We start from the raw sequence: 144,179 nt of genomic DNA on the forward strand, positions 1-144,179 counted from the left end.
TTATCAATTCTGATAATTTTTTGAATTTGATATGAAATAATTAAAATATGCAATAAGTTAGACAGTGCCATAAAATAATAATAATAAAAAAATATTCTAGGAACACAACTTGAATTCTATATTATGTAAATAATATAAAATAGGTATTTATTTGCACAGCGTAATCGCTATCTGTATGCACCAAGGCTTAGAAATTTCGGTTGAAATCAGTGCATTGCAACTTGCAAATACTGGGAAAAAAAAACCAAGGTACATAAGATATTTTTGCACTACCAGCTCAAATTTTTATGAAATTGATAAAGAGCACTATGCAAAGATACAAGCGAGATTAGAGTTATCATATACTTCCTATTTTTGGTTTTGCATTCAAATATTTAAGTTTTATCACTATTATGAGATATATGTGAATTGAATAAATATCCCCAGAGAGCTGGCAATGCAAAATCGAGACGGTATATTATTTTATTGGGATTAAAAGCAACATTTTTGTGGAAAAGCCACAAAAATGTTACACTCACTCCAAGGACTCTTCTTCAAACGTTGAAAAGAGTCTAATGAAATGCTCACTTCGGATGCATGAGAATATGTAAAAAAATTGTAAAATCTGTTAGAAATTTATATCGCCACTAGACGATAAATTCTCTTAAATCGTCAAGAGGGAAGCTAGAGCAGTTAGACCACTTATAGTTTTACATTATGTTATGTTAAATTACGATTTACGATAAATTTTACGATTTTAATTTGAATAAAATACAGTATATGTACTAAATAGAAACGGAAAGAAACATGAACAATCTTGGTACTATTACCAGTACCTCTTTCCATAAAAATATTTGTCACAATCGGTATAAGCTCGCCCGCAAAAATTCGCATTACCAATTGCAATAACCGAGTCACTATGCGCACGGTTGCGAATATATACGGTTTGAGCAGCCTGATCCAATTTAACTATTCATGCGAATTTATCCGTCTGGAGCAGTTTGAGCCCTATAAATTTTTAGCGAATATATACGTCTGGAGCAGTGAAAGGGTTAATGCCAATGAAGTTGAGTATTATGCCAAGCTGCTATGAATTCTGACAAAGGAACATTTGAAAATAATAACTCTCATTTTTGGTACATTATTTGGTTGCAAATTTACGACTGCGAATGATAAAAAGAATTTGTGTTCAATATACAGTGTTACAAAAAAAGTAGGTCAAGCAGTAGTTTTCAAGGTGTCAAAATTTAAAAACAAAAATCTTTTTTTTTAATGCCAGTATTATACAATATACAAAATTGGACACCCTTTATCTTGAAAAAAGGCTCCTAAATGAAAAATAGCATAAAGAAAGCCCCAATATTTTCCCCAAAGGTGCTGTGGCTCCACCTACTTTCTTTGTAACTCTGTAAGCAATGTTAGGCAAAAACTTCAAACACATTACTTTGAATGAACAAAAAAACTGTTTTCTGAGTCAACTGTTTTCTGACTTTTTAACGTTTGAAGAGAATCAGTTTGAATGTAAATCAGTACGAATTATGTAATTAGATATTCTTAATTTAAGAAACTCGTGAAGAATGTTGAACACCTATTTTTACTAGAGAATCCAAGATTCGTATGATGCTGTCCAAAATGTGACAGCGGTCCAGGAAGGAAATTGCCCTACTAATTTTTTTAAGTTGTGGGAAGCCTTACCTGGCCCGAAAAGGTAGTGTGAGGTGATGGCAAGGTCCATCACAGGACCAGAATGACTTCCAGGAATCTGACAAGAAGTTTATGTTTTACAACCTTATTCGCCAACATTGCTTTGAAAATTAAAATTTAGTTTAGGATTTTTTTTTAACAATAATTAAATATTATTTTCCTCTCAAACTTTATCATGACAAAGTTTGGGCAGTTGACCAGCTTGTTTTTTTTTTAGATTTTAACCTTCATTGAAAATTGCTATCAGGCTATTGTTAAGTCTTAACTCTTAGCAAATGATAGCAATTTTCAAATCTTAAAGAAACAAGCTGTTTCATTGTCTCGTCTTTATTATGATAATTGAGAAACTAATAATTTAATTATTGTTAAATAATTCTTAAACCAAATTTTAAAACATTCTTAAATCAAATGACAGGATGCTACAAGTTAATCCACTGATAACAATGTTGGTGAATATGGCTACTAATTAATCAACAACTACTTAAAGAACTCAACACAGACCAGACAGACTGAACAATAGGGAACTGCATGATGGCTGTTAAAAGATAAATTCGGCATCTACCATCTTGTTCATTTTAGTTATTACTAATTTAACCAAGGGCATAGATAATTGTTCTAATATCTTATCGGTCGGTAGCCGCATTGTTTAAGGCATCAGTACTTAAATCGATGTGTGCTAATCCTGATCGGGTTCGATTCCCGCGGCCGGTAGACCGTAGAATAGCTAAGCTTGTACAGAGGATTGGCACCCTCAGTGCAAGTATGGTAGGGTGGAAGAATGTTGGCTTGGGTCAATGTGAGAGATTGACACCGGTTGGCATTTGACCACCCCCGTAATTAATGAGGTTTTTCAGGTTTCCCTCATTCCTGCACTGAATGGTGGTTAGGGCCTACCAACATAAATCGTTTTTGGGCGCAAATGCGGCCTGCTTAATAATAATATGCCGCCTCCTCTCCCGCACAAGTCTTCGACTTCTGGGCTAATTCTCGTAGTTGGAATAAGGAGTAGAGATATTATTATTATTATTAATAAAAGCGAACATATTGGTAAACATCTGTTCACTCTCTAGATAAGCAAAAATTTCAGCTATTGTACATCGTCACTGTTTGGTACTATGTCATATTTTCCAGGATAGGTCCTGGCCTTATAAATTTTGTAATATTATTTTGCATTTGTTTACATGTATTAATTTCATTTAAAATTGAATATAATAAATAATTATTTACCTATATTCTTATCAACAAAAATTTAAATTATTAACAATTTTTTTTTTAATATGTAAATGCTAATATTAGGTATCCGTTAACTTTCAAAAGTTTCTGAAGGTCATTGAAATTAAAGTGTCTTAAACTAGTGCCTTAAAAATTTTCTCTTCAGTATTATGAAGATTTTTTTTTCTAATAAGCATAAATTAACAAAAAAAAAATAATTTACACCAGACGTAGTTAGTAACTATGCATTAGGCTGATTAAAAAAAAAATCGACTATTTTTTTTTCGAAATCCCCTCTGAAATAGATTCAGAGAGATGAGAAGAGATGCTTGTAAAAATCGGAAGTCTTAATATTAATATTTAGAGGTCGTGCATCGCGATTTTCTATTTTCCATTTAAATAACGTGGGAAAAATTATTTTTCAATTTCAGAACTTTATATCTTAAAAACCAATAGATGCATTTAAATGACCGAAACATATTCTTGTTCTACGTTCTACAAAAAATGTTCCTTATCATTTTTTGATAAACCTACTCATAGTAAAGAAATAATTTAAAAAAATTTCAAATACTATTTAATACAATGAAAAGGATTTTAATTGATTCTTCCCAGAAATGGTTGGTTTTTCAGTCATATTAATTTGAAAGACTTGATAAACTTATCAATTTTGACTTTTAAATGCCTTTTTTATAATATTTCATATCAGTTATCATTTCACCTGAAACTGGAGAAAAAAGTGTAATTATAACATAAAGGACCCTGCACAAAATATATGGAAAATGGTCTTTCGGTAAATCTTGCTGAAATTTTCAGGTAGATTTCAGCTTGCTGAACAAAAGTCTCGATGACACCAGGATCAAAAAACTTCACCCAAGGCCATTGTGCGGTTTGAAATATACGAAAAAAGGTATTTCGTTGTATCTTGCTAAACACAGGTCAACATTTGATCCACAATGAAACAAACACCCAAAGCGGTCTGGTCCTTATAGGGTTTTTGGGGTTGCTGATTATGATGAGTAGGTCAGTTAATCCTTTGAGTCATACATGATTCTACAGCACATTTTTATCTGAATTTTTTTACTCGGGGCTTTTCAGGGTCGCTGATCGCGAATATGAAGTTAGATTTTCATAGTTTCTAAATCCAAGATGGCGGATCCAATATGGCCGACGGTCAGTCATGCATTCTTCTACTCAATTTTTTTGTCTGAATTTTTTTACTCGTGGGTTTTCAGGGTCGCTTATCGCGAATATGAAGTTAGATTTTCATAGTTTCTAAATCCAAGATGGCGGATCTAATATGGCCGACGGTCACCTACCGTGACCTCAGAAACATATTTGTGAATATTCAAATTGACCTTGGCATGACCTTGAACGACCCCTCGGAGTCGCTGCGGGGTCAAGCGAACTACGGTTTCGTGATTAGGGACCTCGAAAACATACGTATGAATTTTTTCAGATTCTTTTGACGGTTATTTCTCTACTTGACCTTCAAATGACCTAGAATTGATCTTAAAATGCCTTGAAACTGATGTGATGGAGCTTAACTGGCCTACTCATCGTAATGAGCACCCCGAAAAACCCTATATAAGGACCAGACCACTTTGGGTGTTTCATTGTGGATCAAATGTTGACGTGTGTTTAGCAAGGTTCAACAAAATACCTTTTTTTACATTTCAAGCCACACAGTGGCCTTGGGTGAGGTTTTTTGATCTTGGTGTCATTGAGACTTTTGTTCAGCAAGCTGAAACCTACCTCTTTGCAAAATTTCAGCAAGATTTACCGAAAGACCATTTTCCATATATTTGGTGCGGGGTCCTTTAACTTTGAATTTGAATAACTTTTGTATGAGTATCAAAAAATATACAAAAATATGTTTCGGTCACTTAAATCCGCTTATTGGTTTTTAAGATATAAAGTTCTGAAATTGAAAAATAATTTTTCCCATGTTATTTAAATGGAAAATAGAAAATTGCAATGCGCGACCTCTAAATATTAATATTAAGAGTTCCGATTTTTACAGGCATCTCTTCTCAAATCCCTGAAACAATTTCAGAGGGAATTTTGAAAAAAAAATAGTCGATTTTTTTTAATCAGCCTACTAATACACCTATCAGAGATTAAATTTATGTAATATCGAATTTATTTTTTACGGGAAGTTGTACAAATTTCGTTTTTTTTTCAGTATTCAGAAAAACTTAATTTATATTAAAACTATAGAAATGAAAATGTACTAGAAATATTACATTTTATTTTTTTTTGTACATGTTTAAAAAATCTGTGAATGCTTATAATGTATTATTAAATTTCGTAGAAAAAATATGATTAATATAAGAAAAATAAGCTCTGAATATTAAACCTAAATTTATTGTATTGTAACACATCAATACAGTTTTATTTAGGATGTGAAATTGCTTAATCCAAACCTGTTAAAAGTAGGTTTAGGTTTTTATACACTTCACTGTGTACTGCTTCTCAACTGAGGTCTATGTGTGCAGTCTATCTGGTCTGTGCGTCCGCAGAATAATATAAAATTCAATAAAAAGCTTTGGGTAAAATGCTAAGACACATCAATTTTGTTCCTTGTTTGAGCTATGAAATCATCGATTATTTCTTTAAATGAAAAATCTTGGCCACTATTATATTATTTTTGAAAAAGCTTTCAACAAAATTTTGTTTTTCATCTTTAAAAATGAAGAATTTTATTTAGGTTATTTTTATTGATATTTTATGAAGTCTTTTTTTTAAATTATAACAAACTACTTCCTGAAAAAATTACCCCTAACCATATTAATTTAATGATATTAAAGAAATTACATTTAGAAAAAAAATTAACGTTAAATTCTTCGAATGGCAAAATTATATATAAATACCTTAAAATCCATGGAGAAAACCAGAGGCACGGGATTCATTCCATAGGCATAATAAATAAAATATGTATCTCTCCCTCTCCAAAGAGGCCCCGCTAGTGGTTTCTCAGATTTCAGACTCCAATTTTGTAATTTAAGTCCGGAAACAGGGGATATTATAACTCCTATATGTGTCGGACCTAAAACAGGATATTTTTACATACAGGGTGGGCCATTAGTGTGAAAAAGTAAATTAACTCCCTCGTTACTCATAATACAGAAAAAAGTTTATATCAAAATTATACAGAATCAAGAAAGCTAAACTACAAAATTAATTTGAAATATACAGGGCGATGAGTGAAAACGGAACATGCCAAATATTACATTTTTTAAATGGAACACCCTGTATATTTTTAAACATGTGGATTTATGAGAAAATTCTGTGGCAATATAAACAGTTTAACATTTTAGTGTGGGGTTGCCAAGTTATGTAGAAAATTCTTCGAATTTTGGAAAAAACGACCTCGAAAAAGTTATATTAACTTTCAACTACTAATACTTGGAACAAAATAATTAGACAGTGTTATAGACAAATGTTAGACAAAGGCTCCTATATTAACTAATATCGATATTTTAAACAGGGCAATTTTTATAATTCTATCATTTTTAGAAAGTTTAAACTTGATTTTCTAAAATTTTTCAAATGGAACACCCTGTATTTTATTGTTCTATTTTATTCACATATCGGTCCACTTCAACTTTTATTAAGCACGTTCTATATCTAAAATTGTTAGTTTTTAAAATATAGCAACATTTTTGCAAAAACTTAATTAAGGAATATTGACATAACTGTGTGCATAGAATACCATAAAATACGATGTAGATCACTTTTTTTAACTTGTTTATGCTTAATTCTAAAATATTAGCATTGTAAGAAATTTAAAATTCGATAAAATTCATATCAATGTGACAACGGCGCGGCGCGGTACTAAGGTGTTCAGCAACCACCAATACGCAATTCAGTTGGTATCTGGATTCGACTGTGTTGGATTGTTTCTTGCGTACCATTATTTCCTTTTCTTGAGGTGTTTTCCAGCGAGTGAGCGAAAATTGGAATCGAAGGTGTCGTGCTTGCATCAAAAATGGTGGTGGACATTTTGAGCATATGTTGTAGCTTGTTTTGTACATGTGCTTTTAAAAATTACTGAATTTTGCTTTTTGGCAAGTACCTAAATTATTTTTAATAAGTATGATTATTTGGACGACATGAATCTTTGTGTACCTTAATTATATATTTTTCAAATACATAATTTGATTAAAAGTCAAGTTCCTGTTTTAACAGATTCATAATTACTAAAATTCGAGCTAAAATTTAAGCACGACACTATCTTGGTACAATAAAATCGATACATTTTAATTTATTTATTTAAAAACCGAAAAACAATCATCTTGAAATTTATTAAATGTTTCACAATAATAGTTGTTTACATTTTTTCCGTAGGACAAGTCTGCCACGTGCATCAGCAGGTTAAGCACTGTTTGTTAGGGCAGAGTGAGACGCGGTGTAATTTTATAACTGTTGTATTGTATATAACCGTACAGGTAATGCAATTATAAATCAGTAACAGTAAACATTAAATACAAAACATCGGGGTCGAGAGCGTACAGCAGTGCGAACCTCGCGATGTCACATACAACGCTTGACAGGTGACAGCAACGTAGGCTCGATCTGGATATGGAACTAAGCGGGTGGGTTGTGTACAAAGCCCGATTTTCACACTAACACTGTTGTCACGTCGTGATGAAACTCCCCAATATTAATACTCGCTGTATTTTGAAAACTTTTTTGTTCATTTATGATTACTCTCTCTCATGCTGAATAAATGGCAGTCAAAATTCTTACACCCTGTATGTATGTACATACATATGTACAAAAAAAAAATAAAAAAGTTGATACATATGTACATATCTAATTGCATAGGTACAAACATTAGGTACATTGTATGGTATGTACAAGACGTTAATATGTAGAAGCTAGTTGAAAAAATCAGTAATTTTTTGCATGTGCACTAACCAAATGCTAGACTGTGTAGGTAAATAATATGTATGCGACAAACAAGCAGAGACTCGTCTTTGTTTTTGTTTCTGAGCACTTTGATAGTCATAAATATTGCAGTGCACGAAGAATCCGCCACACGGGTCAGCCGGGCACAGATAATTAGGGTTCTACTGTATAATGTGTATATTAAAATGTAAGTTTTTCGCATTTCAGGTAGCATTGGATTTTATAAGCTGCGTTATCAGATAAAAGAACGTAAAGTTAACACTTGTCCACAAAATTTAAAGTTTGCAGGTTGTTAATTGTTAAATCCGATACGTGAAATCGCCACATAACGGGTCATCCAGTGGGACCTAAACTTCTAATGTCATCTCTGTCATTATAAAGCCACTGTACTTACCTCGTCATACTACTTCCAAAAATAGTAGGAAAATTAGTATTTAACGCAATCTATTATTTAACAAACTTTTTAAATATCTAACGGACTGTACCTTCTATTTTTACAGTAATCCTCTCTCCATCTTCTATGCTCTTTCTCGACAGTACTTCCAGCTTTACAGGAACCTGAAGGTTAGGAGACGGTCCAGGGACCCAATGTGTCTTCCAGATCATCGTCAGTACCGGCACGAGATATGGTAATCCGCAATAGAGGTAATCCTCACAGTCTTTTTTAACGAGCTCAGCTTTCGTCATTTCGGGAACGTAACGATCGACGGTGTGCGGACTGTTTATGTCCATATCGGCGATCCAGTAGCCCGTGGATTCATTTGCTATGGCACCAGTGGCGTCGTGGAATGTTCTCCTTGTATGCTAAATAACCAATAATTTATGCTATTATACAGGGTATAACTTTAAGTGGGGGTCAGTATTTTAAGGGTAACAGTATGCGTTCCCCTCAATACGAATCTGAAATTCTTTCTTTTTTAATCAAATAAATAGTTATAATTAGTTTTTTAGAATGCACCTTAATACTTGTGTACGCCTCCACAGTAATATTCATGTATTACAAATACACAAATTGTTGGCAATGCGCAGTGCATGCGGAGGGAGATAGTGCAGGTCAACGGTGATGAAGTGAAGGGGGTCAGTTGTTGTTCTGCATTTGGAGACAGTACATTTAACTGCGAATTTGAATGTTTTTCATCGCTGGAATCCATTAACAGACTATTTATTTGTGTGTATTCTATTTATCATTATTGATTACTGCTTGAGTTTTTTGCTAGGTTACTTGTTAAGTACCGTTTGTGTGGAAAACACCCACTCAACAAAAGTAACTCGTGGCGTATGGTGCGGAATTGTGCATGCACTGCGACTAAAACGTGCCATTATTTGCAAGTTACACTAGCTTCTCCACGAAAATTACTAAAAAAAAGTTTAAAAAAAAACGACGGAATTTGAAAAAATAAACTTTGTATAATATGACCCCCACTCAAAGTTACGCCCTGTATAATAATTACATAGAGCGTATAATTAAAAATCTGTAATAAAAGATATATCTTACCGCTATCATAAAGCGTTGAGGTGCCAACGAATTCTGGTCACCGGAATAAGGAAATCCCAGTGGGGTTAAAATCAGTATGGCCAACGAGAGCAGGAACAGCCCCGTTAGTAGACTAAATATTCTCTCTACCTTCCTTATAAGCAGTATGAGAGGAACAACGAAAGTAAACAACATCGCGAAGAGAGAACTAACCATCACAGCTATGAGGTACTCGGCGTGGCTACCAGAGCCCGCTCTACCCATGATGGGTATGAACAGATATAGCGCCCCTATGATTAAATAGAAGCATTGCACAAAGGGCAGTCCCATCATGGAGATGTGCAGGAGCAACCATTTAGGATCTAAAAATTGTACAAATAAGGGATGCAAGAAAAAAGTAGGTTAAGCCGTTATTCGCAGATTTTTGTGAGAAAATGATAGGAGTGATAGGACCTTTCCTATGTCTTTCTTCTCTTAGGTAGCTCTTCTTCAAGCTGCAATATGTCACAGTTACAGTTTAAACAATTTTTTTTCTAATAATAACTCCATTGTTTTTCTTTCAGCTGAAATTTTTGCATAGACTTTTATTCTGTATCAGCATATTAGTTTTGTTCTGTTTTAATTTTGCTGTGAGATAAAATTTGAACTGAATTTCTTTAAAAAATAAATCAAACCACAATTTTTACTATTACCTAATCTGATAAAATAATTTTGTGTATTCCTGGCACGGATATTGTAATGTGCAGTTTATTTCGCATAGTGTTCCATTGTTCGACTTCTTGAAATCTCTCCCTGTCTCAGTTTCCAGCTGAGGCATATCAGTGCTTGTCATAGGCATATAAAAGGGAAAGTTGTTTTATTATTTTCCCATTCTCATTATTCTAAGTACAGTTAGTTAGAACTACAATGAGAAGAGAGAATATCTGAGACCTTGGTACCAGAATTGAAGTTTTAATAGAACTACTCATTACCAGAGAGAGGACAATTAGTGTCTTTAACCTTGAACATAGATATGTCATTCATAAACATAGATACATTATCCATGACGCAGTGGCGTGTCAGGTATGCATCGGAAATTTACGTGATAATTCACGAAAATTCCACGGTACATATATTTTTAAGCTTTATAAGATGTTTAGAAAATCAGGAATTGTATAACTACATATTTATTAAATAAAGTTCAGTTAAAAATAGTGTCGTTTTTTTAATTAGAAATTAGGAGTTAATGTAACGAATATCCTCAGGCGACGCACATGATGGAATAGTCCAATCCACGCTCCATTCATAACAGGGCTGCAGTTTGAATTCTGACCAATAGGAATTCAATAAACGCAACCGATGTCGACGGATGGACTAGAGATGGGCGCGAGTGTCATTTCATTTCTTTAGAACTAAATTAACTTAATTATTTTCTCCTTGTTTTACCAGTTCACATGATTTGCGGATTTTAAATAAAGGATACAAATTTTCACGAGGATAATACGATATATTTGTTACATAATATAATAATTATATTTTGCATAGTTTACACACAATGCATTTTTGAACGCGTACGCATCTTTACCCGAATTTGACCTAATCTTCGGGTTAGACACACATTGTCCGCCCTCTACTCATTACACCGACAAGTAATTAATGACTTCCTTTCTAGTGTTGGCATCTATCTCATTTTTCAGTACTTTTAGTACTTTTAGTGGTTTTACTGATTTTGTGTTACCTTGCTGTTACAATATTAAGTAGACTTTTTGCAGGGGCTGTTTTAATTTTTGGAACCCTCTAAAATGATACGCCTATGGAATTCCCCGCACGTCTTACATGTCTACATTTTGGTAACAAGTCATTGCCTACTATTTTGGCATTGGAGTATAAAAAGAAACTAAGTTTTAAAACTTGAAAAAGAAGTGTCTAAGTGAAAAAATAGAATAAGTCCTATCACTTTTGCTCAAAGAATTTATGGTTAACGGTTTAAATCACGTTTTTTTTTGACACCTAGTTACCAAGTTGGGTATGAGATTATATGTACAGGGTGATCCAAAAATAAGTAGCAATTGTAAAGAAAATATATTCTAATCTCTATGAGGCTCATATTTTCTATTTTAATTGTAAGTGAATAATTTTGACTATAGCCTATTTACAAATGCTTGAGAGATGAACGACCTTAGAAAAGGCAGTCTGTAGGCAGGTCAATATGCATAGTCATATCTAGTTCCAAAATTTCCCATTTAGTTAGGTTTATCGTACATTTCATATTTTTCATATGAAATGCAATAATCTGATTTTTACCACAGAAAAGTTTCATGTTTAATTTGTTTTTTATTTATTTTTGTAATCTCACGGCATAATACACCAAAAAAAAACATTCATGTCTCTGCATAAGGACGAATCCACCATAATCAAAGGTCATTCAACTGTCAAACATTTTTAAATGTCTTTAATTTAGTTTTTCCTGAAAGTATTAAAAAAATGTTCAAATCTAATACAACACAAACTAAAAATACTAGTATGTCTAATTAGCGCCCTCTAATGGCTTTAATCGAACTACTGTATGTAATAACTGGAATTACTTAAATTTATTGTAGAAATCGAAAATTTTCAGAATATATTACAAATTACCTCTCCATCTCCCAAAAAGCCTAGACTTTAGTATATTTCCTAGTGAAGCGAAAAATGCCCATATAAGTGCGATAAAACTAGACCGTATCCTAACTATAACACCTAATAATAGAACTACTGTCCATATGGTCTGATATGCGTCATAGTATAATTGAAACAGTGTCCAAGGTGATAATTCTAAGTCCTAAAAAAAGGGGTGAGATTTTTAATAAAAATACTTTAAAAGTAATGCAATTCGTTTGTTTACCTTATTATAATATTTGGCATGTAACAACACCGAGGCCATAGAAACCAACAGTGTAGGAATCACATATAAGAAATATATCCATAAAGGACGTGCATACCAACTCATGGTACGTCCCAAGCCATTCAAGAAGGATGCTATCACTACTGTTGATACAACAGATAATACCCAGGAAATAACCACTACAAACATACATCCTACCAGTTTTCTTATATATTGTCTTTTCTTTATGCCTACGGAAAAATGGAAGATTTACATATTTCTAGAAGCCTCTAAACAGAGTTAATTTTTAAATAAGATTATTTTTTTTTTTAATTTCCAGGATCTATATTTGATCTAAGTGGGAACCTGAAGAATTCCAGCTAATAAACTCAATTTTTGATAATTATCAGGGCAGAGAAATTCTAAGTTATACATTGTTATGCTTAAAAAAATACAAATGGTTAAAAAAAAATAAAAAATATTCAGTAGTGTACTAAATTTCGATCAATTGAAATTAGATTAACAAAAATTTTCCAATTTGCAAACATATTAATTTTTTTTATCAGTTTCCATTTTTCATTTCATTTATTAAATTTTTTGTCTTCCACATAAATATTTAATAAAGTATGATTATTTAAAAAGTTATACAGTGGCCATTATAAAATTTGCACCAAATAGACACTCAAAGGTCACTCAACTCTCGAATATTTTTAGGGTGTCTGAATTTAAACCAGGAAAATTTAAGAATCCACATAGAAAACAAAGAATAGTGACTATGCTATATTAACTTTTCGAAACCTTACCATTTTTAAGATACAGTGTTTTAATTTGTGAATTTTTAAATGCTGCTTGCAGACAGCATTGGCTTGGAAGAGGAAGTCCAATTATTTGGCCAGCAAGGTCTCCCGATATAAATCCTTGCGATTTTTGTGTCTGGGTTACTTAAACTCATTAATCTATTTTCAACCATTACAAATTTTGATCAGTTTTGGGCACAAATTCAACATACCTATAATGAGTTTACGAATCTTCATAGGAATTCGACAATCATTAGAGAAACAAATCACTATAAATTGAGAGTCATGCCCGCCATGTAGAGCATCTTTTATAAATTAAAGTTTTTTTGTTTTGTCAATCGTTATTTTGTAATAATTTTTGTCAGTTTGTGATATTATTTAATACATAACTCCAACTTTTTTATAGAATTTTGCTTTATCTATTTTCCAAAGCCAACTACTAAATATATTAGTAAAGAATTTTTAATTTTGTAATCATCGTGCAAAAAAAACACAAACATTTCAACTAGATTGTTCTCGCATACGATACAACCTTGCCACTCAAGACAAGAGTAGCTCTTCAATCTGGAAAACTTTGAAGTTTTCAATTTTGACATTAAAAATACCAAAAATTCGAAGATAAAAAAAAATTTAACCTCCCAAATATGACGCCTATGGTTACAATTAAAAGATCATTTTTATATCAAAAGACTGTCCATATAAGATTTAACACATAACTTAAGTTTGATCCTTTTCTATAAACAGCTATCTGGAAAATTAAAAAAAAAAACAATGCCAAAGGACCGTCCTCAAAGAGGCATTTTTGGATAAAACGATTTATGACGAATCGATAATCCCTAGAATTTGCTTCTTGAAATGATCAAGGTCAAGATCAATGTCAAGCATCGGATAGCCAGGGAGAAATCTTGACACTTTCGTATTTAACATTTTTCTCTAAAATGCTCTCCCGCCGAGTTATTCTGCCGTTCCGATATATTTAGGGATATAACAGATTTTTTGAAAATACAGGGCTTAAAAGCCTGTACCTGAAAAACAGTGAGGTTTCAAAATTTAAGTTTATGTAATAAATATAACTTATTTTTACTTCTTTTGTGGATTCCTAAATTTTCATGGTTAAAATCAGGTCAATAATGTGTTAAGTGAAATGATTAAATTAATATACTTACTATCAGTAACTTCAACATCCTTAACATTACCATAAATTGAATACAATGAAAATATCACAGATGATAAGTTAATAATATCGGCAATTAACATAGGCCAGCGAATAACGAACGCTCCCAAGAAATCGAAAAACACCAGATTTCCCGCTCTGTATTTCTCCACGTCTGACAACTGGTGGCCTTGCGCCATGCCCCTGGCTAGAGCCAATATATTATCCCCCGTTCTCTGAAGCGTACCGAGGGGGATTTGTTCTATCGAGTCGAATTTTGTATGGTAAACGTAGCCGTTGGCGGACCAAGCAAAATCCAATCCTGTCAACACAAATTGAAGAAAATAAAAGACAACGAAGTATTTAGGTAACCTTTTTCACCTACCGGAAACATTACCAAAATCCCTAAATATGCGATAGTCGGTGTCGCCGGGTATGACTCCACTCTGAAAAATCTCTTGAGCTAATGATGATGCATAGGGATAAGGCACTTCTTCCGAATAAGTTTCCAGTATCCAGGGGTGATTGGGACCAGCTTGGAACAGAACTTCTCTGCCTCCGGCTCCACATGCTTCCAGATTGATGAAGGCTCTAACCTTTAAATTTGTTGATTTGTAACGTTTCACAGAGCTACACAGGTCGTAAGTATATGTGAGGTGCTACACCTGTGAATAGTCACTGCTAGTCAATGTTTAAGCCTTCAAACTGTCAAGCAAACAGAGAATGACCTGCTTATCACCATTAGATGAAACAATTGTTTGACAGCTTGGCCATTTGAACGCCTAGACATTTAATACCAGTGACTACTCACAGATGTAGCATTGTTAAATCTCACCTATACTCACTCCATATCTGTAATTAATACACTGAAAGTAGCTAGATCATTGTCCCACCCCACCTATGACATACTAATGAGAACTATCTGCTGTTTACTAGATTGACTAGATTTTGTGGTTATAATTCAATGCTGCTTGTGGGATTAGTTGTTTCCCGCAAAATCATCAGTTTCAAAATATACAGAATATGGCACAGAGCAGCTACAGTTGGACCGGCGATTCTTTACGTTCATGCACAGGTAGTTAAGACAAATGATTAATAATAATCAATTAACGTGGAGTAGCTAATAGAAAAAGACAAGCAATCACCATCATGTATTGTGCTGTTAATGAAAATTCCGACAGTGGTTATTCATTGTGCATGATGAATGAAAAAGAGACAGACATATCGTCATTTATGGTGCAATTAAATTGCAGATATGTATTTGATTAGCGTCGCTTCCTGCAACTTTTGCTACCATCCGTCACCTGTCAACGTGTCAGATTAGTATTTTGTGCAGTAGTTGGTGGATTATTGTGCGTTATCTCAAAGCTCAAAATGTACATTTCTTACCTATGTTTGTCAAACTGTTACAACAAATCAGCCACTTGAAAATCATTTTCTGACTATCACGTACATATCAAAAGAACGGTAATAATTGAGGTTATGCCCATTATGTCAAAGACTCTTTATTAATTTATTTTTCAATACAATTTTAAAGTGTTATGATGCAAAAAATTACAATACAAATTTTCATTATACAAATGTTAATAATTATTAGTTCTTAAAGGAACGGTAATGCATAAACACATTTACTCATTTGAACTCGTTTCTTAATATTAGTTCATACAATTACGTTTAATGACTGTATGTAAAGAATCGCCGGCCCAAATGTATTAATTTTAGATACCAATGTATTAGGTACGACTTAGCCAAACTTACCTTTGTCTAAAAGTTGACATTAGGAAAAATATTTAAAAATGTCGAGGAAAAAAATCTTTGTTTAAAATACACATAATTAGTGCCCCCTAGTAGCTGCATTCACATACAAAAATGCAAAGTAAGAATTGTGATTTTAATACTCTGTACCTCTCTTGATATCAACTTTTGCTAAATTAGAGTATAAATCGTGTATAAAAAAATTGTTAAAAAAAATTGGTTTAAGACCAGTGTTTCCATCTCCTAATAAATTTATTTATCAATTGAATCTATATCTGTATCTTAAAAAACATATTCATAAGAAACTAATAGACAGATTTAATTACAAATAAATTTATTTGGCAATGAGGTGTTTTCCAACTTTTTAACTACATTATAAAATGAAAATAGGTTAAAAAATATGAAACCCGTATTTCCTCTTTTTTCATTTTAACCTCATTTAAATCCTAAAAATAAATTAAAACATGTAATTTAGTATTTTAGGTGTATAAAATTACTTTTACATATATGTTTTGCATACGAAAAATCGTCTAATTTGTGACAAATCGTTAAATCTGGCAATGATGGTTTCCTCTCAATTCGTTCAATGGGGTATGTACCACCTTTTCAGATATCAACAAAAAAACTTGATTTGCATTTTTTACCTTTGCAAAAAATCATTGGCAATTAAAAATAAGGTAAAAATAATTTGGCAGACAGCTGACACATGTTAATTGTACCATCTTTAATATGAAGTACTGGGAGTACTTACTTTTAAATAATGTCCTAATGTACTTTAAAACTTTTCTAAGGACATACGAATGTACTTCTTTAAAAAAAAAGAGAAAGCTTTTTATTTTTTTTACTGGTTTTAAACAAATACCTTGATATATTGTTCTCAGTTCAATTCTTTTCGCACTTTTAAATATTGACCCACTCTGTGTTCAGATAATATGATATAACATTCGACTGTACCCAATACTTTTATTTCTAATTGCAAACGTTAGACAGGGCTGCCGACTATACTAATATCGTTAGTCGGCATCTCTATCTATTCATATTGCACTCCGTGCAAAGTTACAGGTGATGTTTACTGTTTAAGGTAGTTCTTTCGAATAAAATCTAGACTTAAGACACGTAGGCAAATTTTTAGTTCAATAGTTAACGCAGTTCTGAATAACATATTTCAATTTTAAATCAATAGACCATTTCATTTTTTAGAAATTAATTTTCTATGTTTAAAGACTTAACACGTGGGAGATATTTCTCATAAACCACTTTTACCATTTATGCACAAATTTTTTTATGCGTAGATTTTTATTTTTTTGGTACAAAAAAATTATGATTTGTTAGTTTAGTATAATAATATATAAATTGTTTAGTTATTTTATGTATTTATTTTCAATGGAAATAAGATAGTTTTGTCCAATAAAAAGATATATTTTGCGTTTATAAAATATTTTTGCATTCATGTTTTATTTCTCTAAATTTTGTACTTTTTTTTCTGAAAAAAGATATGGTCACCATAAGTATATCACAAGTTGATAACAGTAGTGGATGCTTTCAATAAAATTTTTTAAAATCAAATAAAAATTTATATAAGGATTAGCGAAACTGCGAAAGTTTCATTATGAAATAGTATTCAGTGATGAGACTACACATTTTTTTGATCAAACACCTTATTATCAAAGCGACTGCAGCAGCTTCTAGTGGAAGACACAGAATTGTTGGATTTATAGAATCCTACCTAAAAAAACTAGTGCAGAAATCACTAACAGTTGTCACCCCACCAGTGTGCCAAAAGACATTTACTAATTTTCCTAAATTTTCAAAATCAAAATAAGAAAAAAAATAACTAATTTAATTTGACTAATTCCTTTACTAAAATCATTAAAACAATATAAATTTTTAACAAATGAACATTTGTAGGAAACTGCTCCTTTGGAAAAACCCACTTCTAATAGCAATGGCTTAACGCAACTGGCGGACCGCGGTCCAGGTCCGGACCGCGGAAGGTAAAATACTGGACCGCCAAAAATTTTTTGAAAGTATAAATTACTCAAATAAATTATTTAAAAAATGTTTTTTACGTTTAAGTGCCAATCTTATCATTTTTTCTAGTATTTTACAATTGTGTGAGTGTTTTGAGTTCTTAATTAGTAAGCAGATTAAATTTGAATCCAAATTAAAATAAAAAAATAAGAAATATGAATTTTTTTCTGGACCTTGTTAAAGAATTTCAAAAGTATCCGGACCCCATTTAAAATTACTTGCCGACCCCTGGCTTAACATTTACGAATGGTATAATTTATGGTACCTGCTAGTTACCTCTTTAGCCCATTTATGTTGTGTAATGAAACCATGGGATGCTGGCATAAAATTCTCTTCACCTCCATTGAATAAAAATATTATGTTGTGCCGGAGGATTTTTTCGGATTTTGATATTACTCTTAATATTTCCAACATTACAGCGCAACTAGCTCCATCATCGCTTGCACCTAAACATGGTGAAACATAAATTATGTAAATTCTACACAACTATTTTAGAGTAATTTTATAGGCAGATAAAGTCAGTAAGATTGACTGTATACAAAACAAATAATTTTTTGTTATTTTAAATATTTTTCAAAGATAAATACATATAAAGGATAAAATATAATACTTTTATTAGATGAGACAATTAAGATCCCATTAACAAAGATAATAACTTTTATTCCTAACCAGATTAAATAAAAATTTAGAGTTTTATTGCTCATATCAACAGATAAGAAATGTAAACATTATCTTAATTCTATACCTGGGCTGTCTACTACAGAGTCGAAGTGGCAGTTTATTAACAAACTGTGTGGAGAATCTATTTCTGAACCCACTTTCACCACGACATTTTGAACGTCCTGATAGACGTTGGTCATTCCATCCAAAAATTCTAAATTGAAAGCACCCGAGGCCTTTTGAATGTCTAGCTGTATCTTGTGTTTTTTGTTCGCATCTTTCATAATACTGTCAATCTCTTTCTGTAAAATTTCCACTGCCAATACTTCATTTTCATAACTTCCCGCCGTACGAGGTCCCATTTTTGTTAGGTTTTTCAATATGTTATAAGCCCTTTCAGCTATAAATCTTTCAGGATATTTCGTTTCATCTTCTAGTTTATAACCTGAAGGCAGCTGTTTCTCTATAATTATAACTAGAGAAAACACAACTAACATTAGAACAAATATTCCAATAAAGTATATAGGGGTTAGCGGTCGATGAAATTTTGATTTTTCATATTTGTTATCGTTATATTCCCCAGATGCAGTTTTGCTGTAAAATCGGTTCCTTAAGAATGTATTCTGAAAATGAACAGAAGATCATTTTCCGAAATATACATGGTTTTAATGATAAGTTTTGCCAAACTTTAATGACGTATTCTACCGTTGAAAATAATCAAGTTATGCCCTATAAAAATTTTTGATAGGACGTTTCCCTACGGAGAAACAGGATGTTAAATGTATCAAATATTTATATTATTTTTTCTTCACTGGCATAAACAATTGAGTGAAAAATTTGGGTGATGACATTTTTTAATAGGAACTATTTTTTCATGGATAACTTATTCCAAAATACACTCCAGTAACGTAGTTATTGGAGTAAGGGATCTTTTTTGAAAAAAAAATCGTACGCCAGCATGCATTGCATCCCAAAGACAGCATTTTGAACATTTCTTGCGATGTTATTGTATAGTGTTTTGAAAAATATTAGGTATTGAATTTATTGTTACACATTTAGCAATCAATAGAAAATGATAAATAGCAACGTAGGTACTTAAGTATCTTCTTATTTGATTTCCCAATTACCTAAAGACCAGTAAATTTTGCGAATACTTTACGAGAATACTTTATTGCTACAAATTGATTGTACATTTTAAAAACATTTAAAATTATTTAAAAAACCAGTTGCGTACGATTTTTTTTTCAAAGAAGGTCCCCTACTCTCCCAATAACTACGCCACTGGAGTGTATTTTGGAATAAGTTATCCATAAAAAAATAGTTCCTATTAAAAAAATGTCATTCCCCAAATTTTATCACTAAATATTTCTTGCCAGTGAAGTTACAGTAAAAATCATATAAATAGTTGAAACTTTTAACACCCTGTAACTCCGTATTATTTTGATTGGTAGAATACGCCATTAAAGTTTGGCAAAATTTATCATTAACACCCTGTATAGAACAAAAATCGTGTATAGAAGAAACTGTTAAAAAAATAAAAATATTTATAACAATGCATTAATTATAGATTCCATAGGAAATATTTTGTACGATTTTATACAATGCATTATTATTAAAATATCTACCATTTCCCGTTTAATTAAAGATACTTGTTCAAAAAAATTGACAACACTGGCATGCCATTGATAAGAAAATTCATTTGGGGCAGTTAATTGTGCCTAGTAAGATTATAGTCATTTCTACTGTTACTGATAATTACCACAGTTCTTTCTTGCTATAACCGATACAGATAACAAAGTGTGCTATGACTAAGTGTAAGAAATTTTAATGATTCATTTTTACTTCACTTACAAATATATGTTACTCCATATATAGGTATCTCAAGTTTTATTTACTATTATCATGATATATTTTATATATTTTACAATTAATTTATTAATTAATTAATATTTTTCCATTGAAAATGAAAGAACAGGATATTTGTTAAGAGTACATGTTTCGAAAAAAAAATATGTTTTTAATAAATTTTGTTTAACTGCAAACAAGATATAATGATTAAAAATACATTACATTTATCTAGGTACGTACATTTGTGCAAATGCTTTAAATAATATTTATATGTGAAAGACACATGACCTGTTGTTGACAACTCAGATAGTAGGTACTATATTCCTTACTTATACCAAATCTATTTTTAAACAGCAAATTGTCCACGAGCATTTGTAAATTTGTGGAATCTGAAAATTAATTGGGAAATTATACGTTTTATCCAACATTAAGTCTGTAGGCTATAAAATTGGTTAGGCCTTCATATATAACAAAAATAACACAAAATTTTCCTTAAAGCAGATCTTTGTTGCTTACAACATAGACATTACGAAAACATATTAGTTTGTTTATTTGTATGATTTTAACAATGTAATCATATAATTATATTTTTAACAGCTCCTTAACAGAATGACAATACTATTTTGTATTTTAGGTTTTTAAAAGTTTTTACTTTATACCCTCATAAAATTTCTGATATTTACTTAAAAGATAATCCTATGGTTGTAAAAACAGTTATGAAGCATAGATAGTAAAAAAAAAATCAAATCAAGAAAATTTGTAGTGTGCAGAAAATATATACAGGGTGAAACGGGACAGCTGCGCCAAACACTAGGAACGGATTCTACACGTCGAAATAATAATATTGTTATGCGATTTTCACTTGTTTTCAAGCTATGACATACATTTCAATAAAAAAGTTAATTTATTCATATTCTATTAATCACAACGTTCTTTGATTAATTGTTCAAAAACACCACTATTGACCTCTAAACACCTTCTGCTTCCTCTACAAACGGAATCTGTAGCACTCCTGATTGCTGCATGTCTTTCTTAATAAAGTGTTGCAATATTGAAGTTACGTCAAATTAGTGCCTCCCAAGTGTTCACTCTAACTTTGTATACTTCATTCTTAAACCAGACCCATAAACAGTAGTCCAGTGCTGTGAGGTCTTGAGATCTTGAAGGCCGATTAATAGGACAACCACAGCCAATTCAACACCCTGGAAACCTCTCATCGTTCAAATGTAGTTTGACTGGACAAGCGAAATGTGTAGGAGCTCCATCGTGCTGGTAGTATATTCACATTCTCATGTTTATAGGAACATCCTCTAGTAGTACTTGTAATTTATTTTGTAAAAAATTTAAGCAATGGTCTCCTGCGAGTTGATTCTCCAAAATGAAAGGGCCCATAAAATAACTATCGACCATACCACACCACACATTTACCGAAAACCTATGCTGAAAATTACTTTCCAGTGTTGCGTGAGGATTTACATGTCACCAATATGAGAGTTTTGAGTATTTTAGGTATACCATCACATGTGAATCTTGCTTTATCCGTAAAAATATACAACAAGACGATTATTATTGATCCATCAACAAAACACAATACGCTTAGCATAATCTTCCGGTTGTAGGTGTTTTTATTACTCTTTTTTGTGGAATGCCCAATTGAGCAGCATTTCTTCGTGAGCATCATCTTCTAATAGACCTACAATATTTTCTAAAACGTGTCAATGAGCTCGTTCAGATGTCGTACTAGCACTGAGAAGCTTTCTGGTTTCACAGTTTGTTGAAAACTCTGATAAATACATTTTTATTAGCACATCTATGATGTGAAAACCATTGACAATATTCTTCAACAGCAGTAGTAGCATTGCCATTACAAAAATCATAAACAAACACCATATTTGCATACGCTAAATTCAAATAAGTTCTTGGCATTTGGTAACACTTTGATAGTACTAATGTGTCACCAAATAATGTTAAACTATTGCAAAAAAAATGATACTGACAAATATCCTACTTTTGAACTTTGGAACATGACATACTCTGATTTCAAATTCTTAAAATTTGTAATTACGTTATAACTTGAAAACAAATGAAAATTGCATATCAACATTTGAGTTTTGTCTTATTAGAAGTAGAATTCATTCCTGGAGTTTGGTGTAATTCTTCCAAGTATATATAACATTTCGCAATGCCATAACATATCCACATTAATGCTGTTGATTATATCTAAATATACATACATCTTGTATATTAATTTAAGTATTCTAAATTGATAATTAAGCCCTCTAGAAATTTATTCTAAATTGCGTAACTCTCATTCAACTATGGTTCAGCAATTGATTTTGTAGCATATATACTTTACCCAATGCACAAATTATCTATGTTCAAGGATCAATTTCGATGGGATTATTAATAATTTTTTATCATAAGCACACACTTAGTGATGGTAACGTATTGCTAAATATTTTGTTAATAGTTAGTAGCCTATAATAAAAATCAATATTTTTATTGGCCAATGAGTTTTAAGTTACAAATGTTTACAGTCTGTTTATTCCCAGATTGACAAATATTTACACATATGTTAAAGTTTTTACATAGAATGATTCATAATTAATACCATAAATAATTTAATTTCACTTATTTTCCAAGTGTCCTACAATTACTGCTTATTAATGTTCATTATTTGGAACCATACGTGAGTAATCGTGTTTTCAACCAACTTTTCATTGATAAGAATAAATATACGTACTTAGTAAATATGTAAAGTAGATTAATGATTGTTCTGTGTATATAATAATAATAATCATAAAAATTTCAGAAAGAATTTAGAATAGTTAAATAAAATCTGTATTAAACATTTAATAATAATGCTTTTTCCAAATTAGCACGAGTCTATCATATATCTTACCACATTTAATAATTCATATCTATTTTTGACTAACCATATAAGAAAGTTCTATGTCTAAGATCCTATTCCAAAAATTTGAGGAAATTTACAAAACACCTGTAGCATCAACAAATATACTGTTTTTATTGGTATCTACCATCTGATATCTTGTGCAAACATTAACTTCCTTTGCACATACCAGTAGTATGTTTTTACTCATGCGGATACAAGTTCAGCTTGCAACTTTAATAAAATATACTTATTATGGAAATTTGTTTTTATATCTTAAGAAAGTGATTATTAAAGCTGGCGCTTATGTTTCACTTCAAATTTGAATTGTGTATAAATAAACAATTACCTATTTAAAAAATAAAACAAAAATAATGCAAAGGAATTTTGGCACCTGATGAGCTTATGTAAAAATAAATGTTGCATCCAATTTTAATTGTCATTAGAAATGCATTGGCATAATTTGCAGTCTATAATTAAAATAATAACACCTGTTCCATCGCTTAATTATTAATTAGAATCAGGTAAAATAATATTCCCATCTACGATTCATTTATTAAACTAATTTGAGTCCAGTGAATGACAATCTGTGTAAAGTATTTTATTACTAAAGCTAATAATAGAAGTACTTAAAGGTCTTGGTCTGACCCAATAATAATGTATGATGTATGACGTAAATAACTAATCTGAAGAATAGTTTTTTAACCATTATTCGTCACAAGGTCTATTTATTATTTACTACGCTAAATAATGTGTAACTGTTGAGTAATTATAATCTACAAATTATGAAAATTATTAAAAACACAATATTAGAAACAGAATCATGAAATTTTGTTTAACTTCTAATTCTACATTTAAGTTGATAAAACAATATACATAGGTACTTCCAAGACTAACTCTGCAAATTTTTCCAAATAAAATTTTTTCAGAGAATAAACATAATTCATATTTTTTTGGCTCATTTAACAATAGCTACCATTAATATAATTTCATTATGACCCTTAATTGAAAGTTTTACCTTATCTGATAAGAATGACACCTATTGTTGTTTATGTTCATAATATAATTCTAAAAATACAGTGTTATACTCTAGTTCAAATGTGGGTTCTAATTCCACAGTAAATTGGTACCAGGAATGTTTGTGTATGTCAAAGGGCATTATAATATGAACCTTAAAGCTGTGATATTCGGAACACATACTCGTGACACCAATCCTCTCAACGGAAAAGAGTAGCATCCTTTTCATGTTTTGATTGAAATAATTACTTCTTGATTGTAGATAAAATAAACCACTCAATACTCAATTAACATCTACCAAAACAAATTTTCAGAAACTAAAACAACTTTAATAATTTTGCATTCCATAAATGATTATAATAATATACCCTGTTTAAATGGTAAATACACATTTTTAAGTATAGTAAACTCATATATAAAGCACCCTGAAACCACTAGCTGTTCATATATAACGGTGTTTAATTATTCCTATACGTAAATGTCGATAGAAACCACTTAAAATTAATTAAGCGCTCTTAGCAAAATTACAAAGCTGTTACAACAGATAATAAGAAACTAAATAATAAGTATTAAGCTGATTCGTTTCATCCCCAAATAATATTTCCATTCAGTTAAAAACAAAACACAAGTCATTGTATGAATAAGCATTGTTTTTGTTATGTTACAAATATATCAATTTCATGTATGTTTGAATGATAGGTACCAATTTATAATGTTACTTTGTCAATACATAAAGCCTTATTCGTAGATATTTCATCAGATAATAAGTCTAGTTTAGTTATGTATATTATCTTCTGATGAATACAATAGGTACACTAGATAAAACAAGGGGACAAAGGCAATACAATAAAACATAACCTTGAGTTTTGAACTGAATATGACAATATACCTACATTATCTGTAATATTTACCTGTATAAAAACGGGAAATGGTAACAAATTAAAATGATCTAAATATTAATTGGACTCACCTTCGACATTGCTGGGATTTAAATTAAAATTATCAGTATTAAAAATTCACTATATGGCTAGGATACCTTCCCCTGATTACACAAAAACAATTCCATTTTAATATTGGTTTCTTCCTCTTTGAATTCGGCCAAATTTTACTTATTCTATTTCTAAATAAAAATATGAGTTGCGCACCACGCAACTTATAATGGATTTCTGTGTTTGTTATCTGATTCTAATACTGCATACAAGGATGAAACATGCGGCGTGCGCAAGGCACAAAGAGAATTTTGACATGTAAATAGCATAACAGTTGTCATGGTAACCGGTAGATTGTCGTGTTGTCACATTCGCAACCAGTAATACACCAGTGTACGGACACTAATCGAAGGACTGAATTGAATTTTAACGGGGCCTCTAACACCACCTCTATAAATACTTAATAAAAAAGTCGATGGAAGAACCAAGTAGAGACCGATAAACTAACGCGAGCAGCTAAATGACGGCAGATGGTTGTGGTGAATTCGCCAACAGAACGACTTTAGCTGACTCGCAGAGAATTCCAGCCATGTTGTTGCTTTACCACAGACAAAAGCTATCGTTCAGACAGGCCTGGAATAGGACAGCAGTTTTAACTTTCCGAATTGCCGATAGAGTACACCACCAGCAGAAATTTAGGAAGATTCTAATGTAGCGGCTGGCATTCCTACGCGTAGCTTAGCACAGCACAGTTTGGCAATGTTGTTAAGCGTACGCACGGATTTATTTTGTATACTTTTTTATCAATGTCTATTTTTTGTGTTACTGTATTTACTTATTTAAAATCACAGACAAAATAGCAGCCATAAACTATATTATCTATGGCTTTACATTTTAAATTCGCCAAGATGGTGTTAAGGAGGGGGGGCAGTAAAGTAGAGCCTGCCTTATAGAAAAAGCATCCTTGTAATTTTTTTGTTTTTATTTTATTTTAGTTTGGCTATGAAAGCACCAACATAATCGGGCCCGGTTTTTAGCATTTGTAGAATGTATTGCAAAATATATACAAGTAAAGTAAAGCGAAATATAAGTCTTCAGACATTGCATATATTTATTATTTTAAATAAGAGAACTGACTAACAATGAAACAAATAAAATTCGTACAACTATTTATTTTGTAGAAAAATTCTAAACTACAAAATATATACATACTAAATTAGTGACACATTGTTTTCTTAAAATAATGTTCTCTTAATAAGCAACGAAATATATAAGTATATTTCAGATGAGGACATATAAACAATTTCTTAAATATTGTAATTATAAATAAAAATTAATCTGTCTAAGTATATTACGTTAAAGAATGCACAGAAAATAATACATTCCATATAATTTTTGTTTCTCTTATAAATCTTTGGAATATTTTATTATATTTATATATTCTATCAGTATAAAATTAACTTTTGTTTAATTTATCACTCCCAAAAAATAGGTACTTGAGGAAATTAATTAGAAAGTTAATAAATAATTTAGTAAAAATCCATCTAGGTAGATAGATACTTATGTGGAATTTGGTTGGACTTTCTAACTAGGAAGGTCCTTTTGACGTCGTACCAGTGACAATATCCTGGGATTCTTTCATTTCAAATGAACTTATCAAAATGTTGACGGCCATAATGATGATGTTCACACATAGAACGAGGTTGTTAGCTTTACTGGCATTAGGATGGTCTCCTTCTTTGTTGATGTTGAGATAGGTTCCCAGAATGACACACAGGCATGCTTGAGCCACCTTTTGAGCAAAAAAATATAGAAAAATAAATAAAAAGCAAATAAATAAAAAATTAGGAAACGAACATATAAAAAACAAATTAAATTACAATTTCACATTATAGCAACAAAAAATGAAACGAATTTATTTAGACACCCTGTATTCAAGTTGCTTAAACGTGTATTTGAACCCCCATTGGTCTAGATTTAAAATGATTATAAATCTTTCCTGGTTCCCTCCACCGTAGCATTAACGGCAACAGCGGGGTCGAGACCAAAATTCATTTTAATTATTTCACTAAATAAGGCCCCTGTAACAAATCCTAGTGATATTTGATTTAGAATATTTGCTATAGTTTCGAATTTTTCATCCTCCCAAACTTTGAGTACAGCCACAATGATCGACAATAGAGCAGCAGTTACCTGCAGAAAAGAAATTCGAGTCAATATAATTGGGCAGTGCAGGGCAGTCTCTATTTATTTAATTCTATGTAAAGTACCACATATTTTACAGTGTACAGTAATTTTTGAAAATTTATTTCTCTAATAAGTAGGTATGTTTTATTTTGTAACTATTTATTTAAATTTTTTGGTAGTGTGTTAAAACTATACTGTAGCCGTCAAACATGTATCAAAATAATATCCAATATGAATTTCTATCATGCTTTACATATAACAAATTTAAATACAGATTTTTGACATTTATTCTTGAAATTTTATATAAAAATAGAAAACGTAAGTATATGTAATCTAAATTCCTGGTTAACCACAACTGAAATTTATAAAAATATGATTCTTTCCCTACTGTTCTCCTAATTCCCATTCTGACCAAAGCTATGGGGCATAAGCACAACAGTTGTCGCACCAAAATTTAAAGAAACATTATTTTCATCAAAATGGAATATTGAACAGTTTCCTAGCTGTGGTCTGTGGTTAGACTTCCTAACGTTTCAGACATATCGCTCTCTCCTTCAAAAGAAATTCTGAAATGGATTTCTTTGATTTTAGTTTCATTCTTGAAGCGGCATAAAATCTAAACCATAGACGTGGCACCCAACTGGGAAATTGCTTTCAAAGAATTCTGCAAACCAAGCTATTAATTAAAAATTTTATTACGGTTACCATTTAAAAACTTTGAGGAGTTTGGACAACTTTCCTTTTTTATTTTGTCTATTTTGATGAAAAAAAAAAGGTTTCTTCTAGCTTGTTGTGACATTTTTTATATAAACACCCCTAAATAATTGAATAATGAATATATTAAATGAATACTATTTAACTACGTTTGTTTATAGGTATCATGTGGATCCAATAACTTAAGAGGTTGACTTGTGTAGTCTAGACCAAACCCGGAAATAATAATATTGACGATAGAAATAAAAAATACAAAAACAAGGATAACATCGTTCAATATAACAGCTGCTCTGTGGTCTCTCTCTTTATTTATGTTCAGTCCTCCGATAATTACAAACATAATCGCCACCGCCAACTGAAAGATAAAAGTTATGTTAGGGAAATTAATTTAAGAAGTCAGATTTTTTACATGAAAAATTATAGCACCTCATTATTACATTTAAATGAATATACATATTTACATATTTATATACAAACTCTAATAAATGATGACTTAAATGACAACTTAAAAAAAATAAAATCAAAATTATTTATATCATTTAAAAAAAAACTGTCTGTAGAATATATAAACCATTTTAAGATATCTAGTGTAAAAAGAGAAACATAGGATTAAGTAAATTTTGCCAAAAATTAGGAATTGTCATGTAACTCGAAAACGATAAAACGAATATACCATCATCAATATATTTTCACCATTTAACCCCAAAATTACTAAAAAAAACTCTGAAAACTGCCGAGAACGTTACAGTCACCCCAATTGCATATCTGCAATAGTCTACCCAGTCATTGTTACAAATTTCCCTTTTTTTTTTGTTTTTGAAAAACATGTATTGATTTATGTGCCTTGAAAAACATAGTTTTCTTTTCACTATAAGCTTACTGTAACGCACCTAAACAACAAATGCAGACGTTTACGATGAGGACCCTTGCAATCTCCACAATGCTGGAATGTCTGGGCCATTTCTATTCGATGCGGAAAAGTCCAACCTACATACAGACACCAAAATCCGATGCGATCGGACCACCCCTGCGCCCAGCGTTCACAACTGAATATTCGTTATATATATTTTTTCTTAATATCTCTCGTGTTATGCTATCGAATATCGTAATAAGAATAAAATATAGAAAATCATACTTTTATTGTAAATTTTTCCAACCGAATCTTCCAGAAACAGAAAATTACATTTAGTATGATTAAAAATAGCAAATTTATTTTATTAAAACAGATAAAGGCAGTCTTAAGACATTTTATACATCAAATATTAAAGTAAATTTTTAATATTTTCTCATATCAAATTTTAAATGTCATCAAAAAAACAGGATAATTTTTACTCAACTTTCGGCTGCGAAATATATGGATGTCCTAAAAGCAGCTGTACAAACTTTAAGGAGGCATTTCTTATGTATTAATAGTTTAGGTGTGTACCTATAATATTTCCTAGCTATTATACATATATTTTGGTCTATAATAGGCCTATAAAATTTTTGATAACATCACAATTTGTTAAATATTTCAAGAATGCATGATGATAGTGTAACATAATTTGATATGTTACACATTACATTTTTAGTACTTAAAAACTATAAGACGGAATTCTCAAAGCTATAACCTGTTTTGAAATCTGTTTGTACTTATGCGTTTTTAAAATAACACATTTTAGAAATTATGTTACTGTTTTCACAAACGCACTTTTTATAATATAACCCCCAGTTTTTCGAAACTAATTTTAATTAAATGATTGACACAAAGAAATAACAAAATCTGAACATAAAAAAATGCATTCACATTGTTATAACACACGAAGGAGACTTTGGTAAATAAAATACTGAATTTGGTAAAGCTACTTTTACGAGTTCTTGAAATATTAAAAAAATGTATTAAACACTTTAAGACTTAGGTGCATGTAAAACAATGTACTTTACTTTAAACTTTAAACCAAAATTTATATACCTAGTTTTTTTTAATTATCTAAAGAGTGGCTTCTTCCTTAAAGTGTGTGCACTTCCCCATAGGACAACCTGTGTTAATTACTCATATAATATTTAACTGATTACTATTATTTATTTATTAGCACCCACTGCGGGAACATCAGGAGGTTCAAATACAGCGTATTTTGCAATTGTTGGGTCAAAACAAGAAATAAGAAGATTCAAGACTGTTATAGCAAAAGCGGATGCAGTGGTAATATGGTTAAGGAGGTTTGCAGTGTAGTGGTACGTTTCTAGATGCAATCTGCAGTCTCTTAGTAGGTGTAAAGACAGGCAGAGAACTCCAACTACAACCTACAAATTTCACCATTTAGGCATTTAATATAATAATTGAAAGAAACATGTAAATTATAAGGCATCAATTATATTTCATAGTAAAAGTAAAATAACAATCGATGTAAGTATGTACGTAATTATTATTTCTATATTTAGATACTATTTGAAATTAGTTCATTGTGAGCAAATATAATTTTCTACCCTTATAATAAATACATAAGTGTGATGCTTTTATTACCAACCCGGAATTTTTGATTTTTTTTGACGTTACAATATATTGTTTACCTTTCAATTTTCAATAACAGCTTTAAAGTTAAACTTACAATTAGATGAAAAGGGTCTATAAATCATGAGAAAATTAAAATACAAAATGTGACATCATATTGCAATACTTACTGATATTTTATTACTTCTTTATTAATCAAACTAATAAAAATTGAGTATCACTACCGACACTATTAATACCTGTATATAGGGCTTTTCAAAATAACGTACCATAAATTTTATATACTAGGAGTAATAGAATATTTAATAATAAGTTTTTCTTCATGTTCGTGTTCCTCGTGTTTATTGTGCTACAAAACTTGAAGATGTATAGATCCTTATTAAAATTTTCTTATGTACTTACTATTTATTTCTAAACAAACAATATACGTCTTGTTAAAATTAGGCAAACCACTTTGTTTTCAAGAAACAGTGCATCCAAGTATATAGGCCGTGATATAACAACCCGAAAAACCATTCTACATACTTTAGATATAGGTAGGTACTCACAATTTTTATTATTGAATCAGTGGGGAATAATGTACAAAACAAAATATTAGGTAAATTAATTTTAAAACAATTTTAAACAGTTAACAATAAAGAAATTAAGAACCTATTACAACAAATATTCCAAGTATGTATTCTTTATCTCGAAAATGAAGCAGTTTGGCGAATTTTGACATATTTTCATTATTTAGAATTAAAAAGGACTAAGGACCAACAAAATCTAACTTCTAAAAGCTCGTTGTCCAAAATATTCTTGATGGTTTGTAGCATAATGAGCGTCCTGTTTTTAAACCTCAAAATTTCGAGAGCAATCGATATATTATCGATTAACTTTGGAGATAGTTTGTACGAAGAAAAATTTTTTAATATTATGTATATTACTCCTAGAATTTATGGCAATATTCTATACAATTCAAGTTGACAAGTAAGTGAATTTGTTCAATTATAAATGTTTTCAGTTCGAAAGTAGACAATTAGGTATTTTCTATGTAACCACTAAATAATGGATTAGTCATCGATTCGAATCATTGTGTTGTTGATTAATAGCGTCTCTATTTAAATTGGAATAACCGTTCAATTTCCGGCACATCAGGATTATATTATTGGTTTATTTGGTTATTCCAGTTATACAAACCTGTAGCACAATGGAAATCGTGATGAGGCTAAGCATCAGAGTGTAAAATTCATGCTTCTCACCAACTTGAAGGACGTATTTCAATTGCGATGCGTTTGCCGTTAAAAGGGCTACGTCCAAAAGGCCTTGTGCTATGGTCTTTTTTGTGGCATACTTGTTAACGTCCAATGATTTCTGAAAACGAGATCATATGTCAACCACAAGTATATAGAAGAGTTTAATTAAAAATGAGTAACTTCACAACCCTGTATAATATTAAGTTTGTCAACATCTCTCAGAAAATTGTACTTTCATTTTTATAACCTTAGAACATTTCTAAATCTGAAACATATGTACCTATGTAAATTAATTTAATATTGGATCCGAGAATACATGTTAGTATTTTTTTAAACATATAGAGTTTTACATTAAAGTATTTAAAAGATCCTAGATTTCGGGTAAAGAAATAACTAATTTTTCCAATATTGGTTGTCGAAGATAGATTGTAAGAGACGTAGCATTGGCAATTTTAAGAAATTTTTAGTTTACAAGTATCCATCTAATACCACTTAATAACACAATAAACATTTAAATTCAGGCATCACACATGTTTGGATCCAATAATAGATTAGATTAATATTTTCCTAGTATGTAGTTGATTACAATTATTAATATCTTATTTTTTGATCTAATATTGTTTTTATATAATCCTGAATTTTTATCACAAATAAAAGATACCTATTTGAGAACTGATTTTTTGATGTAAATATATTTAATTGCACTATAATATTAAAAGTTACGTAATTTAATGAATAGGTACTATACAGGATGTAATTGAATTCTTGACCAAATTTTAATTACACATTCTACCACAAACTATAGTAAGAAAAATGAATATATGTGGTCGGAAAAGCTTCGATTATGATTTATGTATGTATGTATGTATGTCGGGGGGGTGGTGGAAAATTGCTTCTCCATCGCGGCACTTAGGCCTTATTAGGCCCCTTGTACACCCCCCTTTCATTACTCGAGTACTTTTCTTCAAACCATCCTATTACTACACGGGTGGCTTGGTGGCAAAGTCTCGTACAATTTTTTATGTATGATAGCATGGGCTTGAGTTACAGAGATTTATTGCTCTATTCTCATTACCATTTTATCGAGGATCACACGCAAGCGGAAGGTGCTGAGCGACCCAGGTCTCTGGTAGGCTGACACAGCCACATCCCGAGCCTGCCTTAGGTCCATCCAAGTTCCAGCCTGCGTCCGTGATGCATACCTCGGCCGATCGAAATCCATCGACCAAGACACCCGGCTAGGCGGTTCCCTCGATTATGATATACTGGGAGTGCAAAATTTATGAAAATGTGTGGTCTGTTGTATTACAAAAAAAAAATAGTTGAGAGTAGCCATGTAAATAATACATATTTAATTATTTTATTCATCGATAACATGGTTATTTGAAAAATAATCATGTTAGTCTCAAAAATAATAATTATTTGACGTTTTGACACTTAACAATAATTAACTATTGTGACTTTTATCATTCACTTCTGAAAGAGTAATCTGTCATAATAGTGGGCCAAATCTGAAAAACTTGGAAAATAAAATTACGAACGAAAATTACTAAGTCCTACTCTGAAACTATGTCTCTGGATGTAAAAAAGCTGTGGGATGCCTATACGTATGTGTGCAATTCAGCTTCAAGCTAATTGCCAATTTTGAAGAAAATTATTACAGCCGTTTTTTTTAATAATAAAAAAAAAATTAACATCCTGTATCTCGAAAACGAATCGTTTCCGGATATACTTCTATTGAAACACTTTTTGTTGATTTATAATAGTATTTTAGTTACTCCCTATATAGAGAGTATTTCCAGTTATATGGTTACTAAAAAATGTATAAACGTGATTTTATTTTTATTTGCATATGTTCTAGAAACTCAATAATTGCATTTACAAGTTAATAGGTCTAGGCGCGACACTGGCATAATTATTGTAAGTAAATAATATCATTTAAATCAAAATTCAAAGTTCTTCTTAACCGTGAGGAAGTGTATCATTAAAAATAATGAAGCTGACAAAAATCTCATGTAATTTTGCAAGTAGTTATAAGTAAATTATACATTTCAAACCGTTATCAAAAGTGCTAATAAACATGAATTAAATATAAATTTTAATTATAGTTGTGCATGACTATCTATAATTTATATACAGGGTGTTTATTAAACATACGGCAAAAATTCAAGAGACTATTCTAAGAATATTTTGTCCTCTGATGATTTTTGAAAAGCCGCTTTGTTCTGAAGATACAGGGCGAGAAAAATTTTCGACAATAACGACATTTTATTAGGTACAGAAAATTATATGTAAAACTTCTTAATCTCCAAGAACTGTTGAAAATGACTACCTCCAGCTAGTATGCAAGAATCCAATCTTCTCATCGGCTACTGAACTCTTTCAAAAACATCAGGGTCGTTTCTTATTGAGTTACACCCAGCAATTATTTTTTCAATCCTCCACATTTTCCACTGGAGTAGTAGGTATTAGTAGTATAGTATTTTCCATTGGATAAACTAATGACTAGTACTTAGTAGTACCTGGATTTAACTGCACATTCTCTTCCACTTCTACCGTTCTTACTGTCATAGACCTTCCTGATCTTCCACTTCGTTTCAGTGTGCCTGTTTCATGAAGACGTTGACGAATACTTTGCAAGGTTTTTCTATCAGGAACATTACGGTCAGGAAATCATTCAATGAAGTATAAGCGATTTATGTTAAAAGATGTTACTAACAAAAGTTTACTATTAAAGAGACAAAATATATGTTAAACAGCCAAATGTCAGTCTCAACAAATTCGTCACAAAAAATGATCGATCACGAGACGTATTTAAATGAAATCCATGTTCAGACTGGTTTCTATTCAGTGCCCGCACTTGCCTCCTTTTTTTCTTTCAAAAAAATTATATTCGGTATACCCAGTGTAGTACGCCATACTTTTATTTCGACTATATTAATAATTTCAAAAATATCAAAATTGGTTTTGTGGAAAATTTTTCTCGCCTTGAATCTTCGGAACAAAACGGCTTTTCAAAAATCATCAAAGCCCAAAGTATTCTTAGAATAGGACAGGGAATGACCCCTTGAATTTTTGCTATATGTTTAATAAACACCCTGTATATATAGTCAAATATAATACTTCCAATATTTGCGAAAGGACGTTGCTGACGATTTCATCATTATTAAAAGAATAGGAAAAATATTGTAACAATTATCTTGTACTTTTCAATTATCTTATGAATAATACCTATAAATTATTATTTCAGTTCTTGAAAATAGAATTCAGTAGCAAATCGTTTAATACATACAGTTTTGTGTATGAGTCGGGAACATTTCGTATTGATCGTAATTATTTGTTTTGATTATTTTATAAACAAAATCAGTAAGTTTAATAATAATTATGAATATCTTAAATGCTAGGCATTATCAACCAACTGGTGATATCATAACTTATACAGTCAGATAATTGACATAATTTAATTGGAACGCATAGGTACAGATTATCTGTGAGTATTTCACACAAACGGGTCAAAGTTTAGTGTAAATTTAAGTAAGTAAAAGATATTCTTTGATACATTTCGACATCGCTCATCATATTTCATAAATCAATGCAAATTATTAAGCTTTTACTCTTCTAAAAATTAAAACAAATCATACCAAAATATCTATTCCTTCACCACTGATGGTATTTGTACGAGATGTGCCCTGAGCTGCAAAGGACATTCTGTTGCACTTTAAAACTTTCACCAGCAGTACTAACACAAACTTTACACCTTGCAACTTATAGAACAAGTAGGAGTTTCAAATTAGAGCACTATCGATTTTGTACACTTATACGTACCTACTTACATATTTATTTTAGATAATTCCAAACAAGGAATTAAACAAATGCTCGATTAAGAACAGCAATACTTTATTTTAATTTAATTTTTTATCAAAATCGATATTGATAAGTGAAGTGGCATTTAAAGGTAGAGGCTTTTACTGTAGATCGTTAAGAACTAACCACAGATGTTGTTGTTTGTAGTGAGTAATTCTAATTACATTACCTACTTAATGTTAGTTTTATAACCTTCATTAAAGTATGATAAATTCGCTATTAGTACCGAGTAGCGCTGCATATGCGGTACTGGCTTTCTTTATTTTAAATATAGGTAATTAGCAACATCCGTAAAGTTTGTTTACTACATTTTTACACAATTTCGTAAAAAATATGATTTCCTAATTAGTGTATAGTAATAAAAAAAATAGTAACTAATTGCATTAGAAGGCCCAATCTTTGGATCACTTGATCACTAATATGTTGATATTTTAAACTATGCCCTATGCTCAATTTGACATGAAGAGATGTAGAACTTGATATTCTTTTGATTTTATTAAGTACATTAACGTTTATTGTTATAGTTTGCGATATATTCGTTTTTTATATTTTTGTTGCTATTCTCTCTTTAAAAAAGGATTCTACATAACAGTACTATTACCAATGCTCTAAATCAACATTTCTTTTAATAAATGGATCGGATGAAACTCCTTAATTGGCTAGGTAGATCTCCTAATCTAACAAAATCCCAAGTAGACCATCATCGCATTAACGTAATCACACAATAGTTTTTGGTCATCCAAGATCAGTACTACTCATAAATCATATTATTACGTTTTACCCTTGACTATATAGTGTATATAGTCAAAGGTGTTACTCTTCAAAGTGGGACTGATAGTTTGGTAATTTCGTGCAGTCAACGGATACCGCATAATTTCTTGCGAGAATGACTGAAATTTTTAATGGACCTTCAAAACAAGCACTTAATCTGTCACCAGTTTATTGCTGTCAATTTAATACATACAGTGAATGTTTATTTGAGTACTATTTATTGTGAAAGAATGGAAAACGTTAACAGTTATTCAAATGCTGCATTATTTATTCATGGAGAGTGTCACAAGATAATAAATAGCACTTGAAGGGTATTTAATAAGAGATATCCTCATTTACCAATTACCACCAATGAGTAGATGCATTTTACGAAAAATTTTAAGAAATCAATTAGAACATGGTCGAATTTCTACACATAGAATTTTGGCAAAGCCGAAACATCGTCAATATTTCTGCATATTTTCATGCTCACCCTGAATCATCAATTTGTGCTGCTGAACAGGATTTAGGCATTTTAAAAACTTCCATCCAAGAGTTTTTGAAAACCTAACGGTCAACATCCATTTAAATTCAATTTTGTACGCTGAAAGACGAAGCCAATTCTGTGAAATGATTTTAACTCCAACACAAGAAAATCCAGAATTTTTACGCAAAATCATTTGGAAATATGAGTCAAAATTTAGTAATGAAGGTATTTTTAATAGACACAATCGACACGTTTGGGCATCAGAAAATCCACATGTCATCCGGGAAAGAAATTTGCAACACAAGTTTAGTGTCAACACTTGAAACTACGGGAAATTTTAGTAAAAATTTAATGCGTCCGTAGAAATCACTCAAAACATATTTGCTATAAAATTCATGAAAAGGTTTTATACAAAATGACTTCTGCTCCTATCAGTGACTGTAACCAAAAAGATAGCAAAGTTGAAAAGGGAGCTACCATAAATGGTATTTTCACCACTTGAAAGTAATTTTTGTTACGTTTTGATAATACATTTTTTTTAAGTGTCTGTTATTTTAACGTGTTCATGATATAATTTGAAGTAATTTTGACGATCTGGTGATTACATCAAAACCGACAAAATACTTTCCCGCCCAATGAGACACTTACATTAGAGAGATCCCCCTGAGCAACGTTATCACCTTTTTCTCTGTAATAGGTTGGTTAGCGGCTCAGGTAGATTGATCTCCTAACGGGGGGAAGTACAAGGGGCCCAATGGGGCCTAAGTCCTAACAAGTCACAATGACCTTAGTATTAGTATGTGTCACTGTCTGTGTTTGTCGAGATTTCTGTTTTTCTTGTAAGTATTTGTAACAAGTAAAATTCATTCTTTTCTGTCCATTACAATGTAATATGCAAAATCGAAAAAGGCACGCCTTCGGAAATACATTACACCAGAAATTCTTGATTGTGTTGGTGAAAATTTTGAGAAACGTAGGTATTCGATTACGTACTTAGCCATTATTATTTATTATTGGATATATTTTTTGGTGTTGTTGTTATGAATTTTGCATATTAATTTATTTCATTGTTAATATGTATTTTTAAGTTTACGTGCTATCTTCATATGATCATATTGCCTTAAAAATTATAGCTGCCTTACACGTACCTGTAATTATTTTTCAATGGTAACTTTTACATTAAACATTGCTCAGACATAATTTTCACATGTCATTTTAGTTTAGTTCCATTGTTATGTGGCATCCAATTTTTATTAACACTTTATAACAAAGATATACCATACTTTAATAAAAAAGATGGGAAACTGTATTAAATTTAATGTATCTATTCTCTCGTTTAAAATAAATAAATATTTTTGATGATACCTGATCCAGTTTAAAATCACTTAGGTACACTGAAACAACGCATTTTAGACTCAGTACCTGTTTAGTGAAGTAGGCCCTAAATTTAACGAGAAACTAAAAAATAGTCGAATGTACCTATGGGATGTCGATGTTTCATTTGAGAAATGACGTTAGGTAATGCCCAGAAGAAATAGAACACTGTTATTATAAACAATAATTTTAAAATGTGACAAAATTGATTTGGTACAACTTTTTTGTATTACTGGTATGACTAGAGTTATGAATAAATCTGTCTTAAATGAGAGATCACGTATACATATAATTACTACATTCCTATACCTACTTTAATTATTATCCGAGAATTTTACAAACAAGGATTCGAAAAAATTCCATTCTCCGAGGAACAAAACAACTAGTAGTTAAGATTAGTTTTTCAACGGTAGTGAATCTAGAATGATAATAATTCTTAATCTAATCTAATGATTTCATCATGTTTACAACACGTTTTTATTTTACAGTATGAAAACATTCACTATGACTTTGACACACTGAATTTACAATGTTTGTTTTACTTTTATTAGCGTCCTACTAAAGTATCGGCAACAACGAGAGCCCAATATTTTATACCAAATATTTTGGAAATCCTAGAAGGTAGCAGAAATCTTTTCTGTAAATATATTTAACATATACAGAGTGATTCTGAACTTATTTGAAAGAAATTAGGAGTCCTTACAGAGTCGATTTTATGGCAGTAGTTTTTTTTCTATTTCTTAAGAATTGGAAAAAAGAGTTGTTATAGTTAAATCATTCTTGACCTCTATGTAATATTGGAATAAGACTTTTTTTTATTTATTTTATTTATACTGTATGTATATTTATTTTATTTATATTACTAGTAAGTATATGTGTGTTGTCGTTGTATATCTACTTACTTCTCTTTTTGGACAAGTTCAGAACATAAATTTTAAATTGAATCCAATATTCAAGATTCTATATTTACTTTATTGTAAAGATATTAAGCCAATTTAAATAAATAATAAAGAAGCTCGTAGAGTATTTCTCCTAATATCAACAACAAGTTTTATCTGAGTTTAAATATATTTTGCATACCTTGATTTTTAATCAGACACAACATTGTTTGACTTAATTTGACAGGATTTTAGGCCAATTTTTCTAATTTATTTGAATTAGCTCAATAGCTTTTAAATAAAGTAAAAGTACAGGAGCTGATAATATATGTTAAAAAAATAATAAAAGTTCTGTTTTAATATACAGTTATTGTTTTATCTATATCTATACTAATATTATAAAGAGGAAAGATTTGTATTTTTGTATGTATGTATGTTACGAATAAACTCAAAAACTACTGGACGGATTTCGATAATTCTTTCCCCATTAGAATGCTACATTATCCCTGAGTAACATAGGCTATATTTTTTATATCCCAAAATGTTTAAAATAAATGTCCACCCGTGCGAAGCCGGGACGGGCCAGTAGTAGTCTATAAAGTAGATGTTGGATATCCTTTATAAATAGCGTTAATTTAATGTAAGCCATAAACATAAAATGTTGCAATTCCAGAAATATTTTAGGATTTATAAAACTTAATTATAGTTGTGCATATGTGCATAGGAAAGAGTCCGAATATCTAACACTAACATATTTTAAACAAGAAACATCCTATTTTAAATTTGTCAAAGAAATAACGGTAGATTTTTTTAATTAATTTTAATAATATACCTTCAATATCTCCGAAAGAGCGTTACCGTCGGCTTGCACCAAATTAATATTGCTGGATGTAACTTTACTGTCCACCATTTTTAACCATATATTTATAACCAGACACTAACAGTTGTTCTAATAAATTGTCGTAGTGACGATATTTGTATATATATTTTATAGATAAAAAAATTATCTAAATAATTCACAACAATAACAAAAATAATATTGAGCTTTTCAATAAAGGCAATTTGTTTAATTCGTATTGTGTATGTTAATGTACACATTACATGGATGTACGGTATGTTCTATTTCAAAGGAAGCAAAAATAAATGCTCAAAATTTAAGAGAAATTTAGTTTTATTGTTTTATATTTATGACAAGATTAGATAACACCAAGTTCCTTGAATTTAATAATATGTAAAATGGTCCCTAGATAGTAATAACAGCAATTAATAAGTAGCGTCGTTTATTAGACACATCTCTTTATCAGAAAATATTTTCTTTATTATTATTATTATATTAATATTACGTGCCTAAATGTCATTTATTTTGTTTGCCTTTACCGCCAATAATCCTAACCAAGAAAAATTTCTAAATCATTGAAAATTGTATGCTATTTTCTAATAAATTTATGTAATACTTTTTTATAAATTGCAGGAAAATATTGACTTTCCAAAAATTAATTGGCAACTGAAATTAGTATAAGGTAAAATATTTAATATAATATAAAATACCTACTTTTAAGAATAAAATATGTTTGTCATAGATTAGATTTTTTTTGAAATTTTAATATTAAAAGAGTCAAATCGAATAACCTGTGTGACCCAAACGGATGGGTTATTTGAATGGAATCTATCTTCAAGGTTAATAGATTTTCTATAAAGGGAGCAAGAGCGAATTCCTAGAGATATTATTTCTCTTTTCAATTGATTCCATGAATTATTGGGTTGAGGTTTCATAGTAGCTATACACTATGTTGGTAGGTATTTTATATTACAGTAGATATAGGAATATAAACTTATTTAATATAAATTTCTATTTTATTGCGTCAGTGTTAAAACGTTAACTATATTACACTTTTGGTAGAGTTATTATAACTTTTTTTATTATTTTTTAAACAGTCAAAGAGATTTCTAAATTTGTTCACTTTGTATAAATTGTTACATGTAATAACAACATTGTCGACGATATATTGATGACAATAAGCTCATGAAGAAGTTGTAATAGCTGTTTTACATTGACAATTTATTCATCAATAAATTGAGGAAGTTCTTCATCAATTAATTCACAAATTTATTGGTAAACAGTGTGGTTTTACACTGCTACAGACTTTGTCAAGTTTTTTGACGTATGAATCAGTTCTACCAATGAATCAAAGAAGCAAATAAATTTAAAAAATGTCACCTTTTCACTCATAATTGTAGTGATACAACAGCGGTACAATTCTCACATAATATATAAATATTAGTTTTTGTAAATAACAAATTAGTAAAAACAATGCAAAACTAGCACGACGCCACACAATTATTTACATATTCCAATATCGTAACCTCATTACTGATCTGAGGTTGGAAATCTGTTGGGTTGGTACTTCCGAACTTCACGAAGAAATTGACGAAAATTAGAACATGCTCTAATTCGTCAAGAACTTGATGAATAAATTGATGAAGTTATTTGATAGCTGATTTGGTGCATTACACTTGTCCAATTTCTTGATGAAGCGACTTCATCAATTAATTGATCAATAAATTGTCAATGTAAAACAGCTTTAAGAAGTTTTCAACAATTATTTTTATTTAATTCTAGCCACATTTTGATTTAAAGATATAATTCCAACAGTACCCAAGACAAAAATCTTGGTTTCATTTGCTCATCATTCTTAATCTCACTCTTGTCATAAAAGAATTAGGAGGTACATTAGTATAATAAATGATCTTAGGTGTTAAAATTATAAGAAATTGGCATCAAATAAATATTAATATCCAAATAAACCACGTGCAATACCGTTAATAAATTCGTCAACTTCATGATTTAATTCATGAATTTTTTGAATTGTCTAGAACTACTATTAGGCAAAATTCAGTCGATACTGATCATATTGATCAGTAATCTCTGAATATCTCATAATGAATACTATATTTAGTACTCACAAAATTTATGTACACTGAAAGTATCCATGTTAAATGAATATGAATATTAAATTTATTTATAATTATTCAAAGAATCCATCACTGAAGAGTACTTAATACAATTCAGTACTCTTCATGTTATAATTCGCTTATTGCTTTGTCATTTGTAGATATGTATCAACGTATGCGTGGGCAATATTATTTAACAAATTATTCAAAAAATCCATCACTTTATGTTACAATTCGCTAATTACTTTGTCATTTCACTGTAATACTGAATATTTGATAACTGAATTCAGTGAATAATGATTGCTAAATACTTGTGCATTTCCAAATACTGAATTTTCGTATTTGCTCATTATTCATGTGAAACGGAATATATGAATATTTTGGATGAATATTTAAATTCTTATAAAACTATTTAGATTTTCGCGGTATTATTATTTGGTGCTCCGTTTTTTAGACCAGCGCAAAGGTCAAAAGTCATATTATAAATACAGTAATATGGAAAATAATTCAACATATGATTAATGTTATAAGAATCTATTAATTACATGTTGTCTTCTAAATCAGAAGGTAAATATGAAGAATTAAATAATTGAAGGAGGAGGTAAATTTAAAAATATACTCTTTTCGTCTGGTTCGCATATGGAATTTTTGGACTTAAGTGGAACTAGACTATAAAATAAAGTCACTTATCCAGACTGGTTCATGATCGGGTTGAGTTACCTGTCATTTACTCGTTCTTGCACCACATATGTGTTGGGATTTTGAACTTGAACATTTTTTTGTATTTTTGTAAGTAGGTAGTTAGTATATACATTTATAATAACTTCGAATAGGCACATATTTATTATTATTTATCCACTTCTTCCACCTGATGTAAATTTAAAAATTAATTAGTAAAAACGCGTATTCCTTTCTTGCTCCATAAATGATTTATTGGGTATATCATCATTATTTATACGAATATTTTACTCTAATTCTTACTCAAATATTATATTTATTTGTCGACCAATATAACATCAAAATATACTAATTAAAAACTTTTGTCTGTCTTAAACAATTTACATATTGCACTAGGATCTACAGTGTATGAGTACACATGATAAATAAAATTGTTTTCAATTCAGAAATATTTGACTAATGATACATTATTTCAAGCAAATGGCACGACGCAGAATCTTAATAATAAATGACTGTATTAATTAAATCTGCGTATTATTTTAATTACCTGCACTCAAAGAAAAACATGATAAGTAATCATTGTGCTAAAAATATTCCTCTTAAAATTCACATAGAAATTCAAATTCATAAACGATAAGTTTTTAGAAACTCATGTTCGGCCTTGCACCGAATATAATTTTAGTAAAAGAAAAAGTTTCTAATTGCGTTATATTCATTTTTTTTTATGAAGTAATCAGATTGCATTGTTTTCTGATTCATTGTCTACAAACAATGCGCTACTACGATTTTTATTTTGTTGTTACACTTCTCCGATAAACATTAAATATAACTTGATTTCAATGAAATTTTTCTGATGAGAAATGAAGCAAAAATATATAGAAACATATACTTACCACTCTGTCAGTCACTGCTGGAAATATGGACATTTTATCAAATAAAAACTTCTAATTTCTGCTGGGTATTGATCATACAACGACTTCAACTTGTAACAAAAACAGATGAAATATTAGCATCAACTTATTCAAAGCAAACCGGATTTTGCAAGCCGCCTAAAATGTTATTTCGTAAACAACTGCAATGACAATAAAGCAACGCGTGAATTGGATACAAGTGAATCAACCGATCAATTTCTTTCAGCCAATAGCGATGGGGAATTTTCAGCAATTACTGTTAGTAGGAGTTTGTTACACACAAGTAATGCCGTGGCTTTCAAATGTGCGGTGAATGCTATAATAGGTCAAGTACAACACGATCGAAGAAGAGGATGTATTTAAATGTTATTGTTGTTCAAAACGGAAATAACTCTGGAAATTAACACGTCTTTAATTTGATGCACTGGAGGATGCTCCGTAATTTATGTATCAAACGGAAGGAGGTGGCAAACGTTCTTTAAATGTATTAAGCTAATTGGTTCAGATCAACATGAAATTCAATAACAATAAAATAGCTAAATTATTTCTGCAATTTAAGGATTGTTTTTTCAAGGGGCATTCTTTTAAATCAGAAGATGTCATTGCAACAACAAAAGAATTATTTATTCAGAAAATAACGAACTTTATTTTTTAAACTTTATTATTAATTTTATACATTATTGGTTCTTGTTTCCAAAGCACCCCCCTCCCCTATTCCCACACTTTTCCCAGCGTTGTTTCCATTTTGCGAAGCTGTCCTGGATAGCTTCATTTCAAAAAATGACCTTTATAGTATATTAAGCATTAAGAACGGTAAGGGTAATTTACCGTTCGAAGACAATGTTTACCGTTTTGTTAGCCTTAGCAACCAGTAAGCGCATCCTACTGTCATAGAAACAAACATGGTAAGTGAACTAAAAAAGCTTGATCGTGCAAAAAAATCTGTAACGACTTTGCTTCGATGTCATCTGAAAATGGCGGCCTTTCAGCGCTGATTTTAATTTCGGAAATAAGAAAAAATTGCAGGTCTGGCTAATAAGGAGAGTGAGGAAGGACAGCAATCTTTTGGCACAAGTGTGTGGACGCATCGTTATGGTGCAAGAACCATGAGTTGTCCAGCCACAACTCTTTTTGAGGATTTTATCACGTAACCATTGTAATCCAATTCATTGTAATGATTAAACTTTTGTTTCAATGTCATAAGGCTTTTTTTCGCGAGTGAATATTGGTGAATACGTCTGACTTGTAGTTACTGTTTCTCTCTCTTTTAATATTATTTCTAACCTTGTCTAACTTGAACAGATCGCGAAAATGTATACAGGGTGTCTCATAATTAGCTGCCAACCCTGAACAGGCCGATTCTACGATCAAAACTAAGTAAAAAAGTTCATATGAACATGGGCCCAGAAATGCTTCCTAAGGGCACAGGGACCCAATGAAGAGGGAGGAATGGAAATCATTTTTTGCAATATCTCTCAATCGCGTTGTGATAAATGAATGAAATTTGGTATACACAGCTAAATTTTGATGAGCAATTTGATGGACTAATCCATTTATTTCCACAAGGTCCATTGGGGTGGGTACGGGGGGGCCCTTGGTACTTTGCGTGTGTAACTTTTTCATCTTTGACTTTTTAACAAATTGGACAGCAAATTCCGTTTTCCCGAACTGTTTTACGTTAAAAAGGTACTCTTGTTTCAAATCGTTATCTTTAACGGTTTCTGAGAAAATCGCTCTTGAATTAATCCCACTTTGGTCAATTTCATAGTAATTTAAACAAAAAATAATAATAATAATTTAATACGTAATCAGTAATACACATTATTGATGTAGAACAATTATGATATGATGATTTGTTTATGGCTTTTGCGATGGTAATGCTGCGCGGCAGAACGCGAGTACGGCAGAAGGTTTCCAAACAGAAGGCTGACATCAAGGAGGACATTCCTCACTGTATTCCGCAATTTAGCTGCAACCGTCACTTTTCGAAGGGATCATAAGATGGAAACTTAATTTTGATAACAGACAACAAGCTATTTTAAAAACTGTTCAAAAAACCCTCCACCTTCTCTGATACAAAGTCTTGCCCTACGTGTAACACTTCTCGAAGCTATTAAGATGCTAAAACGGTTTTGACGAATTTCATTGGCTGCATCATTGATACGCTGCAGCAATTCCTCACGGGTATCGACTTCGGTGGCGTAAACTTTTTGATTTAGATATCCCCAGAAAAAGAAGTCCAGCGGGGTTAGGTCGGGAGAACGCGGCGGCCAAGCTACCGGTCCGTGCCTCCCTATCCACCGTCCAGCGAAATTTTCGTTTAGGAAATTTAGAACATTGCGACCACTATGTGCCGGGGCTCCATCGTGTTGAAAAAACATGTTACGTCGTAAATTTAGAGGCAGATCATCGAGAATTTGGGGAAGATTTTCTTGAAGTAAGTTTAAATAAAGATTTGAATTGAGACGTTGTGGAATTTCAATAGGTCCAATCAGAGTGTCGTGAATTATTCCCGCCCATAAATTTATGGAAAACCGTTGCTGGAAGTTTGTTCTCCGAACAACATGTGGGTTCTCTTCTTCCCAATAATGAGAATTATGAAAATTTAATTTTCCATTTCGGGTAAAAGTAGCTTCGTCACACCACAAAATTTTGGAAGCTTGCTCGTTGTCCAGCGACAAAATCCAGCGACAAAATTGCATACGTGGCGCAAAATCTTCTGGTATCAAGCCATGTACACGTCGATAGTGATAGGCATGTAGACCTTGTCGCTTTAATATTCTTCCAACCTGAAATGTTAGTAGCACATCTAATCAATTCTGTTAAGGAAATCTTTAAGATATGTAGTACCGTTGGCCGAGGAACATTTATTTGCCTTGAAATGTTCCGTATGCTAGTCGTAGGATCTTGTTCAATAGCGTCAAGGACCTCCGCTTCCCTATTAATCCTGGGACGTCCTTGACCCGGTGCCTTTCGAAAAGTGGCGGTTGCAGCTAAGTTGCGGAATACCGTAGGGAATGTCCTCCTTGATGGCAGCCTTCGGTTTGGAAACCTTCTCCCGTACTCGCGTTCTGCCGCTGCAGCATTACCATCGCAAAAGCCATAAATAAATATCATATCAACTAACTCTTGTCCCGTAAACTCTTCCATTTTTTTCGCTTAGAACTATTAAATTGGCAATCGGGTTGACAATACTTTGACATAAGAATACCTTGATAATTTTGTTTAAATTACTATGAAATTGACCAAAGTGGGATTAATTCAAGAGCGATTTTCTCAGAAACCGTTAAAGATAACGATTTGAAACAAGAGTACCTTTTTAACGTAAAACAGTTCGGGAAAACGGAATTTGCTGTCCAATTTGTTAAAAAGTCAAAGATGAAAAAGTTACACACGCAAAGTACCAAGGGCCCCCCCGTACCCACCCCAATGGACCTTGTGGAAATAAATGGATTAGTCCATCAAATTGCTCATCAAAATTTAGCTGTGTATACCAAATTTCATTCATTTATCACAACGCGATTGAGAGATATTGCACAAAAATGATTTCCATTCCTCCCTCTTCAATGGGTCCCTGTGCCCTTAGGAAACATTTCCGGACCCATGTTCATATGAACTTTTTTACTTAGTTTTGATCATAGAATCGGCCTGTTCAAGGTTGGCAGCTAATTATGAGACACCCTGTATATTCACTATTTAGTGGTGCAGCCTGTCATATGTACTTTGACGACTTTGACATATGGGTTCTAACTTCTAACCAGTAACCATAATTTGTCATCCTTTATTGCTTCCAGTAATCTAGTCTTGTGGGAATTGGTGTTATCTCACTATATAATATATGTATTTGCTTCAAATGAAACTGAAGGAATATATCAATGCTTTCTTTGGAATATTTTTAAGTGGCAAATTTAAAAATCGTGAAAAGTATGTAGATTCTGATGTTGCAAGATATGCGAATATTCGACATAATCGTTATCGTAAGAGAATGGAATTTGGTCATTTATGTCAATGGCTACAAAACAGAAATTGTGACGTGGCTCTATATTTTTTTATATTTTTGTGGAATGAGGATGATGATGTTCCTTATTTATGTTATAAGTTTATTAACTTTTGGAAATATTTTTCCAATTCTTCGGGATCTACAAAGATTTGAAAGTAGGTGCTTAAAATAGTGCCTAGGAACAGCCCATTTTGCTTCAAGGCTCCCCATATATGTTTTTAAATTTTTTATAAAAAAAAATTAAACTAGAGAGGTTAGGTAGGTTTTTTATGTAATTCATACGAAAAAGACCTGAATTACAAATTATTCCACCAATATTATCTCTGGCCTAGGTCACAAAAAAAAGAGGATAATCCTGAAGCAAAGTGGATCGCAAATATGTCCCATATAAAAAATTAATCTTACCATTAAGTAAAATATTTGCTGTTTCAACGTCTACGTTTACTAAAAAATCTGTGCCTCTAAAGTTAAAATTTAAACTGACCACTTCCACAGCCGTATCAGAATCATCATTTTGCTGAACGATTTTTATCCTCAATCAAATAAAATGTCAATAAGAAAAAGGGTAAGTTACCGGCTGACAATACTAGTTGAATATGGTCTGTGTGAATATACCAACAGAATATTCAGCTGAAGGGTAAAGAGTTCAGTCATTTGATCTAAACTTGAGATGTCACATAGTAGTTTAAATGACTGACTATTCTCGCAAAAACGTAATATTCACTCATACTACACATACTACAACATACGACTTCACTTGCGAAAAAGCCTATAGCCGTAAACTCGTGGTCTCGTTATGATCCTTTCAATGAATGTTTCATCCTCATCGGATTGTTCAAGGAGTTGGCGACAAACGTCCACACGATTTTCATTCTGTTGTTCGGTCATCAAACGAGGAACAAATTTTGCTGTAACTCGATTCATGTTCAATTGCTAACCTCGTCTGCAATTTCTGCGACAGTCAATCGGCGATTTGCATGCACCAGATCTTTGACTTTCTGAACGTCGAAGTCACCAGTTGAAGTTGAAGGCTTTCCTGGTCGAGGATTCTCTTCAACTGACTATTGACGACAACTTAAAAGTTAAAAATCGTGAAAACCATTAGTAAGATTGCGTATGACCCAGAGGATTATCTCCGTAAGCTTATTTCAAAAATTGAAACGTTTCCGTGAAAGTTTTCCGTTTTACCAATGTTCCAAAAAAATCGCACAATTCAAAAACTGTCACTGACACTTAAAGACATTGCATTCAAATAACCGCTTTGTTCCAACAGGCAAGATAATTGATTTAGAACCAGATGGAAATTGCGCAGAACGAAATTCGCGTTCTAACAGATATAGGACTGATTCTGGTAGTAGTACTTACAGCGTTCTAACAATGATTGAACTAGTTCTGAACTGATTCAGAACCGGTGAAATCGGTACCTGATCCTGAGCAGGAACTGGAAGAACTTTTTTAGAGCATGCGCATTGAATACACAAATTCATATTATACTTATAACCTCTATATTTTGTGTTTATAACCTATTTTAATTTTAACCTTATGAATGATTTAAATGATGATTTTCTGCCTTCCGAGTAGAGCGAAGAAAAGGATTTCTATATGTGATAGTTCGTAAACTGTTCCAACACGATTTCCAGGACTGGTTCATAATTAGTACTTATCGAGCGCATGCGTACACAATAATTCATTACTGATTCTGAACTAATTCTGAATTCCTTGTCGGAACGAACCTAACAATATCACGAACCTCAACGTAATGCTGCCAACAGTATATCACTAGATACGCAGACATTAGGGCGTATTTTAAAAAAATCGGTTATTTTCTGAACAGACCTCGTATATGTAAATTTGTCATTTTGTAATTTATGTCAGGATGGATACAAAGACAAAATAATGAATGGGATAAAAAATAAGACACCGGATTTACGAAGAGATAAAAGTATAGGTGAATACGCTGGATGTAGTCTAATTTGTTTACAAAATATTAAACCGTTTTTTTGTTTATTAAAATGCCACAGACAATTGTTGTTATAAGTATATTTTAATTAATTAGATAAAAGAAACTACAAAAATTATCATAAGTCAAAATTGGCATATATCTGTCGTCAGAAAATGATTATCATTATTATTGTAATATCAAACAAGCCTTCTGAATTTGTTTTAGTTTCAATTCAACAGCAGACTTGTACCTGCCTTAACTCTTCAATATTGCGTATAATAAAACTTAAAACATCTAGTTAAAACTGGTTCCTTAAAATTGAATTTCTTCGACCAGCTGTCAAGAAATTACGATAGTCCCTTTCCATATATCTTTGTTTTATAGCTGTAGTTTCTGATAGGAACTCAGGTAAAGTCAACACTTAGAAACCTTTGTTATTCTTGGCACAGCTTGTATAACAGAACCTATATCAGTTCGTATACTTATCTGGTAGATCACAGACTGTAAAAATAAACTTGGACATAATTTTCTATCGATTCCTATCTGATGTGATACATCAAATAAAAATGTCTAAAGGTGAGGCCCAAGAAATTAATTACTAAAACTTGACACATAGCTTATTCGAAACCTGAATATTTCAGACATAGCATTCTTGTTGAATAATATTAAAAATGAAGAATTAATTTAAATAATATTAAATTATTCACTTGCATTCTCTTAAATATCAGATAAATGAACAAATGAAAAAAAAAAACACTAGTAAACATATATCTTTAAATATCACTGCTACTTTATGTACATATACCTACTGACAGTAAGATCTGTAGGTGCTATGAAACCACTAAGCGCAATAGAATACGTGGTCTGTTCAGAAAATAACCGAACTTTTTGATTTACGCGCTAATGAAAATATTTAATAACATGCGGTTGGCAGCATTGCTTTGCGCATAACCTCTATAACCACATGTTTTTGGATTGTTGATATCTTATTTAGTCTTCGTGATATTGTTATTTGAGTGCAACGTGTTTAAGTTTTTGTGGCGATTTTTTTAATGTATGATTTTGTCGAATAATGATGCAACATAAAATTTTGCGTGAACCTGAGATAAACTTTCAAGGAAACGTTTCAACTTTTCTAACAATCTTACGGAGTTGATGCTCTGAGTTGTATGCAGTGTTACGAATGGTTTTCCACGATTTAAAAGTGGTCGTCAGTCAATTGAAGATGATCCTCGACCAGGAAGACTTTCAATTTCAACTGATGACTCCCATGTTCAGAAAGTCAAAGATCTGCTGCATGGAAATCGCCGATTGACTGACAGAGAAATTGCTGAAGAGGTTAGCATCTCAATTGGGTCATGTCATGAAATTTTGACTAAAAATTTGGACATGCGTCGAGTTGCAGCTACATTTGTTCTTCGTTTGATGATCGAACAACAGAAACAATGGCGATGAAACCATTTGACAGACGAAATAGACTGTCCCACTGAACAGAAAATATTTTGAGAACGGGAGCTAAAACGATTTCGAAATGTTGACTTGCGATGTGTGTGCTACACATGACTTTTATGGTGAAATACCATACATTTGCCTACTTTCTCAGTGTAAATATTTCTAGTTAAGCTAAGATAAATTTATCAACCTTTTAACTGATCCTTTTGGCACTTGACACAAGCAGTTTTTTATTTAAAATTTCTTTATCTTTTCGTTGTAACAGAAACACTCACAGTCAAGTGAAAAGTTGGGTCTATATCTTTTCTTACCTGCTTACCTGATTAATTTTGGATGTTGATTTATGAAGAGGTAAGTAAAGCCAGGATCGTTGTATCCATAGGAGATATGTATGTACTACTAACAATAACTTTCAGTGTATCTATATCTACCAATGTAATAAGACATAGGCACTAGCTGTAGTGATGGATGACTATACTTAGTGCCCGCGTGGAGTCTAACAGAGCCGGCGCTGGGGTCGTTGGCCTTCACAGCTGACTCGCGTTTTGAACTGCGCTTTCGGTTTCAGTTATTTACGGAACCTTGTAGTAGTTGTTGTCGTGTCGATACCTTTCTTTTTTACGTCTGCTGTAAATTGTATTCGCCGTGTGTATTTAAATAACTATTTATAGATAGTAACATAATTTACGTTAGCAACTATTAGTTGGGGGTAAAAGTGAAGTAAAATGCCAAAAATAGGGAAGAAATAGACCGGAATTATTTCAAATGTGGTTTGAGAATGATCCCAAAGGTTACAGGGACATAGTATTAAATGTATTTTTCCATGAACTTAAAGACGCCTTTCTTTCGAGCTCCATTAATCAAACCTCTGACTGACGAACCAGTTATAATTAGATGGGATACTTGGTTAGAAGCCGTAGCGCATTGTGATAAACATTTCGATGGCATAAAAGATACACACACTGCAGGACTTACTGACGAAGAACCAAAATATTCGCGATGACATACATTACATTAATAGACACTATAATTTCTTAGTTAGTGCAATAAGGAAATTGGAATAACATGGACTATCCCTAAATGAACAATTTGATATAATGGATGATATACAAATATATATATATGAAGCCAATAATATACGCCCAGTCAGTAGTACTATAAAAGAAAAAATGCAAAGAGTGTTGGAANTGGAATCACATGGACTATCCCTAAATGAACAATTTGATATAATGATGTACAAAAAAATATATATGATGCCAATAATATGCGCTCAGTCAGTAGTACGATAAAAGAAAAAATTGAGTGTTGGAAAAAATCCAGCATACACCATTATGGAAAATTTATATGATACATATCAGGAGGAACCAGCAAATATATTAATATATAGTTCATGCTTCAACAATTTCTCATATTGACCGTGGTCAACAGTAGACGTTGAACGGTCATTTTCCCTACACAAGTTAATATTAAGTGATAAATGTCGCCGTTTCACTAAGAAAGCTTAGGAACGCACGTAATATGTTTAACTCCTTCCAATATGCCACGGAAGCTTTGTCTCAACATAAAGTTTATCGGGTATTATTTCTACGTGTTATCTTAAATTTATATAGGTATTTTATCCACTACTTAGCCTTGCTCTCGCTACATCTTTTCTGCAAACGTATTAATATTCTCATTCGTAATCTGACTGCGGTCCTGTTAAACTCCGCGCGCCACTAAGCCTAGTGATGACTAATAACCGGCCCTTTAAAAATCAATAATTTACTGAAGAATGTAACCGATCACTTTTAAATTTCTGGAATTATGTTTCCACTGAATTAATTACTTTTACCATATCGTTTATATTTTTATCGAAGAATAGCGTTTGAATGTTTTTATCATTTCGAAACAATTTTTGTATATTTAATGGACATTTATTATACTTTAATAAATACCTTTCACCTTCCCATAACATCACGCTACACTGTTGATATTAATAAAGAAACATATGAATAATATGGATTTCAAAAGTTATTGAATTAACAGAGAAAATTGTTATAATAATTTTTTACGATCACTTTTGGCATTTTGGTAATTTTTCTAAAGAATGGAAATCTGACACTACCGTATTTTATTTCATCTTAAATTTAAAAATTATCACTTATACATTTCTTAATGGTCGTAAGGTTCTAAAGTGTCGTTTTTAAAAAATATCGTTGATACCAATCTAATCCTTGATCTTTTCCATAAATATATTCAACAATTTACGGACAATAAAGTAATTTTTGCAACCTTGTTATAGTTATAGTTACAACTGAAATAATATGGGTCCCACATTCACTAAGTACAAGGTTTTGAAATACTCTACTATAAAAATGTATTTTTATTATTTAGAACCCAATCATTTTTAACCCTTGATATGTCGTAAACAATAACTTCCTTGTTCCATTCATTTTTACGAAATGATTGATCAATAAAACTTTTAGTGCAATACAAAATTTATGAAGTGTAATTCGTAATAACACTTGTTTGATGTGTGGCAAATTTGAATATAAAATGTTTGTATAATATGATCAGGTGAAGGTCAGCGTACATCTCTAACTGCAGTTATTATAAAACATTTTTATATGTAATACGATGCTCCAAATGCCCTTTGGAACTCAATCAAACTACAGGTCCATAGGTTATATAATTTAATGTAGTAAAGTACATATATTATTAGCAAAGGAAATATAAAGGATTTCCATATGACTGTCTTTCACTTAGTATTTGTAATAGAAGTCAAGTTTTTATTAATCTTCTCACAGTGCCATTGAATTATTAAACAGTATTAGTTTTAATTAGATTAGTTTTGCATCTATAATAGCTGTTTTACATTGACAATTTATTGATCAATTAATTCATGAAGTCGCTTCATTAAGAAATTGGACGAGTGTAATGCACCAAATCTGCTGTCAAATAACTTCATGAATTTATTCAACAAGTTCTTGACGAATTAGAGCATGTTCTAATTTTCGTCAATTTCTTCGTGAAGTTCGGAAGTGCCAACCCAACAGATTTCCACCCTCAGATCAGTAATGAGGTTATGTTATTGGAATATGTAAATAATTGTGTGGCGTCGTGCTAGTTTTGCATTGTTTTTACTGATTTGTTACTTACAAACCCTAATATTTATATAATATGTGTCAAAATCGTACCGCTGTTGTATTAATACAATTATGAGTGGAAAGGTGACATTTTTTAAATTTATTTGCTTCTTTTATTTGTTGGTAGAACTGATTCATGTGTCAAAAAACTTAATAAAGTCTGTAGCAGTGTAAAACCACACTGTTTACCAATCAATTCGTGAAATAATTCATGAAGAACTTCGTCAATTTATTCATCAATAAATTGTCAATGTAAAACAGCTATTACTTATTCATAATCTCACGTTCTAAAATAAAAAATATATACACAATGTAACTAAACAAGTGCATAAAATTAAGGAGGTGAATCCTCGTTGAAAATGAAAGTTGGTTTTTCATGTAAAAGAAATCTTTCCGTCTTTCACTGTAGATTTAAGGCTCTTCAAATAAGAGAAAAAAAAATCTACAGAGCCTTCATAAATGATTACAAGCCACGTGACCGCCCAGCCTGGGCAACCAACATTGTACGGCTGGTACTGGCAACTAAAAATCCTTTCATATCTCTTCACGTTCGAGTTCATGTTCTTTTTCTACAACGTCTTGCATTTTCTCATTGGATTCTGGAATAGATACTGCAAAATCCTGAGCTTGGTACAAATCTTGTTAACAGACGGAGCCAATTTTTCAAAATAATAATTAATTTTCATAATAATCAAGTATGGCAGAAGAAAGTCCACATGCTTCAGCCGAAGCTCATTATCGGCAACAGTTCCTTTTGAATGTGTGGATTGGTATTCTAGGACATTCACTTTCTTGAAGAATCACTTTCAGTACTTGAAAATGTAACTTTAGGCGTCAAAGTTTAGCGTAAAAGTTTTGGCCTCCTTGAACATTTAATTTAAAATCTATATCTAGATGTTCAAGAATTGATAAACTGCATTACTAGACTTTTGCGGTAATTGAAAGTTCTCCTTAAATTTTTAATCGAAAACGCATATCTTTGTTCAAAGGTCCTTCTGTCTGCCTTTTTACCTACACACCTGTTTGTTTGCTGGTTAGTCTGTATGTATCGTCTGCCTGTATTTTTTCTTATGTCCATCTACCTTACATCCTGCCTTTCCATCTGCCTTTCTGTCGGTAACTTTGTCTTCTTCCTGTCTGACTAAATGACTAAATGTTTCTGTCTGTTTTTCTACCATCCTCTGTCTAAATGTCATATGAATATGAAACTTCATTTTCTTCATTCTCATCTTGATTGGTTCCCAGAAAATCTGGGAGCTTTTAGTGAAGAACTAAAAAAAAGAATACCTGAATGAATTTGAACAAAGATAACGAGGTATTTGGGGGAAAAATATGTTAGCAGAATGAAATCTAAAGAGACACAAATAAAGCATATAAAAGGAAAGCGATTCGAAGATCATTCCAGGAACAACGGAACGCTCTCGCCCGAATTTCGATTAATACACTTATACTGAGAGAAGCGAATTGATTTGTTGAAGGCTTTCAAAAGTTTTTTAACAAAGTTTTTGTACAATCACGCAAAACCTAGAGAGTGTGGTAGACAGAAAGGTAAGAACACAAACTGACAAGAAGGCAGACATACTGTCATTAGACATTTAGACATAGGTTGACAGAAAAACAAAAATATAGAAACATTTAGTCATTTAGTCAGACAAGAAAATAGACAAAATTTCCGACAGAAAGGCAGGATATCGGGTAGATAGACATACAGAAATTACAGGCGGACGATAAATACAGACAAACAAGCAAACAAACAGGTGTGCAGGTAAAAAGGCAGACAGATAAACAAACAAGTGTAAGCAAGTGAGCAAATTTTTTTCACCTTCTATTCTTACTTTAACCTTCAAACGACCTTAAACATGAGGTGATAGAGGTCAACCGACATCGGATTCAGACCTAGCGACCTAAAAAACCTACGTATGAACTTTTTCATATTTTTCAAGCACTTTTTCTTAGATTGACCTTCAAATGACCTTGAACTCGATGTAATAGAGCTTAATCTCAGCATCGGAATCAGTGACCCCAAATACCCCTGGGAACCTAGGTAGAGTCCAATGTTCTTTTTCAAACTAAATGTTGACCTGGGTTATTATTGTAAAACATTTCTATCATGAAGCATAATCCTATCTGTACTATGGCCTATTCCATTTTTTGCTAAAAAACTATTACATTTACGAAAAAAAAAACAGAAGAGTGTGGAAAGGATAAATGTGTATTGAAAATATATTTTTATTTACAACCATACCTGTAATTTTGACATTACTAATGTCATTGAAGGTTTGAAAGTGTCACATTACCTACGTCTACTTCCCTCTTCTATTTCCCTCACCCATTTCCCTCACTCATTTCCCTAACTCGTTCAATAAAGCAAAATATTTATTTAAGTAATATATTTGTTAAACAAATTCTTATATAGAAACAACAGGGCAATTAATTAACAACAATAACATTTAAATAATTTATCATATATTATTTATTAAAATTAATGGTAATTTGAAGGATCGAACAAGAATTCAAAATTGTTTGTATCTGTCACGCGTCGTTGCTAGGCATGGCACTGCCACCTGTACATGTTTGTTCAACGCAACCTGCACAATTTTGAATGGTGTCAAAACAATAAAATGACACATATTTCGGAATTTTTACAACATTTAAAAATATGAAATAGAATTTTCAACTAACGATGTGGTTGTAAATAAAATAGTATACATACCTCGGAGGGAAGTTTTCATTAATATCTCGAGATTATAGTTAATCTCTCGACAGTAATGAAACACTTCCCTCATCGGTATGTAATATACTATTTAAGGATCATAAAAAGCTACGCGTGGTTACTTCTACCTCTTGTAAACTAAGGCGCAAATCAAGAAATTATCTAGCAGATACGCTTTTGATAGTAGATAAAGTAATGGTCAATGGTTCCCAAAATGTGGGTCGCGATCCACTAGAGGAAAAGATTGAAAGGATCACTAAAGATTTTATAAAATATGTATATTCCCATAAATTTATTTTACATGTTTAAAACGTAAAAAATAAATATGTGCATGTTTCGGAAACTAATGTCTTATATCTACAGATTCTATCTGCAATTTTCCAATTCCAAATATCTGACTTAAGAAGGGGTGGCATCTTCAAAATGTTTGGGAATCACTGGTGTAGGTAATTTCACTTTTGCAACTTTCTCCATATTAAAGGAAAAAAAAAACTAAATTCTCTCTCCGTTTGAAAGGCCATAAATCCGTAGGGAAATGGAGAGGAGCTTTTACATGAAAAATTGTCTTCAATTTTCAAAGAAAAATCACTTCCCCAATTTTTTCGCACTTACTTACACTCTATAAATAAGCCTTATTACCTTATCCTTTTGTTTTACCACCAAAAATGTGTTTGTAATGGAAGCATTAACATTTCAATAAACATTTATGGAACCTCTGATTTAATAGACGTAACTTTTCTAAGCTTTATGCCTTTATAATCATAAGAAGTTAGACCTTATAACACATTAATTTTTTCATAAAAATCTTAAAGAAACGTATTTAATTAACATTGAGAACATTAAGAAATTACACTAACTTATTGCACTTAGACAATGTCTCTTTCTTCAACAGCAATTTTGCATTATCAGCCAAATCTGCTTCCTCCAGAAGACAGTCGCACATAGCTGCGTCTTTACTTAAACAATGGAATTGTCGCTGTTTCCTAATCCTTCCGTAAGATCCGTAGATCCCTCCCACCAGATAACTCCGTATTCGACAAGAAAATATTCGTAGGCCAGCATCAGTGTTGTCTGTGAAAGGAGTTCCTTGAATATAAATCGTTGTTTTCTTGGCGGTACCCTCAGTCTGCGCCCTAAGCCCAAGAAATGACGGTCAGATACACGGTGGTTTCTCTTGTTCTTTCATTCATCATAGCCGTGGAGGTGCAAGGTCAGAGGGGTCTGACGGGAAACAACTATGTGGAAAAGCAGCTCTTGTGCGCGCTGGACAAGGCGCCCTGCGATAACCTGGGCAGGCAGATTAAAGGTAAAGTTTCTTCTAGTTCGTGTATATGTAAAAGAGAACACTTTAAAATATTTATTTGAAAAGTACAAGTGGAACGGTTTTATTTATATTTACTTTTATAATGTGAAAAGCTAGACAAAAGTAAGGTATCTTAAGTGCGAATAAATTCAAAGGGTGATTCCATGTGAAAAAATATGGTGGGTCTTTTATATATATATATATATAAAATCTCGTGAAGGTACAACCGCTTGAAGAGTGTGCCTAAAATGTAGTTTTTTTTCCTGAAATACCAAAAAAGTGATAGAAACGAAATTAAGTAGATACTTTCTGATATCGAGAATGCACTCAGTAAAGAATTTGTTGATTTTCCTCTACGGTTATAAGGGCTAGAAAAAGCACCCTAAGAATTGTTTCATATGTAACTTATTTTCTTATTACTACCTACCTTACCATTTACAAATTAATTTCAGATAGCCTGGTTCATTCTAAGCAAAAAAAGGTCTTTTGTAATTTTTTCGTAAATTGAACGAATTCTAAGCAAAAAAAATATTTAAAATCAATTATATGGCATGATTGGCATAAGGTAAAAATTGTATCGAACTGCAATTTATCTAGTAGGCCGCTGTCACGTTGACATTTTGTAATGGCAATATACACTGTGATAGTTTCGAGAACTTTTTGTGCAAATTCATCAAGATGAAGGTGTATTCTAATGCAGAAAGTTGCATTAATTATAATAATTAAGTTGACATTTCAAAATGTCAACGAGATAGCCGCCTACTATATAAATTACAGTTCATTAAAATTTCTATCCTATGCGAATCATGCGATGTGATTGATTTGAAATAATATTTATGCTCAGAAATCGTTAATTTTACGAAAAATTTACAGGTGAGATTTAAATTGATTCGGGCTATTTGACATGAATTTTTAAATAGTAAGGTAGTAATAAGAAAAAAAAAGTTACGGATGATACAAGTCTTAGGCGTGGCTTTTTCTACTCTTTACAACTGTAGGGGAAAATCAACAAATTGTTTACTGAGCGTCTTCTTGATAGCAGAAAATGAGCATCTAAATTTCATTTCTATCACTTTTTTGGCATTCCAAAAAAAATTAAAAACTACTTTTTTGGCACCCTCTTTAAGGAGATCTTCCAATGAAATTTTGTTATATGAAAGACCCACATTATTTTTCCACAGGTACCTAATGACCTCCTGAAAATTTTCACACTTATTTATCTACACCCTGTATAGTTATAATAATTGATATAGATGAACATTAGAAGAACTGGTTATATATTTTGTGAACTTTTGCTTTTGTTCAGTTCAGTTTGCTTTAAACCGAGTTCAATTTGACTTAAATTTTCATATCCATGTTAACTTTTTAGTTTGATGCAACTTTCGTCTAATGAAAACGGGTCTGATAAAAAAACAGATGTTTGTTGATTAAGAGAGTCAATTATACATTTTGTTAGATTTTTGCTAAGGTTTTTGATCAAATAAACTGCATTTGATTTAACTTGATTTGATGCAACTTTCGTCTAATGAAAACTAATCTGGTTTAAAAAAATACAGATGTTTGGACGAGAGCTAGTTATAAATTTTGTAAATCTTTTGATTGGATTGTTTATTTGAATAAATAAAAGAATTTGACTTAAATTTTAAAATCAACGTTAACTTTTAGTTTGACGTAATTTTTTTATAATGAAAACCAGTCTGATTAAAATAAAGACGCTTGTTTGATCATTAGGTGAGCCAAAAATCTTGTCAACCTTTTGATAAGATCGTTTGTTTCAATAAATTGGGTTTGATTTGATTTACATTTTAATATCCACATTAACTTGTTAGTTTAATGCAACTTTCGTCCAATGAAAACCAGTCTGGTTAAAAAAGCAGATGTTTGATCATTAGGCGAGCCAGTCATAAATTTTGTAAACTTTGCGCTAAGGCCGCTTGTTTGAATAAACTGAGCTTGATTTGACATACATTTTAATATCCACATTAACTTTTTAGTTTGATGCTACTTTCGTCTAATGAGAGCTAGTGTGGATAAAAATAAACAGATGTTTGGCCATTACGAGGACCAGTTATACTGTTTGTAAACTTTTTGCTAAAAAATTTTGATCAAACGGATTGAGTTTGATTTAACTTATGTTTTAATATCCAGATTAACTTTTCAGTTTGATGCAACTTTTGTCTAATGAACCTGTTTGGTTAAAAAACCGATTGGTCATTACCAGAGGCAATTCAAAAAAACTAAAAATTGCTCCAGCAGCATAAAATCAAAAATATTTTAGTCTAAACTTGACTGACAGCCACTTTAAAAAACTCATTTCTCAGAATATGTATATCATTCACCTTTTATATATTTAAAATAACATATATAGATGTTGTAATATAAATAAATGAGTTTATTTACATAAGTATCTGATTAAGAAGAAGAAAAAATAATGTTTTTCTGATAATATCAATAAGCAATTTTTATATCTCAGTAGCCGTGAAGCCATCATATAAAGATTTACCTGTATCAGTTCAGATTCTATAAAAACTGTAGGTACAAAGTTTTGGCTTTTATCTTGTAACGCATAGTGGATATTTTCCAGCTAAAATTACAAGTGACCTTGAATATATTTATTGATGTTTATATTCATTTTATCTCAGCAACCTTTAATAATTGAAACAAATACGCCACATATAAACAGTGATTAAAATTATTAATTTATATTGAATTTAAAAAATTGAAAATTGTTTCCTTATCTGTTTCTTATCATATTTATTTGATATAACTGCATATGATGTAGACAAAGCTTTGGATCTTTAGGAATTTGATTTTTCAATTTGTTGATAATGCAAAATGTTGAGCACAAAATCAAATACTTTGATAAGTTATTTTTTAAAAAACATCTATTAATTAATGGAACTTACAATTAGACTTATATTGGAAAAAAATTAATTTGACCTTCAATAAATTAGTAAATAAGCATGAAACAATCTAGTAATCTGATAAGTATTGGAATGGCTAGACAATTGCGTTTTTATATATTTTTATATTTATAATTCAAGTCGTATTTTCCATGACCCTTTCCCTTTTCAATTAGGACAAATAATGACAAATATTCAGAATTTAAGCTACTTCAGAACTTAACGAATTCTGAAAATTTCAATTCTTTTTAATAAATGGTTCAAATTAGTAATTTTTATAATGAGTGCCTACACTTTGAAGTACACTACGAATATAAACCGAGTATTGTATTAAATTATAGATATGTTTTATTACTCGAAATAATATTAATATAGTAATATTTCATTGCTTTGAATTGAACTATTTAATTATTATTGTTCGGATGAATTTTAAATTAAAAAAGACATTGAACAGTACCATGTTGATTTAATTTAACGCTGTAAATAATTTCTAATTAAAAATTCTTATTAGGTGTTGATTGATAAAAAAGATCATTATAATCAGGGGCTGAACCAGTGATGAACTTTGGAGGGGTGGGGGGGCGTTTGAATAGTTGATGTCTTAAAATGAGACATAAAATTTTAATCTTCATTAATTAATTTTACTAAAAAGACAAAGTTATGCAGTCAAGAAAGACGTTTTTAAATAAAAAATTTTTTATTTTTATTAATTTATTCTCTTTAGGATCTTTGATTTTTTTGGGGCCATTGTATCCGAACCTGATTATGATATATTAAGAAATATATTATTACCTTTCTTGACGTGTTTCTTGAATGCTATTCAAAGCTATTTAAGAAAAAAATTGTTCATAAGTTGGACTAAAGTATGTATGAAATTTCTAATCTGCTTTTTGTAGTATACAACTTTCACTATAATAAACTTTTTAATATTCTATTTAAAATAGTAAAGAAGAACCTAATCCATTTTTTACATTTGAATTCTCTTGAAATGCTGATTCGACAACACCAGTTAACTTATTAGTATACTACGAATATTATGGGATTTATTAAATGATTATGAGAAAAAATGAAGGTACCTACTACAAATTTAAATTATATTTAAAATACAGTCCCTACAATAACTGTTGAAATAGAATTCCAAGAAACTTACGAAGAAACACGACTTCGTAACTGCAAAACACAGTATGCACTGCAAGCTACTACGGTGAACGCCATGCCGCCAATGTCTACCTCGGGTGTCAATTGCGGTTAATTCCAAGATAAAGTGACGCAGGGGCCTTCTTGGAATTCTATCTCAACTAATACCGTACGGACTGAATATGTTTCTGTAGAGTTATCAACTTTATCCGTATCTGGACATATATGTAGATAATATTTCTTAGAAATGTTGACACCTACTTAACATTTAGATAGTATAAGTACAACATTTACCATGTTGTTAATTACCTTGTAAGTCATACAAACGTATATGTATCTAAGTATTAACTGTGTTTAAATAGTTTTTCTAGAAAATAAAAGTGAAAGAATGTCTAATAAAAGTGCTTACTTATCTCCACTGTTTTCTATATGACCCTGTACAGTGTGTTTCTCACTCTTTCACATTCCACCTTCCACTTTTATTTTTAGAAGTAGAAACAAATATTAAATATAGAAATTGTGTGAATTTTAGGGAATCTCCAGAATTCTTTATTGGATCGAACATCATTGGAAACGTTCGTAAATAAACTTTTTTAAATGCAACGTCCCTGAATGTTAGAAAATAATCAATAAAGAAGGATGTCATAAGCGTAATGTGTGACAATGACTGTAGTTGTAGAAATAGTAGACAAAAATTTCAATTTCAACCACATTGAGTTTGTGGCAGATACTTTTCTTGTTTCCCTTATCACTAGGGATAGACCCATCGAAACTTATATCACTGTAATCTTAAGAAAATATTCCATATGTCAAAATTTACGACGTTTCTGTTTCAATAACAGTCGATTTATGTTATTTGTTCTAACACAAAATGTTGGCCCTTCAGGAATATTAACTTTTATATTTAACTTCATCTGTATTTAAACAATGTAACAGTTGTAGGTGGAGAATATAGATCACGCAATGTACGTTCCTCGACCTCTTTTTCTCTGATACCTTTTTATAAAGGAATAAATTATAAAAATTAGTCTTTTTTAATGGAACACCCTATTTATTTGTCATTTTAAGATACCTATTCTACGCAAAGGAGATTTTTTAAAGCAAGTTTTTTTATAATGCCATGTTACCCACGCCATTGACAGTATTTCGTCGATATTTGCTTCCTTAGGTCATATAAATTATTAGACTTTTTTTGTTTAGTTCATCTTTCAGAATCCCCCATAGAAATTCTTGCGGATCACAGTATTGTCCATTCATGAGAAAAAATTGTTTACTATAATGTCCTTTGTTTAGAACACAATGTTATTATAAGATAGTATTTTGTAATAAAATATTTAAATATGCTCTGGTTCCATTGACATTGTCCATTATCAAGGGTTGGCAAATAAACCAAAATGGTACGCATACTGTCAAATCACATAGAGGATATTCTACAAGCTCTATACAAACTCTAACAGATGGTAGCTGGGTTATTTCAAACATTTTTTCTTATATGAACATATGCCCGATTCATTTATATTTAGAAGTTACAAGCGTTTTAAAAAATATAATTTCACATTTCAATCGAAGTAGCCTGATAAATAAAAATGATGGTTGCTATAATAGTAATTACTATTTGTGTTATTTTGTTTATTCATTTGACACTTAGCGTTTAAGTGCTAAATAAAGAATGCATTTATTTATTACTGAAGAGTATGCAAATATTGTCTTTGTATATGGGTATTCCAATGGGAACAACAGACAAGCAGCCTGAGAATACCGACCAGGATACCCAAATAGGTATCAACCTGCCCACACAGTCTTTAGGGTATCATTTCGTGGACTTCGAGAAGAAGGTAACCCCGTTCCAAAAAAGGGGCATTCGTCCTACTGAAGGTAATGTACAAAATAAAAAAGAAGATAAACCTAATAGATGCTGTCATTGACAACCCTTCAATTAGTTTTATAGCGCGTATACCAAATAATCTTCATTTATCACCGAATTTTGTATGGCGTGCATTGAACAAATACATGTTACCCCTGGAATCGACAACGTTGAAGCCTAAAGTGCTGGTACCGATATGTTGACGACACTTTCATCATCTGGCTCCACGGACGCAACACCGTAGCGGATTTCCTGGATCACATCAATGGGATACATCCATATATCCAGTTTACCATGGAAGTAGAGAAAACGCCGCCCTTCCCTTCTTGGAGTTTTGGTTGAGAGAAAACTAGATGGCACTTTAGGATATCGAGTATATAGGAAGCCAACTCACACAGACAAATATCTGAATGCGGAGTCCCACCACCAGAAACAGGGGATCTTAAATACCTTGATTCATCTAGCGCTGATCATCAGCGAGCCAAGACACTTAGCCGAGGAACTAAAACATCTACATACGGCGCTGTGAGGGAATGACAACACGGCGAGAAATATCGAACGAGCTATCAGGAGGAGACATACGCCCATGGAGAAACAGGAGTACTTAGCGACGACGTATCTACCTTACGTGAAAGGTTGTACAGATAAAATCGGGCGTCTTTTGAAGAAGAGGAATATCAACACAGTATTCAGCACTATAAAGAAGATGACGGCATCGTTTCCAAACACCTGTAACAACGACTAGCTCTAGGGCCCTGGTGTGTACAGTATTCCTTGTTTTTTTGCGGAAAGGTCTACATAGGACACACAGGAAGGCACATCGACACGAGGTTAAAGGAACACAAAAGTCTCCTAAAAAATAACAACTGGGAAAAATCGGCAGTAGCAGAGCATAGGGCGGACACAGGACACACAGTGGATCTGAGTGAAGCCAACATGGTGGTGAGAGAAAGAAGATTTTGGCCCCGACTATACAGAGAAACTTTAGAAATCCGAACAATTTCAACATGGATGGTGGCTTGGATCTGCCAGGTATATGGAAGATAGTCATACGTGAAAGCAACCCACTGGAACGTCAGAAATGCGTACGAGGTCACCCACCGGAACGTCATGGATCAGTGACCACATCAAATATAAATAATGACAAAGTAGATCTCCAGTTTCAGAGTAACTTCTGAAGAAGATAGTGATATGTCTCTCGAAATGTCAAGAGTTTAAAGTCGACGACGTGGCAACCAGCCCGGAAATTATTCAACCAAATGTTACGTCTGTTTCTTCGCCAAAATGTACAAGCTCTTCAGCGATCAGAATGTTCTCGCTGGTTACTTCAACAACATGCACAAAGTAATAGATTCATTTCGCTTGTCATGTGATCTGATCAAGCGTGTTTTACTAGAGGCGGCATAAATAATAACCATAATGAACATATCTGGGCGACAAAATCCGCATGCAATTAAATCAAGGCGATTTCAGCAACGTTTCAGTGTCAACGTTTGAGGTAGCATAATAATTTACTGCCTGTACGTGTTTTAAATCATATCGTTTATATGCAGATCTGTGTAGAACTTTCTTGGAAAACATCCTTTTTGATTTCATTGATGATATAGGGCTTAATATTTATTTATTTATTTATTTATTTATTTATTTATTTATTTATTTGATACACCATTCAACAGAAAATATCCAATTACTGAATGGGTGGGTAAAATATGTAATATATAAAAAAAGAAAAATGACAGTAACAATTGGTAAAACAATTCGAAGACAAAAAAAAACTATAAATAAATTTAAAAGTAATAAAACTTGATAAACTATTTTACATTAAATAAAATAACAGTAGTGTAAAACAGTCATATGCTTTAGTAAAAACAATAAACATTATACATACACACAAGCTAAAATGAAAAATGCCCATAAAATGAATAACAAAACAAAGCCAATTAAAATAGGTTCGTTATTGACTTTATGGTACAAGAAAAAATGTCAATATTATGTTGGAGGCTGTTGCAATTTTCACACATAAATTGGTGATCACAATAATAAATTAGTATTAGGCATTGCGAGGTACATCATATTCGAGTAGCGTAGATTGGCGCGAGACACGTGGAAGTTAAAACGATCCAAAATTTGAGGACAATCATACACATAATTAATGATTTTATACAAAAAACAACAGAATGCATATCTCGGAAAATCTAATGTTGGGATATATTCCTTGAGTTCTGAAGTGCATATATTTTAAGAATTTTCTTTGAATGTTTTCTAAGTTATTTTTATAGACTGCATACTGAGGATACCAAACTATTGAAGCATATTCCAAGCGAGATCTTACAAAACAATTATATAAATTTACTATTGTGGAAGGATTAGCAAAATCTCTACAATTTCTGATCACAAACCCAAGGCTTCTATAAGATGATGAAGAGACATTGCGTATGTGTTCATGAAAAGATAATTTTTGATCAAAAGTTACTCCCAAATCTTTTAAATAATTGAGAGTGATTGTTAATCCTATAATCATAGATCACAGGACAAGTCATTCTAGAAAATATTGTTTAAAATATGTAGTATCAGCACGATGGTGCACGAAAACATAGAGGACTTTTATTTATGGAGACATTTGAAGCAAATTGTCTACCATGTTGAAATCACTACTCGCCAGCAGTTACTTGAAAGAATTCATGATGCAGCTAACCGGATAAGGAATGATCCAAATCTTATCTCATTCGTGGAGTGACGGAATCTTTAGTTTGCTGATGTGACGCTTGCATTCGAGCCGAGGATGAACATTTTGAACAATTTTTATTGTCTTAGATTTGTTAATTTTGTTAGTAAAGGTTAACTAATGTTTAAACTTTGAACGCAAATAATAATTATTGTTATAGCAACCATTATTTTTATTTATCAGGCTACTTTGATTGAAAAATGAAAGAATGGTTTTCAAAATGCTTGTAACATTTAAACAAGAACGAATTGGACATATGTTGATACAAGAAAAAATGTCTAAAATTGAGTCAGCTACCATCTGTCAAAGTTTGTCATAGAGCTTGTAGAACACCCTGTGTATGACTTGTATATATCACTGTAATTACGAAAAGAAGAGGGTACAAAAGGTCATAAATATATAGAGTTAAAAAAACAGTTTAGTTTATATCTTCAAAATGCATCAGTTAATTTTTCCTTAGACTTGACGTCAAGATTTAAAATTCAACTGGCCCTTCAAGAGTATTTTTTTTAACCTTATTTATATTGTATTAAAAAAATAGCAGTCGGACCTATAACAATGTTTTTATTTACAGATTTCGATTTTAATCCTGATGTTTCTATACTTCTAAACTAAAATGCCTCCTTAATAAGTTAATTTCGGTAAAATCAAATAGTTCCTAAAAGAATCAAGCTACTTGATTTAACGAATTGCCGAATAATATAAATTCTACCATTCGTACAACTTCTACAAGAGATTTTTGACACTGGTTGGACACTGGCTAAGGCTTGTGTAATAAATCGCCCATTAAACTGTAAAAATAAACATACATTTCAAATATTTTACTCAATCTATTCGTCCGATTAGTTAACCAAGGTTTAACTACTAAAATTACTGACCCTAAGTAAGTTGAGTTAAATTTTTTAAAAGGAACACTCCTAATGATTTCATGTTCTAAATTGGTCCATCCTCAACACAAAAGACATTTTCATTGTCCTCCGAGACTTCCGTCGATGATTATCAAAATAATTAACGCTCGACATATAACCTTATAACAATACCTAAATGACAACATCCAGTGCAACAAAGCAGTTTCTCAAATGAGAATAGACAGTTCCTTAGCCGACGGCCTGCCAACGGTGAATAACCTTAGATCAACTTTCACTTCCTCGCAATAACGTTAATTTTCATGATTTAATGTTGTAATTATTACTATTCATGAGATAATCTGGTCTGATTTATGCCTGCAGTAACAAAAATTATCAAGTCCAGTATTTTATTATGATATGTAGTCGTTATGTGTAACTCAAGGCAATCGGAAGTGCATTGGACGAGTATACAAATTTTTCCTCAAGATAATTACCAAAATTACTAGCTAATAACTAAATTAGCGCCCAACTAAAAATTATCCTCGACTTTCAAGAACTTTCTTTGAATTATTGTATATTGAAAATGTCAAACGCGAAATTTGAAACATTCGGTAGGATGAGCTAGTTATACCCAATTTGAATAAAATCTTCGCCCCATTTTTTCCGAACCATTTTTTATACACGTTATTATCTCTGTTAAAGCTAATTGAGATGTAGGTACACTTAAATTAAAGCACATGAAGTAATAACAATAAAAATATCAATAACAAGAAGAAAGACCATAAATCAATAATAAAACAAAGAAGACAATTTATCATTAGCCAGCCAGCTCGGTTATGGTAGCACCAGGAAAAACATATTTTAGACAAAAGTTGCTCCCAGTCAAGTTCTTCACATTTTAAAATTAGTTTGAATTATACAGGATGTCCCAGTTCCCCTGTGCCCCAATCAACTTTGTTTTTTTTAAATACAACACCCTATATATTTTTGCATTTTTGAATTACTCGATGAATTTTAATGTCACTGTAATTAATAATTATGGTGTCTATTATGCACCATTTGTATGTTAATTGATGATTTCTTAAAAAAATTACGTTTGCAGCGACTAGGAAAATCATAGATAAACGAAATCTTTACCATTGTTCTAAGCATGACCAGAGCTATCGAACTGATTAGCCTTCATTAATATCCGCCCAAGGATGTGCCAAATACGAGCACCTAAATTTCTGAATTTTCAATCACAGATAACTTGATTTTTTCAAATGGAACCATGTACTAGATTTTGTTCAGATGGATTCAAAATTTAATTTCCTTTCGATTTTGTTAAGATATGTCAGGGTCTATTTCAAACGGTTTTGAAGATAATCACATTTTTTCTCAATTTTTATAATTGTGGTTGGTATTTTCATATTACCCACTCAACCAATGGACAAATTATAATTAACAAATTTACAAGATAAATAAATCCATATAACTAGTAATAAGGTCTATGGTTAAATTTTAAATTTGAATGTTCCAATTTTGCGTATGTTAAATATTAAAGATATTAAAGACACAGATAAATAATTATTACTTATTCTAACTATGCACTGTTATGTGCATATACTTAAAATACCTGTATTATTGCTTAAATACAACTTTCAATAGGGCTTATGTACTAATAAGTTTCAAATGGAATAAATTAGATAAAGTTTATGACAGGCGCCGTCGCCATAATTTCAAAAATATTCAACAACCTAAAGGTAGGCTTATTTTCATTTTCTTTGGCTTTACCATAATGCGAGTCATATTGAATATAAAAAATATGATTGACCAGTTTCTAGGCACGTAGGCACACTTCTTCTACCAATCTCCCTCTCTCTCTTTAAAATTGCTGAGACGAGTGGTTTCCAAATTCCAGACAGTTTATTGCTTCTCTTTAGAGTCTTGACCAAAATCATCTCTCGCTATCTCAATAGAATTATTTGGGTTCATTAAGTGTTCTATTTTTGTCCCGTGCTCTGCAACGTTTTTCTACTTTGTTATCCTTCAACTACTTTCTGTCTTCATTTAACCCAACCTAACTGTCTATCTGACTAATGTATACTTTGCCATATACTGCATAGAATGTTGTATACACCAGAGCCTTGGAATTCATTATTTGTGGTGTTATAGATGATGTTCCTTGTTATATTTCTTTAAGAGAAGAATGTTTTGTCAGTGCATGCTCGTATAGAAAGTAAATAGATTGTTGCAAGTTACTTCTTTACTTTGTTCTAAGGTAGCTTTCTGATGACTTATTCAATATATCTGTAATGTCCAGGTTTCAATCGATCGTAAGTAACGTAGCTTTTCGTCCAATTGTTGTAATGCTGTACTGGTCAGATGACTTAATTTCCAGTTTATTATGAAGAAGAGGGTGATATGTCTCTCGAAACGTCTAAATCGACGATATGGGAATCAGATCGAAAATTGTTCAACCACTGAAACTAAGTGAACTAAGAACAAAAATGTTCTTTTCTGATCGAAGGTTTTAATTAAATATAAATGAATACTATATGCATTTAAAATGTACCTATGTATAATTTCTAGTCATCCTTAAGTAATATGTTTTTAGAAGTCCTCCATTTATTTGTTTCTTTTTTTTGTTGTTAAATATCCCTTACAAATTTCATCTATTTTAAATAAATAAAATATTTCAAAGAAGTAAATTCAGACAACAGTTTTTTTTCAGTATTGACTAGACTATATACCCAATTATGTACATGAAAAAATATTTAAAAGTATTCTTCTGATAATATAGACACAGGTAATAAATTCCATTAAATTAGTTTAAAAAAATAGCATTCGTGAAAGGCAGTTACCAGGAATTCGAAACTGCTTCCAGTTTTATTGATCCGTCCTTTCTGTATTTAGTTACACATGCACCTTTGAAATATGTATGTACTTACAACCAAGACTGAAATTCATATACACGTAGAAGAAACATTTATAAAAATGAACTTTTGTGAATTTAGTATTGCCAATTTTTCAAAGAATCTTCACCAAACTAGTAATCAAACAAATATTTATGTATTTCAACCACACATGTGAAGAATTTTAATTTTTGTATGATCTTGATTATTATGTTTTCATTTATTTTCAATTAATATTTTGCAGATGCTCTACCCGAGATAATTGGAAACAACTGCAAATCTTGTGACCAGAAGCAAGTGGCGAATGCAAAGAGAATAGCCAGATTCGTTCAAACAAAATATCCAGACGTATGGAATGCCTTAATAACGAAGTATACTGCCAACTGAGTTCAATTCTTTATGAAGTTAGGCGTAATAAGTATAAAAAAAAAGTATGGCCCATGGGGGGATCGAACCCACGACTTTCGCGTTATTAGCACGACGCTCTAACCAACTGAGCTAATGGGCCAGTGGCAGCACTTTTCCCTTCAGTTTAAATAAGCGAAAATACAGTTTCATTATATTTTTTCTGAATAATATATTACTGAAATTCAATTTAATCGACATTTAACAACTTCAGGTACCTTGATTTCCTAAAATTCATTATAGTGTAAGTAAGATTTGAATAAGTGTGTTTAAATTGATCATATCAGTCGTAAGTTTTAAAATAGATCTTGTATTATCTCCAACTTTATTATAACTGTCTTACACTTACACTTAAGTATATATAATTATATTATTTCATTATGTACAAACTACTTTTATTTCGTCAGTGTGATTTCGATTTCATGTTAGATTAGATTAGTTTAGTTGTAATTTCCAACCAAAATAGGGTTTATTAAATATCCTGTATTAGAGCTTGTTGACGTAAACAATGATTAATTTGAATATAGACTTGAACTCAATGCCAAAAATTTGTGAAATAGTTTCTACTTTAACCTTTTATAGACACGTAGTTCTTTAAGTAAGCAACAATTGTTGTAATAAAAATTATTGTATTTTGTTTTTCTAATAATATTATACTTAATATTTCTGTTTAAAATATGGTTTAAATTTATTGTAGTATGAATTATTATATAAGGGATGATATAATAAAGCAACAAGTAAGGTATTTAGTTACTTAAATTTTAAATGCATACCTATTTTGATTTATTATAATTATAAGTATACTTACATTGCATAGGTACAAATCGGTATTCTTGTATGGCATACACATAAAAAATTTGTGAAAAACACACTAAATAACTGGTTATTTTAATGTCACCTAAGGAAATTGCTATACAGGATAACATTGCATCCTAGTGGGGACTCGAGCATTGTAATAATCCTGGTATTGATATTTTAAGCTTCAGTTGAATAACTATTGAAATATCCTGCTCATCAGTCATATTTAAATAGAATTTTTATAACTTCTTTACATTCTGTTGAAAATTCCTGCAATTTAAAACGTTATACTTACAATGTACTTTTAACGTTGTATTAACCGAAACTACTTATTTAACGTTTTTTAAATCTCCATGTTCTCACTGGGATACAACTAATGATCTAGTATAGTATAATTTTAAATACAATTTTTTAATATAGTATTGACTAAAGCAAAATGAAAGTGTATAAAAGTAAAAATGAAGCAAAAATATGTAGTAGTTATAATTTGACTTCCCTCCTGTAACTTTATACGAAATGATTTTGATTAAATTGGTCACCTATCACCTTAAATATTGTAAATTCGGGAAGATATATAATTTCAAAAGTTTTTTCCACCTCCACAGGTGTAACCATGTCTGAAAAATTTGTCGATTATGTAACTGTTAACATTGTTTAAATCTACAATTAAGCGAATTTAAAAAAAAATAAAAAATCTCATATAAAACAAATGGTTCTTAACTCGTGCAAAATAGTATAACATTCATCAATAACTGTTCTAATATTTACAATAATATCATTTTTCACATCAGTATGTCATATTAGAATAATAATGAAAGGCTCTACATATTTCTATAAAAACTTTATTCAAATTTAAAATACACGTGATAAATAACCAACAATACGTTTTATAGGTATGAAATGATATGAAATGATTTCATCAACATTAAGTATTAAAATTTTGATATAATTGGAAAATTAAACTTTCATTTATTGCATTATAGTTGTTAGATGACATTGGGACGTATTAGTAATAGAAAGAGTTTACAGAAACCTGAATTTAGCCAAAATATTTACTGCTAAGACTCCTTGAACAGCAGCAAAATATGTAGAAACAGTAGAAGGTACCATAGAAAAGAATTTTTGAAAACTAATACAGAATTAGATAATACGAATCTCCAATTTTTTTTTTTTAAAGCAGTCGGTCTGGTTTTGAAAATGAAAGATTTTAAAAACAATACTATAGATTTTGCAGTACTTTCATTGATGAACATAGAAATATATTTTGAATATGTATAAAAGATAAGAAAGACAAAATAAATCAATTTTTTTCATGTATGAAATGAACTTTACAGTCTTAAAACTAAGATAACTCTTCGAATTCTCATTTAAAAAACAAGCTCACAAATTCTTGCTAATCTAAACTTATTTCCTAATTAATATCTAAAGATATGATATGTACTAACTATAACCTAGATCTTATTGTTAATAATGCTTTTTTAATTCTGCTTATGTTTTTGACAAATGTTCTTCGTAGCGCTGTTTATATAAACCTTGGGGATCATATTTTTTGGTCAGTCTTTCCCAGTCTTTGGCTCTCTTCGACATCAGATGTTTCATAACTTTTTCAGCTGTGTCCTTCTGTTTCGCGTTACATTTGGAACAGTTACTTGATAAGGCATCAGGAAGCGTCTCTGAAAAATGAAAGTATCATCAATGTAATTAGACTGATATACGTTAAAATATGGGTGAATCTTTTGGATCAAATTATTAATGTACTTAAATAGAAAATAAGTACTAATTAATGATTTCATTTTCTTTGGATTGAAGTAATGCTTGAATTCTGAGATACATTTTTCATAAATAAATCTTTTAAATTTCTTTTGGATTTTTAAGGAGAAACGTTATTAATTTTTTAACTTTGGACACGACTTGAAAGCTATATTTTTATAGATAGATAGATGTTTTTTACCTAATTCCAAAACTTATTCTAGTGATTTTCAGTTAGAACTAGTTTTGAATTATAACTTATTAATAACAAAAAATATCAAATCAATTGAGGAATTTGACAAAACACTGTAATAGTAATTATGGAATTAATATTAGATTTTTCATAAATATAGCTAGTCATTTTACACGAAGTAAATTATTTTTAGGACAAATTCCTACAATAATAGATTTATGTTAAGATAAAACACCATTTGATTAAATTAGTAGTAAGATGAAAACTCAACGCAAAAATCCACTTCAAAAGCAGATCGTTCTGTAGATTTGTATTTGATTAATGCGTAGTTTAAGAAATTTCATTGTCCTAGTTGCAAATTATGAGCAACGCAATTCACATTTATGCAGTTCTAGAATGATAAAAGATCCTTTTAGATTTTCTTTGTTTCATAATATACAAAATAATGCATACCTTTAATAACACAGCCACACAAAAAAGTTCTGTACCAGAAACATTATAAATAGAGTACGGGGTTTTCGTCGGCTAGTCATAGGAGTGTTCGTCTAAACAAGTAAATAAAGAGGTAAGTATAAATAAAAATAAATAAATTTGTGTATTTTATCAGCGAAAGGTCGTTTTTTACCCCTTGGTGCGTTCGACATTATTAGAATATTAAAACACCTATACACGAAGCAAACGAGAAACCAATAACTGCCGTTATTATCGGTTTCGTATGGTGCGCTGTACCGAAAGGCCGACGCGACGGCTATGATCATCCGACCGAGTCCCGAACTCTAGTTATAAATATTGAGAATTGAGTCATTTGAGTAAAAGTAGGCAAATATCTAAAAATGAGAAATAAAGAATATAAATTCGATTTCCAGTGTCCTGTCTCTTTCAAATCGGTTTTTGTGCTGCGGATTTGGATTCAGCATAAAAAAATACACAAAATCTAACTATGAACTATTTTTGCCGATAGCTGTTTCTTTTTTTGTTTAAAACTTTTGTTATCTATGTAAAATGATTTGAACAAACTCACAAGACAGTTTTCAAAATTATCTAAGGGCAACGGTATAGAAAATTTATAAATCAGTTTTTGAGTAATATCAACCAATGCATAAAATTTATCGTTATTACTCGAATGTTAATTTGTACGAAAGTGTATGCACTTAATCTAAGTATTCAGTATTAAAATATCTTAAGTGATTAAAAAAATATAAAAAAATTATAAGTGGAAAGTTAAGTGAAAGCATGTCAATTGATCGTGCACTATTAATACCGAAATAGATTAAAATTCTTTTATTACTGTTACTTATTGTGAGAACAAATACATTTTTATAGGAATTTCTTTTATGAACATCTCATTTTATACATATTTATCTACGAAATTTTCAATGCTTTCTTGAAAATTCTAGAAAAGTTCTCTATTAGAAATACAAACATATTTTATTAAAATATATTAAAATAATCAGAGTAAAACATATTGCACAGTCGCTTTGTCAACGAGTAGGTTTTAATTATTATGCATTGAAGTATTTAGCAATACTTGCAGTAGTATTGCAACAAAATCATGACCTACTCTCGTTGCACTTTTTTAAATTGAGTTTAAAACAGGTATTTTAGTTAATATATCTATAATATATATAACAACATATCTGCATAAAAATATAAAAACAAAATATTTAGGATGCAAATATAAGAGACAGATACAAACTGTAATTTGTTTTCTATACTTTCTGTTTTAAAATTAAATGGTTTTTTGAAATGTCTGTAGAATACCAAAATTGTAAAATATATAGCTAAATATGTTAGTTATACCTAAAATTGAAAATGTGAAGCGAAGGTAACCTTAATTATCTAAATAAGATGTTATTCCGTTCCTGATCATTTAAATCGTCAAGATCTTGTCTAGTAAATTCTATAGTGTGTTAGTTTCTTGTATTTAATGTATTTTTTTTATTTATAAAAATTAAATGTTGTATGTAGTAGACATATGGACGTAAATCATGCGGGTAACTTATTATTTAAGCGGGCGTTTGTAAATCAAAACGTTATATTTATTGCGATGGATAATACATAATAGGTATGTATCAAAAGGAAAGTTAAGAAAAAGTGAAGTACTTATATTATATACCCTGTTGGGTTCGAAAATTGTTGCTTATTATTTTTTTTACACAATTTATTGGCAGAATATTTTTATTTTTTAAAAAACTACTCTTATTAACTTACGTAGGTACCTACTAAATATACTATATTGTTTTTAATATGTGATATACATTTTGTAGATACAAATCGGTATTAAGAGCACGTATTTTATGATTTTAATAAAAGTTTGTTACTTTATTATGTAAAAAAGTTTGGAAAGGGAGAGACAATTCTTCTAAAATGTATTGACTGTATGTACAACAACGCAACGAAGTACATTGCCTGGAAAATGTAAGTACCTATTTACGAAACAAAAACTGTTATATCTCGCTTCTACAATAAAACGTGATAAATCTGAAATTCTAATCTACAGCTCTCGTAGCTACTTCTAATGGCTACCAATCTCATGAAACCTGCTTTACAATTTTGAGGCCTGACAAGATCGTAAAAAAAAATCAACAAAATTGCTTTTACCTGTTTTTCGATATTTTATCACCCATACAAACCAATTAAATTAATCAGTCAAAGGTATTTTATGTTCTTTTTTGTCTATCTAAAATTAACACAACGGAAGAAGCAGATAATTGAAAAATGCACCTCACTGTGCAAGGAATTTGTAAGATATAGTTCTTACTAAAGGAAATGTCGTTTTAAACCAAAAAGATCATATGAAAATGTATTTTTTTAAACAATGTTATTATATTATCAATTGCAATAAACTTATGTGAAAATAATACTTTACAGTGACGGATACTAGGATTAATAATAATTATGGATTGTTTTACCTTAAAATAATTTTTGTGTAATTTTCGGAAAAATAAGTATTTTAATATTGACAATCTACACCGTTTTCGAGAAAAAGTTATGATTATATCAATTAAAGTAAGTAAAAATCCTTTATTACCATATTTAAGGTCAACCGAAACAACTAAATGAGGAATTTATTTAATGATATTAAATAATTGTTTTTCAAATATCCCTCTGCCTCAATACGTTTTAAATCGGTATATCTACACGTAGATATTCTCTTACTCCTTTTTATATTTGCATGGATTTGCTGATACTCTAATTTTTAAAACTATAAAAGTACAACAGTCTGTGTATGAAAAATCAATTTGTAAAGACCAATGTTCAAATAAGAAAAAACCTTAAATTTAGACGAGGAAAATGCTGTTGCGTTTTTGACATGTTTTCAAAGGCCAGAATAATTTTAAATTTATCTAAACTTATTATCTTTGCAAACCGCTAATTTGTACCAACACGATAAGAGATATACAAAAAAATCAAGAGATCACTTTAATTCTAAATATCTAAAATTTGCATTTTAAAAATGACAAAAATATATTTTTTCCCGTGGCGTTTTGTAATTTTTGTGATAAATGTATACTTTTCCAGAATTGATTAAATGAAATTCCATTTTATCCTCGTAATTTGCACACAAAATCCAGAAGATATTTCGGGATACCATAGGTTAAGCATTATATGTATAGGAATACGCATGCGCCTAACTGTTGGAAACTATTTTGGATCGATCTAGGAAGAAGTTATTTTGTTCTTTCGTAATTTAGTTTATCAATCCTTTGAACACAACATACATGTTGATACAGTATCCACTGATTTTAAAAGTTTTTGATTATGTAGATCATAATGTGTTATTAAAGAAATTATATTTTACGGTGTTTCTAATGATTTACAAAGTATTGCTGATTCATTGCGAAATACTTTGTACTTTTATGAATTTGATGCTTATTTTATAACACCTCAAGGTTCTAACTTAGGGCCCTTATCATTTATATATTTTATTATTGACTTAATTAAAGTGACGTCAAATTGAAATTTTTTATTATTTTCTATTGATTGATAAATGTGTAACACTAAATTCAGTACCAAATATTTTTGAGAGAATATGTTAAATAGCAACGTAGGTACTTAAGTATCTTCTTACTTGATTTCCTAATTATTTAATGACCAGTAAATTTTGCGAATATTTTACAAGAATACTTTATTGCCACAAATTGATTGTACATTTTAAAAATATTTAAAATTATTTAAAAAACCAGTGGCTTTTTTTCAAAAAAGGTCCCATGCTCCCCCAATAACTTCGCCACTGGAGAGTGTTTTGGAATAAATTAACCATGAAAAAATAGTCCCTACTAAAAAAATGTCATCCCCAAAATTTTATCACTAAATATTTTTTGCCAGTCAAAATCATATAAATATTTGAAGTTTTAACATTTATTTAGGGAGGTGTCCTATCAAATATTTTTATAGGGCAAAACTTGATTATTTTCATCGGTAGAACACGCCATTAAAGTTTGGCAAAACTTACCATTACATTACATTACATTAAGTTTCAATTGAGGCGTTTACTGCAATAGTGGCCTAACTTAAAAAATAGCATTTGTGAATAATTAAGGTTTAAAATATAGTGATATTTTTAATGGTTCTTGCAGTGAGAAGCAATTTAATACATTTATTTTAAATTTGGGAAAAGGTTCACCACTTTCATTGGTAATCAACATACCATATAATTTTACATTATAAAACACCGAACATTACCAAAGAAACATAGGCCACTTGTGCAGGTTATTATATAATTTCAAGAATATTAGGTCAATTAAAAACAAAAATTATGAAACTATACTAACAACTTTTATTGAAAAATCAATAGGAAATATTCGTTCTGTAACTATATAATATAACTGTATAAATATATGTATATTAAACATAATAAGTTATTCTTCTTATCTCCATTAAGAGAATTCTACAGGATCGTATAGTCCATTGGGATCATCATCTGTATTTATGAGTATATTTTGTTTTACTCGTAGATCAATATAAAACTTGTGAAAAATTGGAGGTACATAGGGTAACAAGTCAGTAACGTTATTGTACTTTAAACTATCAATCTCTCTCCCGAAATCTGTATTTTCACACTTAGGCCACTATTGCAGTAAGCGCCTCAATTTAACTATTACTATTTGTTATATTTATTATTTTTTAATGGGATTTTTTGTATTTTTATATGTACTATGCATGATTATTGTAAAATTTATACGTATATTTAATTTTCTCTTGTAATTATTCATAACTGCCGGTTTGGAATGAATAAACAAATAAATAATTTTTACATAAAACTTAATGTTTTCTATTTGAGATTCATTAATTAATTGAGAATTTATAATATGTTTATTATTACAAATATATTTGCGGACTACATTAAAATTCAAGATTCACTATCTTCACTAAAACTTTTCGATACATTTTGTCTTTTGTACACTGAAATTAACACGTAAGTATTTTAATTAACAAATGAGAATTCTGGAAAGAAAATAGCCTCAATTTAGTAAATATGTGAAAAAAATTAATGAATATGCATAAACGACTCACTTTTCAATTCTCTTCCCTCGGGCGTGCAGGGGCCCTCGTCCATCAAGCACTTGATATAATTCGTCAAGACCCTGTCGTTGGTCAGAATTTTCTCAACGTCCACATTGTCATATTTGCTGGTGTACTTGTTATCGGCCAAAACCAACCCCACAAGGGCGCAGAAGATCACAGCACTGAAAGGTTGCATTGTTAAGATGCACAGAATCTATTTGGACACCTTATTTTCTATTATATATGTAGCAGGGCTGGAAGCAGTTGCAGGAAAGTGTAAGAACGTCACGTGATTTGATTGTAAGAAAACTTAATTCGTCAAACACGGCTTGACCCACATTTCTAGCGAGAGTTTTGTTGCTGTAATGGGTTGCCCAGGTTACTTAAAAGATTGTCATTCAACTGTACCCGGTGGGAATAACAAACGCTTTTGTTTGGAAAATATAGACAAATAAAAATTATAAATAAGAATCAGTTATTTATTTCTTTTTTCGAGTATACATTTCAAGTTTTACGAAGAAGAACGTTGATCGTACATATTTTCTTTAAGAATTTAGTAAATAATAGGATGGTTCAGGGTCGGTCAAACTGAAAAGTGTAACTAAGTTGCATTCTTAATTTATAAAAGTAAAAAAATATCTATATATTGCATATTTTAGTAAAAACGTTATTTCATTGTACGAAGGTCTAAATTAATCGAAATTGGTTTATTTCACGGTTTTTAACGTTCGTAATTAAATCCTCTTAAAAAAATTTTAAAACAAAAAATTGATACTGGATAAAAATTTTAACAAAGGTGATTTATGTTTCTACAAAATCCTTTATTATCATCATTCTTCCTCTTCTTATCGTCCATGAATAAGTGATTTTTTCTTGGTGTAGCTAGCAATATTGATCAAGAAATTTCTAGCAACAATAAAGAATACTGGGAATTAAAATGTTCTTATTGTTGATTTTTATGCAATATTATAATAATTATTCACATAGGCTTGACTTAGCTGCATTAAGGGACAAGGTTTATTTAAAAAAAATATATACAAGGTGTCCCACCCAGAACTGCGTCGAACTCTTCTGCACTTCCGGTTATACCGGATGTCGACAACAACTTCGTTATTTTAAATGGAACACGCTATATATTATTGCATTTTCATATTCTACGTTAAATTTGAGGGCCACTTTATTAAATATTCCCTATACCTAGGAGTTATAGATTTTGAGATATTTTTAAAGAAAAATTTGACAGATGCAAGGTTCCGCGGAGATGCTAGTAACTCTTTTCCGGAGCGTAATATCAAGCGGATTATTGGTACCTGTAAAGGGCATAGGTACTCTAAATTATGGTATACCAACAGATTAAAACATTTAATAATAGGTGTTTCATTTTTGCTGTTACATTTTGATAGCTTCAAACAGTTATAACTTTGTTAACTTAAATGGAATATACCGTATTTTTTACTCTGTCGTATGTAGATTTTTTTTCAAGCCATATAAGCATTGTTGGGGTTGCCGTTACTATTTTTAGAGATATTTTCAATTTTCTATTTTTTGGACACTTTTTTCTCGTATCAGACTTGGACGTGGTTCCATCAGGATGGTGTAACCTGCCATACGGCTTGTGAAATTATCCTCTGAGTTTCTTTTGGGACACCTTTCACTACGGAGAAAACTTGATAATTTTTTTTTGTAGTAGGGAATTACAGCAGTAATAAATATGACGTATAAGGACTAGTAAGTTTAAAACCGGTATATGTTTGGCGATTCAGTTGACGAATAATCTTCTGTTTACCAGATATAGAGGGTGCAATTTACTATTGGATGAGGCTCAAGTCCGCAGAATAGTTATTGCCCACAATATCATTAGTTAAAAAGTTTAGTAGGTACCTATATCAAGTTCCATCGTTTTCGTACCACAGAAACTTGAAAAAACGTTTTTGAACAGGGTTCCATCTACTGATTTAAGTTTAAATGTAAATTTAAAGGCTAAGTGCTGTAGGTACCTTCATAAATGTTCGAGACATAAAGAACGCAGTTGACCATTGGATGAGCAAATTTTAAAAAATTTGTAGTGTTAAGTCTACTAAACTTACCAAATTTCATAACTGATATTAACATTATGATATGGGACTGTTAATTAGATTTTATGAAGCTGTGTCCAGAGATTTACTTGGTTTTAGGAAAGTCTGTGTTCCTTAATGTCTCAGGCATTTATGAAGGCACGTTAGAAGGATTAACTTATCCGTAAACTGTTTTCCATTTAGAATGCATCCTAAATTCAGCCATATCATTTTCGAATCAAATGTAGTAACTCCTAGACTACTAAAGCGACTGCATCGAGTTAAGTTTATATCATATATAACAGATCTTCATTGCGAGAATGTATGACAGCTTGAGAAACAATTTATTTTAAGAGCACCATCTGTTTAAAATTGTTAAATCATCTGGGATGGAACTAGATATGCAATAGAAAAAGATAACCTCAGGTCATCAATATAGAGTTTTATGCTGGAGATACGCATTAATGTCATCGATAAGGATGAGACATAAAAAGGGCCCCAGATCACATCCCTAAGGAACACCTGCCCCCGCTGTAATTGACTGAAACAGACTGCTCTGATCTGATTATCTCCTGACCAGCTTTTGCTGATATAATAATGCATATTAAGTAATTTGCAGTAGATCTTTCAGAAATAAGCACCTAGTACCTAGTTTCCAAATTCTGTAAAGTAAAATACAAACTCAGTTAATGATCCCTAATAAGAAAAACTTGAACATTTTTAATTCGATTTAAATGCACATAAAATTAAATGTTTGGATGGCTGAATAATATTAATCATCAGCAACAACTACAATTCTTATTATTCGGTATGGGTTATAATTAGGTATACACATTGTGAGAAAACGTTTATGCTAATTGTGTTTTTAATTAATGATACAGGTACTAATATTTGAAATATTCAATATTTTCAGATTAAAAAAAAACGCTTTTTATGTTTTTAGTGTAGTGTATTTCAGGAAGCAGTCTTTGAATATAGTTGTTTAAAACTCGAATAAATTTTGTAAATTGTTTTTTACTTTTATTATAATTTTATATTTTTAATTTTATTATAATTTTAGGGTTTAAATTCCAATGTTCTTTTTCGTTCTTTTCTTATGTTTCGAGGCATATACATTATTAAGAACTCCATGCATTTTGTTGTTGTTCTAATTTAGTTGAAAATATACCCTAAATATATTTACCCTTGTATGTGTTGCTTTAAAGTAAATCTCTTAAATCACTTAAGGTTGTTTTCCGAAAATATGTTCCAATAAATTGTGCAGTAACCGCTGCTATTTATAGCAGCTCGTCCATAATTTTGTTGATATAGGTATATTTATAATTAATTTACATCTGTAACAAAGTACTTTTTAATATTGATCTTTAGGTATAAAACTATTTGTTTAATAACAAACTGTTAAAGAATATATCTATTATATGTACATTTTATACAATTCTCTAAATTGTTATGTTGTACTTTAAACTCAGATATAAAGGTATGTTTTTATTAGACGTGCAGCGAAGCACGACAATTTACAACAATTCAGTGGACCATTTGTTATAATTTTTTAACTGCAACACAAACAGGTCGTTCTATGCTTTCGCATAAACTATTATTTGTCAAATTGCATAGGTTGACGGGTTGTTGACCCGTAGTTGTTAAAGTCATGTTTCTTTTAACAACTCAATAAATATAATTGAAAAAGCAAGAACATTTAAAATAACGTTTTCAAAATTTCCAGTAGCCGTAGTAAAAAATTAGTTTTGTAATAACTCTACAATGAATTTTAAATTTTTTAATTAAAATTAATTACTTTTTAATATACTAAAAAATTGTATAAATATAACATAATCTCCTTGGTTTTGGCATTCTATTGTTTTTGATAACAATAAAACATATCAGTGTTATGCAACCAGCTTTACACACCCAGATAACTCTTAGCATTTTCTTCCATTGATCTTATATGCAGTTTCTTTCGTCTTTTCGGCTGCATCTCGGTGTACTCTGTACCTACAACATAAGCACATACAAAAATGGTTCATTTCACGGATGAGACTAGACTAGAGGATTTACCTCTACAAAATCGATTGCGTGGTTTATGGACGACGGTACTCCACCACATTTTTCATTAATTGTTCAAAATTACTTGAATCATCAGCAGAATACAAATAAATCTGATAGGTCGAGGTCATGACGTTCCTGTAAATTGGCCATCACATTCTCCAGACTTAAATCAAATGGATTATTTTTTATGTGGAAACTTTAGATCCGTGGTTTACGAGATATTTGTGGAAACAGAAGAAAAATTTTGTCCAATGTATTCAAAATGAAACAAAAATATTCTTAGAGGATAGAGGCTATAACAAAATTATACAGATAGTACACATTAATTTTCCTCGACTTGTAAATTTTCGTATCCGTCTAAATGGTAGATAGTTTCAACAGTATTTATAATATATTATTTATTTGTATTCATGTTTTCGTATAATCTATTCCCAATTATTAAAATACAAATTACAAAAACATGTTAGCGTTAATGTAAATATTATACTTACAATTCTCTTCGTCCATTGGCGTAGATGTTGGAAATATTCAGTTACAAAAATACTTTCGCTTTCACATAAGGTAAGTTTATGCAAATTCACTTATTTTCGTAGAACATAAGGTGCACTTCAAATCAGGCGAATGTTTCGAAAATATACTCGAAACTCCTCAGACGCTACGAACTGTCTTCTATCGTCAACAAGCCGTTCAATTCAATCTACGAAGGTACCTAGATGGCCGCTACACCAGCAAAATGGCCCCAAAATCACTGATCTTTCCAAAAATTTTCCGACCTTTCGAAATTTCTACCGTCGAGCCACCAGGACGTCATTGAGCCGGCGCGGCGTAGCCACCCCCGCGTCATCGGAATAGAACCATTTGCTGCGCCGAAGCCTCCCTGGGACCGCCGCGCGCCTACGAAGGACGAGGGAAATACATTTTTCACCACCCTTTCGAAATTTTCAAAGAGGATGGATCACCGCCAAAGCTGTCTCCCGCGAGACCTTCAGGTCGGAATTAATTGATTTTATTTCAGATGACCAACCACGGCCGAGCGACCAGACCAGGAAAAAATTCAAACGAGATGTCACTGAACCTATCCACACAGCAGCTGTTCTACCGGGATTCACCCTGCAGGCGATTGAACGCGCACCCGCGGCAATTGAAGTCTATCAACCAGGACACAGTTCCTGGCTAGAGTCGAGCACTCGAAATATGAAAAGAATTCGATCCTATAGCAAGCATTCTGTACTATCAGCATCCTTTAAATAAACGATATACATTTACTAATCGCCTACAAATACACACAAGCCCCAAGCTCTAACGCTCTCGGTCAGCTCCATGCTGCACCAAGCTTATTCAAGCCTCAGTACCGACACTCCAAGGAGTCCGTACACAGTGAATTAAAAAGTAGTGGACAAAAGACAGTGATTTTCAGACACTAGGATATCAGACCCGAACCAAGTGCATACAGGGTGAAACAAAAGTCTGAACCACGTTTCTAAAGTCCTAAGTGGTAGTCAAATTAGTGAAGTGCTCCGACGGCCGACTCGGTCGCAACCTCAAACAAATAGATCGTGAAATCACCAACTAGGTATATTGAACTCAGAACGATGGTGGGGGACCGAAAATCTCACCTCCCCTCGATGATGGCCGCCGGGCCGTTCATCAAGAGGGAGAGGGTAAAGATGCCAGGGCAGGGAACCCTCTAGTCTCCTAACAGGCGCCCAACTCGCTGGTACTTGGACTACACGGTCCTTCCCATCCCATCATACCCATCTTGACCCAATGATGATGCTTAGGGGAGAAGCTGGCTGGTCTCAACAGCCGGGACCAATACCCAACCGCGACATGGCGCCTAACGTGGGCCCATGTTGGCTGAAGAATATGAAGCCAGCGATACACAACCACGATAATATCATATCTAATTTTTGTATATACCCCTCTGGATTGGGATGTTAGAGAAGTATAGTGGTATCTATCAAAATTAAGTAATTCCATTCTGGTAAAAGCTTTCACTCCCTAAAACAGGGCTTCGGTGACAAAATTTTTGGCAATTAAGCGGTGTTTTATTTTGTGGTTATCATATCCAATTTTTATAAACGCGTCTCTCTCGATTGCGAAGTCATAACATATTTAGATTTATCTACGAAAATTCGAATTTAATTGTAATTTGAGATATGTAAACAATTATTATCTCATTTCAATATGTTAGGAAGATGGGGACAAAATGTTTGGATGTAAAGAGATTCGAACGAATTCAGTAGGTACCTATATTGAATATAACAAGCTCCCCGATTGGGAAAGTAGCAACATATACAGGGTGATTCACAACATATCCAAAAAAATTTGGGAATAGATGCGGCATGAGAAATGGAGTCAATATTGTAAAAAAAAATGTTGTAAAATCTTTATAGTTTCTGAGAAAAAAAATATTGAAGTTATAGCACATTAAACCACTACATAGCTGGACAACTGTAGTCTCTAGCGTCATTCGCAATACGCGTGGAGAGCCATGTGACTCCTAATACTGAAATCCGTCATTGCGGTAGTTTTTACCTGTTATCTGTGGTATTTACGTCAGTTTTTTAATAGTTAGTGTCAAAAATGGCTTGCGTGTATAGCAACTCAGAGTTGATGGATATCGTTTTAATTTATGGTGAAGCAAGACAACATTTGTATTATGGTGAAGTATTTGTGTTATGGTGAAGCAAGATATCATTTGTGTTAGTTCGTAGAAAGTGAGTAAGACGGACCCAAATGTGTTTACACGTGAGTGGATAAAATTTTGAACAATTGCTGTTGCAGCATCGGGTATGTCAAATGATTTTATTATTTAAAAACACAAATTAATTTTATTAATTAATAACGGCAAAAGCAGTTGAATTTGCCGATATAAAATAGGTGCGATAAAATTTTATTAACATATTTCTTTCCTTGCGAAAGTTTTTGTCCGTTTTTATCACACCGCCATGACGGTCGCATTGTGCTAGGTCAGGTTTTACACTGGACCAGTTTCCAGTGCCGTGCAGAAGTGTATTTTTAAATCAATTTCGAACTGACCTTTTTGATTTTTTCTTTACAAAATTGTATTTGTAAGGGTCCCCTGTACATCCAGAATTTTTTTTTGGATAAGTTCTGAATCACCCTGTATATACATACATATTCCATATTCCATTATATACTATATATCCAATTTTTGTAATTACTCTTTAGTAAACTGAACTTACGACTGAACTTACGTATCGACTTTATGGTGTACTATAAAGTTAAATTTTATTATGTTTATATTTGCAAGTTGGATGCAACTAAACATACAAGCAACAGTAATACTGGTTGCATTATGATGACAATAAACAAATTGCATATTTACAATTCTTGTTTTTTTGCAATACCGCAAAAGAACTCTATAACATAGTATAAAGCAAATTAATAATAGCATACACTTTCTTTATGAACCATTTTTATGGAGGTAAAGAAATGTGACTTTGAGGAAGTTAATCGTTTTAAGAATATATTCTTCTCTGTTCTGTGGATTTATGAATGTGGCGGGATTTTTAAATTTCTTATAGAAATTGTTTTTGCACCTTTACATGCAAATTAGATATAATCACTACTTATGGTTTGGTTCAAATAAAATTAAAACTGATTCATTAATAAAGATAATGCAACAGCAATTAAAATATGTTCACATCGACTTCACTACCTAACAGAAAATATATTATACAGATGTAAACAAATATATTCACGTTCCACAGAAGCAGGTTTGGGGACATGTACAATAAAGATGTTATCAACAATCATCTGTACCAACCATGACTGTACTGATATGTATTGTGCTGTGCTCTGTAAATAGCTAAATTTGAAAATATATTTTTATGACACAATACAGAAAAGAATTAAGGAATTTGAAGTGATGCTAAAATTAATCTATCATCATTGTTATATCAATGAATCTAATTAGAATTTTTTTGGATGTTTAGTTTGTATAAATTACTCAACATTCTAAAATAAATTTTCTTTTGTTTCTTTATTCATGTTGCAGTTTTCGGGTTTTTTTCTTAAGCGCAATCATTATTTTGTAAAGAGGGATTTTTCCATTTTTAATTAGGAATTGCCTAATTCTATATAATATAATAGGATATCCCATCACAACACATTATTTAATCATTTACTTTGGTTTACAACAAAATAAAATATAAATGGTATTAATTTTGTTGATTACCTTGACCAAGTTAATTATTTGAAATATTACGAGTATAAGAATTTGTTTTGATTACTTTTAATTACATGAACTTTGTATTTATGATTAAAAATTATATCACCTTAAAATTCTAATTATATTTAGGACTAGTTATTGTGTACGTAGTACCTTATCAAGAGGAAATTTGTTAAGTTCCTACTGTTTTTTGATATTCTCTTGACATGTTATTTTAATTTTTAACAGTTTAACAGATATTTTCTCATTCTCTATTCAATAGTCAATAAGTTTTCATAATCACATAATACGAAATAGTTTTAAAAAATGACAATGACTGTGTAAGATTTTCATCAAACTTTTGGGTATTTATACATTATACATTACTGCATACAATAAACTACATTTTTTATTCATTCTGACATTGTTCTAACCTTTTTAAACAGTCACATGAATGAGATAAGTTATTGGTTTGGTGCATTTGATATATTTACGAGGTCTGTTTAAACTTTATTATTAATTTTATACATAATTGGTCCTTGTCTCTTTCAAAGTACGCCCCTTCCTTACCCTATTCACAAACTTTTCCCTGCGGTGTTTCCATTTGGTGAAGTAGTCATAGCTTCATTTGAAATAGCCTTTAATATAAAGTCTGTGACAAATTTGCTTTGATGTCAACAATAGCCTGAAAACGGCGTCCTTTCAGCAATGATTCTAATTTCGGAAATAAGAAAAAATCGCAAGGAACCAGGTCTGGTGAATAAAGAGGGTGAAGAATAATAGTAATCTGATTTTTGGCACAAATCTGACGTGCTTTCTTGGGGAGTGGAGATCCTTTGTCAATACATTGTGATGACGTTTTGTCTCAATGTCGTAACCGTAAATTTTTAAATTCTTCAGTCAAAATTTCATGCTAACCTCTTCTTCCATTCCTTTGAGTCAATAGGCGATTTGCACGCACCAGATCTTTGACTTTCTGAATGTGGGAGTCATCAGTTGAAGGCCTTCCTGGTCGAGGATCATCTTCAATTGACTGATGACTGCTTTTAAATCGTAATATTGAGTACTACCCAGAGCACCATCTTCGTAAGCTTGTTTCAAAAGTTGAAATGTTTCCGTGAAAGTTTTCAGCAGATTCAAGCAAAATTTCACGTTGCCACATTGTTCCAAAAAATCGCGCATTTCAAAAATCGCCGCTAACTCTTAAACACGTTGCACTCAAATAACACCATCAAGAAAACTAAATGAGATATCAACAATCCAAGGAGGTTATGCGCAACGCAATGCTGCCATCTGCATATCACTAAATATCTCCATTAGCGCGTATTTCAGAAAGTTCGGTTATTTTTTGAACAGACCTCGTAGTTTAACGAGAAAATTCGAGATAATTTCAATTTCAATTTTTTCAATTTCAATTTCATTGAATTTGGAAACGAAACAGGCTAGCAACTACAAGCCATGCGTAAATACCAACCAGAGGACTAAATTTCTAATTTCAATGTTCTCTTCTGAAGAAATGAGCGATGTGTCTCTCAAAACGTCATGAGATCCAAGCTAATGACGTGGCAACTAACCCGGAAATTTTTCAATTAACAGCGAATTCAATTGCTATCAGATTTGCTAAATAAATATCCAATTTTTCTACAAAAGTTTACTTTATTCAATGACATAATTATCAAAATATATAACAACATTTATTTGGCACACATACTGCCGTCGTGGTAGGAATTATAAAAAAATAATTACACCACAGCAAAATTGGCAAGTCGGATAAATAATTTCATATTATAAAGTAAAATGTGTTGCTATACTGTGTTCACAATAAATATAAGTATTCGTTAATCGTTGTTCTTACTATCCTGTAATATTGATAAAATTTAGTATCATTTCGCTCCGCACCAGTCTAGCACAAGATTCGCTACCACTGGATTTGTATTCATAATGAAACCAAACTGCTGTTTTTTTCTTTTCTTTTTTAGTAATTGATTCCAGTAGCGTCAGACAAGATTGGACGTGACTGGCTTGGTGCGAATTGACCTTTATTAGTAGTAAAGTGATTGTCTATGAAAGGATTGTGATGAGGAAGTTATTCACAACAACAAACAAATATTAGATTTATGGAGGAAGAACTAAACACTATCATGAGGGTTGATTGTGAAATATATAATATACTTTTTTATGGTATGAACTGTTCCTATACAATACAAAAGGTTTCTACATCGATATACATGGTATTGCAATATCCCACTGTCGGAATTTTGAGCAACTATTTGACTAAAAATAAAATGAAAAGTTCATGTCTGCTGAATTAGGAAAACTTTTCCTTTTTTTGTAGCGACTACACTGACTCAAACTATAATATAGTTTAACCTAATGGGTCAGCAAAAGAACAGAACACGTATCAATTCATGAACCAGGAAACGTACAGAACAAATGAAAATAAATCTTTACTTTTTTCCAAATTTTTTATCAGAGAATTACTTGTACAATTGGAGTCGGTGGAATAATGCAACACCCTCTGTGTAAATTCATTACTTTCACTCATCTTTAAAATAGATTTTGGCCACTAAGTACTGCTTTACGTATCTGGATATTCGTAAAATTTATTATTTTTATGAACTTTGTCCACAAATCTTCTCTTAGGGTCAAAAAGTTTACAAAAAATGGATAAATAGAAACAATAATGTCTTAATAACAATTTTATCACGTCTTCAGTCAGTAGTTTTCTAAAAAAATCGTTAAATTAACGCTATCCAGTAAGTAGACGACTAATGAATTCCAATTTTTCCCGTGCTATCTGATTAACCATTTTCTCTATAGATTTCACCACTTCCACCTAAAAAGAAGCCGCTAATGTATGACATGACACTGATTAATAGTTGCATGAAATCACAGATCATAGAAAACAAATAGTTGCGTATATGGTCCACCGTATTTCAGATAGGGTTGATTTCCATGCAGATATTTGTTTTCCATTTCCATGGATAGATGGGTTAGTAGCTTGGATGAAACTAGCGAAAGCTCAAAGTGGCCTTGCGATGTTTTTCAGGACCACGCCTGCGATTTCCGCTCCTGTTTCAACCACCCTGTTCCCAATAGCTCCCAAACCCCTTACCAAGTCCCCCACAATGTTAGTCCCTAAACTCACCGTAGCTTGTATACTTTGTCCTATATTTGGTCTAGGGCGCTTTTTAGGTTTAGCAGATGCTGAAATTGTGTTAATGTTTAGTTTGATGGTACTTATCGTGCCAAAATCATCAATAGTGGCTTTTGTTACGGGTGTGGCTTTGGTACTAACTGTAGTAGGTTTAGTGGTTGTGGTCTTTGTGGTAGGAGTAGTTGTCCTAGTGGTTGTCCTAGTAGTTGTACTAGTAGTTGTACTAGTAGTTGTACCAGTAGTAGCAGTGGTAGTGCTACTGGTACTTGTCCTGGTGCTTGTAGACGTGGGCAATGGCGTAGTGAAAAGCTGACTTATGGTATTCTGAACGGTCTTGTTATCGTTCTCTGTTGAGGCGAATCTGTTCACAATTTGGACGGATGGCGTTGGACTGGATTCGACCGGTTTGCCACCGAAAGTCGATTCGAATTTGGATATGTAGCTGCTGTCAGGGTCCCACTGTTTTTCCAGCTGGGCCCATACTTTGGGGTACTCTTTCTTCAATCGTCTGATGGCTCGAAGTGTCACCGTCTTTTGTTTTTCGGTACATCTGTGACAGTTGGTTCTCAAAGCTTCTGGTAAAATTCCTGAAAGAATTAAAGTTTAATAAGGAGTTGCATTAAAATGATAAAATGTAAAAAATATTTCCTTAAATTTCTTTATTAACTGAAATAACAAGATCAGCAAAGCGGTAGTTGTACTGTAAATATTAAGAATTAATGGAAATATTTTTACATTTTCCATGTATTTACTTAAACTGTTTGTAAATAAAAATAAACAAGTGCTGCATTTTTTCTTTGCCACTTAGTAAAAAGATGTGTTTAAAAGTGTGTGCTTTAGGTACGGGGTAACTGTGCGTTTTGGTATAGGGCAAGTGTATGCGGCATATTAATCACAAAAATGCATATGACTGCATGTTTTGAGAAATTCTAGTCAATGTATGTTTATTCCTCTGTATAAAAAAACTGTGTCCAAAAAATAAGGTAAATTACTTATTTAAAATTTGCGAGTATTATGGAATTACAATTATTTTTTTGTTGGTTGGTAGTACGGTCCTTGATATCTAGGCAGAGTTTTTCAATTGCTGCAGAGATACTCGTGTTTTTGTAAACATACGAGAGTGAATTTATCGATTTTCACTATGTCCGATTTTGTTAAGAATTTGCATAAAATTTTGTTTGCGGAATGAATATTCTGCCGCGGAAACGTTAATGTTGTTACAGAAAGCCTTTAGTGATGAGATTATGTCGAAAAAAAAAATGTTTACAAGTTGCACAAAGACTTTAAAGAAGGCAGAGAAAGCTTTAAGAATGAACAGCATCCTTGACGACCGTCAACGTCAACTGATGAACAACACGTTAATCAAATCGAAGATCTTGTGCCCGAAAACAGTCGATTAACAATAAGAGACCTTGTTGACACTGTTGGCATTTCAAAAGATTCGGTAAATATCATTTTAAAAGATTTGTTGTGCCTTAGACGCGTCAAATCTCGTTTGATACCAAAACCCCTCATAGGCAGGGTGAATTAGTTTTTTTTAAATCGGACCTAACTCGAATTTTATGGGCTTAAAATTAAGTAAAAAATACACAGAATAAAAGCCTAAACAAAATAATTGCTCTTTTTTCAGTTTTTCACACATATTTCCGAAAATAAGCTTCTAATCGACATAAGGTTTACTTACCGATTTTGTTCCTAAGGAAATTTGCTACAAGCAAACGCTTTTGCGAAAGCTCGCAATTTTTTTTTTTAAATTGCAAAATTAGCGGTGAAAAAAAATGTGGAAAATTTTCAGAATTAAATAAAAAGAGCAAATTTGACTGGAATTGGATGAAACTACAGGAAAAGATAACTGCTGGGTTGCTCAACCAATACCCACAATCCGGGCCCCCATCAAAATGGCGGCCTATTGCAAAATTATAAAGTCGAAAACGCGAGCGCGTATATCTTCTGCCCAAGTCAAGATATCGAAATTCGGTAAAAAAGGATCGAATATCTCGCGTGTGTGTAAATTTCAGATTTTTAAGTTGCAAAATAAAAAAGTTATTAACAAAAAAAAAACAAAAAAAAATGGTAACTAGGGTCGATGATTTTTTTAAACGGTATTTTGGCTGTTCTATTTAATATTTTGTAATAAACTTGCTTGCACATTTTTTTTTCACCGCTAATTCTGCAATGTAAAAAAATGGCGAGCTTTTGCAAAAGCCACTCCCTATAGCAAATTTCCTCAGGAACAAAATCGATAAGTATACCTCATCCCGATTAGAGGCTTATTTTCGGAGATATAAGCGAAAAACTCAAAAAAGAGCAATTATTTTTTTTCTTTTGTTATAAACAATATGGCGGTCGACCTCTACAAATACATAAATTTAGGCTTCTATTCTTTGTATTTTTTACTTAATTTTAAGCTAATAATATTCGAGTTAGGCCCGATTTTTGAAACAAGCATGTGTTTGGTCTAATAAGCCCGGATTATCAACTTTTTGGAAAAACAGGGTCATCTGTGAAACAATCATTTCTGACTACCCAGACGTCGTGAAACGCATAATTACTGGAGACGAGACTTGGATCTACGCTTACGACCCGAAAACAGTTGATTAATCGAGTGAATATCGTGCATAGTGCATTATGAATTTCTTCCAACCGACCAAACTGTTAACAAGGAATATTATTTGAGTCTTATGTCTCATTTCCGTGATGCTATTCGCCGCAAAAGGCCGGAATTATGGACAGACAACTCTTGGTTTTTGCATCATGTTAATGCACCGGCTCACACATCATCAAGATTTCAAGACCATTTGGCCAAAAATTCAACTGATATCGTTCCGCAATCACCGTATTCTCCTGATTTAGCACCAAGTGACTTCTGGCTATTCCCTACACTCAAAAGACCACTCGGTGGATACCGTTTGGACTCGATCGAGGAAATAAAAGCCGAATCGACAGAAGCATTGAAAACCATACTGGAAAAGGACTTTTCGAACTGTTTCGAGAGTTGGAAAAAACGTTGGTATAAGTTGGCATTATATTGGGTGGGGAAATTGATTTGGAAGCATAAAGATTTTTTGTTTTTTAAACAAATTCACCTTATTTTTTGGACAACGGGTTACATAAAATTTACATAAAAATTTTAAGGATTTTGCTTATTTTTATATTTAATATTTAAGCAGTTCTCTCTCTCTCTCTAGTGTGAAGACAGGTTTTATGCCTGACTATTAACTATGAAATAAATACTAAAGGTTCAATATTCAGCAATACATCTTTGCAACAATATAAATCCAAAATTTTATAATTGATTGATTGATATTAGTTTTATTTATAAATATAAACAAAATTTTTATATAACTCTACAATTACGTAGTTAAATGCATTAAATTTATATGTATGTTATATGAAAATTCAACTGTATTCATTTCGGACTTAGAATTATTTCAAACTATAATGCAACATTGTATTGTATAAAGATAAGCTCTAGAACAAAGGAATATTGTCAAGTTACCAAGGACTTCTAGGAAACTTAATTACACCTCATCAGCTTTTGCTGAAGACTAAACGAACTTATAAAAAGCCCTGGTAACAAAGCAAAAACACCTTAGTTCGTTGTCGCGTTGCCACACAACTCTGTGTCATTAAAATAGAAATTAAACTTAAAAATCAAAGTTCAAAGTAAAGTAAAAACTCCCAAATTGTAAAAAGGTAGTGAAATAAACAAATTATTTGTTGCGATAAATAAACTTCGGAGTTACCACGACAAATTTTATTGTTGGGTGCCAGCTCAGAAGAGGTTGCATCCTTCTTGGCTTGCCAATTGAATTGATTGTGACAGATTTTCTAAATTAGAAACGACATATTAAAACTAAAAGATGGCCAAATATTCCCATAAAACAAAATAATATGAAATTAAATCTTTATTGTAAGTATATAAAAACAAAATGAGCAAGTAACAATAAAAATATCTGAATACCGAAAATATTTTTATACACTTATATGAGCACTTAGGACTGTCAGAACTGAGCCGCTGGACATAGGCGTACGCATTATTTATTAAAAAGCAACAAATTAAATTGTCTACAATACACTACAATTGTGGCTCTCTCTGGCAGCCTTAGTTATATTACTAGTAAACATCAGCTATCTTTAAAATGCTGAATAATATTTTACATCAATATTAACAAAAATATAAAAATACGTGTTTTTACTGTTATAATCCAAACAATTCTTTAATATTATTAGACTATTACATATTTTTGTAATTATAATAATTGCAGGTACATTGAAAGTTGTGTCATAGATTGACGCTTAGATTAAAATTATACAGAGTGTCCACAGATGGTATTGAAAAGAGGGAAAAGCTTTTAATTTTTCATTTTATGAGAAAAATTTTGTCAAAAAATTGCTTGTGTACAAACTTACAAATATGTAGTTTTTATGTTCAAGGTGTCCTCTGCAAAAAAATAATCGGAAAGATAGTTGATTTGTTCCCAAATTAATAAACAATATATCGTTTTCCAAAAGACATCCTGTATATATTAGCCCAGTACTTTTTTATACATTTGAACATAAGCAGCTTTTTTAACAATAATAATAACCTATTTCATAAAAATTCTTCCTTGGTTGTATCATACTGTATGTTAATTTGAATCAAATTATTTGCATAAATTGAAATTTTAGATGAAATTTACTATCTTTAAGAACGCTACAATATAAGTAAATTGGGACTAAACATTGCTTATGGGAATAGTATGTACTACTATCACTAAACATCATTTAATTTTCTATTAAACAAAATTTCACTTTCGCTTCTACGCGAAACAGTGACGTAATGAAAATATGTTACATAATGTTATTTACCTAGAATCTTCCCATTTTAATATTAATGCTTTTTACGTTTACCATGAAAAGACTGGTATTATTCCGCGTAACAATACAGGAATGTTAATTTTAATTAAAAAAATTAGGTACTGTCAATGTTGTTAACCGGTAGCAAAACTTTGACGTAATAAAAAATATGCAAGGTCAGTAACCAAATTTATTACTTAAATTAAATTCAAATAAACATTAAATCATGGTCTAGCTGACTCGAAACACTGTAAGCAAGAATAAAAAGGGAACGCACATGGTTATCGTCATTTCATTTGGTTTCTAAAAATTTAAGCATTGACATTTTTATTCTTAGAATTATAGAGAATAAAGGTTATTAAAGAAATTTGTTTAAAATTGATTCGTCTGATTATTATTATCAGTCAAATATAAAAAATGAGTTTTCTTAAACGAAATTTTGATGAATCTTGTTTCATAATTTTAAAACAATGATTTTTTTTATATCTATCTGGTTTAATATGTACAAATAAAAAAAATGTTCTTTAATAGTACATATTTACATAAGGGAACAAACAACTTTTGTAACAATATTAGTTGAGAATTGTTGCAGGTAATGTAATTAAATATACTTTATAGGAGAAAATTTCTAGACGTCCAAAATTTTAAATAAATGATTGCGAAATCATCATACATAAGTTTTATATACTTGACAGATTACCGCTACAGAAAACATTAGTTTTAAAGTATTTATAATCTTTGTTCGCGTTATTTACCATAAACAAGAGCATAACAAATAAAACTGAACTGACAATGATAATTTAAACAATTCTTACTTATACCTAACATAAAGACACACCTTTCTAGGTATTTAATTTTAATATAATTGAATAAAATTCTGTATTACACAATCCACTGCAGTTAGAAGTTGATATCAATTTAACTATTATAGAAATAAGTACTTTAAAATTTACGGTAAATGAATGATTTTTTTCTGTAAATGTGTCTCTAAATTAGTCAATGGAACTAATTAAAATTATCCTTCATTTAGTCTTTAAAATTCCAATTTAAGTATTTGTGTTCGCGATAGTATCAGTAACAGAATTAAAGTAAAAATATTAAATCCTTTAGGAGAAAGTTTAGTTAGATCCTGTACATAATAGATATATCACTGATGGAAATCTACTAATAAGAAAATTTTGCTGAGATAATCTGTATTATAATAGCAATTTTTCTCATTTAGTGTTACAATATCATATCCACCAAGCTTAATAAAAATATTATTTAACTAATATGATTTTACTACCTCAAGTCGATTTTTCACTAGAACAATAGGGCACATCTTACATTGAATTTTTAAGTATTTACATTTTATTTACATATTTTTACATATTTTTTTTTATTTACATTTTTTCTACTAAATGTAATTTGATTAATTATTGCACTAGATTGACTTTAGTTGAGGCCTGCCTGTTAACGGTTAAGTGAAAGAAAAAATGTTATGTAAAAGATTAGAAGGTTAATATATGCATATAAAGGAGTACCTATATGTAGTACAATTGTCTATAGTGTGCTTAACTTTATAATTTTTGTTTTATATTTAAAAGGTAAAAAGGCAAGGGATTGTGAAATTGTGCAATTACAGACATCTTATTTTTTAAATATGAAGAGAATTTTTAAAAACAAAGTTAATAATTGAATCAAGCTAAGTGCACATAATTGTAGCGAATAAATCATTTATTAGTGTTTACTTCAAATAAGTCCCTTATTTGAAGTAAAAAAGGATATTTGCTGCTATTCTCATAAAAGTTATTTTAGAAAAAACCGCGACAAAAACTATGGCAAAAATTCTACTATAGCTACCGTAATAAAAAAAATGGAAGCGTAACCTTTCTGGGGCCTATTTAATTCTGGGGCTTATTTTTTGTTAGGGTTAATAAATTTCTACTTATGGTTAAAAAATATTTCCCTCAATGATAAATTTAAACATCAAGTTGGTAGTTCACTACCAAAAATCAAATACGGTTTAAAATGCTCTATAATGAATTAATATTGAAATGTGGGCTATGCTTGCATTTTTGAAGAAAATTTCATAATTATTAAAAAATTACAAAAATTAAATTTTAAAACAATTTAAAACTTTATATCTGGTAGCTATCGAATATTTTTTTTAATGTTACATCTATCTGTAGAAATATTTGTATGTGATTATTTAGCAATCAAAGACATAACCTAAGTAGCTATAATTTATAACGCCTTTAGTGGGTTTTCCAACTTTCACAATAACTTGTATTTTTATTAATGAATTTGTTTAGATACATAAATTTTAACTACCTAAAACTTAAACGAGTAGGTGTCTATAAATATAAATAAATACATATAAATAACACTAAGTAAAATTTCATACACCTGCATTGAGGTGCTATCAACCAATTTATGTTGATAATTTACCAAATTAAAATTCTTTGATGATATTTCAAATAATGTTCCTATTGATACTGATCCTATATTCCATTCGAATTACTAATACCATTTGAAGAGGTTGGATAAAGTTAAGGATGTAGGCATATTTTTTATTATTTTACGTACGTAACGTGTATAGAACAAATTACTTCTGGTATAAATTTATAAATATTCTAGGATTTGTTACATTTGTGAATGTTTACAAATATAAATACCTATGTTGAAGTTATTGTCTTACTTTCTCCGATCCAAATTGGATTATGGTGCGTTGATTTGGTTATCGACTTATAATAACCACATACATAGTGTTGAGTCTGTCCAAAGACGGTTTTTAACATATGAAGAAGATAACCAGCACCCTCCTAGAGGAATCCGCCATGAATTACAGCTACCCAGATTTTGTGAAATGACTGCGTAATAACTAATAAAATTAAATAAATATTAAGTTTTGTAGTGTATTCAATTATATATTTTATTATTATTGTTTGTACTTTATTTTTGTACTGTGTGGTATTTAACTGTACTTATAAGTATGTAATTGTATTGTGGAGACAACTATACGAGCTAGATGCTTCCTACAACGTTGAATTACGTCCCCGATATCTAATAAACAGCTAAAATCACTAGTCAGCATCATCACCAGGCATAGACCGCTTCCAGATTTGTTAGGAGAGGCGACTAAAGATCGATATTCCAATGTCTATATACCTAAATGAGTGTGGCTGAGATATAACCTACAAAGAATATGTCATATTTTAAATGACAATGCGTCGGTAGGCATTTAGAAAAATGAAATTTATGAAATATACTTTGTGTCTCCTAGACTTATGTGCACTTTATGAATACGAAGTCTGTTCAGAAAATAACGGAACTTTATTATTAATTTTAACCATTATTGGTTCTCCAATCCCAATCTCCAATCTCCTCCAAAGTACTCTCTTCTCCTATTCACATACTTCTCCTAGCGGTGTTTCCATTTCGCGAAGCACTCCTCGATAGCTTCATTGGAAATGGCTTTTAAAGTTTGTGATGAATTTGCTTTTTTGTTATTACTAATCTGAAAATGTTCTTTTAACACTGATTTTAATTTCGGAAATACAAAAAAATTGCAAGGAACCAGGTCTGGCGAGTAAGGAGGGTGAATGAGGACAGTAATCTGCCTTTTGGAACAAAACTGACGAATTGACAAAGCTGAGTGTGCGGGAGCAGGATCATGGTGCAAGAACCATGAATTGTTTCGCCACAACTCTTTTTGTGGATTCTTCACGTAACCGTTGTAAGTATACATGGTACACCGTTTCACCTTGAGGCAAGAATTCAAAATGTCCATTAAGTAAAATCGAAAAAACAGTGAGCATCACTTAGACATTGGATCGAGACTGACGTGGTTTCCTGGGGCCTGGAGATCCTTTGCCAATCCATTGTTATGTTATCATCTCCCGTTATGATCCTTTGAATAAATGTTTCGTCGTCATTAGATTGTCCAAGGAGTTGTTGTCACACGTCCACACGATTTTCTTTCTGTTGTTGGGTCATGAAACGAGGAACAAATTTTGCTGCAACTCGATACCTGTTCAATTTTTCAGTCAAAATTTCATGGGAAGATCCAACTGAAATACTAACCTCTTCTGCCATTTTCTATGACAGTCAATCGGCGATTTACACGCACCAGATCTTTGACTTTCTGAACATGGGAACAGTTGAAATTGAAAAGGCCTTTCTAGTCGAGGATCATCTTCAGTTAACTGACGACCACTTTTAAATCCTGAAAACCATTCGTAATATTGCGTACGACCCAGATCATTATTCTCCGTAAACTTGTTTAAACAGTTGAAACGTTTCCGTGAAAGTTTTCCCCAGTTTCATGCAAAATTTTACTTTGGTCGTTGTTCCAGAAAATTTTGTGGGGTCACTTATACGGCGTGAGTAAGGAAAACAAGTAGATACTCTATAACGCTTTATTATTCGACCTTACACTCTAGAAAATTATCGATAGACTGACTTGTAATACTCCCTACGGTCGACCTAGGGCTGCTAAATATCTGTCAACCGTGGGTCGTGAACCTGCCTTCTAGGAAGTGCCGTTGTATTTTCAACCCTTATAAATTCTTGGTAGGCCGGCTATTAGGGTTGCCAGGTTCCGGCCGCTACAATTTCATATTTAAAAAATCATTACTAACACTTAAACAGGTTGTACTCAAATAACAATATTACGCAAACTAAATGAGTTATCAACAATCTAAGATCGTGTGATTACAACGCAATACTGCCACCATATGCCACAAATATCTCCATTAGCGCGTAATTCAAAAAGTTCTGTTATTTTCTAAACAGACCTCGTATAACTGCAAGGTATCTAGATGATACTAAAAAGGTCATAAGGAGAAGCAATATTCAATAAATCAAGATTATTTTCGTATACATCATCTGCTGAATAAGGTAAACAATAACCTACCTCAATAAGCATTTAAAATCATCCGTTTACGTATATAATCAGATTTTCAGACCTGTTTATCTAGCTTCCGAGATATATTCGAAAGTAAAACGTTACGAAGTAATTGTAATCTTCAACATTTTTTAAATACTCAACTAACAATTGTAACAATGTTTGTAAACTAAATCAAAATATTATGTTGCTAGGACAGAGTAAAATATAAACAACAATAGTCATTCGTTTCATAGCGTGAGTTATTAAACTTGTTTTGTTCTAAATCATCTAGTCTAGGAATTTACACGCAGCTGTTGTGTGTAGATGGTAGAAAGTGAATTAACTTGACCTCGATCATGAGTAGGTACTTTGATTATACAGGGATGGCCAGAAGTACGGAATAAAATTGATATCTTTTGAATAAGTTATTTTTTTTTTAAACACCGAAACACGTTAACTGATTTTGATTTTTTCTCATCTTTCGGTTATATAATAATTAATTTTTCTTCAACCCCCTAACCCCCAGCTACCCCTACTTTTTTTTCAAATGGAAACATAAGGCATGAGGGGGCTCGTTGAAAAGCTTATAGAAAACTGAATCTAGCCATACCAAATAAACAAGTTTTATTTTTTCAGTAGCAAGTTTTTTTTCATTTAGAAATTGAAACAACTAGATAATTTACAAAAATAAACTCAATGTCGCAAATGCTGAAAATGTCCTCCATTCACTATTTGGCATTCTCCAAGACGATAGTAAAAGCTGTCCACAGCATTCTGAATGACTTCAGCTGGTAAATTATGCATCTCCGCCCTAATCTTGTTCTTTAAATTCTCAATATTATCCGGTCTGTTCTGGTAGACTCTTTCTTTCAAATATCCCCAAAGAAAATAATCCAGGGGTGTTAAGTCGGGGGATCTTGGCGGCCATTCAACTGTACACCGTCTACCAATCCAGCGATTTGGAAATATTTCATCTAAGTATCTTCGAACATCAATACCAAAATGTGGGGGAGCGCCATCTTGTTGGAACCAAATTCTTTCATTCGGTATATCTGCATCAATTTCATGAGGAAAAATCACAGCTATAGCAGGTATCAGGTCAAATGTTAGGAAATCCAGGTAGCGTGCGGCAGTAAGATTTTCTTCAAAAAAGAATGGGCCCAAGATTCTGTTGTTGATGATACCTGCCCATACATTAACTTTTTGTGGATGCTGCGTATGCTATTCGCATGTCCAGTGTGGATTTTCCTGGGACCAAAAGCGATAGTTGTGCCTGTTAACCACTCCATTTAAAAAAAGGTAGTTTCATCCGAAAAAAGGTACGTAACATAAAAAATATATCTTTTTTGCGATAGCAGTGATAGGTACAGTTTCAAAATCTTTATTTTATTCTGTGCAAATTCATGGAGGATAACACTGAAGATAATTAAATTTTATTTCACTTGTTAAGTAGGTGATTCATACAACCCTAAAAACCTTGCTATTGAAAAAATAAAACTTGTTTATTTGGTATGGTTGGATTCGGTTTTCTATAAGCTTTTCAACGAGCTCCCTCATGCCTTATGTTTCCATTTGAAAAAAAAGTAGGGGCAGCTGGGGGTTAGGGGGTTGAAGAAAAATTAATTATTATATAACCGAAAGATGGGAAAAAATCAAAATCAGTTAACGTGTTTCGGCGTTTTAAAAAAAATAACTCATTCAAAAGACATGAATTTTATTCCGTACTTCTGGCCATCCCTGTATTTAATGCTGTAAAAAGAGATGTTTGTGGGTTTGTTCATAAACATTTTATATTCAAAACTTAAAAAATTGGAAAATGTAATAGCCAATTTACAAAAAAAATGAAAAAGAAATGACAATGGAATTTATTTGTTCATTTCCTTGTAATAATTATTTTATCTAAAATAATATCCGTAAAAATTTAAAAAATACATTTCTGAAGCTTTACACAAAATTGTTCCTGCAAATATTTTGAAAAACAAATTAATTTATCTTAAAACATCATTTATCATTCTGTATACAGTTAAAAATATACTTAAGTATCTAATAGTTAAATAATATTAACCGACGAATTAACCTTTGTAGCATAACAATCATCAAAACCACAACTATGTTGTAATCCGGAAATACCAGAAATGAGGTATCAAATCACTTAGTTAAACATCTATTAACAAAATTGCTATATGCTGTGATATACACAAATGCATTTGATATTAAACATACTTAAATTAACCTGGGGAAATTTATTTTGCCCTGACATTTATCCAAGACAAGAAACTTGGGAAATTTTCTCGAAATGTGGCATTTGGAAAATACTGATTATGAAATATTACATTTTGGTTGTCAATTTTGCAAATTATAGCTATATTGTTTTATTAAATATTATAAATTTTCGAAAAGCAGAAGGCACATCCAAGTCCGTACGAAATATATAAGCATAAATATTATAAATTGAAATAGAATCATTAAGTAACAAAATTTCTGATCAAGGCCAAAAGGAACTAATTGGTTTTATAACTGGTTTTTACATTTATCGATGTTATTTTGTTTTAATAAATTTTGTTGGCAATTAAAATTATGAAATAAAATAAAATAATAATAATAAAAATAATTAAAAATACCATAATTATAAACTTAATGGAAATTAATTTTGATTTACTGTTTAATGACGGCATATATATTTTTTACGAGCTTTTGCCACTCATATGTGTAATGTTTTATTGGGATTTTGCCAATTTCTCTTTTTTATATTGCCAATGTTTCCGATTTCTTCCTAATAAATTTATTTCGTATAGCGGCTTAAGTATATGTCACAGAAAGGTAAGTACTTATTTCAGTTTTTGAGTACAAATACGACATCTGTTCAGGAAATAATCGAACTCTTTATAAAATTACGTGTAAATAGATATTTAGTGATATGTGTTGGCAGCATTGCGTTACGCATAATATTCTCTGTAACTACGATTTTTGAAATGTGTTGAATTTTGCGTGAAACTGGGGAAAACTTTCGCGGAAACGTTTCAACTTTTCAAACAAGCTTATGGAGATGATGATTTGGATCGTACGCAATGTTACAAATGGTTCTCAGTGTCACAGTGTTTTTTTTCGACTTTAATGGAATTGTGCGTTTTGAATTCTTGCCTGAAGGTGAAGCAATGAACCGTGTGTACCATCAAAACGTTTTACAACGCTTACGTGAAAAAAAAGTCAGCAAAAAGAGACAAGTGTTGTGGCGAGGCAACTAATGGTTGAACCATGACAATGCATCCGCATACTCAGCTTTTGAATGCATCAGTTTTGTGTCAAAATCAAATTACAGTCCTCTCTCACCCGCCTTACCCACCAGACCTGGCTCCTTGCGATTTTTTTTTTATTTCCTAAATTAAAATCAGTGTTGAATAGACGCCGTTTTCAGGCTATTGATGACATCAAAGCAAATTCGTCTCAGACTTTAAAGGCCATTTTAAATGAAGCCAGCCAGGACAGCTTCTAGAAATGGAAGGACCGCTGGGAAAAGTGTGTGAATAGCAAAGGGAAGTATTTTGAAGGAGACAAAGACCAATAACGTATAAAATTAATAATAAAGTTTAAGAAAATAAAGTTCGGTTATTTTCTGAACAGATCTCGTATATTGCCAGAGCGATATATTACTCCATTAGCATATAATGGTTTTATATCCACAACACTATGCATATTTCACTTTTATTGCAGATACTGAAAACATAATAGGTATTTTGCGTGTTATCATTTGAATACTTTGACTCCAATCAGAGAATTAGGTTAATAATATAGTTTTAACGGTGCTCAAATCTCAATAAGATACAACACAATATAGTAATTGCAGGTGATATTAATGAATTGCAACTATGTTGATAAATGAGGAATTTCTTTACATTAAAAATACAATAAATGCGTTCCTATAAATAATTATTTGTCACATACCTTCAAGATATTTTGCATAACAATCTGCTTTGACAGCATGTCAGAAAATACTACAAGTAAAAAATAAAATGTGAAATTATTTTGGAGTTGAGCAATTTAAATTTGATTTCAAAACAGTAGTCAAGAGGAACAGAATGTAATATAAATATAAAAAATAAATTAAAACGTATTTTGGAAAATAAATTTGAAAAAGTTCAATGAACTTCCAGTGACATGATTTTTTATTTTTGTTATTTTCAAGCATGCCATCAAAGCATATTGTAATTTCTACATTTAAATGCTATCTTTAAATGATATAACTTAGAAACATTACAATTGTTTATTGTATAATCTCTTACAAAGTATGTAAATATGAAAAAAATATAAATGTAAATTTAATGAGGTTTAATATAAGAAGGTTATTTGAATATTTAACAAAACAAGTAAAAAATTATAATTATATTATAGGTACGTTGTGTGTAATTAGAAAAATTTGACGTCTAAAAACATTATCAAGAAATGTTACTGAAATTAAAGGCAAATTTCAGGAAAGATAGTACTAACTAAACTTAAACAAAGTGAAGTTGTGGAACTTAAGAACAAAGACAGCATTTACCAAATCCAATAGATGTCTCAACACAAGAGAATTCTATTTATAATAGAGACTTTACTTTCCAAAAAATGGCAGAAAATGTAGTTTGTCTACTAGTAATTAAAAATAAAAATTATGTAAGTAAGAAATAAAATTAATGACTAATTAACATTAATTTGAGTTTATTATAATACCAAAAAAATATCTAGTTAGAGTAACTCGAAATTTACAGAATTTTACTAATTTCATTTATTATTTACTCATTATTGGTAATATAATGTCGTGTTGTGTGTACCTCAAAAATGGTTTAATGATATCCATAAGAGATTTATTTAGCCAACAAATAGTTGATCGAATAGTGTTATTATTTAAACACAATTGGGTTTAACTCGCTTAGACTCGATTTAACAAAAAATTGTGTTAATTTTGAGTGAATTTATTCAGTATTTTTACGATGAAAAGATTAAATTCAAGATTTATATCGGGTCTCCCAAAATTCAAGCAATATTTGAATTGTGTGCAGTTTGTGCGGTAAAGTGTTGCCAATTAAAAAAAAGATATCGTGGCAGTTGACAGTTCAGAGTTGTTAAAAATGCAGCGCAACACAAAAGAACAACGCGTTTTCATTATTCAGCAATATTTTTAAAATAATGAACGTCGGGCAGCTACAGTTAGCAATTTTCTTACAAAATATGGTCGGGATAGTGATTTAACTTCATCACCATTACCGCAGGAGTTCCGCAAGGGTCAATACTTGGTCCTGTTCTTTTCTTATTATATATTAATGAAATAGATAACATAAGTCCCTTAGCTAATTCTATAAGATATGCCGACGATACAACTGTACCAATTTCAAGTAAAATTAAGCAGATAATGGAAATTAATTGTTTAGAAACTCTCAACCACTTTGCATCCCTCTACTTTGACAGTAAAAAAAAATAACATTATTAGATGTGAAATCTAATTAATCTTAAGAATTTTTGTGTAATATTTAATGTTTTTTATACACTTGATTATTTTTTTCATTCAAGATGTCTGTCTGCTATAAACTAAATTTACTGTTTGTGATATATGTATTTATACATCTTTGGAAAAAGAAATGAAGAAAGAAAATTTTGGACGCCCCATGACGATACTGTTTCTATGCTGCATCCAAGCATTAACTTTTGTAAAAATCAATTACATAATGTGAATTGGAGATAGTATATTATTAGTATAACTCGCTCTAAGATTATGAACTTATATTTCCTATTATTAGCTAGATTATTGAGGGCAATTAAAGAGGAACTGAGCTTTTCCTCTACAACCTTTTACTACAACACCTATCAGTTATTGAATAATTAACATTGGCTTCATTGCGAGTACATAAATATGACTTTCAGCTAAATTACGCACTGCAATAAAGTTTTACCAGATTGCGTATCAATTTATATAAGATTTCCAATGAACTTCGGCATCTGTGAAGTTAATCATTATGAAGGAAATAACACATGACTGTAAATTTTCGTGATTTGCATTATTAAGTATATAAGTGTTAATGACATAATTCTTTATTTAAATGTGTGATATTGAAAACAATGTGATTATAATAAACCTTCTGTATCAACATAGTTGTTTTCAAGAGACTGCAAGAAATATTTACTTATTATCGTTATATTATAATTTTGTAAATTTGTATGCCACCATATTTTCTATATTAGAGGAATTTTTCTTATTTTAATAAAAGAGAAAACATGTTCGACTCTAACCTGGCAAGTAAACAATAACTTTATAACTAATTTTGTAATAGTTTTTCTCATATACCGCTGTATTCTCTTCATAATGTCTTATAAATATTAAACACTTATTACTTAAGGTTGAGAAAAAAATACAGTATTTTAAACAACGTTTATGTATCCAATTTAAAAGGTTATATAGACTTAATTGGCACATAATTTAGAAAATAATTATGATAAACAGCTATTGTTTAGCAACCGCTGGGAATACTAAAATTAAATGCGAAATGATTTGAAATGAATTTTGAATAATAATGTTAACGTTATTTCCTACGGTTTTGCTATATTTTTAATGAAAGGGAAATTTCTATTTATTCGTAAAATGTCCTGTTTTCCACACATTATGATTAATTCAAAAGAAGGAAGCAAGACTAAAATGAGTGGGCGAGGTTTCTATTTGAATAATCTTGTATTTAATAAAGGCCACAGCTTCGTTAAAAGTAAACAAACAGTAATCCTTTGGATGTCGTGTATGCTAATTTAGATATTATTCAACAACATTCTTAATCCGTAACACCTGAATCAGCTGTAGATATGAAAACAAGTTAAATGTATGGAAAAACTATATACCAAGCTGAACCACGATTTACATTTTGTAGAAACGGACTCCATGATTATAATTTTTGACGGAAGAAGTTCTTCGGGAATGGCAAAAAATTCAAAAATCTGGGTACAATACGGCAACTTCATTCAAAAGCTGTTATTACTAGGCATATATTTAGAAACCAAACATGTATACTCGTAGTGCTAGATCTTCTGATTAGGCACTATGTTTCCTTTTATAAAGCAAACTGGATACAAATAAAATTGGAACCAATAGTCCACTTGTACTACATAACTAGCGGGACAAAATTATTACAATTAATTCTATAAAAATAACTGAAACATCATCAAGTGTAATTATAGTTATTATCAACTTTTATAAAATTGCAGTTTTCTATCCAAAAAAATCAACTGCAAATTATTTTATTATCTTAATTACCAGAGGAAGACTCCTTACTTCGAAATTAATATTTAAAAATGTCCTTATAGTTCATAATTATTTATTACTGAAATTTGATCGAATATAAATAAATTTTAAATATGTTACCATATTAGCAATTTGATACCTCTGCCACAATTCAATAAACAACCTCATTAAAATATCCATTCCAACTTTCATCCTGTGGTTGAGCGAAAGTAAAAACTAGCTAATAAAACTTCGTATAAAAATGTATTATATTATCGAACGGTTCTAAATGTAATATTGAAATCAAGGTTACAGTTGAGTCTTTTTCACTTTCACCAAGGTTGGAATCTGTCACAACGCTATAGTTCAGTTAATCAAGAAATATTTATGCATATACAGGGTGATTCACATTTTATGATTAGGACTTTAAGCATCGATAGATCTCATCAAAATAATGTCATTTTGAAGTATACCTACACTTTATAGAGATATATAAGCCTTTAAAAAAACTCTTTTTTTTTTGTTTTTTATTTAATTTCTCTTAAATTATGAAAGCCATTTATTTTATATTTAGTATGGAGTGTACGAATGAAAAGCTCTATTGATTTTATAAATTATTGTGAAAATAGATCAATCATAGGCGTCGATAAGGGGCTCTGATAACCCCTATTTTTAATATAATTTCTACGCCACTGAAAATTTTTCAAAATGGATGTATTTTTTTACATTGCGGTTTATTCTACGGGAAAAAAGTTTCTTACAATTTTTAAATGAAATGCTTAGTTTTTGAGAAAAATGGCAGAAAATAGTTATTTTTGTATCTAAAATGCGTTCAGGAATGGAAGTTGTCTATTCGAGAACGCAAAAGCGTTTCGCATTTGAGATGCAAACAATATTTTTTCGAAAACTGCAATAAAATAACACAATTGTGTTATATACAACAATTTCATTTATATTAGAAATCGTTTGAACCGTGTTTGAATCAAGACGTTTTAGGCGTGGTGAGTATCATACCGATAGCAACCTAATAAACAAAAAAAATTAGTTGTTTGAAAAAGTAGTGTCAGAATTTTATATTCTAATTCATATCCTAAGAGTGTTTAATTCAAAATGAACTCGGAGAGTGAGGACGAGCATTTACCAGAGGAAGTATTGGAAGCAGCACAAAATGCTCTTTTACAATAATTATTAATCCCCAAAAAAAAGTCGAGACAATACGAGATTGCCTACAACGAATTCAGGTGGTGTAGGTAGTTCGATGAAAATTCAAAAAGTGTCTGAAGCATATTTCAAACATAAAATTAATAAAATTAAACCTTCGACGTTATGGTCAATATATGCCATGTTGAAAAGTGAATGTCAATAAAAATATAAATATCGGAAAATTTCCCAAACTAACCCCATATTTTTAAAGCAAATTAGTTGGATACCGTCCGAAAAAGTCCAGAATTCTAACGAAAGAGGAAATTGAGAGATTTTTGTAAGAAGCACCTGATAATAGATTTCTGCTAGAAAAGGTAATTAAAATGAATATAAATCAATTGATTTAACTAATTTTTAACACCTTTTCAGGTCATTTTAATAATTGGTGTTTGTGGAGTTTTGAGAAGAGATGAGATACTAAGGACAACGATCGTTGATATAGAAGTCAAAGATTCAATTCCCGATTCCAAAACTCAAACTCCGAGATGTTTGCCTCATCCGGAAACTTATACAGGGCACTGCTTTAGACGTTCTTCCGCGTTCTAGTACGGTAGCGGAGACACATATAGACTATACAAAATAAAATTTCAATCGCAAATAAATCGTTACCATCATCAGCAGAGCCTACGGAACTTGCCAATATACAACGTGCGTAGTAAACTTAAACAATTACAGCAGCAGCCATTGAACACCCATAACTAAAAGCTACGACAACAACTGACAGCACTGGATCTGGCATAAATTTAACTCACTGCAATATCGGCACTGTAGTGCAAAATAAATTGTAATAGTCCTGTTGAAAAAATATAAAGTGCTTAGTGTAACACTATTTGTATAAGTTAATTTTACAGTACCTACCCAGTGTAAAGTCAAAATAAGCAATGATTTTACATAAAACTTTTATAAGTCTATCTAAATACACATATTTACAAATATCTCTGGTTGGAAAAATGGATTTTATTTGATATATGAAGTCGAAGCATGAATTTAATTACATATAACAAAAGAAAAAGTATTTTGCCTAAAAAGTAAATGATGAAGATTGGGTATATTATCCAGTTATGGATTCTGCTCCTTCTGAATTTGATTAATTCTAAAGCCAAATTTAATATCAGGTATTTAAAATATGGAAAATCCAAACTAATATATCAAAATTACATGTAAATGAATAAAGATCCGGTTTATCGTTTTCTACTAATATTAATATTCATAAAATAAAACATTACAAGAGAGGAAACTACTCGTATTATTATTCCATAATGCTTGCAATACTTTTTAGTTAGTTTCTCAGTTTTAAATGTTCTTGTATTTTATTATATATAATTATATATCTGGATAGTCACTTGTTGAGAAACAAGGAAGGTTAGACACAGAGCTTTTATAACTAGTCTGTTCAAACTGGAAAATAAAATTAGCATATTTTTCTCCACAGGAGAACCTGTTGTGCAAATATTTATGTATAAGCTAGTATAGAAGTCAACGTTTAATCGTTGACTTCTATCAGGTTTTATAACTTGGCAGTAAATTTTTATTATCTGTACATAGGTACAATATACATACACTCCAAAATATCAAATATGTATGTATTCTTAGTAATAGGTTCCTTGACATAAGAAAAAGATTGAAGAAACAAGATTCTGGTAGCTGTTATATTTACTGAATAAATTGTGGTTCTAAATTTTAAGTACAAATATCTCTTTAGTATTTGACCACATGTATTAAGGGTACTCTTACAATGACGATGATTATTATTATTGGTATTTGAAAAGCAGATACCGTTGTTTGAGTACCCCGATTACCTTTTACTAATTACAACCTACTTTCGGCTTTATTTGCGGCACTAAATTGGAAGAAAGTTGCTAATGGATTACGTACGTAGCCTAAATACTTTAGCATCGGTATTATACTTGTACATATTACCGGTTCTTTTGACATCATTGATGGTCAGTTTTGTCAATTGCTGTGAAGCTATATTAATAGAATTATAATTATCAAAATTTTAAGTTATACAGGGTGTTTATTAGGTACTTGTACAAAGTTTAAAGGGTGATTCTTTGACTAATTTTAAGATAAAATTTCATATGAGAATGGCTTGTTATATGTATATTTGTGACATAATAATAAGATTAATTCAAGAAACTTGGTGCTTTTTCGCTATTACTAATTGTTATTTTTATATCTAATAGAAGTATTCAAATGAAACCTCTGACCAAACAATATTTCATTACAGAACCATAAACTGATTCAATGCAAATTATTTATTATTATTCTTATTGAGGAGGGGTTTTTCTGCTATCTGCAAATAACAAATTGTGAATTTATAAAGTACATAGCAGTGTTATGATTAAGTAAGTATAATAATTGGAGACATGTTAAATGTTTTATTTTTAAAGAAAAAGTAGGTAGAAACATTATAAACAATTTGATTAATATTAACGTATATAAATTGTGTTTATTAGCTGTAATATAGTTTAGACATTAAAGAGATAAAACGACTCAAGTTTTGTACAAAACCAAATAAACAACGATTGACTATTATTGAGGACAACCACCTCTTTGCAACACTTCTAAGTAGAACAAATTAACCATGAAGGTTATTGTTCTGCAGACTTAAGAATTATTAAGGACAATTTTAATATTATCAATAAAATTTAAAATATAGGTAATCTCTTTCAATAAAAAATAAACCTGCATGCTAACTTTAAAGGTTATGTTATGTTAGGTATTTCCAAGAGTGTCTTTCTAGGTGCAAGATGCTACAAAGTTAATAAGTTTAATTTATTTCTTAAAATATATCATAAAGGTATATTCCTTAGTTCTTTTTCGAAATGTTTTCCAAAATAGCTGTTTTATGTCATAATAATCAAAGCCATAGGAAAAATTACATATTTGGAATAAATATACATTCTACATACACAAGTGAAAACGTTTCGCGAATATACATACATACATACATACATACATACATGATAATAAAGTTTTTGATGGTGAAGTTCATGGCTTACTGAAAAGTTAAGGCAATATAAAGTTATAAAACTTTCCCCAATTTCACGCACTAGTAAACTTATCGGTATCTGCAGAAATAAATATATATTTTTGATAATTTTTTTTCTGTTTAGATAAGGAAATAGGAAAACTTAGAAGCGATATTCCATTATGACTTTCTTTCAATATGGCATTTTTCATATAGCATTTGCCTTGATTTCAAGAGGCTGTTAGCTTCTTTTTTTTAGACCATAAAGCTTTAATATTGTCTAACGCCACTGAATTTATTGACATAGGTTACTGTATTTTAAAAATATTGCATTTTGTCAAATATATGTGAAGATGTTGGATTAATGACTTATCTTTTAAAGAGAAAAATTGACACGTCTGTCACATAAATCTTAATTAGTGATGAAAATACTGAAAGACCTAAGACACTTAGAATCTCGACACCACCGGATATTTAGGATTTTTGAAGTGCCATTTTAAATCAAAAAGTCTTAATGAACCAAAGTGGTAAAGCTATATGGTTGTAGATAAGCAATGTGTTGAAATTTTAAAAGTGTTGTCACGTTTATTTTAATATCTCTAAAGATGATTGATTGTTTCTGAAACTTGGTTAATGGTTTAAGGTTTAACTAATTAAAAGTAGAAAGTCATAGAATTGGTAAACAAATCTGCGTTTGCAGTGGGAGAAATACTGAGAACCATTGTCACTAAGAATCGATAATTTCGACATTCGCTGAATATATTAGATTTTGGATACGCACGTCATTATACCTGACAATTACAAATTGTCCCACGATTTTACATACAATTTTTTATAGGAATATTTTATTCAAAATTGTACATATTTTTTTCTGAAGTAAAGAGTTTTAGAGTTAGTTGAGTATATGATAATTAAAAAAAGATAGCTTAAATAAGTTCGTTGTCGAATAAAATGAAACACATTTATTTAAAATGAATTTGTTAATTATACAAAATATTCAATAGCGCCGAAATTCTGGGGTTTTTAGTGACAGTTCTTCTCAGAATCTCCACCACTAATTGACAGACCAGTTCTGTGAATTTCAATACTATTAACATCTTGTATTTTGAAAACTGGTAATTCTAGATAATTTTATTTAAGATATCATAGTTTTTCGGGTTGCTACGCCGTGATTACCATCATGGACTTAGCTTTCTTAGCCTTAGCTCGGAATCTTTCACTTGCCCTTGTTGTTCTTGGGCTACACTCTGTGGTGGCGAACCCGCTATTCGAACCACTAAGCCCGCTTTGATATTGTTTTCGGTTCTTGGTAATACGGACAGAATCTTTTCTCATACAATTGGTCACATTCAATCATTCCAAACTCTTTGTTCTTCACTGTAGGCATCTTCAGTAATAACTCAGTAAAACTTTTATCGCGGCTTAACCCAAGAAGAAAGGAAGGTCAAAGATTCCTAGCTAAGGCTAAAGAAGTGCGATATAAGTCCGTAATTGGCGGTGACCAGCTACATAGGCCACGGCATAATAACGCGAAAATGGTTTACACTTCAAGTAAAGCCTTATAACCAGTTTAATTTCATTAAAGGTAAATATCTAAAAAGACCAGAGGAGCAACATCCTAAAGTTACAATATGGACTTAGAAAACACTTTGTGTATACAAATATACAGGGTTACAACTTTTTAATTGTCCTATACAGGTATATTTCTTAAATTAATCGTATCTTATCAAAAATGTACAGATTTTTATGATGAGCTCGGATTCCTTTTTAAATTTACAAAATTCCGAATAGTTCCGAAGATAATCGAAGAAAACCGACTTTATGCCATTTCTTTTTTTTAGTCGCATTTCACTTGTTTTTCAAAACTTTTGGACAAAAATGTGTTGTCTCATATTAAATGTGAGGAATAGATTTTTTGCTGTCAGTATTGACGTATTTCTAAAAATGTGTGCCGAGCGGTAGTTAACTTTTGTTTTTCTTATGGGCACCATATTGAATTTTTGGCCCCATTAGAAGAAAGGGAAAATTTATTTTACAACTATGTATAATTTATGTAGTTCATAAATAAATAACCAAGATATTAAATATAATAATAATTTTAATAAAAAAAAACATGTAGCCATGTGAAACATAATTTTTTTATATAACAACTTATTAAATAAATGGTAATTTTAACTTTTGCCTAGTGTATAGCTGATCCTTAATATAACTGTAAAAGAAAAAGTTCATGCGGTCAAATCAGGACTTCTCTGCGGCCAAGTAACTAGACCACCAGGTAATGGCATGCACTTCAAACATTTGTGATAAAATTTAAATTTACCAGTTATTGCTTATTCTATACTGTGTTGTTCGTTACTCTTGTTATTGTTATGTCAAAAAGTATTAAAAATAACAAATATTAAATTAATTTAAGGGTTGCGTTCGGTGTGCAGCAAAATAAAGCTCTCTCTCAACGGTAAAAATAAAAGTATTTTTATTGAAAACAACGTTAGTGAAAATGAAGTATTGTCGGGGCGAGCGCTCGCTGGAGAGTCCTGATATGGTGTCGTTCGCATGTATACGTATCTGGTCCTTGGCGCCAATCTGCAGTGGACCTCTTCCTGGAACCCTAGTGCGTCGCGGCTATTATTTGTCCTTGCAACTGTTAGACCGGTCCAGAAGGCGTCAGGCTGACACTCTTGACGTAATACTTAAAATGGGTCACTTGCGGACGTGTGTACCCACAAATTTATAGAAAAAACTCATATGTTTCACATGGCTACTTTTTTTTAATTAAAGTTATAATTATATACAAATCTTGGTTATATATTTAAGAAAACCCCATAAATTATACATCGTTGTAAAGAGAATTTCCCGTTTCTTCTAATGAGGCAAAAATTCAACATGGCGTCCGTAAGAAAAACAAATGTTAACTACCGCTCACCACTCATTTTTAGAGAAACGCCAATACTGACAGCAAAAATCGATTTCTCACAGCATTTAATATCAAACTACACATTTTTGTACAAAAATTTTGAAAAACTAGTGAAATACGACTAAAAAAATAAATAGTACAAAATCGGTTTTCTTCGAATAAGTATTCGGAACTATTCGGAATTTTCTATACTTAGAAACGAATCCGTGATCGCCATAAAATTCTGTACATTTTTGCCCCTTTAACCATTTCTGTAACTCTTAAAATAAGGAAGATACCTGTACAGGCTGTTACAAATTCGCTTCTCGCTACAGGGATCTCGGAAACGGTAAGAGATACGTAGTAGCTTAATCAGGGGACCAACATTATGCCTCTAAAAAATCAAGGTTAACATGATTAGTTTTCGAAATATTTGAAAAAAACCTAAATTTTGGAAATCCGTTTTTGTTTAAAACTCTAATCTTGTTGATGGTAATATTTTAAATAACTAGGTAGATTTCACAGTGTCTAACGACACTTAAAATGTACGATGATTCAATAAACATAGAAATCTAAAATTCGATAGAGGGCAAAAAGTTGCCATGAGAAAATGTTCTTCTTTTTTTAATAGCACCTCAAGCAAGGCTGAAATTAAACAAAAACGGATTTCCAAAATTTCGTTTTTTTTTTTCAAATATTCGAAAACTAATCATGTTAGCTTGATTTTTTAAATGCATAATGTTGGTCCCCTGGTTAAGCAACTTTGCCCCCATTTAAGCTATTTCGTATCTCTTACCGTTTCCGAGATCGCTGTAGTGAGAAGCGAATTTGCAACAGCCTATATGGGACAGTTGTAACCTGTATATTCCCATAGCCCATAGAGATTGTAAAATAAAAGTTAAAAACGTAATCAAATATATTAAGGAAATTTTTACTAATATTTATTATCTTTCTTAATGATTTTATAGATTGTCTATTTATAATAATAAGAATTGTATCAATCAAATATTAGCAAAAGGGGTCTATTTTTTGTTTAATAACTAATTCAATTAAACTTTAACCAATTAGTGCCACGCATAATTTATAACTAAAGTACAATAATTTTATTATTTACGAATTCTTCATCTGAATGAAAAAATATATTATTTTTGCGTATATTTAGGTAGGTGTTGGATCAGCTACATTTAAAATTTATCATGCCTTGCTTTGATATTAACTGAAAAGATGTGCATATACAGGGTGGTCCGAATTTTATGCAGGAAACTTCGAGGGCAGATTGATCTCTTTAAAATAATAGGTGTTTGCCTTATAAACATAGGTCTGGAACGGCCTCGTTTTAGAGATACAGGGTGTTGAAGTTGTTAAAAAAAATTGATTTTTTGTTTATATCTCCGGAATCTATTAACCGATCTCAATAAAATTTGGTGCAGATAATGTATGACAGTAGACCTTGCATTCCCTAAAATATGAGATCTAAAGGATGGACCAGTGGTGTACAACTGGACAGGGTCACCCCTTTTTTATAAAAAAAGCCTACGCCACTGTATTTTTTACAAGCTATTGTAACCTATTTATATTCTAATATACAAAAAAGGTAACGTGAATCTTCTCTTTAAAGTTCATCGTTCTCAAGTTATTCATACGAATACAATCTCCTTGAGACGGATATTTCTAACCATAATATTACAAGAATATTTATGTTTATGCTTAAAAGTAAGTGCAATTTGTAAGCACATCAAGAAAATTCTTTACACTCGTCGCTTTCATCTTTTTGGATTAAAAGGATGTTTGGAAAATCACGACGGCGCAGTGAAAGGCACATAAATGAAATTTTAAGAACATTGGGGTGAGTAAATCGAAAATTTGAAAAGTTCTACATAAGGATGGTAGAAATCCGTACCATTTACAACCTGTGCAAAATTTACTTCCGGGAGATGTAGACACACCTGAATTGTTAGTGGTTGTTTTAAAGTCACAACATAATCCAGAATTTTTACTAGAAATACTTTGGACCGATGAGGCTACGTTCACAAGGCGAGGGGTAGTGAATTTTCACAATATTTGATCACAAGAAAATCCTCATGAAATTGGAACAAGATCTTTTCAACACGAATTTTCTGTGAAAGTGTGGCTCGAAATAATTCGGACCCTTTTTCTTGTCACCCCATCTAAATTCACAGCATTTCTAAACTTTCTAGAAGACCATCTATTTGAATTATTAGAGGATGTTCCATTAAATATACCACAAAATAGCTGGATACAAATGGATGGTGCTCCTGCGCATTTTAGGAGAATAATACAAGAATGGCTTAAAAATTATATGGGGCGATGGATAGGTTGAAGACCAAATGCCAATGTCGACCATAATGGTGCAGAGAATTCAGTGTCTTGGCCAGCCAGATCGCCAGATCTAAACCCCCTGGACTTCTATGTTTGGGGTTATCTATCTAAAAAGTAAAGTTTACTCTACTCCAATAGATACAAGACCACAACTACTGCAGCGAATAGAAGACGGGTGTAATGAATTAAAAGAAAACCACCACATGATATTAGTTAGGTAATTCCATTAATCATTAATAGAAGTTGTCAGAAATGTATCGATGTGGATGGTTCGAATTTTGAACAATTGCTGCAAATACATAACGTTAATTTCATTTCTTGTTTAATTGTTTTTGCATGGTAAATGTATTTTTATTATTATTTTGATTTAAATTGTTCTTATTTGTAAAGATAGTGGATTAAGCTTCCAGGGGAAACTAAAACACACTAGGAACACTACATCACAGGTAATGTGGAAATAATTTTGTTGATCTGCTTACAAATTGCACTTACTTTTAAGCATAAACATAAATATTCTTGTAATATTATGGTTTGAAGTGTCTGCCACAAGGGGATTTTATTGGTATGAATAACTTGACAACGGTGAATCTTAGGGAAAAAATTCAGGTTACCTTTTTTACGTATTTAGTGCATTATAATATAAATCCGTTACAATAACTTGTAAAAAATACAGTGGCGCAGTTTTTTTTATAAAAAGAGGGCGACCCCTGTCCAGTTGTACACCACTGGTTGAACCATTAGAGCTCATATTATAGGGAATGCAAGGCCTACTGTCATACATTATCTGCACCAAATTTTATTGAGATCGGTTAATAGATTCCGGAGATATAAACAAAAAATCAATTTCAACTTTAACACGACAACGAGGCCGTTCCAGACCTATTTTTATAAGGCAACCACCTATTATTTTAAAGAGATCTATCTGCCCTCGAAGTTTCCTGCATAAAATTCGGACCATCCTGTACATGACGAGGTTACCTTTAGGGATTACGAAATTATTCAAATAATTTCAAGAGGTCATTGGGTATGCAAAACGTCTTGTCTCTAGAAATTTACCAAAAAAAATTTTATAAACAGTATATAACTTTTTCGAATAAAATTTGTTTTTAAAACTGTTTATTTCGGGACTTTTGAAACCAAACCAGTTTTAGCGAGCCACCCTGTATTCGCGTAAAATTAATCATACTTACAGTTGCGTATGTAAAAAGCAGATTTATTATTTTCTCAATTTAATTCAAAACTTGTTAAATAACCTCTAGCGCAACTAAAGTCCGTAGAATTATTTTTATAGCCCAGACTACCTCGTGCACTTCCGTGAAATCAAAATAGTCATCCAGAAACGCTTTTCGACCGAAAAGAATCAGTCGCATGCGACACAAAATATTGTCACCAAAAGAAAGGAGAACTAAAAGTTTGTACTCACTTTTAAACTCGATCCCTTCCGGCGGACAAGGTCCTTCCGACAGCAGACAAGCGGCATAGTAATTCACGATCCTTCTGTTATTAAGGATAGCGTCGACGTCAATATGGTCGTATTTGGAGGCGTAGTGCTGGGCGTTAGCCCCATCAATCAACCCAAGTAAAGTACCAGCAGCGACTAACACAGGAAGTAAACATACCATTGTTAACTATGGCACTTTTCACGGCGATTTAACAAGCGATTGAAGAACGGTGTTTATTTCAGCAATCGACGGTTGCAACTGACTTGAATGGGACTCTCTAAGAGGTAGCACGAGGGGACTTCTTGAGAAGTGGAGGAATTCAGAGGGTGTCCTTTCAGTCCCGTCCTGTCCCTTTCGTTTAATTCATAACGAACATGTTGTAGATCCTGAAAAGAAAAATAGTACAAATTAAAAGTTATAATACTAAAGTTAGGACTGGTAAATGTGTAGTGGCATTTGAAGTTTGTTTGTGTGAACTAAATGTGAATGAATTGCAACTGGTTCTGATTTGGTTCAGTGCTCCTTTATATACATATGTGAATATATATTTTATGGCCAAAAATAGAGAAAGAAGATAATATTCAAGTTTGTTAATTTCCTTAGATGTTTACCTTCTCGGATATCTAAAATTCTCAATGTTTACTAAGTTTGTTTTCAAATCTGTTTATTTTTATGAATCTATTTGAAATTTTAAAAACAACTGTTATTGGGATTAATGTTAAGCAATTTAATTAATTTGATGGTGTCATTAGACAACCTCTTTGTGCTAATAGTAATTTATGTACCCACATTTAATCATCTAAGCACTTTACTATCCATGTATAAATTATAACTAAATAAATTGCAACAGGGGAGTTAATTAACAGTAAATTTAAAAAAAATCATTTTTTTTAGATTAGGAACTAAGAAAAGAAAGGAGATCTAAATACCTCATTCCTTTTTTATGGCCGTATTGATAATGATAACAAAATACATATTTGAGATCAGACAAACATTTTATTTGCATGTTACATTGAAATTAATGTTAAGTTTTTTTTGAATAAGTTTGAAATTTCATTCATCACACTGATATCACCTTTTTTGTGAAAAATTTTAAAAAGTTGTGAAATAAACTATTGCGCCAGAAGGATCAGTCAAGGATATCTTTATAAAAATAGTTTTGCTCAACCAAAGAATGTCACTGAAAAAAACCAGACAATTTGCAATTTTACCATTGAGGAATTAAATATCTATACTTCTATGTACAGGATGGGTCACCAGTAACGCCTCGGTCGCTAGTGACCAAACGGCAAATGTTACACAAACCTGTTTAGGTGGGTATGTGTAGGTTGATTACGGCTACATTCTAAAAATATTTTGAAATATACAGGGTGTCCAGGAAAAGCGTACCATATCAAAGTTATGTTTTTTTAAATGGAACACCCTGTATTTTACTGCATTTTTGAAAGCACCGTAAAAAAATAGGTGAACTTTATTAAAGGTTCTGCATACCTAGGACTTACAGTTTGTGAGATATTTCAATTTTAGTGAAAATGCAGGCATAGCGTAGAAATTTAATATTAGCAATAAAAAAATAATTTTAAGGAAGCAGCTTTGGAGGGTCTATTTTAGATCCTTGAAGTTATAAATTGTTATATTTGTCGTCACTTAGTATTATACAGGGTGTTCAAAAAACTGCTGAATACTTCTCTCAACTTTAAACAGCAATAACTTGGTTATTTTAAATGGAACACCCAGTATATTTTTACTTTGGGAGTTGGGAAATTTAAAACTCTTTCAAACTGTGTATAGGTTCCCTATACCTATCTCTAACGGTATTGGAGATATTTGTGCCGTTTCGTTTTTTATCGATTTTTTTTTTAAGATGTATCCACGTGTCTTTATCGAGGTCTTTACTGAATTGGTTTGGGTTCTTCTTGATGACGTCTCTTTAAATATATTGAGAAAAATGAGGATGCAATTAGATGGCGCACCTGCAAATTTTTCATATTCAGTGAGAAATTATTTAAATCGAAAATTTAGTAATAAATGGATAAGTAGGAATGGTGCATGTCAGTGGCCACGTAGGTGTCCAGACCTCACCGTAATGGACTTCTTTGTTGCGAGCTATATAAAAAATCTTGTATACAATGTTCCACCTATTACTTGCGATGATATTGGAGGGAAGGATTAGAGATGCATTTGCGTGAGAATATCATTTGAAGATAGAATAAGATGCTGTATTCAGGAGAATGGTTATCAATTCGAACATCAATTAAAATTTTTCTTTGTTTTTTCTAAAAGTAAAAGTTCCTTTTATCATTATCATGAAAATATTCAAAAAAGTTTTCTAATAAAAAATATTATTTTATAAGCCGAATAATTATAAAAAGTTATTAATTTTGTATAAATATGTTTGTAGTAAGTAACTGAATTATTTATGAACATGAAAAATATTTATTAAAGAAAATTTTACTTTTAGAAGAAACAAAGAAAAATTTTAATAGATGTTCGAATTGATAACCATTCTCTTGAATACAGCATCTTATTCTATCTTCAAATGATATTCTCACATTCCTTAGAATATTTGGGGTGATTGTGGCAAATGCATATCTAATCCTTTCCTTCATATCATCGCAAGTAGTAGGTGGAACACTGTGTACAAGATATATTTTTATACAGCCCGAAACAAAGAAGTCCATTACGAGAGGTTTGGACACCTGTGGTAGCCACTGACATGAACCATTCTTACCTACTCATTTATTACTTAATTATCGATTTATATAATTTCTCACTGAATATGAAAAATGTGCAGGTGTGCCATGTATTTGCATTCACATTTTTCTCCTTATATTTACAGAGACGTCATCAAGAAGAACCCAAACCAATTCAGTAAAGACCTCGATAGAGACACGTGGATACATCTTACAAAAAAAATCGATAAAAAACGAAACGGCACAAATATCTCCAATACCGTTGGAGATAGGTATAGGAAACCTATATACAGTTTGAAAGAGTTTTAAATTTCCTAACTCTCAAAGTAAAAATATACTGGGTGTTCCATTTAAAATAACCAAGTTATTGCTGTTTAAAGTTGAGAGAAGTATTCAGCAGTTTTTTGAACACCCTGTATAATACTAAGTGACGACAAATATAACAATTTATAACTTCAAGGATCTAAAATAGACCCTCCAAAGCTGCTTCCTTAAAATTATTTTTTTATTGCTAATATTAAATTTCTACGCTATGCCTGCATTTTCACTAAAATTGAAATATCTCACAAACTGTAAGTCCTAGGTATGCAGAACCTTTAATAAAGTTCACCTATTTTTTTACGGTGCTTTCAAAAATGCAGTAAAATACAGGGTGTTCCATTTAAAAATGAATAACTTTGAAATGTTACGTTTTTCCTGGACACCCTCTATATTTCAAAATATTTTTAAAATGTAGCCGTAATCAATCTACACATACCCACCTAAACAGGTTTCTGTAAAATTTGCCGTTAGCGACCGAGGCGTTACTAGTGACCCACCCTGTATATAATATTAAATATTAATAATACAATGCCCATTCTGGATATTTTAATTTAAAAAAATAACAATTAGTTAGAAACAATTGTTTATAGAAAACCAACTCACACTAATGGATATCTTTTTAATTCAAATCAACATACTAATATAAAGAAAGGTATTGTTAAATGTTTGTATGATAGAGATTGATTTCCTGAAAAGAGGATATTTTTAATAATAAATTGAAATTCATAAAAGATAGACTAATAAATATGTAACCTGAGGGGTTATTTTTTTATTTATCTAACTACGTTATGACCAGTATCATAACGATACTGGATTTCAAAAGAGTTTACTATTAGCTTCTCGAAAGGGGGTTTATGATTATCATCTACACTTTGATTAATACTTGAGAACTTAAAAATGTTGTACTTACTATCAGATAATGAATTCCAGACACTTTCCTGAATTCGACACCTCGCTCTTTGAATATCGGGGGTTGAAATGGCTTAACTATACCATGTTAATACCTAATTTACTAAATTTACAATTGTATGGATAATTTTGAGATCAAGTAACCCTACACCTTCCTCTTGTGACTCCGTATAGCAACACAGGATGGATTAGTCAGTCTCATTTAATCTACTCTTATAGCGTGGAAAATCTGCCTAAAAACCAGCTATTTGATCTGTTATTATTTTACTCACAACATTCTAACAACTTATTTAAATATCTTGGAATTCATGTATTTCGCGCGTTATTAGAAATATCGATTTTTTTCCTTTCACCATGGGCTAAACCGACGCAGTTAGTTGATACCAGATGCCTAACACATGGCCCAACGATCTAAATCTACTTGTTCGAAATCATTGCCAAATTTCATGAGGCCTTCTCCGAAGGACTGCGATGGTCGCAAATTTATTACTCCCGGTGACAAAAGGCACTCTCTCGATGACATTATGGCGACGCTAAACCTACTTGAAAACCCTTAACCTTTCAATAATTATTGTTGACTGAAATATTTTACTGTCTGAGTTGGCCCATCCGTTCCGAGAACTAACTAATAAACTACCACGCCTCCCGGCGTTGTTAAAACTGGCAGACAAAAACAGTAGTGTATTTTTATCTTTAGTAACATTTTTCGCTGAATCCGAAAATGATAAAAAAATTCTGACATGTGGATTTCTCCCCATATACCCTCAATTTCCCATAAAAATTAAAAAAATCCAAACTAGCCATACAATCCACCTATCTTTAGCCTATAATTTTCAGCTGAATCCGAAAATGATAAAAAGAAACAATTCTGACGTATCACACACTATCAATTCTCCCCAAAAATTAAAAAAAAATCCAACCTGGCCATTCAACCTACCAATCTTTAGTAAAATTCGCTGATTTCGAAAATGGCAAAAAAATTGTTTGGACGTGAAGATCCCCCCTATCCTCACCGCATCTCTCACTTGCTTCTTTCAAAAATAAAAATATGTAAATACAAATTAGACATTTATAAAAATCTGTCGGTGAAACCAATACTAAACAATATTTTTGAACTATACCTCGACCCCAGACAGCATTTACAAATTACGGTTAGCATCCTAAATTTTTCAGTGATCGCTTACTCTTTTCCAAAATGTTTTGAGCTCTAGGTAGCATACGGAAGGTATTTTCTAAAATGTTTTAGCATTTTAATGCCGCAATCAATCAAAATGCGAGTTCAAGCCACATTCTACTTTATTAATATGTTACAATCGCATACAACGTTTTTAGTAACTGTTATACAGGGTTTGAAACGTCAAAATATCTCAGCGGGAAAGCCCTTTTGGGATAAATGGTGTGGACAAGAGTCCCAGCATTTTTCACGACACATCCGATGGTAACCTTGACCTTGAGGTCAAGGTCAAAGTACGAGGTCATATCAAAATCAAATCAGTTTTTTTAAATGGCGACCCTCCTTTTCGACCCCGGAAAATGAAAGGAGCAGAAAATTCTGCATCCGAATATGACATTGGCCGTCAACTCAAGGTCAATGGTCAAGGTCACTTCAAGGTCCAATGTTGATTTTTGCTGCAATTTTTTAATTTTTAATTACGGAATCAGAGTTATGTACCTGATGGTACTCCATAGTGACCTTGATCTTGAGTTCACTAAAAGATTGAGTCCCATCGCCGAAAATAAAAAATGACCGGAATAATCACTTGATCTCTACCTGACCTTGACAGTGACCTTAAGGCCACTTTTAAGATCATATTAACATGTAGAATTCTACGCTCTCTTATTTCTAGCGTCGAAATAAGGGGTCGCCACTACAAAAACCGATATGACCTTAACATGTTCTTTCGACCTTGACCTCAAGATCAAGGTCACTAAGGAATACTATTAGGTACTCAAAGATTGCCACACCCTCTGATTTCGTAGTTAAAAATAAAAAATTACGGTAAATATTAATGTTTGACCTTGAACTGACCCTGACCATTGACCTTGAGGTACGGGCAATGTTAGATTCGGATGCAAAATTTTCTGCTCTTTCCATTTGTGGGGTCGAAAAGGGGGGTCGCCATTTAAAAAAACCGACCTGATCTTGATATGACCTTGAACCTTGACCTTTATCTCAAAGTCAAGGCTATCATCGGATACCCGTGGAAAATGCTGAGACATTTGTCTGAATATACTAACATAGTCGTAACTGAGCAAAATCGATATTAAATCTACATTCAAATACAATTTTATGGTAAGAAAATACATTGAAACCGTACTACAGAAATATACATATTTTCTTACAAGAAAAAAAGTTAAACTATAAGTATTTTTATTTTATAAGTTAATTTTCGACGTGACAAAAATTCAAATTTATAACGATGTTATTTATAAATTCACTACACTACTGACGTACCTACTACAAGCGTAATGGAAAATGATACCTTTTATTATTGAAATATCTGATTAATTTTTTTGTAATTTAAATATCATGCAATTGCATAGCATACAGTTGTATACAAGAATGCATTTTTTTATTGGGTGTGTTTCAACAAAAGATATCAAGAATCACGTTTCAACCTCACTTGTAATTGCATCATATGATGTAATGGCTATTTTATTTAGGTGAGACACATAAGTTTTCCAAGATATTAAATATACATTTATTGTGCATTTGTCAACTGATAGTGATAAATAACACAGGCCCACACAAAAAATGTTGCCTGCACCATAAAGCAAACCGTGTTATTTCTACATATTTTCGGCCTTTGAACTGAATCTGACCTCTGATTTAACCTTATATGTCAGGATTTTGCGTAAATCGTTAATTTATATACATATTTTGAAAACCCCCTCTAGTGCATCCCAGGGTCTCACACTCATTTAACGCCAAACCACTCGACTACGAATAGTAGAACTAAGTATTTTATATGCCTTTCTATATATGCCTTTTATATGCCTATTTTTATATGCCTCTATAACCTTGAAAACCCCAAACCTCAACCCCCTTGCCACAATGTAAACCTGAGAATACGAAGAGGCTTGTATCTAATGAAAATCTTGATGGGTTCCAAAACCTAGGAATGGGGAACTCAGTATCCACGTTATCCGTTACATAACCTCAGGACCCCAATAATCCCATAACCTTATGAAACTGGGAATGGAGTAAACAGAGTGAATTAATTCAAATGATCTCATATGTAAGGATGATTAACCTTAATAACCTTGGAAACAGGACTCAAGTAAACACATCTCCAAAATTCTTAGCCTCCCCACATATTTTTGGAAATAATCAACTTAAATTTTAAAAATGTGATGGATCTTATTTTTTGTTTTGTTATTAAAATATGTGATACAAAAACTTTGTAATTTTCCCGCTTACGAATGGATAAAGCATATTACGCAAAAGCTGCAAAATATTGAAATTAAAAAATTTTTATTTTGAGAAAAAATTTTTTACGTCAAAAACATGTCTGTATGATCGTCTCTTCTTTCAATCAATTGACTAACCTCTACTTGGCATCCCTTGAATCAAATTATCGATCAATCAGGCATATTATCCCACCCTTCTAGAATAGCTGCAGTCAGAAATCACTACAATCTCAGAAACTCAAGAACACCAGAACCCTATGAGTCTGGAAATGCAGTGACCATACCAGGACGAAGGAATATAAACCTGTTCAGAGCATTCCCAGTCTCATAGTTATGGGGTTATGGGATTCTTGGAGAAATTCCTTTGCTCTGTTCACTGCATTCCCAATTTCATAGGGTTATGAGATTATTGGCCTGATGGTTGAGTTCATTGTGAATTCCGTTAAAGGTTTCATCTTACTTTCACACTCGGATTTTCGGGTTTATGGTGTTATGTAGTTGTAGGGTAATGACGTTATCGGGGTTGAGGTTAGGGGACTTCAAGGTCATAGAGTTTGTATGAAGGGTCCATGAAATACCTAATTTGCACTATTTGCTTGGCTCTGCAAAACAGAGGTTAGGTTTATATTCAGTGATCGGAAATATGCAGGAATACGATGGTCTGCTTTGCGGGGCAGACATTTTTTTTGTGAACCTGTGTAATAACAGTACCTTTTACCTTAACTTAAAGAACCACGACATTAGCCAATCAGTAGCACCCAACTATGATAATCCAAGAGACAATAAGATAGCCTAGAAGCCACATACTAATATACAGTTCCTTATATCAATTATGTATTTCAATCCCTAACTTTTTTATTATCTTTTGCCAAATTTAAGATATTCTATTACTCATAACCTATTAAGCAGCAATAGACTTTTTTAGTAGTGACAAAAACTTGTCTTCCTTGTCATGACCTTAAATATCGCGATATTCATGCAATATTAGAAATATTTAAGAAGTTTCAAACCCCAAGTGACAAACTAAAAGAATTATAGAATTTATATTTTTAAATTTATAGAATATTGACATTTATAGTAATTAATAAATTAAAATTATATCAGTGTTACTGGGCATGCCCATTAAAGATAATTTCATGTAAGCGAAGTAGCCGCGCAACAGAATACCATTCAAGAAAAGTTTGGTTAAGGTTAAGAGTACGTCTATAAAAAACCACTCGATAAACAGACTAACACAGCAGAGCACCAAGAAAAACAATAAAACATACATGCTAGAACTAGAAAATGCCAAGATTAAACAAAAAAAGAGAAAATACACTAATGATGATAACGATGACAAATCTACAAGATCTCACCTGCATATGAAACTATTCTTCCCGAGCATGCGCATAATAACACGGCTATTGTAAAATTTTTACTTTATACTTAAATTTAAGAATATTCCTTTTATATTGTTTTTTGTAAGTTTTAAGCACATTAGTGTATCTATTTTACGAAACACGTGTTGGCTGTTCTTAAATACTTCTAAATTCTTGTAAAAATAATTTAATTTCAAATTGTTAATTTATATCTATGTAAATATGTAGTAAATAAGAGTCAGATTCGATTGTACAATTTCAACTATGACAATTTGTTGCGGGTTGCCTAAATATGTGACGTCATACTAAAAGAGTCTGTTCCATTAGAAGTCTCATGTGACCGTGCATGAGATTAATATGTTAATATAATTTATTGTAATTTTATTAATTTTTACTTCAATTGTTTTTTGTATATTGGAATTAAAATTCAGGATTTAGTTCTATAGATATGAACATTTTTTATAAGGGCGACTGTCATTTCTATATATATATAATAAGGGAAAATTAAGTGATCCTAAAAAAGTAATTGATTGTGTAGGTACTTGAAATAAAATTACTTGGCTCCTACTACCAGATTTAATTTCAAGTCGAACCAAATTACTCAGGTTAAGCGCTACTACTTTGTGACCAATGGTGTCATTTTGTCGTGGTGAGTAGTGTGCAAAACCGTACTTATCTTACCAACTTCGACGTCACCTGTTACATGGGTGTTGTATAATAGTGAAAAAGTAATATTAACGGTCGGTAGAAGGAAGCACAAAAAACAAGCACTTAGGTAGGAAATTCTGGAAGGAAGCCTAAATAGTTGAAGATAGGCAGTTGAAGTGAGAACAGTGCAGAGAGGTAGCAAGACGATCGGCGGGCAGTGTGTCAAAGTAGTGAAAAGTTAATTGTTTAAAGTGTTATTAGTTAGCAGGTAATATTCTTTAAGTACTTTGTTGTTAATTGTTCTATGAAATCTTATGATTGTGATGTTTATATATGTTTCATGATAATAATTCTTTGTATGTTTAGCTTCCATTGCTTTATACTCAAGGGCATATATTTTTCTAAGGTAAAATTGTTATACTTATTATTAACGATTGCTCATTATTTATTTCATGTTAAAATATGTATATCGTCGTGGGCGCCCCGACTTTACCATAAGGACTTCTTTGTTTCACATCTAACTTGTTTTTGTCATGATAACGTTGTTCGAAAAACCTAGATGTTTCATGATAATAATTCTGTGTATGTTTAGCCTTCATTGTTATATACGCTTAGGGGCGTATATTTTCCTAATATAAAATTGTTACAATTATTATTAACGACTGCACTTTATTTATTACATGTTGAAATATGTATATATTGTCGTGTCTGCCCAGATATTGCAAGACAACTTCTTTGTTTCACATTTAACTTGTTTTATCTTGATTACGTTGTTCTTTGATTTCTTGTGCTCACTTTGTGTCATGCGTATGTAGGAGCTTTGTTGAATTTGCTAACATTTTCACCCATGATTATTATTATTGTTATTATTGTTGTTGTTCTCCCGAAATTTCAACTTTAGCTGGATAGCCTCCCGTATTATGGGACTGCTATTATTATTATTCTTGTTGTTGTTGTTGCTATTATTGTTACTAAAACCTATTCAGTTTTACTTGGAAGTGTGTATGTCATACTTGAGTGAGATGACATTTAGTGAGAAATTAAATAAGTCCAGTTTTAATTATCATTAGCAAAGGATCTTAATTTATTCCTTTGGTTAGCGGTTGTTTTGTATTTGTATTTGGGTGGTAAGAGCAACGATCGTGGGTTTCTCTGCCGTGCTCTTTCCCCACGGGAGCTCTGGGTGGGCCTGGCACTCTCATTTGGTGTTGAATGGTTGTTGGTGTTTTTGTTGGTCTTTCTATTTGTCACATGTTTGATTTGAATTGTATGTGGATGAAGGTTGGGTGTATTTACTCTGCTTTTGTTTTATATAATTAAACCATACATCCCCTCTACAAAGTTAGTAACCAGCGCCTTCCGGTCAATTAAAAATCGATATACACAACGTAGGGATTCCTTATGACGATCACATATTTTTGGCCACAACTACGTTTACTTATTTTTTGTCGAACCTAGGGTTGTTATACTACAGTAGGAAACAACAACATGATTCTTGTGCAGCCATTTCAGTTTAATTTTTATAATATTTTTACTTTTTTATTTTTTTATTTTTATTTCAAAGTTGTAATTCGATTATAGGTATCTTTCATCAGGTGAAAATTGGTACTTAGTTTAATCATTTCTCTGAAAACTATTTATCTTGTAAAAGAAATAAAGTAAAAAAACAATAAATAAGTATATAGCCCTACTTAATATTTTGTAATTACCAGTAATATGTATTATTTAATAGTAGGTATTATTTTTCGCCCATTTTAACATAGTAATGATACTGAAAAAACGAGGGGGGATATTCAATAACCAGAATTCAATATATAGAAAATAACTCTCTATTTGAGTTACACATAAAATTCAACAGTGCTCGATTCAAACTCAAGACATCGATATTTATTTACTTATAAAATAGGTATTTAAGAAAAGCTAAAAAAAAATTTTCGTTATGAATGCGAAGTTATACTAAGGATAACAAAATATGAGCAACTGTTTCCAAGAATGCATGTATTCTATTTCTTTTATAGCGTATACTCGTTACATAAGGGAGTATATGACAATGACATCGAAATATAACCACTTTAATTTTCACGAGTCATAGTATATGATGCAGTAGTTACTTATCTATATACGCGTATATATGTACATATAGTAAAAACAGCAACCTTGATCTTTTATTTGTGCGACTACTAAGTGCTTGGGTGCTCGTGCTCACGGATTTTCATCTGTAGAATAGATACCGGAAGTTCAAAATTCTTTACGAAAATGGAAGTTGATCTTCAAATAAAAAAATATATAGAAAGAGCCCTAGAAGAACAAAGTTTTCGCATATGTGAAATTACACTAACCGGATCTTCCGAAATATCTGATGGATATGCTTCAAACATTACTTTCGCTACGGTTTTGGCTGCTACAAACGAAAACATCACGAAAACTATTGAAGTAGTTGTTAAGAGCAGCAAGAAAGACTTCGTTCAAACTAACCGGAATGTATACGAGAGAGAAACATACTTCTACAAAACTATTTTGCCAGAATTTACTAGATTTCAGAAACAAAATAACGTAAAGAACATATTTAACTCTGTTCCGAAGTGTTACAAAACTATATCAGATGGGAGTATGGAAGTTATCGTTATGGAAAATTTGAAAAAACATGGGTACGACTTATATGACCGTAAAAAGCCACTGGATATTCACCATCTTAAGCTTGTTCTAAGAGAATATGGCAAATTTCATGCTATTTCCTTTGCATTGAGAAGAAAAAGTAAAGATAATTTTGAAAAATTAACTAGTAACTTTGAAGACGTTACTTTAGATGCATTTAAAGAATCGTTTCCACAAATAAGAAGTGGATCTTATTTGTGGAAGGGCGAAATGGGCGTTGACTAATTCGACGCCTTCATTATAGCCATCCTTGTCTATCACATGGATTTCTATGGCTTACTTTATCGCTCTCACGTAACTTCTGATAGACCATCGGTACTTTCCTACACTGTATATAAAATTTATAATAAAACATTTACATATTTACTTCTTAAACAAGTTATTAATTATTGTACGAATTTCTTTCTATTTAGGATACAGACCGCAAAATTCCATCAAAGGTTGCTATCATTGATTGGCAAGCGTCACGACTGCATTCTCCAGTATTGGACTTGTCATTCTTCATCTACAGTACCTGCTCAGAAGAACAACTGAGACATTTTGATGAGTTATTAGATACCTACCACACCAGCTTTTCTATGTTCCTAAGAGAATTGGGATGCGATCCAGAAAAGCTATTCCCTTACTCTGCCTTGGTAAGGCACTGGCAGAAATATTCCTTACAGGCATTTTTACTAGTGACCAGTTTTCTTCACATACCTATATGTGAAAAGGAAGAAGCACCAGAGCTGGAAACTCTAGATGGTTTCTGTGAAAACATAATGAACATGAAAATTACTAATGAAGTTGAATATAGAAAAAGGTTGATCGCTATAATTAGTCATTATTATAATTACACTTGGACATAGATTTTATTAATTTATTTTATATTTACTTTTATTAATACGAAAATAATATATACAATTACTAAGTATAAAGTGTTATTGTATCTAAACTAAATGATACTCCTAGTTGATCTAACGCATAATATATCAAGTAATATATTTTGCACCAAAAGATGAAAATACCGTTTTGTTCGTAAGTAAACAAATTATCCACGAAAGAATAAGAAAAGTATTTAATCTTGTGTTGGAAATGCAAGTCTTTCTACCGATGTACGAGGTATCTCAGAAGAGTTAGAACACCGCTTGTACTCAGGATAAGACGATTTAAATCCACTTGCAAATATACAAAAATCAAGACACACTAGGATGTATCCCCTGAATCACGAAACAACATTTTTTAGTATCTTTCTTAAACTATTAGAGATTATTGACACTTTTTATTTGGTACACGTCTTTATATTATGTAATATATTTTTTGTACACAATAGGTAATTATTATATACATAATAATATATAGAGTAGTACTTTTTTTGGCCCCTACACCTTGACCACTATCCAATTTATATTTCCCAGTACAAAACTATTTTTTAACTGTCTTTTGTAGAAACATATATATCTTCTACACTGAAAATGCTGCTTTTATATTTAATGAAAAAAAAAATAAAAATAAATAAAAGTAGATAAAAATATGTAATGTTTTTAAAACTGAAGTAAATGTAAGGTAGTAAGTTTAGCCATGTGACAAAAGTGAACAGAAATATATCTAATATAGAATAAAAATCAAATAACTAATATTTTTACTTGCATGATCTTTCTGAATAAGTATTACTATTTTTTTTTAAATTGAGGATCACTATTTATTAATCACGTTATCACACAACATTCTTTTAATTAAATTAAAGATTAATATTTTCCAGGTATTCTGACAATAAAATATATATCTTTGCAATGATAACAAATTGGTATTAGACCGTGAGCTAGCGCACATAGGTGTGGCGTCATCGAAAAATGTCTGGCATGTCTGTCTAAAAAAGGTAAATTAGTTCATAAAAATAAGGGTCGTTTTAAGGACCGATCCGTGTTCGAAGATTTGAAAAATTAATTTCCTTTTGCATAAAATAATTAGTTTTTCACTCATCTTAGTGTCTGGCAGTTGATGCAAAAATAGACATTAATAAGTACCAAACAATTTTCAAATGCCAGACGGTTTTAAACAGCCGAAAGGGTGGTTTATAGAGGTGAACTTGCGAGAAGAAAAAAAAATTCATCGTTTACTTTTTGTCTGGCAATCGGAACAATGAAAATTTTTGTTATGAAAATGATAAAAATAAATTGCCAGACGGTTTCCAATGTTCGCAGTCGAGTTTCTATGTGAACATTTTTAACATTTTTCAATGATCACTATTTCTCTGGTACCTCGGGTACTTAAAATTAATACCCATATTTCTTGTCACAAAAAATTTGCCAGACAAATTGGAAAATGGAAAAATTGTGCCAGACAAAAGAAAATTCGTAGAAAATATTTATATTAAAGTTTAAATGGTTTATTTTTGTCTTTCATTTTGAACTTCATTTAGAAATACTCGTATAATTATATTAATCTTTTATTTATTTATACATTTGCAAAGAACCCAACTAGTCTGACAATTTTAATTTGAGTTCGTAATTGTATTTTCAATTATATTAACATCTTGTAATAAGCACTTTTTATTTATTTGAGGTTCATGTTTTGAATAAGATTTTCTGCAATTGTATTTCTTAATTCAAATATGATTCAAAACGTAAATTTTTTAAATTTACGGAGCTTTTTCCTATTTTCCAGATTTTCTTAGCAAGGTAAGTCACTTCCGTCGACAGCATTAGATTCAGTAGGAAATTTTACGTCGGAAATAGTACCTTGAGTATGTTTTCCGAGTAATTACAGCTTATAATATAAAGGGAAAAAGTCGGAAAAAAATGATATATTGTATTTTTTTACAACTTTGTTTATTTATTTATATATTTTCGAACAACCCAACTTGTCTGGCATTTTTAATTTGAGTTTGTAAATGTATTTTTTATTAAAAAACGAATTGCCAGACAAAAAAGGGCAACTATTTAATTTAATAATTTTTTTTTTTTAATTTTCGAACAACCCAACTTGTCTGGCGTTTTAACCTGAAGTATAAATATGTATTTTCAGTAGAAATTCAAAATGCCAGACAAAAATAAATAGTTTAAATTAGAAAAAAAAAGAAAACCAAGTTTTCGTTTTTAATTCATTTATACATTTTCGAACAGCTCAACTTGTCTGGCATTTGTATGTTGTGTTTATACGCGCATTTCTAATTGAAATGCAAAATGCCAGACAAAGATAAATTATTGAAATTTTTATAAATTTTTCCAAGCCTTCTTTATTTAGTTATAAATTTTCTAACCGACCAATTTGTCTGGCATTGAAAAATGAATAACATTTTATAAAACCGCAAACACAATGGCCCTATTTTTTGTACATTAAGATCACTGAAAAATGTTAAAAATTTTCACCTAATTTTCTACAGAGATACTCGCCTCCGAACATTAGAAACCGTCAGGCAATTTATTTTTATCATTTTCAAAAAAAAATTTCATTGTTTCGATTGCCAGACAAAAAGTAAATGATGAATTTTTTTTCTTGCAATCTCTCCCCTATGAACCACCCTTTCGGCTATTTAAAACCGTCTGGCGTTTGAAAATTGTTAGGTACTTATTAATGTCTATTTTTGCATCAACTGCCAGACACTTTAAGATGAGTGGAAAGCTAATTATTTTATGCAATAGGAAATAAATTTTCCAAATTTTCGAACACGGGTCGGCCCTTAAAACCACCCTTATTTTCATTAACTAACTTACTTTTTTCAGACCTCAAAATGCCGGACATATTTCGATGACGCCACATCCATGTGCGCTAATTTATCTCAATATTATGAGTACCTACCTACTCTACATTGTCGTTCCAAATTATACAGGGTGATTCACATTTTATGATTTAACCATCGATAGATCTCGTCAAAATAATGTCATTTTGAAATATACACTTTTTCTTCCAAAGGCTTCCTTTTAAAGATATAAGCTCTTGCAAAAACTTTTTTTTTTGGTTCTTTATTTATTTTTTCTTAAACAATGAAAGCCATTTGTTTTATATTTAGTATGAAGTGTATGAATGAAAAGCTTTATCGATTTTACAAATTATTGTGAAAATAGGTCAATTATAGGCGTCCGTAAGGGGCTCTGATAACCCCTATTTTTAATATAATTTTTACGCAAACCTAATATATTTTTTACATTGCGATTTATTCTACAGCAAAAAGGTCGCTTACTATTTTTAAATATAATGCTTGGTTTTCGAGAAAAATGGCTTCTTATGGATTTCTTACATGTGAAAAGTTTTTTTAAGTTGGAAAAAAATCCAGGATACACATTTTGGAAAACTTTACATATTATATACCAGCAAATATATTATGCCTCAACAATTTCTCATTGTCCATTTTCCATTGTAGACGTTGAACGGTCATTTTCCCTACACAAGTTAATATTAAGTGATAAACGTCGCCGTTTCACTAAAAAAAACTTAGAAAAGCACGTAGTAATATGTTTTAACTCCTTCCAATATGCCACGGAAGCCTTGTCTTAACACTAAGGTTTATCGGGTCAGTGGTGTCATTTAAATTTATATACATAGGTATTTTATTCTCTACTTAGCTTTGCTCTTTGGTAATAATACTATGTTGCAACATATTTTCTGTAAACGTATTAATATTTTCATTCGTAATCTGTAATCTGTAATAAGAAGTGGATCTTATATGGGGAAGGGCGAAATGGGCGGTGACTATTAGACGCCTACATTATAGCCATCTTTCTCTATCGCACGGATTTCTATGACTTTCTTTGTCGCTTTCACGAAACGACCGATGAACCATGGGGCCCTTCCGACCCTGTATCTGAAGTTACGTGAGAGCGATAAAGTAAGCCATAGAAATCCATGTGATAGACAAGGATGGGTATAGCGAAGGCGTCTAATAGTCACCGCCCATTTCGCCCTTCCACAAATAGGAAGTGGATCTTATTTGTGGAAGGGCGAAACGGGCGGTGACTATGAGACGCCTTCATTATAGCCATCCTTCTCTATCGCATGGATTTCTATGGCTTACTTTATCGCTCTCACGTAACTTCAGATAGACCATCGGTACTTTCCTACCCGGTATACTAATGAATAATGATAATAATTTATCTTATCTGTCTTAAATCTAAATAAGTTAATGGAAATTTTTATAAATTTGTTTTGGTTTATCTGCGTTATCTCTGCTATATTTAAACGACATTGAAGTTATACTTTAGTTGCCAGTTTTTTTACAAAAACTTGGAAAATAAAAAATGTTTTCTGTTATAAAAGAGTGAAAATTTCGATACCAAGGGTAGCAGAATAAATAATTACGATTTTTCTTTGTTAAAACTTGTATTTATTCACATTTCATTCTATGGCGTAACATTGCATTCGCTGTGATAGGGAATACACATGTAGTGGTTTACCTATATATAGCAAAAATTGAACCTTGATAATTTATTTCGTTTTTATCAGTTTAGTGCTTGTGTTCTCTGATTTTCATTTATTCACACATACGAGAAAAATTTATCAATATTGTCTACGCGTGGGCATGGATTGCAATATGGATATAAAAAAGTATATAAAGACGGCTTTAGAAGATCAAAATTTTCGAACTTATAAAATTACATTAGTCGGATCCGGCGAAAAATCTGATGGGTATGCTTCAGATATTACTTTCGCTACAGTTTTGGCTACTACAGAGGAAGATGTCGAGAAGACTATTGAGGTAGTTGTTAAGAGCAGCAGGAGAGACTTCCTTCAAACTAACAGAAATGCATATGAGAGAGAAGCATATTTCTACAAAATAATTTTGCCTGCATTCGCTAGATTTCAAAAGAAAAATAACATAAAGCACAGATTTAACTCTGTTCCGAAGTGTTACAAAACTGTGTCAGATGAAAGTATGGAAGTTATCGTTATGGAAAACTTGAGAAAAAATGGATACTATTTGTATAATCGCAAAAAACCACTGGATATTCACCATCTTAGGTGTGTACTAAGAGAATATGGCAAATTTCACGCCATTTCTTTTGCGTTAAAAACTAAAAGTAAAGTTGATTTTGAAAACTTAGTCAATAACTTTGACGATGTTACCTTAGACTTTTTTACTGAATCCTTCAAAAATTCAATTAATCGGTGTTTGAAAAGAACCTGTGATATCGTGAAGAGTATGGGATACACAAAGTTATACGAAATGTGCAATGAGATACTGCAAAAGGGTGCTGACGTTACTATGATTGACATCTTGAAAACCGTGGAACCGGAGTCAGCTATCCTTCATGGAGACTGTTGGAATAACAATTTCTTATATAAATATGAGGTAAACAGTATTTAGGAACTATTTTTATAATTATATTTTTAACAACGTGTTGTTTAGTCATGATTGTAACTTGTTTTTCTTGGGATGGACCTACCATCAGAAACTCTAGAGCCGCCCTGATGTTAATTTGGTCTTGTAGCTGGTTCTAAAGCCGCTATGGACGGAATCGCTCCTAAGACAATGGTGGTCGTTTGAGACGCTTCGTAGTGGTAGTGCGCATCCAATGCTCCCAAACGTTATGCCGTTCTTCACTGTTGCATCTTCAGCAAAGACTCTGAGAAAGCCCCATCGCGACTATATCGAAGTATTACATTAGAGCGGGTCTAGGGTTTCTGATAACGGGGATAGGGTGTCTGCCCCCACTGAACCTAGCCCGAAAACAACAAGAACATGTCAAAGATTCCTAGCTAAGGCCATAACTCAAGAAAACCATCGTACTTGAGATGGTAATAAATATGCAAATTATATAAATAATTCTACACAAAAGACTTTAATTTGTAATTATTAGATATTTATTTGCCTACACGCGATCTTAGTGAAAAGATATTGGAATCCCTACTGTCGCTGACATGCGACACACTTTCAAGTTTGATTTCTCTAGTCAAAATAAACAAAAAAATCAATAGTAAATCAAGCTAAAACTAATTATTGATGTTCAAAGATTTCAAATATCAAAAAAGTCATTTGTACAGATTCATTTCAACCAATTCTTTTATATCTCTTGAGTTTTTTGTGTCGAATATACCAGTAGGTAAAAGTCCAAGAAACACAAAAATTTTTGGTATCATTATTCTGAACACCTGCGACAGAGGAACATTGTCGGAGTTCTGTGGAACTATAGTTGTCTCTATTTTCTTTGTTGGAGCAAGAGAAGTTTTGAAAGCTCCCTCTTCCTTGTTTTCTCAGCCACGTGTTGAGCAGCCGGAGATCTGACCGGAAGTTTCAGCCCAACGACATTTTGAAGTACCACCCCGCCTCGTTCTATTACAGAGGAAACAGGAAACTCGCCATAAACACCTAAAGTCAGCTAAGTACTTACTTGAGTATTAAATTTACGAGAAACATTTTTATTAATAACAATTTTCAAACGTATTTCTCTTACATCATTACTGAATTATTTTGCTTGGCAATGTATTCAGAAACATGACTTGATGAGTTATAAAGGTGTGCATTTCTTTTTTTTTAAATAAGATGCGAATTTTCACCCATTTGTAATAATCCCTGTTAGATTATACTGACATTTGTAGATTTGTTTTTTTTCCAATATTTGTAACAGTATTATGTTTGTTGTTTGTTTTAAAGTGAATTTATGGTGTATTATATAACTTTTTGGCTGCCAATAATAATTCCGTTAGGGGAATATGTTATGAATATGAATATGACACTGAGCTAGTCAGTGTCTTTTCCCTCATCATTTCTTTAATAATTAAATGTGTTGTTGCGAAGTAAAGGGCTCTTTAAGCATTTTTTTTTTGTTGCACTACGTAGAAGAAAAACAGCGCGAATCTCGAGCATCTACATCGGAGAGTGATTTTCCTTGACTTTTTTTTTGTGAGAAAATAAAGGCACAAATTAATCACCTCTCCTATAATTTTAAAGGTAACAAATGGCGCCCAACGTGGGCCACGAACCCACGACCCTAAGAGTCTCATGCTCTTGAATTTCTACTTTAACCATTACTCGGAGTATCGAGATAAAAAACCATATTAGGTATCGCTGTATTTCACATTTGTGTATCCATTTTGCTGGGGATGCCACCTTTCCATAAGCCTTTCCGAGTAGTTAGGCTATCTGAAATTGTGTTACTGCCAGTCCTGGATACTCTCTCACCGTTTTCTTAATGACCTGGTTAAAATATGTTCCTAACTATTTAAATACGACCACATCGAGAGGTTGAAACCCTTGACTAGTATCACCAGGTAACTGCAATTGACTTACTCCGTTATCACTAGCCACTAGTCCAGCAGTAAATTGTTTTGTTAATGGAGATGGTATAATTTAAAAGTCAATATCGGCAACTTTTTCCTATATACATAGTTCTATATTCATGAAAATTTGCTTGCACTCAAGCGATTTTTAAAAACACACGTTTCACACATACTTTTAACCAATCCGTTATAAAAGCCATGTTGCCATATATTGAACACATGCAAATTTTTTTATTTTTAGGACACAGACCGCAAAATTCCATCAAAGGTTGCTATCCTAGATTGGCAAATTTCAAAACTACATTCTCCAGTATTGGACTTGTCGTACTTCATCTATAGTACCTGCTCAGAAGAACAACTGCGACATTTTGATGAGTTATTGGATACCTACTACTCCAGTTTTTCTGTATTTTTAAAAGACTTGGGATGTGATCCAGAAAAACTATTCCCTTTTTGTACCCTACGAAGGCATTGGAAGAAATATTCCTTACATGGAGTGTTACTAACGACCAGCTTTCTTCACGTAACTATATGTGACAAGGAAGAGGTGCCAGAGTTTAATGATGTAGAAGATTTAGGTGCAGCAATAATGAACGTGAACATTACAGATGAAGCAGAATATCGAAGAAGACTGGTCGCTGTGATCAGTCATTATTATAATTACAACAAATAATAAATTGTGCTAAATCTATATTTAGTTTTATTGATAGGAAAATAATACCTACATAAAATTTAATATTTTTTAGAGTGTCTTCCAAAATTACAAACATCTTTTAAAGTTATTAATTTCAGAGTTCTAGTTCTTTCTGAAGAAGGCAGCGATATGTTTCTTGAAACATCAAAAGTTTAAACCGACCGAAGAACCAGCCCGATAACTGATCAGGCTTACGCTAATCCCTATACAAAAAGTCAATATTGATCTTTATATCCCCATAAGATTTCGGGAATAATCTAAGCTCAAGATAAAAAGTTAGATAGAAGTCTAGTATCTTTTTTCTTAATAAGTTTGTACGTAAAAGTAAACCTAACCTATCTTTCGAGTGTAAGCAGATTGTTAATTACTGTATTAAATTTTCTTAATATTCTCTTTAACTCTTCTATACTTTAATTTTTTATTTCATGTGTTGATTTTTAATTTATTGTCAAAATCTTTCTCCTTTCAATTGAACCCCTCTCATATTGGCATGTTACAATGACATTCTACCGTGTCACTGTTGGAATCTATTCCTTTATTATCTCAATTATATTTTCAATTCATATAATTATAGTTACAATTTGCGAAGTTTTGTACATTCCTAAACACCACTTATTCTACTGAGCGTGCAGCAAATTCCATACATCTCAATATATTCTTATTTAATGTTTGGTATCATTGTGTTACATAATAACATTCTTTAACATCCTTTTGAAAAAACACAGCACAATAAAAATACTGTCGAGAAGGAAGTCTTCTATTCGGGTATGCTGCCGCATACAGACGCCTCGCTTCTGATACATTTCCAGCCGCACGGCCGTACATAAAGTGCATATCTGCCATTTTCGTGTTTGAATATGACCCCATTTTATGAGTTGCAATAATGTTGTATACTTACTTAAATTTTCCACTCACCACTTTTACTAATTAAACACTGCAAAGCTCAATTGACAGTTTAACTTAAATTGTTAAGCGTTGTGGCAACGTCAGTCTTTTATTTGCCATGGTAAACAAATTTTTGTAATTTTTGGCCTAATAACTTAAAGAGCAGAGTAATATTCAAACTCAATTTACTCGAAAACCATTGGAAATATCGATTTGGACAAAGATAATATTTTTTACGTAAAATTGTTAAGATTTTATAAATCTGTAGAGAAAATTGTAAAAAATTGAAATAAAAAAATTACGGGCTTCTTCACCAACCTAAATGGGACGCATATGATTTGCATGTCGAAAAACGGAGTAGCCCATGCTATTTAACGTAAAAAGTTATGTAAGACCCATACATTTTTTTCTATTTATTTGCGACCGTTTTGTCAATAACAGAAAAAAAAAGTTTTGTTTGAGCCCCTTTAAGGGCATATAACTTCCTAAGGATTCGTTTTAGGGCACATGTTAATAGGAACTTTTTGGCTTATTTTAGTGAGTTATAAACGCAGCAGAAGTTTGGAACCCTATTTTAGAAACACCCTGTATAGTAAAAACTGCAACCTTGATCTTTTAATTCTGCGACTGCTAAGTGCTTGAATGCTAGTTTGTGTTCACGATTTTCATTTACAGAATAGATACGTGAAGTTCAAAGTTATTTAAGCTTGAACATGGAAGTTGATCTTGAAATAAAAAAATATATAGAAAGAGCCCTAGAAGAACAAAATTTTCGCATTTGCGAAATTACAATAACCGGATCCTCCGAAAAATCCGATGGATATATGGCAAATATTACTTTCGCTACAGTTTTGGCTACTACAGAAGGAAATGTGAAGAAAACCGTTGAAGTAGTTGTTAAGAGCAGCAAGAAAGGTCTCTTTCAAACTAACCGGATTATATATGAGAGGAATTTGTGCAAAACTATTTTGCCACTTGCCAGAATTTACTAAATTTCAGAAACAAAATAGCACGAAGGATATATTTAACTCTGTTCCGAATTATTACAAAACTATCAGATCAAGGTATGGAAGTTATCGTTATGGAAAACTTTTGGCAAAAGTGGTTACGTCTTATATGACCATAAAAAGCCACTGGAAATTCACCATCTTAAGCTTGTTCTAAGAGAATATGGCAAATTTCATGCAATTTCCTTTGCATTGAGAAGTAAAAATAAGGACGGTATTGAAAAGTTAACTCGTAACTTTAACGATGTTGCTTTAGATGTATTTAATGAATCCTTTAGAAAGACAATGAATAAATGTTTTGAAAACGTATGTGATATTGTGAAGAGTATGGGATATACGAACTTGTACGAAATGTGCAATACATTATTACAAAAGGGTGCTGACGTTACCATGATTGAAATTCTAAAAAGTGTGGAACCTGAGTCAGCTATTCTTCATGGGGACTGTTGGAATAACAATGTCTTATATAAATACGAGGTAAATCATTATTTAGGATCAATGTTTATAGTCCCATTTGTAGCAACATGCCTATTAGAAAAGTAAATATTGCAAACTATTTACTGGTTGGTAGAGTACTTATTGTATAAATTTCTTTTTGTTTAGGATAAAGACCGCAAAATTCCATAAAAAGTTGCTATCATAGACTGGCAAGCATCACGACTGTATTCTCCAGTATTGGACTTGCCATTGTTCATCTACAGTACCTGCTTAGAACAACAACTGAGACATTTTGATGAGTTATTGAATACCTACTACACCAGCTTCTCTATATTTCTAAAAGACCTAGGATGTGACCCAGAAGAACTGTTCCCTTATTCTACCTTGAGAAGACACTGGCAGAAATATTCCTTACATGCAGTTTTGCTAGTGACGAGTTTTCTTTACATACCTTTAAGTGACAAGGAAGAGGCATCTGACCTTGAAACTATAGATGGTTTCTTTGAAAACATAATGAACATGAAAATTACTAATGAAGTTGAATATACAGGTTCGGAAAGTACCGATGGTCCATCTGCCGTTACGTGAGAGCGATACAGTAAGACATAGAAATCCATGCGATAGAGAAGGATGGCTATAATGAAAGCGTCTCTTAGTCACCGCCCGTTTTGCCCTTCCACAAATAAGAAGTGGATCTTATTTGTGGAAGGACGAATTGGGCGGTGACTATTAGACGCCTTCATTATAGTCATCTTTCTCTATCGCACAGATTTCTATGACTTACTTTATCGCTCTCACATAACGGCAGATAGACTATCGGTACTTTCCGACCCTGTAGAAAAAGGCTGATTGCTATAATTAGTCATTATTATAATTACACCAGAGCATAAATTTTGTTAGGTCTAGGATAAAGCCCACTGAATGTGTGTTTTATTTGATTCACATTTTTATTTGTTTGAATGAATATATAAGAAAACACGTTACGTTCTAGAGGTGGTTATGAGGTGGATAACCGTTTTATGGGCACTATATAAAATTTTCCAATATAAAATTATATATTTTTTTGTGGTACTGTGTTATTTTCTAAATAATGTTTGTCTCTTATGAAATGTGGATATATTCCTAGATTATCTTATAAGACGTATTTAAAATAAAAAAATGTTGCTAATCTGATAAATTTTAAGTCTTTTTTAGTCATTTCAAGATTTTATTAAAATGTATTTACTATTTTTTTAAACCACAGTATTTAGTTTATGAATTTCATGTCAATGAACTGACTGACCTAGTTTAAATGAAGCATAAGACGGTTACCCTACTATATATTCCAAAGAAGTAAACAATTGCATGTATCTATGGCATCCTCATAAATGTACACACCCATTTAGGCAAATTAAAACCGATACTATTAAAAGGTTATTAAATTCTGAAAAAAAATACCGTATGTTTTTACTAGTTTTTTCTTATTGAACCACTTCATTAGCTGAATCAGTGCTACACATCTTAAATTAATCTAAAACTACATTCAGCAGAAACAAAATTAAACCGCAAATGATACGCATGAAATGAAAATATACATTGTAGAATTGTATGAAAGCGCATCTTTGGCAGAGATTGCGACGTACGATTCATTTCGTCGACCAATAGTTTGCGGGTTGACTTTACTTTAAACCTTAGTTGTACAATATGACAGCAGAATGGTAGACTGAAAAAAAAAAAAAACAAATGGTGAATATTTATTTTCTTTTTCAGTTTATCGGTGTATGAGAAGGTATTTGTAATATGGTAAGTAATTTCGTGACATTCTAAGTGAAATAAGTCTTAGTTTTTACTGTAATAGTTATGTTTCTTGTATATAATATACAGGGGAAACTTTAATTTATTATGTATTTATCAGTCTGTGTATTAAATTAAAGGTGCATAATTAAGATAATTTTGTTTTTACTGATTCCGAATGATTAGTATTTAGATGTATGTACTTTTGTAGATCATGCAAAGATGTTTGATACTGTTAGCCAGACATTTTCCGTTGGCAGGTATACAATTTTACTTTAATTGCAGTTAACAATATCCAAATATATTTAATATTATGTTATATATTATTATACAGGGTGTTTCTTAAGTAGAGGTCAAAAAGAGACGTCTCTGTGGCCAAAAATAAGGTTTTTTTTGTCTTAGGACACAACTGATAATTTAAAAAATATCAGTTTTTAATTTTTAATTTCTAAACCTCCGGTGATAATTTAACCAAATTCGGTGTGTATATTTAGTATGACACTGGTTATGAAACAAAAAATTACCAGTTTTAAAAACTTACCAGGGTCGTATTTAGAAAAACCAAACATTACATATAAAAACTGATTATGCCATTCGATAGAGGACAAAAAGTTGCTATGAGAAAGTTTTTTCAATATCACCTCAAACAAGGCTGATATGAATCAAAAACGAATTTTCGT

At 31.4% G+C, this 144,179-nt stretch overlaps 7 protein-coding genes and 1 non-coding gene across 14 annotated transcripts; 3 read left to right on the forward strand and 5 right to left on the reverse strand.

The window, feature by feature from the left end:
* Positions 1-795: 795 nt before the first annotated feature.
* LOC108904834 (endoplasmic reticulum metallopeptidase 1) lies at positions 796-25,433 on the reverse strand. Of its 2 annotated transcripts, none has more exons than XM_018707519.2 (11): positions 25,241-25,433; positions 18,601-19,138; positions 18,132-18,301; positions 14,455-14,665; positions 14,083-14,391; positions 12,141-12,370; positions 11,894-12,077; positions 9,302-9,642; positions 8,292-8,610; positions 5,766-5,941; positions 796-1,741 (listed from the first exon to the last, which is right to left on the reverse strand). In XM_018707519.2, exons 1-11 carry the CDS (start codon positions 25,247-25,249, stop codon positions 1,577-1,579), a joined length of 2,652 nt encoding a protein of 883 aa, XP_018563035.1. In that variant the 5' UTR covers positions 25,250-25,433; the 3' UTR covers positions 796-1,576. The 2 variants fall into 2 exon arrangements, with proteins under 2 accessions (XP_018563035.1, XP_018563036.1); XM_018707520.2 differs by lacking the exon at positions 25,241-25,433 and adding an exon at positions 22,720-22,803.
* A 992-nt stretch (positions 25,434-26,425) lies between these two features.
* Positions 26,426-43,895, reverse strand: LOC108904835 (ninjurin-2). Of its 4 annotated transcripts, XM_018707521.1 has the most exons (4): positions 35,468-35,553; positions 32,902-33,091; positions 31,771-31,944; positions 26,426-26,991 (listed from the first exon to the last, which is right to left on the reverse strand). In XM_018707521.1, exons 2-4 carry the CDS (start codon positions 33,046-33,048, stop codon positions 26,788-26,790), a joined length of 525 nt encoding a protein of 174 aa, XP_018563037.1. In that variant the 5' UTR covers positions 33,049-33,091; positions 35,468-35,553; the 3' UTR covers positions 26,426-26,787. The 4 variants fall into 4 exon arrangements, with proteins under 4 accessions (XP_018563037.1, XP_018563040.1, XP_018563038.1 ...); XM_018707524.1 differs by lacking the exons at positions 32,902-33,091; positions 35,468-35,553 and adding an exon at positions 43,703-43,895; XM_018707522.1 differs by lacking the exons at positions 32,902-33,091; positions 35,468-35,553 and adding an exon at positions 40,012-40,122.
* A 14,118-nt stretch (positions 43,896-58,013) lies between these two features.
* On the forward strand, positions 58,014-72,265 carry LOC108904811. The gene is made up of 2 exons (XM_018707489.1): positions 58,014-58,258; positions 70,871-72,265. Exons 1-2 carry the CDS (start codon positions 58,099-58,101, stop codon positions 71,011-71,013), a joined length of 303 nt encoding a protein of 100 aa, XP_018563005.1. The 5' UTR covers positions 58,014-58,098; the 3' UTR covers positions 71,014-72,265.
* Trnai-aau lies at positions 71,061-71,134 on the reverse strand. Its single transcript has one exon. It is a non-coding gene; the product is annotated as a tRNA-Ile (tRNA).
* Positions 72,266-72,703: 438 nt separating the features above from the next.
* Positions 72,704-79,572, reverse strand: LOC108904807 (ejaculatory bulb-specific protein 3-like). The gene is made up of 2 exons (XM_018707482.1): positions 79,289-79,572; positions 72,704-73,502 (listed from the first exon to the last, which is right to left on the reverse strand). Exons 1-2 carry the CDS (start codon positions 79,473-79,475, stop codon positions 73,318-73,320), a joined length of 372 nt encoding a protein of 123 aa, XP_018562998.1. The 5' UTR covers positions 79,476-79,572; the 3' UTR covers positions 72,704-73,317.
* Positions 79,573-89,192: 9,620 nt separating this feature from the next.
* LOC108904830 (cell wall integrity and stress response component 3-like) lies at positions 89,193-119,011 on the reverse strand. 3 transcript variants are annotated; one of them, XM_018707511.1, is made up of 3 exons: positions 118,493-119,011; positions 90,855-91,300; positions 89,193-90,392 (listed from the first exon to the last, which is right to left on the reverse strand). In XM_018707511.1, the coding sequence occupies exons 1-3, from the start codon at positions 118,689-118,691 to the stop codon at positions 90,306-90,308; spliced, it is 732 nt and encodes a 243-aa protein (XP_018563027.1). In that variant the 5' UTR covers positions 118,692-119,011; the 3' UTR covers positions 89,193-90,305. The 3 variants fall into 3 exon arrangements, with proteins under 3 accessions (XP_018563027.1, XP_018563026.1, XP_018563025.1); XM_018707510.1 differs by having other exon boundaries at positions 90,705-91,300; positions 118,493-119,010; XM_018707509.1 differs by having other exon boundaries at positions 90,299-91,300; positions 118,493-119,010.
* An 11,096-nt stretch (positions 119,012-130,107) lies between these two features.
* On the forward strand, positions 130,108-131,803 carry LOC108904799. Its single transcript, XM_023454180.1, has 2 exons — positions 130,108-130,404; positions 130,920-131,803. Exons 1-2 carry the CDS (start codon positions 130,108-130,110, stop codon positions 131,352-131,354), a joined length of 732 nt encoding a protein of 243 aa, XP_023309948.1. The 3' UTR covers positions 131,355-131,803.
* Positions 131,804-135,915: 4,112 nt separating this feature from the next.
* On the forward strand, positions 135,916-139,395 carry LOC108904829. Its single transcript, XM_018707508.2, has 2 exons — positions 135,916-136,774; positions 138,944-139,395. The coding sequence occupies exons 1-2, from the start codon at positions 136,004-136,006 to the stop codon at positions 139,373-139,375; spliced, it is 1,203 nt and encodes a 400-aa protein (XP_018563024.1). The 5' UTR covers positions 135,916-136,003; the 3' UTR covers positions 139,376-139,395.
* The last annotated feature ends 4,784 nt before the right edge of the window (positions 139,396-144,179 follow it).

The sequence above is a fragment of the Anoplophora glabripennis genome, unplaced genomic scaffold (genome assembly GCF_000390285.2).
Source record: "Anoplophora glabripennis isolate ALB-LARVAE unplaced genomic scaffold, Agla_2.0 scaffold104, whole genome shotgun sequence".
Taxonomy (NCBI): domain Eukaryota; kingdom Metazoa; phylum Arthropoda; class Insecta; order Coleoptera; family Cerambycidae; genus Anoplophora; species Anoplophora glabripennis.

Coding starts and splice junctions, on each gene's coding strand:
- LOC108904799 (XM_023454180.1), top strand. CDS start 130,108: ATGGAAGTTGATCTTCAAATAAAAAAATATATAGAAAGAGCCCTAGAA. Junction 130,405..130,919: donor GATTTCAGAAACAAAATAAC/GTAAAGAACATA, acceptor CTTTCTATTTAG/GATACAGACCGCAAAATTCC.
- LOC108904835 (XM_018707521.1), bottom strand. CDS start 33,048: ATGGATTTCGATCGGCCGAGGTATGCATCACGGACGCAGGCTGGAACT. Junction 31,945..32,901: donor GTGTGATCCTCGATAAAATG/GTAATGAGAATA, acceptor TCTCGTTTTCAG/AAATCATTGGACGTTAACAA. Junction 26,992..31,770: donor CGATTTCCATTGTGCTACAG/GTTTGTATAACT, acceptor TTTGCTCAAAAG/GTGGCTCAAGCATGCCTGTG.
- LOC108904830 (XM_018707509.1), bottom strand. CDS start 118,691: ATGGTATGTTTACTTCCTGTGTTAGTCGCTGCTGGTACTTTACTTGGG. Junction 91,301..118,492: donor GGAAGGGATCGAGTTTAAAA/GTGAGTACAAAC, acceptor TAATTCTTTCAG/GAATTTTACCAGAAGCTTTG.
- LOC108904834 (XM_018707519.2), bottom strand. Junction 14,392..14,454: donor GGATTTTGGTAATGTTTCCG/GTAGGTGAAAAA, acceptor TTGTGTTGACAG/GATTGGATTTTGCTTGGTCC. Junction 12,078..12,140: donor ATGCCAAATATTATAATAAG/GTAAACAAACGA, acceptor CCCTTTTTTTAG/GACTTAGAATTATCACCTTG.
- LOC108904829 (XM_018707508.2), top strand. CDS start 136,004: ATGGATTGCAATATGGATATAAAAAAGTATATAAAGACGGCTTTAGAA. Junction 136,775..138,943: donor ATTTCTTATATAAATATGAG/GTAAACAGTATT, acceptor TTTTATTTTTAG/GACACAGACCGCAAAATTCC.
- LOC108904811 (XM_018707489.1), top strand. CDS start 58,099: ATGACGGTCAGATACACGGTGGTTTCTCTTGTTCTTTCATTCATCATA. Junction 58,259..70,870: donor CCTGGGCAGGCAGATTAAAG/GTAAAGTTTCTT, acceptor AATATTTTGCAG/ATGCTCTACCCGAGATAATT.
- LOC108904807 (XM_018707482.1), bottom strand. CDS start 79,475: ATGCAACCTTTCAGTGCTGTGATCTTCTGCGCCCTTGTGGGGTTGGTT. Junction 73,503..79,288: donor CGAGGGAAGAGAATTGAAAA/GTGAGTCGTTTA, acceptor TTCATTTTTCAG/AGACGCTTCCTGATGCCTTA.